Source organism: Nomascus leucogenys, chromosome 7b, assembly GCF_006542625.1.
Source record: "Nomascus leucogenys isolate Asia chromosome 7b, Asia_NLE_v1, whole genome shotgun sequence".
NCBI lineage: Eukaryota > Metazoa > Chordata > Mammalia > Primates > Hylobatidae > Nomascus > Nomascus leucogenys.
The window spans coordinates 8,440,000-8,578,260 of NC_044387.1; the positions used below are offsets into that span (position 1 = coordinate 8,440,000).

General features: G+C 52.0%; 6 protein-coding genes, 1 long non-coding RNA gene and 1 pseudogene across 14 annotated transcripts in view; 4 read left to right on the plus strand and 4 right to left on the minus strand.

Annotated features, from left to right (window-relative positions):
* Window positions 1-3,911: 3,911 nt before the first annotated feature.
* Window positions 3,912-33,203, minus strand: WBP2NL (WBP2 N-terminal like). The gene is made up of 6 exons (XM_030815444.1): window positions 33,142-33,203; window positions 11,920-12,028; window positions 11,534-11,675; window positions 11,243-11,335; window positions 8,948-9,055; window positions 3,912-4,555 (listed from the first exon to the last, which is right to left on the minus strand). Exons 1-6 carry the CDS (start codon window positions 33,201-33,203, stop codon window positions 4,173-4,175), a joined length of 897 nt encoding a protein of 298 aa, XP_030671304.1. The 3' UTR covers window positions 3,912-4,172.
* LOC105740020 lies at window positions 29,781-31,100 on the plus strand (annotated as a pseudogene).
* Window positions 33,204-33,780: 577 nt separating the features above from the next.
* SEPTIN3 (septin 3) lies at window positions 33,781-71,345 on the minus strand. 5 transcript variants are annotated; one of them, XM_030815449.1, is made up of 11 exons: window positions 59,448-62,943; window positions 50,408-50,599; window positions 46,149-46,277; window positions 44,970-45,051; window positions 44,502-44,639; window positions 42,613-42,730; window positions 40,354-40,449; window positions 39,259-39,358; window positions 37,672-37,723; window positions 37,299-37,392; window positions 33,781-35,096 (listed from the first exon to the last, which is right to left on the minus strand). In XM_030815449.1, the coding sequence occupies exons 1-11, from the start codon at window positions 60,991-60,993 to the stop codon at window positions 35,031-35,033; spliced, it is 2,613 nt and encodes an 870-aa protein (XP_030671309.1). In that variant the 5' UTR covers window positions 60,994-62,943; the 3' UTR covers window positions 33,781-35,030. The 5 variants fall into 5 exon arrangements, with proteins under 5 accessions (XP_030671309.1, XP_030671306.1, XP_030671307.1 ...); XM_030815446.1 differs by lacking the exon at window positions 59,448-62,943 and adding an exon at window positions 55,140-55,429; XM_030815447.1 differs by lacking the exon at window positions 59,448-62,943 and adding an exon at window positions 51,198-51,762.
* Window positions 71,346-73,321: 1,976 nt separating this feature from the next.
* LOC115835938 lies at window positions 73,322-84,655 on the minus strand. The gene is made up of 3 exons (XR_004030913.1): window positions 84,573-84,655; window positions 79,316-79,435; window positions 73,322-74,616 (listed from the first exon to the last, which is right to left on the minus strand). It is a non-coding gene; the product is annotated as an uncharacterized LOC115835938 (long non-coding RNA).
* A 7-nt stretch (window positions 84,656-84,662) lies between these two features.
* On the plus strand, window positions 84,663-95,054 carry CENPM (centromere protein M). Of its 2 annotated transcripts, XM_030815450.1 has the most exons (6): window positions 84,663-84,859; window positions 85,358-85,437; window positions 85,850-85,942; window positions 87,215-87,294; window positions 89,114-89,205; window positions 94,593-95,054. In XM_030815450.1, exons 1-6 carry the CDS (start codon window positions 84,803-84,805, stop codon window positions 94,731-94,733), a joined length of 543 nt encoding a protein of 180 aa, XP_030671310.1. In that variant the 5' UTR covers window positions 84,663-84,802; the 3' UTR covers window positions 94,734-95,054. The 2 variants fall into 2 exon arrangements, with proteins under 2 accessions (XP_030671310.1, XP_030671311.1); XM_030815451.1 differs by lacking the exon at window positions 89,114-89,205 and having other exon boundaries at window positions 94,593-95,053.
* An 11,877-nt stretch (window positions 95,055-106,931) lies between these two features.
* On the plus strand, window positions 106,932-108,747 carry TNFRSF13C (TNF receptor superfamily member 13C). The gene is made up of 3 exons (XM_030815452.1): window positions 106,932-107,110; window positions 107,416-107,646; window positions 108,225-108,747. Exons 1-3 carry the CDS (start codon window positions 106,975-106,977, stop codon window positions 108,410-108,412), a joined length of 555 nt encoding a protein of 184 aa, XP_030671312.1. The 5' UTR covers window positions 106,932-106,974; the 3' UTR covers window positions 108,413-108,747.
* A 9,626-nt stretch (window positions 108,748-118,373) lies between these two features.
* Window positions 118,374-123,899, plus strand: SHISA8 (shisa family member 8). 3 transcript variants are annotated; one of them, XM_030815453.1, is made up of 4 exons: window positions 118,374-119,310; window positions 122,089-122,222; window positions 122,601-123,032; window positions 123,274-123,899. In XM_030815453.1, the coding sequence occupies exons 1-4, from the start codon at window positions 118,781-118,783 to the stop codon at window positions 123,657-123,659; spliced, it is 1,482 nt and encodes a 493-aa protein (XP_030671313.1). In that variant the 5' UTR covers window positions 118,374-118,780; the 3' UTR covers window positions 123,660-123,899. The 3 variants fall into 3 exon arrangements, with proteins under 3 accessions (XP_030671313.1, XP_030671314.1, XP_030671315.1); XM_030815454.1 differs by having other exon boundaries at window positions 118,766-119,310; window positions 122,721-123,032; XM_030815455.1 differs by lacking the exon at window positions 118,374-119,310 and having other exon boundaries at window positions 121,645-122,222; window positions 122,575-123,032.
* A 2,171-nt stretch (window positions 123,900-126,070) lies between these two features.
* The window catches only part of SREBF2 (sterol regulatory element binding transcription factor 2), a 74,687-nt gene continuing 62,496 nt past the window's right edge, over window positions 126,071-138,261 (minus strand). The window contains exons 14-19 of the mRNA XM_030815456.1: window positions 136,273-136,382; window positions 134,639-134,771; window positions 132,923-133,091; window positions 130,278-130,463; window positions 128,399-128,510; window positions 126,071-127,933 (exon numbers count right to left, since the gene is read on the minus strand). Coding sequence (XP_030671316.1) covers window positions 127,713-127,933; window positions 128,399-128,510; window positions 130,278-130,463; window positions 132,923-133,091; window positions 134,639-134,771; window positions 136,273-136,382 — 931 coding nt within the window. The 3' untranslated portion in view covers window positions 126,071-127,712. The remainder of the gene's footprint in view (window positions 127,934-128,398; window positions 128,511-130,277; window positions 130,464-132,922; window positions 133,092-134,638; window positions 134,772-136,272; window positions 136,383-138,261) is intronic.

The window sequence follows — 138,261 nt, forward strand, 5'->3', positions numbered from 1 at the left end:
ATTTGCCAGAGATCAGTTACTCAGAAAACTTTCTGATATAAAAAAGGCCTCACCCATTCACCCTGTTCTCAACTTACCGTCACATTCCAGCAGACACTGAAAAGCTGAACGAGGGAAACCTTATCCCTGCTCTAGTTGGTTGAGTCTCTCCTCTCTTCCTCTCCTTGTCACTGTTACCCATGCACAGTAGTTTGGAAGCAAGAAAAGAAGAAACTTAAAATATCTCGTTATTTTCCTCCAAAAATTTTAGGGATAAAAGCGCCAGATCCTATGACCCATGTTTGAGATCCAATATTGCCTGGATTCCCCGTTTGGAAACTTTAAGAGAGGTTTACAGCCACACTTTCCCTTTTCACTTCTTCCCCTCATGCCAATTGCCTGGGCAAAGTGGCTGTCCCTGTGTTTTGACATTCCAGCTTCCTAGACCCATAACTCTATCCCAGTCATTTCTGAGAGGAAGCAGCAGCTACTTTCTATGTATTATATCTTTAAGATGTCCCACCCTGCTTTCTGTAAATTGGACATAAAGCTCTTTTTTTTTGGAATGGAAGGAAGAATGGTCTTTTGACTTCTCTTCATTTTTGGAAAGAGCTTTAAGGTCTAGCATACTCCAGATACCTGAAGTCCATTCTAATTCTAATATCCCATCATTCCAGAAAGTGTTTCTCAAAGTTTGTTCTACTGAACAAAATGTTTACTGAATATTCTAAGATCAAATCATTTTGAAAAAACTGTAAATTTTGAAAATCTCTCTTTCTTGGAGATTATGTCCATTGGTACAGTCAAGGCTCTAAGAAGTTGTAAAGAAACCAGTTTTCTTGTCTTTTTCAATTATATTTAACCCAGTTACTCCATTTCACATAAAACCCATTAATATCTACCTGACTTCCTTAAGAAAGGCTGTCCTTGAGAACATGGGAGCATCTGGTTTCCTAATTTTCACAACGCAGATGAATCAATGACTCTAAGCTGTGTTAAGGAAAGCATTTAAAACTTTTAAAAAGCTCCACATACAAAGAAGTTAATCACGAAGTTGTAATAACAAAAATCTGGAAACAACTCAAATACCTTAAAAGAGGGATTGAGAAAATACATTATGGTGTGACTGTGTCACAGAATATTATGTGGTCACTAACAATATTTACAAGCATTTCTTCAAAACCTATGAAAATGTAAAATATCTGGTGAAACATTACATAGCATGATTTCAACTACATATAAGAAATATGCATAGAAGGCCAGGCGCAGTGGCTCATGCCTGTAATCCCAGCACTTCGGGAGGCTGAGACGGGTGGATCACTTGAGGCCAGGAGTTCAAGACCAACCTGGCCAACACGGCCAGACCCCAACCCTACTAAAAAGAAAAAAAAATTAGCTGGGCATGATGTTACCTGCCTGTAATCCCAGCTACTCAGGAGGCTGAGGCACGAGAATTGCCTGAACCTGGGAGGTGGAGGTTGCAGTGAGCCAAGATTGTGCCACTGCACTCCAGCCTGGGTGATAAAGCAAGACTCTGTCTCAAAAAAAAAAATGCATAGAAAATATATTGATTTAAATGTCTTCTGGGTCAGGTGCACACCACAACACCTGGCTTTATTTTTTTTTTTTTCCTAGAGACAGGGTCTTGCCATGTTGCCCAAGCTGGTCTTGAACTGGCTCAAGTGATTCTCCCACCTTATCCTACCGAAGTACTGGGATTACAGGCATGTGCCACCACACCTGGCTACTAATGTATTTTTTTTTTTTTTTGAGACGGAGTCTCGCTTTTTCACCCAGGCTGGAGTGCAGTGGCTCAATCTCGGCTCACTGCAAGCTCCGCCTCCTGGGTTCACGCCATTCTCCTGCCTCAGCCTCTCCGAGTAGCTGGGACTACAGGCACCCGCCACCACGCCCAGCTAATTTTTTGTATTTTTAGTAGAGACGGGGTTTCACCGTGGTCTCGATCTCCTGACCTCGTGATCCGCCCGCCTCAGCCTCCCAAAGTGCTGGGATTACAAGCGTGAGCCACCGCGCCTGGCCTACTAATGTATTTTTAAGGCCTCCCTTTTAGGTGGCTTGATGAGCCTACAATAAGATAAGGAAAGGCCAATGAAATTAAGAACTTTGCCTACCTTGCCAGAGTGGGAGAATGGTGAGCTCTGAAGGGGCTGAAAGCCTCGAAACAGTCTAGAATAGTGGTCCTCAGCAGGGATGGTACTGTCCCCCAGGGAGCAATTAGGAAATAAGTGGGAGCATTTTTGGTTATCCCAATTAGAGGCCATTATTGGCATTTAATGGGTGAGGAGTCGAAGATGCGAGACATCCTGAAACGTACAGGGCAGTACCTTAATTGTCCTATGTCTCCTGACTTTCAAATGGCTCTCCAGGCAGTGATGTAGATGAAGCACGTTTATAATCATTTGAGCCTACAGCCTAACTCTGTTTTATATGACTTTAATATATACAGAAATTTTCAGGAATTCAACCACTGTGTAAATCAAGGGAAGACTAAACTTTGTTTTATTTGGAAAATTTTCAAAGGTTGTTCACCATTTTGGAGAGTAATACTGCCAATAGCAATGGTATTCACATCACCAAAGCAACATATTCATATCAGTTAGCATTTCTAATCTTTATACCTACGGTGACTGTGTATATGGGAGCGAACCCTTGATTACTTCAGTATGTCTTCTAGTGTGGTAGAATCTGAGCATTTATCTATTAAAACACTTAAAATTTTACTACAGACTCCTTTTATTTCCTCTATCACATTTATGGCCTATTAATTTTGGTTGAAATGGTGTGGAATAATATGCAATTATCTACAAACTTCATTGAAGTGAAGGAGACATTACAAAATATTTGTTATAAATATACAAATATAAACGTTTGTTATAAAATATAAATATTTGTTATAAAATGGGGCATTCAGTCTGATGAGGCTGAAAATCACTATAGTATATGCTCCCTACAACTTGCTTTTCTCCTTATCAACAAGTCTTAGAAATTTCTGCATACGTAGTATGGGCATACCATAGTCTATTCATATATTTCCTATTAATGGACATACAGGTTATTTCTAATTTTGTGCTGTTAGAACAATGAATATAATGAAATCTTCCCACATGCATCCTTGTGCACACATGCAAGTTTTCCTAGAGGTAGATTTTAAGATGTAAAAGTGCCATATCAAGAGTTTTAATATTTGTAAATCTTTGGAGATAAAAATGTTTTCTCATTTCAAGTTGCATTTCCCTAACACTAGTCAAGCTGAACATCTTTTCAAACGTTTTTTGGCCATGCTATTGCCTTGGTTGTTTGGCAATTCATATTTCTGTCATTTTGGGGAGAACTGATTTGTAGTTATTCACGTATTCTGACTATAAATTAATGTATATGTTGAAAATCACTTTCTCCTATTCTGTTGCCTATCTTTTAACTTTTGTCATAGAGAAGGTTTAAATTTTGATATAGTCAATTTATCATGCTTTTATTTGTTGTTTTTGGCCTCCTCAAAGAAGGCTTTCTCTACCTCTAGACATAGTTTTCAACAGGTGTATAATAATCCTTTTTATGGATGTACCATAATTTATAATACTCTCACTATTGAAAATTTAGCTTTTTCAAACAACTAAGTGTTCAACATGATGTTTTTAGCACGCCTCTTAGTGCCTAGCAAACGGAGCATAACAAATGTTTCTTGAATGAGGATGGGAAGACAGGAACCTTGAATGCGAGTGTGGAAAAAGTTATGTTTAGGCCGGGCGCGGTGGCTCATGCCTGTAATCCCAGCACTTTGGGAGGCCGAGGTGGGCAGATCACGAGGTCAGGAGATCGAGACCATCCTGGCTAACACAGCGAAACCCCATCTCTACTAAAAATACCAAAAAAAAAAAAAAAGTTATGTTTAAAAATGCAACCCAGTGTCAACCAAATTACTGGGGAATTAGCCCTACAGTGGTATTCTTCCTTTAGCCAGCTAATCAAGAGTTGATTCTGCTTCTAAAATCTAGGCACAGAAGTAAAGCTTCACCTTCCCCCATAAGATTGCCCTTCCAAAGGGTGAAACAACTACCTGCGAGAAGCCTGTGATCACATACCTGAGTCCTCCTCCTTATCCGGACTTCAATTTTAGGGTACCTCTTTGCTTGGTGAGTCTTCAAGGTTTACATCTTAGAAAGTTAAGAATGGACCTAAGAAGAGGAGGCAGAGGGAGGAGAAGCTGTGTTTTCAGGAGCCTGGGCTGCTGTAGACTCGTGAGGCCTGGCTCCAGATCCAGGAGGTAAGGCTCTGTATCCGGCAGGCGGGCCTTCATTTCCTGCAGGTGGGGCTCCATATCCAAGAGGTGGGGCTCTGTATCCTGCAGGTGGGACTCCGCATCCGAGAGGTGGGGCTCCATATCCTGCAGGTGGTGCTCCGTATCCAAGAGGTGGGGCTCCATATTGCACAGGTGAGGCTCTGTATCTCACAGGCGGGCCTTCATTTCCTGCAGGTTGGGCTCCATATCCTGCAGGTGGGGCTCCGTATCTGGGAGGTGGGGCTCCATATCCTGCAGGTGGGGCTCCATAGGCAATAACTGGTAATTATAATGAGAAGGAAAAAAGTTCAGTTACCTTGAAGTCAAGGAATATGTGAGAAGGAAGAACTTAAAAAATAATGCTGAAGCAAACTGACGCCAAGAAGTCAGGCAGAATAATGCTAAAGCTATTTCCTCCAGCTATCACCAACTGAAGGCATATCACTTCCTGTTGTGCAGGGATTCAAATCAACATGAAAACAACCCTATCAATAGATCGGTGCATTACTTATACTCGTGCACAGATATGTGTTTTACTTAATAAAGTTTGATTATGAAAAAAAGTAATACATGCTTAATGAGGAATATGCGTTTGGAAAATAAAAGAGGAATGGAAAAAGGCATCTATAATTCTACCATCAAACACTTACTATTTTGGTGTATTTCTTTGTAGAATCTCTGTGAATATTCTTTATATAATCATGATCATATTAGCCATATTATTATTATTATTATTATTATTATTATTATTATTATTATTTTGAGACAGAGTCTCACTCTGTCACCCAGGCTGGAGTGCAGTGGCGCTATCTTGGCTCACTGCAAGCTCCACCTCCCGGGTTCATGCCATTCTCCCACCTCAGCCTCCCGAGTAGCCGGGACAACAAGCACCCGCCACCACACCCAGCTAATTTTTTTGTATTTTTAGTAGAGACAGGGTTTCACCATGTTAGCCAGGATGGTCTCGATCTCCTGACCTCATGATCCACCCGCCTTGGCCTCCCACTGCGCCCAGCCAGCCATATGATTTTTTAAATCTGGCTCTTTTACTTAATATTATAAGAAATGTCTTCATATTGTTAATTTACTTCATAAATTCAAAGCTGGATAATATTTCATCCTATGAATAGATGACTCTTTTTGTTGTTTCTGACTTTCCGATTAACCTTAAAATAAACATGAGTTTTACTTATTACCTTGGGTTACATTCCCCAAAGTGATTTAACTGGATAAAGTGAATGGACAGCTGTAAAGTTATTTTGCTTTAATCCAAAATTTATTACAAAACTATTGTAATCAAGACAGTGTGTTACTGGCACGAGGACAGACTTAGAGACCAATAGAATGAATTAAGAGTCCAGAAATAAACCCAAGCATCTATGAACAGTTGATTTTTGACAGAATGCCAAGACCATTCAACGGGAAAAAAATAGTCTCTTCAAAAAATGATTCTGGGACAACTGGATATCTGCATGTAAAAGAATGAGGTTCTTCCCTCACTTCACTCTACAGACAAAAATTAACGTGTAGTGAATCAATGGCCTTAATATAAAACAGAGGTGGCCAATCTTTTGACTTCCCTGGGCCACATTGGTGGAAGAATCGTCTTGGGCCACATATAAAATATACTAACACTAACGACAGCTGATGAGCTATTTTTAAAAAACTCATAACATTTTAAGAAAGTTTATGAATTTGTGTTGGGCTGCATTCAAAGCCATCCTGGGCCATGGGTTGGACAAGCTTGATATAAAAGCTAAAACTATAAAATCCTTAGAAGAAAACAGGGATAACTCTTCATGACATTGGATTTGGCAACGAATTCTTACATTTTACATCAAAAGCATGAGCAACAAGAGGAAAAAAGAGAAATTTGATAAAAATTAAAAACCTTTGTGCATTAAAAGTCATTTTTGCCTGGGCACAGTTGTTCAGACCTGTAACCCACTGGCCGAGGCAGGCAGATCATTTGAGCTCAGGAGTTCTAGATGAGCCTGAACAACATGGTGAAACTACATCTCTACTAAAAATACAAAGATTAGCTGTGCGTGGTGGCACACACCTGCAGTCCCAGCTATTCAGGAGGCTGAGGCACAAGAATCACTTAAACCCGGGAGGCAGAGGTTGCAGCGAGCCAAGATGGTGCCACTGCACTCCAGCCTGGATGACAGAGAGAGACTCTGTTTCAAAAAAAAAAAAAAAAAAAAAAAGTCATTATCAAGAATGTGAAAGAAAACCTAAAAATATTTGCAAATAATATATCTGACAAGGATTTCATATCCAGACTATATAAAGAATGCTTACAACTCAACAACAAAAAGACAAGCAATCCGATTTAAATAATAAAAAAAATAGGCAAAAGACTCGAACAGACAGTTCTCCAACGAAGGTATATAAAAAGCACATTAAAAGATGTTCAACATCATTAGTCATTAAGGAAATGCAAATTAAAACCACAATGAGATACCACTTCATACCCACTAGGATGGCTTTAATATAGATGTTTTTTTTTTTGAAAAAGGAAGATAAGTGTTGCTGAGGATGTGTAGAAATAGGAACGCTTACATTTACATAGGAATGTAAAATAGTGCAGCACTGAAAAATAGTTGGTGGTTCCTCAAAAAGTTAGAGAATTAACATATGACCCAGAAATTCCACTCCAAGATGTATATCCAGGAGAAATGAAAACATATGTCTACGTAGAAACTTATATAAAAATGTTTATAGAAGCTATTATTCATAATAGCCAAAAGGTGGAAACAAGACAAATGTCCATCAATGGAGGAATGAATACACAAATTGTGGTATATATGTACAATGGAATATTATTCAGCCACGAAAAGAAATGAAGTATTGCTACATGCTACAACTTGGAGGAACCTCAAAAACATTATCTTGAGTGAGCTAAGCCAAACACAAAAGGTCACATATTGTATGATTTCTTTTATGTGATATATTCAGAATAGGTGAATCAATAAAGACAGAAAGCAGATTAGAGGATACCAGGGGATCAGAGAGGGGACAGTGGGGAGTAACTTCTTAGTGGGTATTAGGTGATAAAAAGTTTTGAAACTAGACCAGATGCTGTGGCTTACACCTGCAATCCCAGCACTTTGGGAGGCCAAGGCATAGACTTGCTTGAGCCCAGGAGTGTGAGACCAGCCTAAGCAACACAGTGAGACCCTGTATCTACGAAAATTTTTTTTAAAAAAAGGCTAGCAGGGGCCGGGTGCGGTGGCTCAAGCCTGTAATCCCAGCACTTTGGGAGGCCGAGGCGGGCGGATCACAAGGTCAGGAGATCGAGACCATCCTGGCTAACACGGTGAAACCCCATCTTTACTAAAAATACAAAAAAAAAATTAGCCATAGTGGCAGGCGCCTGTAGTCCCAGCTATGCAGGAGGCTGAGGCAGGAGAATGGCGTGAACCCGGGAGGTGGAGCTTGCATTGCACCACTGCACTCCAGCCTGGGTGACAGAGCAAGACTCTGTCTCAAAAAAAAACAACAACAACAACAAAAAAGGCTGGCAGGGATGGCTCATGCCTGTAATCCCAGCACCTCGCGAGGGCAAGGTGGGCAGATGGTTTGAGCCTAGGAGTTCAAAACAGCCTGGGCAACATAGGGAGATTTCTGTCTCTACAAAAACATATAAAAATTAGCTGGGCATGGTGGATTGCGCCTGTGGTCCTAGCCTACTCCGGTTGGGGGATACTGAGGTAAGAGGATCGCTTGAGCCCAGGGGGTCGAGGCTGCAGGGGTCCATGATAGTACCACTGCGCTACAGCCTGGGTGACAAAGCGAGACCCTGTCTCCAAAAAAAAAACAAAAAACAAAAACCACCTTTTGAAACTAGAGAGAGCTGGTGGATGTATAATATTGTGAATACGTCAAATACTGCTAAATTTTACACTAAATACCACTGAATTGTACATATTAAAATGTTAATTATATGTTATGTGAATTTCACCTCAATTGAAAAAATGTTAAACCCTAGCAACAATTACTTTAGATTCTGAATATTAGATTGCAATAACCTTTAAAAACCAAGGTAACTATTAAGGTTACAAATAAGTAGGCTTTAAGTTACATACAAAACTAAAGGCCCATGGACATGCATATCAAGTTCCAAGGAGAACTCAAGAAAAGTCCCATATTTTTGTGTGTGTTGGCAGCATTAAGAGAACCTTGGTGGCCCACCAGTGGACCATGTTTGAGAATTACTTTCCAGAAACCCCATTCAGTAGCAGTGGACTTTAACAGCACAAACTGTTAAAGGACCCAGGGCTTGAGTCCTCAGTAAGGTTGAAGGGTGTGGCACAGGTAGGATGACTATGCTATGTGAAATGGAAACAAGGAAGTGGGCAAGAGCATATATTTTCTGCTCAGGCTATAAACAGGAAGTGACTCTTCCCACTAACAGCAGTTGCCAAGTATGTTCCAGGTTTGTATATATCATTAAAAGTAAGCCTGAAACCAAAGCCCAGTCACTTGCTGACTTTGCCACTGGGTTTCAGTCTGGAAACAAAGTCACAGATGTGACCATTTTCCAAGCCCCTAAACTTCTCTGCTGCTGCTCCTGCAGGGGAGCTGGAGGCAGGCCTGCAACATAGATCTTTGAGCCTCTGGCATAATTGTCCACCTTCCAGGAAGAACCCCTCTGCCATACCTTACCTGAACAAGGCATCTGTGGAGTGCACATATTCCCTTCCCCAGTAATTACATAAATTCCCATAGAGCTGAACCAGTCATTTAAGGTTCTAAGTGGAAATCCTCGGGCAGCTGGAAAGACAAATTTGGCAAAATAGGAACTCTTTCAATTAAGTCAGATATATAGCAGATATCAACTGAACAATTAACAGACTATTTAATCACCACCTTACATGTGTTTCCAACAATGCTCTTGAGACACAAGATAAAAAAGAAACATGGGCTGGGTGAATTGGCTCACACCTGTAATCCCAACACTTCAGGAGGCCAAGATGGGAGGATTGCTTGACCCCAGGAGTTCAAGACCAGCCTGGGCAACATGGCAAGACCCTATCTCTACAAAAAATTTTTTAAAAATTAGCCAGGCATGGTGGTACATGCCTGTGGTCCTAGCTACTCAGGAAGCTGAGGCAGGAGGATTGCTTGAGCCTGGAAGTTTGAGGCTGCAGTGAGCCTTATTTGTGCCACTGCACTGGAGCCTTCAGCCTGGGTGACAGAGTAAGACCTTGTCTCAAAAAAAAAGAAAATAAATATGACCCTTGTCCTGAATGGCATGTTTCTTAAGGGCAGAGATAGTGTCTCATTTGCCTGTGCTTATTCCAGGCCTAGCATAGCACCTAATCATAATAGCTATTCAGAAAAAACTTCTAAGTGAGGATTCTACCAAGTTGGTAAGATATATTCATTAAAGACCAATGTAAGGAAGTGTGGTACCGAAGAAAACACTTGTCTCCCCTCTGCATCTCTCTTATAAGAACACTTGTGATGGCATTTAGAGGCCACCTAAATAATCTAGGGTAATCTTGTCATCTCAAGATCCTTAAATTAATTACATCTACAAACACCCTTTTTACAAATAAGATAACAGTCACAGATTCTGAGGATTGAGATGGGGATATATCTGTGTATCCATTATCAGCCTATCACACTGAGTTTTGCCTATGGCATGTGACCAGATGTAATGTACACAGTTTCCAGGCCTGGCCCATAAAAAATTTCCCAGGGGAGATCTTTATTCCCTTCTCTGCTGGATGTACAAAGAGGCCATGGAAGCCATGGGTTAAAGATCGCAAGGACTGGCCAGGCGTGCTGGCTCACGCCTGTGATCACAGCACTTTGGGAGGCTGAGGCGGGTGGATCTCCTGAGGTCAGGAGTTTGAGACCAGCCTGACCAACATGGTGAAACCCTGTCTCTACTAAAAATACAAAAATTAGCTGGGTGTGGTGGCAGACACCTGTAATCCCAGCTACTTGGGAGGCTGAGGGAGGAGAATCGCTTGAACCCAGGAGGTGCAGGTTGCAGTGAGCCGAGATTGCACGACTGCACTCCAGCCTGGGTGACAAAGCAAGACTCTGTCTCAAAAAATATATATATATATTATATATATATAGTATATATATATATATATATATACTATATATATATATAGTATATATATATATATATATATATATATATATAATATATATATACACACACACATATATATAGTGATAAAAAAAAATTTGTAGTCACAGTTTGAAAGAGTTCTGTGGTACATCCATTAGATGAGTGCTACAAGTCTTGACAGTACCTCTACTCCTCTCTCATGTAAAATGGAGACTAAACCTGAGAAAAGCAAAGGCAAGTCCAGAGAGAAGAAAAAATAAAAAGCCACACCAAAGGAAGAATAACTAAGGGCTCCCTGACCCAAGGAAGAGATGCTCAGTAGATATCTGAGGTCAGTGTTTAAATGGACAAAAGACTATCAGGTATAATTGGTCACTTGGGTGTCTGGCTGTAAGCTCCCACTAGATTGCAAGCTCCTTCAGGATAAGAAGGGTAAGAAGGGACTGAATAATCTTTGTGTTCCTACCCTGTAACATGGTACTTGACAATTGTAGGTAGGCCCAGGAAATGCCTGCTGAATGTGTGTACAAATACCAACTGCCTGGCCACAGAGGCCAGCAAGTCTTGGCTGAGTAGAAGTCCTGCTTTAATTCCACAAGCTTTAAAACCCCAAAGTGGGCTGGGCATGGTGGCTCATGCCTGTAACTCCAGCACTTCGGGAGGCTGAGGCAGGAGGATCATTTGAGTTCAGGAGTTCGAGACCAGCCTGGGCAACCTGGTGAAACCCCAACTTACAAAAAATACAAAAATCCCTGTCTCAAAAACAACAAAACAACAACAACAGCAACAACAACAACAACAACAAAAAAAACCCAAACAAACAAACAAAAAAACCCAAAGTGCTTAATATCTTTATCAGCATCACTTACCAGCAGAGGCAGCTTTCACCATCAACTGGGCAAATTCAATGGCACCTCCATTTCTGAAGACTAATTTAAAAGTAGCTTGTCCTTCCCAGCCACCTGGGGGAAGAAATGGCACACACTCACCAAGAAACTGGCATAGCTGACAACAGAAAGACTGCCACAAACACCAAGGGAAGCACTACCTGACAAAGTAGGGCAGCTTTTGTTTGAATTTCAACATGAGCCAAGTTTGAATCTTAAACCTTCTAGAAGATTTTGAGGGAAAAAAATACACACTTCTGAGGGAACACTTACCATATGGAGCTGCCTGAATAGTTCCCTTAATGAAGTTTGCAGCAAATACTGGTTGTTTAACAGTGAGGTTCGTCATCAGATCAAATGGCATCATAAAAGACAACATGGGATCATTGATGGAGCGCGAAGTTATGAAAATCACCTACGCAAGGACAGAAACTTTGGAAAAGGATTGCAGAATTCATCCATGGATTGAGACTTACAAGAGCAAGGTGCATTCTGGTCTAACTAAGAAACATCATCTTTTCTTCCATAACCCTTCAATGTGGAAAATCCCAAAGTGCACATGTTTAAAAACACTTCAAAAGTCAATGTTTAACTTTTCTTCATTTTAAGGAAAACAAATGTAGAGTTAATCAGCAGATTAAAGTAGAAATAGAAATTACCCGGTATGAAGTGAGAAACAATGTTCCCGTCTTTGTACCACTAAAGACATTGGAGCCTTCTGATCGCTGTGGGAAGGAGAGCTCCACATTCGGAGACTGCTTCAAGAGACTGTAGAAAATGAGGAACAGACAGCACACAATAAAGAATGTATGTAAAATGACACACAAAAAGTTCTTAAGGCGATTTTTTTTTTTTTGAGACGGATTCTCACTCTGTTGCCCAGGCCGGAGTGCAGTGGCACGATCTCAGCTCACTGCAAGCTCTGCCTCCCGGGTTCACGCCATTCTCCTGCCTCAGCCTCCCAAGTAGCTGGGACTACAGGCGCCCGCCACCACACCTGGCTAATTTTTTTGTATTTTTGTAGAGACGGGGTTTCACTGTGTTAACCAGGATGGTCTCGATCTCCTGACCTCGTGATCCGCCCGCCTCGACTTCCCAAAGTGCTGGGATTACAGGCATGCCACTGCGCCTGGCCCTTAATGCAGTTTTTTTTTTTTCCAGAGTAAGCACTCAATAAACATTAGCTGCTGCTACTGCTACTATTACTACTACTACTACTATTTTATTGAAATAAAAAGGAATTCAAATGATCTTATTCTCTGACAATTTACTCTTACTCTTCTCCCTCTTCATCATTGGATTCTTTTTCTTGTCAAACCTACTCCTATTCTCAATGTGTGTTCATTAATTCTTATACTTCTTGTGCAGTAAGTGTAAAGCACTGTGCTAATGCAAATGGTTCTTTGACGCTGGTAAAGAAGGTAAGGCAGCAGACTGCCCCAGCCCCCTCTGACATGTTCCCTCAGCCTGTCATGCTGTCTCCTTACTATTAACCTGGAAAACTCAGACTCACCTTACTGTCACTCATCAAATCCTGCTGGGTTCTTTTTTTTCTTACTTTATCTTTCTTTCTTTTCTTTCTTTCTTTCTCTTTTTCTTTATTTCTTCTTTCTCTTTCTCCCTCCCTCCTTCCCTCACTTCTTTCTTTTCTTTCCTTTCCTTTTCTTTTTGCCTTTCCTTCCCTTCTTCCCTTCCCTTCCCTTCTTTCCTTCTATTCTTCCCTTTCCTTCTTCCCTTCCCTTCCTTTCTTTTTTCTCTTTCTTCTTTCTTTTTTTTTTGTTTGAGACAGGGTCTCACTCTGTTGCCCAGGCTGGAGTGCAGTGGCATAATCTCCACTCACCAACCTCCACCTCCTGGGCTCAGGTGATCCTCCCACTCAGCCTCCCGAATAGCTGGGACCATAGGCAAGCACCACCATGCCTGGATAATTTTTTTTTTTTTTTTTGAGAGAAGTCTCACTCTTGTCCCCCAGGTTTGAGTGCAATGGCTCGATCTCAGCTCACTGCAACCTCTGCCTCCCAGGTTCAAACGATTCTCCTGCCTCTGCCTCCCAAATAGCTGGGATTAAGTCGCCTGTCACCACGCCAGGCTAATTTTTGTATTTTTTGGTAGAGACAGGGTTTCACCATGTTGGCCAGGCTGGTCTGGAACTCCTGACCTCAGGTGATCCGCCCACCTTGACCTCCCAAAGTGCTGGGATTACAGGCATGAGCCACTGCACCCGGCCAATTTTTTGTATTTTTAGTAGAGATGAGGTTTCACCATGTTGCCCAGGATGGTCTCAAATTCCTGGGCTCAAGAGATCTGCCTGCTTTAGCCTCCCAGTGTGCTAGGACTACAGGAATATGCCACCATACCCAGTCCCCCAGCCTTTTCTTTCTTAATGATATATATATCCAATGTATACCTTAATGATCATTAGGTACAATGTCTGCCTTCTTTGCTACTCTAGCCCCAGCAAACAGTGGGTGTTCTAAATAGTTATTAAAAGAATGAATGAATGAAAACATGAATACAGATCATAATGCAACAATATATGACATACATAATATAAACGTATGTCATACATTTATTGGTAACAAAATGTCACAGCAATTTAGTGGAAGAAGAGATTAGTTTTAGTTGAAGTAATTAGGAATGACCTAATAGAAAGACTGCAATTTGAGCTGATTAAGAGATGGGTAGTATTCTGGCTGGGCATAGGGGTTCACGCCTGTAATCCCAGCACTTCGGGAGGGCAAGGCTGGCGGATCATTTGGGGAGTCTGAGACCAGCTTGACCAACATGGTGAAACCCCATCTCTACTAAAATACACAAATTATCCAGGCATGGTGGTACATGCCTGTAATCTCAGCTACTCAGGAGGCTGAGGTGGAAAGATTGCTTGAGCCATGGGGCAGATTGCAGTGATCCACTGCACTCCACCCTGGGCAACAGAGTATGACCCTGTTTCAAAAAAAAAAAAGAGAGAGAGAGATGGGTAGTGTTCAGTAGGTAGAGGTGAGGGTAGAGGACAATCCAGATGGGAAGCAAACAGCATTCATGGAGGCGCAGGAGCAGATATGGAAAGCAAACTGCATACTTGGGAGAAGCCTAGTGGTATGGCTTCATCAAAACATAGTATGGAAGTGAGGTTAGGAGAAACAGTGAAATAAAGTTGGAAAGCTATGCTGGAACTACAGCTTAAAGACATCGTTTGATAGGCAAGGAGAAACTGTGAGCTTCAGATTTCTCAACAGGAAAGTCACATAATCAAGAAGGTAGTGTATCGGAGGGATCAGTTTAAGAATTCCTAAAATAGTCCTGATGCAAGGTAAAAACTGGAACTAGGGTGGTAATGTGCAGATTAAAAGGGGAAGATTTTTAAAAGACTATGAAAATACAGGACATTAGCAAAAAACTGTGGAATGAGAATCTTTAAATGTCAGTCTAGCCATAAAAGCAATAAATAAAGCAAAAGAAAACCTGTCAGAATCAACTTTTTCAGAACTCTAGAATCTAATCAAAAGCTTATGGCAACTAGGGGAATGCTTAAACAATTTTTTTAAAAAGCCGTATCTCAGTAAGTAAGCTTTATGACATTTTAACCTACCCTGGTATCATCCCCCACTACTAGCTTGGCAGCAGCTTTGAAGACAACAATCTATGTTCCCATGATAGATACCAAGTACTGGAGGGAGCAGAACACACTTATTTTTAAAAATTGTAGTTTGACTTGTCTGGTGCCTCCTTGAAGGACTGGCTCAAAGGGCATGCACTTAATTTGTAATTTTCCAGGGACTGATGAGGCTACCGGGGGGCATTTGTCAAAAACATTTCCGGCCGGGTCCGGTGGCTCATGCCTGTAATCCCAGCACTTTGGGAGGCTGAGGCGGGCGGATCACCAGAGGTCGGGAGTTCGAGACCAGCCTGACCAACATGGAGAAACCCCGTCTCTACTAAAAATGCAAAATTTGCTGGGCCTGGTGGCATGTGTCTGTAATCCCAGCTACTCAGGAGGCTGAGGCAGGAGAATTGCTTGAACCTGGGAGGCAGAGTTTGCAGTGAGCCAAGATCTTGCCATTGCACTCCAGCCTGGGCAACAAGAGCGAAACTCCACCTCAAGAAAAAAAAAATTTCCAAGCCAATCTATTAGTTGCTGCTACCTAGTGAAAGGGATGACAATTGGGGCAAAAAAACAGACAAATTGAAAAGCTAAAGGAAAGGATGAGCAATGAGATGCTTTGAGGAATAAAGGCTTTGAAAAGCTCACACATATTCCTGAGAAACAAGAAAGCCATACACATACATGTCCAGGGCTAGATTCATACTAAAAACAAACAAAAAATGAAACACACACACACACACTGAAGAGGCACTAAGCATTCACCTCTGATTGACAATTAGAAGTGATGCAAAAAGGCCTCAGTGCGGTGGCTCACGTCTGTAATCTAGCACTTCAGGAGGCTAAGGCAGGCAGATCACCCGAGATCAGGAGTTCAAGACCAGCCTGGCCAACATGGCGAAATCCCATCTCTATTAAAAATACAAGGCCGGGCGCGGTGGCTCACGCTTGTAATCCCAGCACTTTGGGAGGCCGAGGCGGGCGAATCACGGTCAGGAGATCGAGACCACGGTGAAACCCCGTCTCTACTAAAAATATAAAAAATTAGCCGGGCGTGGTGGCGGGCGCCTGTAGTCCCAGCTACTCGGAGAGGCTGAGGCATGAGAATGGCGTGAACCCGGGAGGCAGAGCTTGCAGTGAGCCGAGATTGCGCCACTGCACTCCAGCCTGGGCGACAGAGCGAGACTCTGTCTCAAAAAAAAAAAAAAAAATACAAAAATTAGCTGGGTGTAGTGGTGGGCGCCTATAATCCCAGCTACTTGGGAGGCTGAGGCAGGAGAATTGCTTGAACCCGGGAGGCAGAGGTTGCAGTGAGCCAAGATCATGCCATTGCACTCCAGCCTGGGCAACAGAGCAAGACTCTGTCTCAAAAAAAAGGAAGTGATGCAAAAAGAAGTGAAGGTGAAGGCAGAGTTGTAAACTGCCTGGCTGAGTAAGAAAGGCACGCTCATGCTCCAACACACACAAAGCCCATCTGCAAGGGCTGGGAGATTTTGTTGTTGTTGTTCCAGACATGGAAGAAAATTTCTGTCAAATCACTAGCTGGCCACTGAGGTAACAGAACTGAGATTCCAGTGGCCACAAATAACAAAGAATACAGACTTTACAAAATTAGTACAGAAAAGTCACCATACAAACAAATAACAACTACCACAAGCAACAAAAATATACCCTGAAGAAGAGGGAGATTCTACTTTCCAGAGTTACTACATTAAAATATTCAAAATGTCCCGTTTTCAACAACAAAAATCACTAGGCATGCAAAGGAACAAGAAAGTATGGCAATACACAGGAACAAAATAAATTGATAAAAACTGTCCCTGAGGAAGCCCATACATTGGATTTATCAGACAACACTTTAAATAAACTATTGTAAATATACTCAGAGAGTTAAAGGAAACCATGTCCAAATAACTAAAAGAAAGAACACAAAGTCTCAGGAAGTAGAGAATATCAATAAAGAGGCAGAAATTATTAAAAGGAACCAAACAGAAATTCTAGAGTTGAAGACTACAACTGAAATGAACAATTTCATCACTGGGGCTCAATAGCCGATTTTGGAAGGCAGAAGAGAGAATTACTGAACTTGAAGTAGGTCAGTGGGAATAACGGTTACTACCTGAGTAACACAAATGGGAAAAAACGAAGAAAAAAATGAACGGAGTCTAAGAGATCTGTGGGACACCATCAAACATACCAATACATCTACAATGGGAATTCAAGAAGGAGAGGAGAGAGAGAAAGGGGAATAAAGAACATCTGGGGCCAGGCACAGTGGCTCATGCCTGTAATCCTAGCACTTTGGGAGTCCACAGTGGGCAGAATGCGTGAGCACAGGTGTTCAACACCAGCAAGGACAACATGGTGAAACCCTGTCTCTACAAAGAATACAAAAAATCAGCCAAGCATGGTGGAGTGCACCTACAGTCCCAGCTACCGAAGACGCTGAGGTGGGAGGATTGCTTCAGCCTGGGAGGTCAAGGCTGTAGTGAGCCACAATTGTACCACTGCACTCCAGTCTGGGTGACAGAGGGAGACCTTGTCTCAAAATAAGAAAAAAGAATATCTGGGCCGGAAACAGTGGCTCATGCCTGTAATCCCAGCAGTTTGGGAGGCTGAGGCGGGAGGACTGCTTGAGCTCAGGAGCTTGAAACCAGCTTGGGCAACATAGTGAAACCTCACCTCTACTAAAAATTTAAAAATTTGCCAGCGGGGTGCGGTGGCTCATGCCTGTAATCCCAGTACTTTGAAAGGCAGAGGCAGGTGGATCACCTGAAGTCAGGAATTCGAGACCAGCCTGACCAACATGGTGAAACCCCATCTCTACTAAAAATACAAAAAATAGCCAGGCGTGGGTGGTACATGACTATAATCACAGCTACTCGGGAGGCTGAGGCCGGAGAATTGCGTGAACCCAGGAGGCAGAGGTTATAATGAACCGAGATCACACCAATGCACTCCAGTCTGGGCAACAAAGTGAGACTCTGTCTCAAAAAAAAAAAAAAATTAAAAATTTAGTCAGGTGTGGTGGCATGCATCAGTAGCCCCAGCTACTCAGCAGGCTGAGGCAAGAGAATCACTTGAGCCTGGGATGTTGAGGCTGCAGTGAGCTGTGATCACGCCACTGCACTCCAGCCTAGGTGATAGAGACCCTATCTCAAAATAAATAAATAATGGCCAAAACCTTCCCAAATCTAATGAAATACATGAATCTACACATCCAAGCTCAACAAACTCCAAGTAGAATAAACTCAGTTCCACACTGACATGCATTATAATCAAATTATTGAAAGCCAAATACAAGGAATCTTGAAATTAGCAAGATAAGTGACTCATCATGCACAAGGAATCCTCAGACTAGCAGCTGATTTCTTTTTTTTTTTTTTTTTCTTGAGATGGAGTTTCACTCTTGTGGCCCAGGCTAGAGTTCAATGGTGCCATCTTGGCTCACCACAACCTCCGCCTCCCAGATTCAAGTGATTCTTCTGCCTCAGCCTCCCGAGTAGCTGGGATTACAGGCATGCACCACCACACCCAGCTAATTTTGTATTTTTAGTAGAGATGGGGTTTCTCCATGTTGGTCAGGCTGGTCTCGAACTCCCAGCCTCAGGTGATCTGCTCACCTCGGGCTCCCAAAGTGCTGGGATTACAGGCATGAGCCACCACGCCCAGCCAGCAGCTGATTTCTTATTGAAATCATGGAGGCCAAAAGGAAATGGGATGACATATTCAAACTGCTAAAAGTAAAAAATAAAACTCTCCGATTTTTTTGTTTTGTTTTGTTTTTGAGACAGAGTCACGCTCTGTCACCCAAACTGGAGTGCAGTGGCATGATCTTGGCTCACTGCAACCTCCACCTCCTGAGTTCAAGTGATTCTCCTGCCTCAGCCTCCCGAGTAGCTGGGACTACAGGCTCGTGCCACCACGCCCGACTAATTTTTTGGATTTTTAGTAGAGATGGGGTTTCACCATGTTAGCCAGAATGGTCTCGATCTTCTGACCTCGTGATCCACCCGCCTCAGCCTCCCAAAGTGCTGTGATTACAGGCAAGAGCCACCGTGCCCAGCCCTAAAAACAAAAAACTCTTAACCAAGAATTCTATAAGTGGCAAAACTATCCTTCAAAAATTAAAGAGAAATTAATACATTACCAAATAAACAAAAAATGAAAGTTCTTTACTAGTAAATTTGAAGTACAAGAAATGCTATATTTTATAATATGTTTTCTGATTACAATGGAAAGAAACTAGAAATCAACAGCAGAAGGAAAACTGCCACAAATATGTGGAAATTAAACAATACACTCTTAAATAAACAATGAGTCAAAGAAGAAATCAGAGGGAAATTAGAAAGTACCTAGAGAAAAATGAATATGAAAACACAACATACCAAAGCTTATGGGTTGCTGTAAATGCAGTGCTAAGATGTTTATAGCTGTAGATGTGTACTTTAATAAAGAAGAAAGATCTCAAATTGACAACCTAACTTTATACCTCAAGGAACTAAAGAAAAACAAATGAAGCCCAAAGCTAGCAGAAGGAAGAAAATAATAAAGATTAGAACAGAGATAAATGAAGCGAGAATAGAAAAAAATAAGAAAAAAAATTTAAGTTCAATGAACTTGACAAACTCTTAGCTAGATTAAGAAAAAGAGAGAAGTCTCAACTAAAATCAGAAATGAAAAAGAGGATATTAAAACTGATGCCAGCGAGGCACAGTGGCTCATGCCTGTAATCCCAGCACTTTGGGAGGCCAAGGGAGGTGGATTACTTGAGGCCAGGAGTTTGAGACCAGCCTGGCCAACATGGCGAAACCCCGTCTCTAGTATAAACATACAAAAAAATTAGCCAGGCATGGTGGTGGGCGCCTGTAATCCCAGCTACAAGAGAGGCTGAGGCAAGATAATCACTTTAACCCAGGAGGCAGAGGTTGCAGCGAGCCAAGATTGCACCACTGCACTCCAGCCTGGGTGACAGAGTAAGACTCTGTCTCCAAAAAACAACAACAACCAAAAAGAAACTGATGCCAAGGAGTTACAAAGGATTATTAAGAGAAAACCATGGACAATTGTATGTCAAGTTGGATAACCTAGAAGAAATGGATAAATCCCTAGAAAAACACAGCCTACCACACTGAATCACGAACAAACATAAAATATAAACAGACCAATTAACTAGTAAGGAAATTGAATCAGTAACCAAAAACCTCTCAGCTAGGTGTGGTGGCTCATGCCTTTAATCCCAGCACTTTGGGAGGCTGAGACAGGAGGATTGCTCAAGGCCAGGAGTTTCCGACCAGCCTGGGCAACTTGAAAACCTCATCTCTACAAAATATATAAAAAAACAGCTGGGTGTGGTGGCACACACCTGTAGTCCCAGCTACTCAGGAGGCTGAGGTGGGAGGATCACTTGAGCTTTGGAGATTGAGGCGGCAGTAAGCTGTGATCGTGTCACGTCACTGCACTCCAGCCAGGGTGACAGAGTGAGAACCTGTCTCAAAAAGAGAAAAAAAACCTCTCAACAAATTCTATTATACAAAACATTTAAAGAATTAACTAATCTTTCTGAACTCTTCCCCAAAATTAAAGAGGAAGAAACACTTCTAGGCTCACTTTATGAGGCCAGCATTACCCTGATACTGAAGCCAGACAAAGATACTACAATAAAATAAAATTACAGGTCGGTATCTCTGATGAATATTGATATAAAAAATCCTCAACAAAATATTAGCAAACCAAATTCAGCAGCACATTAAAAGGACTATACACTATGACCAAATGGGGTTTATTCCTAGAATGCAAGGATGGTTCAACATAGGAAAATCAATCAATGTAATACACCATATGAACAAAATGAAGGAAAAAAACCATGTGATCATCACAATCTATGCAGAAAAAGCATATGAAAAGATTCAGTATATTTTTGGCCCGGTGTGGTGGCTCATGCCTGTAATCCCAGCACTTTGGGAGGCCAAGGCAGGTGGATCACGAGGTCAGGAGATCGAGATCATCCTGGCTAACAGGGTGAAACCCCGTCTTCTCTACTAAAAATACAAAAAATTAGCCGGTTGTGGTGGCTGGCACCTGTAGTCCCAGCTACTCAGGAGGCTGAAGCAGGAGAATGGCGTGAACCTGGGAGGCAGAGCTGACGGTGAGCCGAGATTGCACCACTGCACTCTAGCCTGGGTGACAGAGCGAGACTCTGTCTCAAAAAAAAAGAAAAAAAAGAAAAGAAAAGATTCAATATATTTTCACAATAAAAACACTCAACAAACTAAAAGTAGAAGGAAGCTACCTCAACATAATAAAAGCCATATATGAAAAGCCTGCAGCTAACAGCATACTGAATGGCAAAAGACTGAAAGCTTCCCCTCTAAGATTAGAAACAAGGCAAGGATGCCTGCTTTCACCACTTCTGTTCAACATAGTATTGGAAGTCCCAGCCAGAGCAATCAGGCAAAAAATAAAATAAATAAATAAATGGTATTCATATTTGGAAGGAAGAAGTAAAATTAACTCCATTCACAGATGGCATGATCTTATATGTAAATAAACCTAAAGAGTCCACCAAAAAGTTGTCAAAATAAGTGAATTCAGTAAAGTAGCAGCATATAAAATCAACCCATACATATAGTTGCATTTCTATACACTAATTATGAATGATCCAAAAAGGAGATTAAGGAAACAGTTCCACTTACAATAGCATCAAAAAGAATAAAATACTTAGGAACAAACCTCACCAAGGAGGTGAAAGGTTTGTACACTGAAAACTATAAAACATTGGTGAAAAAATATTGAAGACATAAATAAATGGAAAGATATCCCATGTTCATGGATTTGAAAACTTAATAAGACTAAGACATCCAGGCTACCCAAGTGATTCAGAGATTCAACACAATCCCTACCAAATCTCAACAACACTTTTTGCACAAACAGAAAGTGACATAATAAAATTCATATAGAATCTCAAGGGACCCCAAAAAGCCAAATAATTTTTAAAAAGAAGAACAAAGAGGACTCACACTTCCTGATTTCAAAGTATATTACAAAGCTACAGTAACCAAAACAGCATGGTACTGGCATTAAAGATAAACAGACCAATGGACTAGAATAGAGAGAAATAAATCCTCACATATATGTGAAAATTGATCAAATAATCTTCAACAAAGGTACTAACATGACTCAATGAGGAAAAGACAATCTATTTAACAAATGATGTCCTTTTAGAAAACTGGATATCCACATGCAAAAGAATGAAGTCATACCGTTATCTTACATCATATGCAAAAATTAACTCAAAATGGATTAAAGACTTAAACACAAGACCCAAAACTATAAAAACTCCTAGAAAAAAACATAGTGAAAATCTTCGTGACATTGGACTTGGCAATGACTTCTTGGATAAGAAAACAAAAGCACAGGCAACAAAAGAACAAAAAAACAAATGGGACTATATCAAACTTAAAAATTGTGTATCGGCCAGGCGCAGTGGCTCACGCTTGTAATCCCAGCACTTTGGGAGGCCGAGGCGGGCGGATCACGAGGTCAGGAGATCGAGACCACAGTGAAACCCCGTCTCTACCAAAAAAAATTACAAAAAATTAGCCGGGCGTGGTGGCAGGCGCCTGTAGTCCCAGCTACTCGGAGAGGCTGAGGCAGGAGAATAGCGTGAACCCAGGAGGCGAAGCTTGCAGTGAGCCGAGATTGCGCCACTGCACTCCAGCCTGGGCGACAGAGCGAGACTCCATCTCAAAAAAAAAAAAAAAAATTGTGTATCAAAGGACACGATCACCAGAATGAAACAGCAACCTACGGAATGGGAGAAAATATTTCAAATTGTATTTATGATAAGGGATTAATATCTAGAGTATGTAAAGAGCTCCCTGTAATCCCAGCACTTTGGGAGGCCAAGGTGGGTGGATCACCTGAGGTCAGTAGTTTGAGACCAGCCAGGCCAACATGGTGAAACCCCATCTCTACTAAAAATACAAAAAATTGGCCAGGCGCAGTGGCTCACACCTGTAATCCCAGCACTTTGGGAGGCCGAGGCGGGTGGATCACAAGATCAGGAGATCAAGACCATCCTGGCTAACACAGTGAAACCCCGTCTCTACTAAAAAATAGAAAAAATTAGCCAGGTGTGGTGGCAGGCACCCATAGTCCCAGCTACTCAGGAGGCTGAGGCAGGAGAATGGCATGAATCGGGGAGGCGGAGCTTGCAGTGAGCCGAGATTGCACCATTGCACTCCAGCCTGGGCAACAAGAACAATAATACACAAATGGCCAATGAGCATATAAAAAGATTGTCATTACTAATCATCAGAGAAATACAAATCAAAACCACAATGAGACATCACCTTATACCCATTAGGATGGTTAATATTTAAAAAACCAACAGGTCCAGGCATGGTGGCTCATCACTTTGGGAGGCCAAGGTGAGTGGATCACTTGATGCTAAGAGTTTGAGACCAGCCTGGCCAACACAGTAAAACCCCATCTCTACTAAAAATACAAAAAACTGGGTGTAGTGGCATATGCCTATAATCCTGGCTACTCAGGAGGCTGAGGGCATGTGAATCACTTGAACCCCGGAAGCCAAGGCTGCAATGAGCCAAGATCCTGCTGCTACACTACAGCCTGAATGACAGAGTGAGACTCTGCCAAAAAAGGGAAGGGAGGGGAGGAGAGCGGGAGGGGGAGGGAGAAGGAAGGGAGGGAGAAAGGAAAGGAAAGGAAAGGAAGAAGAGAGGAGAGGAGAGGAGAGGAGAGGAGAGGAGAGGAGAGGAGAGAAGAGAAGAAAAACAAGTGTTGGTGAGGATGTGGAGAAACCAGAACTCTTGTGCACTGTGGCTAATGTAAAATGAGTAGCTGCTATGGAAAACAGTCTGGAGGCTCCTCAAAAAAAATTAAAAATAGAACTACCGTACAAGCTAGCAATCCTGCTTCTGGGTATACATCCAAAAGAATTGCCAGCAGTGTCTCGAATAGATATTTGAATACTTATGTTGATAGCAGCACTATTCACAATAACCAGGAGGTGGAAGCAACCTAAATGTCCATCAGTGCCTGAATGGATAAACAAAATGTGGCACATACATACAATGGAATATTTTTCAACCTTAAAAGAAGGAAATCCTGTCACATGCTATAACATGGACGAACCTTGAGGATCTTATGCTAAGTTAAATAAACCAGCCACAAAAAGACAAATATTGTGATTACACTTACATGAGGTATCTGAAGTAGTCAAATTCATAGAAACAGAAAGTAGACTGGTTGTTACTAGGTGTCATGGGGAGAGGGATAGAGGGAATTGTTTAATGGGAAGAGAATTGTTGGTAAAAGTATGGTGAAGTGGGCACTCAGAGTACTGAGAGGAATGTCAATTGATATAATTCTGTAGGGCAATTCTGCAATAAGTATATTTTAATGTATAGTCATGTATATTTTAATATTTTGAACAATGATTTTTATATTTTCAATAAATATTTTTAATCCTTTTTAAAAGTCTAATCCTCTGACCTCACAATTCCCCTTTCGGGAATATATCCCAAAGAAATATTTTGACAGGTAGGCAAAATTATGTTTTCAAAAATGTTCATTGCAGGAATGTTTATAGTGATGACCAAAAAACCACAAACAAAAAACAAAAACCCAGACTATTCCAGATTAGGGGTTCAGTAAAGATTTATGCACACTGGAATACCAGCCATTGAAAATAATGATGTAGATACACTAGAAAACATTCCCAATATACTGGTAAATGAGGAAAATAAGTTATAAAGCAGTTGGAGAAAAAAACTGTTTATTTCCATGTGGAAAAGTACAGAAGGACATATACCAAAATGTAAACATTACTGGTAAAAATTTGGGATAACAGATTTTTTTTCTGATTTTTCTATAATGACAGGTTTTCAGCACACGTTTTAACAATGCATAAAATAAAACAACTCAATGATTCCCATTTTACAGTAGAGTCTGGCCCACATGTTCATGACTTCTCAGCTGGGGTCAGAAAAACTCTACAAAACACAGCAAGCTGTGATGCATTTCTCAACTGTGTATTGTGAATAGGCAAGAGGAGTCAAAATATAATGGGAACTCCAAACAGTTCATGGAATTAAAAGATAAAAACATAAACCTTATTTCTCAACATAAGTTCCAACAAGTTCAAGACACTTTAGTAAGCTATAACACAAGCCGTTTAGTCCATCCCTAAAGAACTGAGGGTCCTGGAAATGTAATCATGCCAAGACAGTCTTTTTTACATTTTTAACAGAAGAAAAATGGGTGCCCAATCAAGTTTTTTAAGATTAGGAAACAAAGCCGGCCGGGCGCAGTGGCTCACGCCTGTAATCCCAGCACTTTGGAAGGCTGAGGCAGGCAGATCATGAGGTCAGGAGATCGAGACCATCCTGGCTAACACAATGAAACCCCATCAGTGGGTTTAGTCTCTACTAAAAATACAAAAAATTAGCCAGGTGTGGTGGCAGGTGCCTGTAGTCCCAGCTACTTGGGAGGCTAAGGCAGGAGAATGGCATGAACCCGGGAGGCAGAGCTTGCAGTGAGCTGAGATCGTGCCATTGCACTCCAGTATAGGTGACAGAGCGAGCCTCCGTCTTGAAAAAAAAAAAAGATTAGGAAACAAAATAAATCAGGAGCCTAATGATCCGTGAATGCCTGATTTCCCATCAAAACCCTTGCAAAATTGCCCTTGTTTGATGAGAACGATGAACAGGAGCATTGTCATGGTGGAGAAGGACTCTCTAGTAAAGCTTTCCTGGGTGTTTTTCTGCTAAAGCTTTGGCTAATTTTCTTTTTTTTTTTTTTTTTTTTTTTTTTTTTTTTTTTGAGACGGAGTCTCGCTCTATCGCCCAGGCTGGAGTACAGTGGCGCGATCTCGGCTCACTGCAAGCTCCGCCTCCCGGGTTCACGCCATTCTCCTGCCTCAGCCTCTCCGAGTAGCTGGGACTATAGGCGCCCACCACCACGCCCGGCTAATTTTTTGTATTTTTAGTAGAGATGGGGTGTCACTGTGGTCTCGATCTCCTGACCTCGTGATCCGCCCGCCTCGGCCTCCCAAAGTGCTGGGATTACAAGCGTGAGCCACCGCGCCCGGCCGGCTAATTTTCTTAAAACAAAGCAGATGTTACCATTCTTTGGCCCTCCAGAAAGCCAATAAAGAAAATGCCTTGAGCATCTCAAAAAACTGTTGCCATGACTTTTGCTCTTGACCTGTCTGTCCACTTTTGCTTTGAGTGGACCACTTCCACATTTTTGTAGCCATTGTTTTGATTGTGCTTTATCTTCAGGATCATACTGGTAAAGCCATGTTTCATTTCCTGTTACAATTCTTTGAAGAAATGCTTCAGGATCTTGATCCCACATATATAAATTTTCCACTGCAAGTTCTGCTCTTGCCTGCAGCTGATCTGGGCACTATAGTTTTGGCCCCCATTGAATGGAAAGTTTGCTCAACTTTAATTCTGTAAACTGAACCAAATAATATGTGTACAGTATTGGCCATTGTTTCTGCTGTTAATCATGAATTCTCTTCAATTAGGGCATGAACAAGATGAATTTTTCCTCACAAATTAATGTGGATGGTCTGCCACTACAGGCTTCATCTATTTATTTATTTATTTATTTATTTATTTATTTATTTATTTATTTTTATGTATTTTTTTTTTTTGAGAGGGAGTCTCACTCAGGAGTGTCACCCAGGCTGGAATGCAGTGGCGAGATCTCCACTCATTGCAACCTCCACCTCCTGAGTTCAAGCAATTCTTCTGCCTCAGCCTCCCAAGTAGCTGGGATTACAGGAACCCACCACCACCAACAACTAATTTTTGTATTTTTAGTAGAGATGGGGTTTCGTCATTTTGGCCAGGCTGGTCTCAGACTCCTAACCTCAGGTGATCCACCTGCCTCGGCCTCCCAAAGTGCTGGGATTACAGACGTGAGTCACCATGCCCAGCCTATTTATTTATTTATTTGAGATGGAGTCTTACTCTGTCGCCCAGGCTGAAATGCAGTGGCGCGATCTTGGCTCACTGCAACCTCCGCCTCCTGGGTTCAAGCGATTCTCCCGCCTCAGCCTCCTGAGTAGCTGGGATTACAGGCATGCACCACCACACCTGGCTAATTTTTTTATTTTTAGTAGAGACGGGGTTTCATCATGTTGGTCAGACTGGTCTCGAACTCCCGACTTTGTGATCTGACCACCTTGGTCTCCCAAAATGCTGGGATGACAGGCATGAGCCACCATGCCCAGCCTATTTATTTTTTGAGACAGAGTTTTGCTCTTGTTGCCCAGGCTGGAATGCAATGGCGTGATCTTGGCTCATTGCAACCTCAGCCTCTCAGGTTCAAGCGATTCTCCTGCTTCGGCCTCCCAAGTAGTTGGGATTACAGGTGCCACCACCACACCCAGCTAACTTTGTATTTTTAGTAGAGATGGGGTTTCCCCATGTTGGCCAAGCTGGTCTGGAATTCCTGACCTCAGGCAATACACCCACTTTGGCCTCCCAAAGTGCTGGGATTACAACCGTGAGCCACTGTGCCCTGCCCAGACTTCGTCTTTAACATCATCTTGTCCCTTCTCTTTTTTGAGACAAGGTCTCACTCTGTCACCCAGGCTGGAGGCTGGAGTGCAGTGGCACAATCTCAGCTCACTGCAACCTCCACCTCCCAGGTTCAAGTGATTCTCCCAACTCAGCCTCCCAAGTAGCTAGGACTACAGGCACATGCCACCACATCCAATTATTTTTTGTATTTTTAGTAGAGATAGGGTTTTACCATGTTGCCCAGGCTGGTTTTAAACTCCTGGACTCAAGTGATCTACCCACCTCAGCCTCCCAAAGTTCTGGGATTACAGGCATCAGCCACTGCACCCAGCCCTTGTTCCTTCTTTTTCAATTTTATTTATTTACTTATTTTGATATGGAGTCTCGCTGTGTTGCCCAGGCTGGAGTGCAGTCACGTGATCTCAACTTACTGCAACCTCTGCCTCCCGGGTTCCCGCAATTCTCCTGCCTCAGCCTCCCAAATAGCTGGGATTACAGGCATGTGCCACCACGCCGGGCTAATTTTACGTATTCTTAGTAGAGACAGGGTTTCACCATGTTGGCCAGCTGGTCTCAAACTCCTGACCTCAAGTGAGCCACTTGCCTCGGCCTCCCAAAGTGCTGGGATTGCAGGCGTGAGCCATCACGCCTGGCCTCTTGTCCCTTCTTTTACATTATCCATTTGTAAACTGCTGATTTATTTGGGCCATTTCCCCATAAACTTTTCCTAAAGCATCAATGGTTTCACCATTCTTCCACCCAAGCTTTACCATAAATTTGATGTTTGTTCTTCCTTCAATTTTAGCAGTATTTATGTTGCTCTGATAGGAGCCCTTTTTCAAATTGATGTCTTATCTTTCTTAGCGCCTCAAACTAAATCCTGTTCAGTCATGTTATAACAAGTTAGTATGAGTTAATTTTGGTGGAAAAATAATCTGGAATCCACGCATAGTTTCTTCGCAACCCATATTTTCCATGATCTTTTTGAAGACTCCTCATAGAATCAATCTTCTCCTGCTCAAGTTTTTTTCTTTAGTTTCTTTTTTTAATAACATCTTTTATTTGTATACAATTATAAAGTACAAACTTGCTTTATTCAGATTTTTCTTATTTTAAAAAAATATTTATTTTTAGTCAACTTACTCCATTTTCAGCAGTTTGCTCTGACAGAATAAATTACAAACTATTGTTTCGCTTAATGCTTTTAATCACCATGTCAGGCACACAGGTTGGAGGATATTAGCTCCCATTTTACAAAAAGTGGAAACACTGTACCCATATTTAGTGTAAGACAGAGCTAGGATATAAGCCTTGGGCTTCCATAGTCACAAATGCTTTTTTCCATAACTTTGTAATACATCATTTTAAAGCAATCTGATTTCACAATGTTTTACCGTATAAGAGTAACATCTATAGCATTTCTTCTTGGCAGGTTACGTCTGGAGAGAACCAATGTAATTACCTCATAAGCTGGCACTTTTTTTTTCTTTTTTTTTTTTGAGATGGAGTTTCACTCTTGTTGCCCAGGCTAGAGTGCAATGGTGTGATCTCGGTTCACTGCAACCTCTGCCTCCTTGGGTTCAAGCAATTCTCCTGCCTCAGTCTACCAAGTAGCTGGGATTACAGGCACATTACACCATGCCTGGCTATAGTTTCTTTTTTTTTTCTTTTTCTTTTTTTTTTTAAATTTTATTTTGTGAGATGAGATCCCACTATTTTGCTCAGTGTGGTCTTGAACTCCTGGCCTCAAGTGATCCTCCCACCTCAGCCTCTTGAATAGGTGGGACTACAGATGTGCACCACTATCTCTGGTTCTTTAAAGTAGTTTCTATCCAGGAAGCTAGGGTACTAATAGGGCCTTCTTTAGATAGAAGAAAACAGAGAAAGAGTCCTTTTCTTTTTAGAGGGACAGCTGGAGTGTTACAGGAGTTAATGCACAGTACCTAAGTTCAAATCCAAATCCAAGCTCTCCCACATGCACTTTAAGCAAATGACTTTTTTGTTTTCCTACCTGTGAAATGAGGGAAACAGTACTGATCTTCACTGTAGATAGACTGTTTTTTTGTTTTGTTTTGTTTTGAGACAGAGTCTCACCCTGTTACCCTGGCTGGAGTGTAGTGTCATGATCTCAGCTCACTACAACCTCCCCTCTGCCTCCCAGGCTCAAGCAATTCTCATGCCTCAGCCTCCTAAGTCGCTGGGATTACAGACGTGCACCACCATGCCCGGCTAATTTTTGTATTTTTAGTAGGGACAGGGGTTTCACCATGTTAGCCAGGCTGGTCTTGAACTCCTGGTCTCATGTAATCACTGGCCTTGGCCTCCCAAAGTGCTGGGATTACAGGCGTGAGTCACCATGCCTGGCTGGTAAAGTGGTTTTAACTACAGTATAAAGCTCTTGGAACTAAGAACAGTACTTGAAATAGTGTTCAATAAATGCTATTTTTCAGGAGCACAAAATGGATCCCATAAAGGTAATTCAAAGGACCACAAAAATCAGTGTTTCTGTGTTTTTTTAAAACATGCTTCTTCCCTTCCTCCAACACACAAGCAGCAAAGTAGAGACACACCCATAGCCCAAGTGAGAAGACACCCAAACACCAAATTGGAAATGACTTCACAGGCAGCCCCGGAGTCAAAGCCGATTCCCGGACCAGTCCCATCCCACAGCAGCCTGCCTCCTCTTTCAACATGACAGAGGCTGCTGTGTCCTTCGCCAAGGACTCCCTGGCAGGTGGAGTGGCCACAGTCATCTCCAAGACGGCGGTAGCACCCATCGAGCGGGTCAAGCTGCTGCTACAGGTGCAGCATGCCAGCAAGCAGATCGTTGCAGATAAGCAATACAAGGGCCTTAGAGACTGCATGGTCTGTATTCCCAAGGAGCATGGAGTCCTCTCCTGGTGCAGTAACCTGGCCAGTGTCATCAGATACTTCCCCCACCCAGGCTCTTAACTTCGCCTTCAAAGATAAATACAAGCAGATCTTCCTGGGTGGTGTGGACAAGAGGTCCCAGTTTGGGCGCTACTTTGCAGGGAATCTGGCATCAGGCGGTGCCACTGGGGCCACATCCTTGTGTTTTGTGTACCCTCTTGATTTTGCCCATACTCATGTAGCAGCTGATGTGGGCAAAGCTGGAGCTGAAAGGGAATTCTGAGGCTTCGGTGACTGCCTGGTTAAGATCTACAAATCTGATGGGATTAAGAGCCTGTACCAAGGCTTTAACGTGTCTGTGCAGGGTATTATCTACCGAGCTGCCTGCTGCCTACTTCGGTATCTATGACACTGCAAAGGGAATGCTTCCAGATCCCAAGAACACTCACATTGTCATCAGTTGGATGATGCACAGACTGTCACTGCCGTTGCTGGGTTGACTTCCTATCCATTTAACACCATTTGCCACTGCATGATGATGCAGTCAGGATGCAAAGGAACTGACATCATGTACACAGGCACATTTGACTGCTGGAGGAAGATTATTCATGATGAGGGAAGCAAAGCTTTTTTCAAGGGTGCATGGTCCAATGTTCTGAGAGGCATGGGTGGTGCTTTTGTGTTTGTCTTGTATGATGAAACCAAGAAGTACATGTAAGTTATTTCCTAGGATTTTTCCCCATTTGAACAGGCATGTTGTATTATATAACATATCTTGAGCATTCTTTTTTTTTGAGATGGAGTCTCCCCCTATTGCCCAGGGTGAAGTGCAGTGGCACAATCTCAGGTCATTGCAACCTCCACCTTTTGGGTTCAAGCAATTCTCCTGCCTCAACCTCCTGAGTAGCTGGGACTACAGGCACCCGCCACCACTCCCGGCTGTTTTTTTTGTCTGTCTGTTTGTTTTTTTAGTAGAGACGGGGTTTCACAATATTGGCCAGGCTGGTCCTGAATTCCCGATCTTGTGATCCACCCACCTCGGCCTCCCAAAGTGCTGGGATTACAGGCGTGGGCCACCGCGCCCGGCTATCTTGAGCATTCTTGACAGACTCCTCGTTGTCAATTTATCAGTGGCAACTATTTACTGGTTGGAAATGGGAAGCAATAATATTCATCTGACCAGTTTTCTCTTAAAGCCATTTCTATGATGATGATGATGATGATGGGACTCAATTATGATTTTTATTTCAGTCACTCCTAATAACAAATTTGGAGAAATAAAAATATCTTAAAAAGAAAAGAAAAGGCTTCACACCATGGAATGACAAGTGCTCAAATGGCTCTCAGTAAGTGCTCACGAGGACACCACTGTCAGAGTAGTGAGCAATCATCTACCACAAAATGGAACAAAGCAGCAGAGGTACGTAGGAAGCAGGTGAGGACATAAAACCTCTAAGGCCCATATAAATCTGTCAAGAAAACTTTCTGGAGGAAGGAAAGACAGAAGAAAGATCTGGGTATCAGCATTTGGTAATGTCTACTTCGATCTTCCTGACAACTACATTCAAACCGACCTGAGTGTGCTGGCCCCAAGCACATCATCCAGCTTGAGTTTCAGTGCTGATTGGGAGAAAAGGAAATTGAGGGCAAGTCAGAGCCCAAAAAGGAGCGTAATTTAGAACTGCACAGCGGGGGAGACTGAGTTTGAGTGTGGGAAACAGGAAAGGGGGCGCGTGGGGTAAAGAGGGGAGCGCAGTGGAGTCAGGCCTTAGTGAACAAGTGTGCCTTGAAGGTGGAGATGGGCACCCCACTGGCTGAGTCAGCTCCAGTAGAGAACTCAGGGGCCAGCAGCAGGCACCACAACGAGCAAAGCAACTGGTGTAAGCCCCACAGCTTCCTGCGACCAACAGTGCCTCATTGTGCCCAGGCACCTGTTCAGTCCCATTTTTTATTCTAAGAGAGGATCTGGCTCTGTCACCCAGGCTGGAGTGCAGTGGTACAATCTGGGCTCACTGCAGCCCGAACTCCTGGGTTCAAGCAATCCTCTTACCATCGCCTCCCAAGCAGCTGGGATTATGGGTGCACACCACCATGGCCCGCTAATTTTCTACTTTTTGTAGAGATGGGGTCTCACTATGTTGCCCAGCCTTGCCTCAAACTCCTGGGCCACCTCAGCTTCCCAAAGTGTTGGGATTAGAGGCATGAGCCACTGCACCTGGCCTCAGTCTTTTCAATCTTTTGTTTTTAAAAGCAGACATCTCCCTGGTTGGAGCAAGGAGGAAACAGGGCTTTATAAAGTTCCGAGGTCCAAGGAGAAGCCCCACAACAGTTTGAGATCTTTCCAGAATGATCCACACTCCACCTCCTCATCCCTCTTACCAAAGTGCGACACCTTGTTCGTGGGAGTAGAAGGAGATACACACCCAGTACCTGTCCTCATCCAACAAAGTCGCAGGCACCGAAGGGCAGCCGCGCTGCCACCGAAGGCCCCCGGCTGCTCACGACCGCCGGTCAGCTCCGGCCTTTCTTCGAAGGAGACACGAGTCTCGCACCCCCTCCCCACCCCGCCCTGAGGAGACACGCGTCTGGGCCCAGCGCCCTTTAGAGGCGCATTCCCACCCCCGCCCCTCAAACACGCGAGGCCACGCGTTCAGGCCTCCGCCACCTCCACATGCCGGAACACCAGTGGGGGGCGCGCACTCCCAACGGTCAGGGGCGGAGCTGAGAGCGCCGCGCCCAAAAAAGGCGGCAAAGTCCCTGACTCGCTGAGAGTTTGCGAGCCGCCATGTCTATCCCATTTGTCTCCTCTCCTCCGACAGCACGCCGTGCTTCCCCTCAGGCACCTTTCACCGTTAGGGATGAGGGCCCCGCGGCGGTTCTCGGTGTGGCTCTGATTCACAGCCATCTTGCTTCGGGCCTCCGGCCGCCCCGCAGATGGAAAAGGGCGGGACCTGCGCCGAGCCCTGGGGCACGTCTCTGAAGGGGAGGGCGGAGATTATGACGTAAGGAGGAGGAGGAGGAGGAGGAGGAGCGAAAGCCGGTCACGTGACGGGGCAGTGCAGGGGGGCGGAGTCAGGGTAGAGGCCCCCACTGAGAAAGGGGCGGGCCCTGAGAATTGGCTCGGAGCGCGAAGGGTGAGTGGCCTCCCGACCCCACCTGCCCCCTTAGCCCCCTGCCTTTAGGTATGGACTTGGGTTGGTCCTGTCAGGAATGATCTCAGCTCACTGCACCTCCAACCTCCCATGCTCAAGCCATCTTCCCACCTCAACCTCCCATCCATTACTCACTTTGGATATGAAACACTAGAAAATAATGACTGAGGCCCGACCTCACGCCAACTGAAGATGAACTGACCTCACAAAGTGTTTTCATCTCTGGTATCTGTGGCTATTTCTTACCAAGAGAGTCTCACCCTCCACACATGGATGAGATGACATAATGGCTGATTTGGTCAAGAAGCACAAATAAGACAGGCCAGGCAGTTACTGTTCAAACAGCAATGTTTAGTTGTACAACACATAAAGTCTAGCAACAATTACAGGACCAGTTTGAGTGTCTGTTTGCTTGTTTTCAATTGGGAAATTTAACTGTAATGTCACCATAAGATTGGCTGGGACTGGTAACATTTAAGAAATGGGTTGTTCTTGCATCCCCTAGGCGTGGGCCTCTTGCTCCATCAGGACTTGGTTGTAGATGAATGGCCCACAAGTCACCAGCCTTTGAGCAAGTTGTGTCCAGGTGGAGACAGGGAGAGGGTGGGCAAAGGGGAATTCTATAAAGACACAGTGTATGGGGCAGTGGCAGTCAACATTCGCAAACATTCATGCATCTGATGGGGGGCTTTGCCCTCCCTTGGGTATTTTCCATTAGCCTACAGTGACCACCTGTGGTCAGGCTAATTCATTACTCACATTAATGGGGAAGGGGGTTGGGGGTAGGAGTAGGTAGGGTAGGTGGGAAGAGATCCCTCTTATTGCTGAGTGGACAGAAGGGTGCTAGTTTTTCCTTAGCGGGTACGTATTGTGGGTTTCTGGGGGTTTGTGTGTGTGTTTAGTTTTTGCTTGTTTGGACAGAAGAAAGTCAATTCCAGCAATGTCTTCTTAGGAAAACCACTCTTCCTCAGTGGCTGCGTTATGAGGTGGGGAGGATGTACAACCGCACTCTGGGCCAGCCACAAGTGGTGATTTTTTAAAAAGTGATCCTAGCCCTTGCTCCCCAGCATCTGTAGTGACCCACCCTCATGAATACCTTTAAGTAATGAAGGAGACACCCTTGTCCCACTTTGGGGCTCACACAGCTGATCTCAATGAATCTAGTAAGCAGAAAAATTGCTTTCTTGATCCTTTAAGGAAGCCAAGAGTAGCTCATGCAGATGAATGGGTAGGGAGCAATGCCATTGCCCTTAGAGATGGTTACAAGTAGCTGGGATGGGCTTACAAGGGCAGAAGGAGCTCTTGATGAGTTCTTTCACCCTGCAGATGGGCTAGGACCGGCTGACACAGATGATGCAGTAGGGCAGTGCTGGCAGAACCCCACTCCACTGGGAGGAGAGGAGTGGTTTGGATAAATGGAGGATGCAACTGTCCTAATGAGGCAGCTGGCACCTCCCACCTAGTGAGGGCTGAGAGGGGCTGTGGTGGTGAGCTGGACTAGCACAGCACTAAAAAGGGCTTGGCCCTGCAGCAATAACAGCTGAGAGGAATGGAGGGAGAAGCAGCGCTTGAAATGGCCTTCATTCAGCAGTGGGGCAGGGGGTGGCTGGCGCAGGTGGAAGGACAGTGCCCAGGAGGCCTTCTCCCTGCAGGAGGGTTGAGAACGGTTGAGGGTGTGGAGACCAGCAGCTGGCGGCAGACATATAAAATACCTTCTCCAGGGAGGCTGAGATCATGGTTCAGGGGTGCCAGGCACCATTCCTACTCAGCCTTTCCAACGCCCACCTCCCATGCCCATAGATCTTCCCCTGCTGATCCAAGGTCTCCATGCAGGACTGCTTCTACAGCAGCCAAGCATCCCTGTTCTGTTGAAATGTATAACCTCTGGGCTGTAGCGCTGCTGCTGTTCTATCCTGACAGGTGCCTACCCTATAACTTTGTGAGCAAGGGAGGATGAGAGCTGGGTTGGCAGCCTCCAGGAAAGACCGAGACCATAGGTTTGGGGTCACTGGTGACCTGATCACCCCCCCCACCCCCGGCTTTCTCCTGGTCCATTGAATCTTGGGTCTTGAGTCTATGTTTTTTTCCTAGCACCTGAGTGATAAAAGACTGGGATTATAAGTGCTGGGAATCATAGAGGACGAGTGAAACACCTACGCTGAACCAGGAGATGGGACAGGAGGTTGTATGAGGTTATTGTAAACAGTTTCACTTGGTGTTTTCCCTTCCCTAAGGCTAAACTGTTTCCCCGGCCCCGAATTTCATGAATCTTACAGATTAAAGGAAAAGAGTAACTTACTTGTACAACAAGCAGGTGAAATATATGCATTAATAAATACAGGGCTTCAGGGAAAGGCAAGAAAAGCCTAAATGTATGAGGGTGGGTATCATTGGGAATGTCTATAGGAGTCAGGAGGAGAGGGAATTAGGGAAAAGTAGAGAAAGACAGACATAAATGTAATTAGCTTCAGCACAAAAGTGATGGGGAATAGAAAAGAGAGGTCAAGTATGTATGAGGCAAATGGAGCAACAGAGAAGCCTGCTTAGAAGGGAGAGAAGTCTGACGGAGAAAAAGGGAGGTGTGGTCAAAAATTTGTCTTTGAAGCCAAATTACTAAGAAAGACAAATAATGTATATTGTTTCTGATACTTCTTTAGAATTAGTTCTAGAACCTGACGTCCGCATAAAAGGTTGTCTCACATGACTAGCATGTGTGCTTCCTTTAACTGGACACTGGGAACTGTTTCCCTCTTTACGCTGGCTGCCTGTGAGCTCAGGGCCTGTTCCGGTGCTTGACTACAGAAACTTTCTTTCCTATTCCTTTCTTTGGCCCAAATTTCTCTGGCAATCTCAGTTTGTACTGTCCTGTACTTTTGTGATTTTATGTGAAGGCAACCTAAAGTCATTTCTGGAAGTAGACTGGGCATAAATGCTAAATATAGGAATGAACCTAAAGTAGATTCATCTAAAAGGAAGTGAGAGATGTCAGAGACAGGCAGGAGAGGGAGAGAAAGCAATGTATGAGGGAAGGAGGGAAAGGGAGAAAGAAGACAAAGTCGGAAGCAGAGACAGGCACTGGCCTGGCAGCAGAGGCCAGTTGAGTGGAGAGCAGCAGTAGGCCCTGGTGACAGGTGGTAGCTTGGTGACACTGAACACGACACAGACTGAAGGGTGGAGCTCCACTTGTAGGCACTGATGCTTTCTGCAAGAAGCCAGCTCTGGCCTACTTCTCTGCCTTCTCATGGCCTTCCTTTTCCCAGGAAGCCCCAGCCTTACCCCCAGACCACCCCCAACTTACAGGGAGGGTTGTCCTGAACTCCCTGCCTCCTACTCAGGTCTAGCTCCACCGCCATCTGTCCTTGGAGAATCTCTATAGCCCCAGTTTGTGTGCAGGTTCCGAGAGAAGAGTTGCCTGTGGCTCACCTGCTCCCAACATTTTTAAATGAAACCTCTCCCAGATCTCCTGAGTGAGGCAAACAGCTTTGTTTTGGGACACAAGGAAAGGAGACAGATAATGGACAGGCATGGAGGAGCCAAATTTACAAGGGACTCTCCAGGGAGGGCAGTGAAAATACCTCACCCCTGCATGCACACACACAGGCTCTCTCGCTCCCTCTCTGTCACACACACACAACACACACAACACACACACACACACATACACACACACACAAACATAGACAAGATGCTCCACAAATACCAGACAGGCCTGTGGGACAGAGTTGAGAGGAAGAAGGTGGTTGGTGGTGGTATTTGGGATGTGTGTGTGTGAAGTGGGTATGTGTGATGACACAGAGAAGTGGTCGTCATGGGTTACTGTCGTGGCTTTCCTCTGTGTCCACGCTCACCGGAGGGAGGCCTCCATTGTCATTGAGCCGCTTGGCCCTGTAAGTCTCATAGTGGATGTTGTGTGTCACTTCCTTGAGGTCCTGGAGGTGGGTCCTAGAGGACACAGGGTGAGAAGAAGAGGGCTGCAATTAGGGGCAGGAAGAGGAGGCGGTGACACACATCACTTCGAGGGACTGGACCCAGTGAATGAGATCCACTCCCCGGAGCTAAGGATTCTTCTACAGCCCCTTCCATTTTGCAACAGGAGCTGGAACTGGGGCAGAAAGCTCTGTCAGAGAGACCTGGAGATGCAGGAGGTGAATCTGAACAGATAGACCCTGACCCCAAATAATTCAACCTGCTATCTAGACAGCTGGAGGGGAGACATCTTACCTGATGACAAAATCTCGAAGCAGGGCAAACTCACAGTGGTTGAGGTTTTCCACTATGAACAAAACAAAACAGAGCAAAACAGGTAGTCAGTTCATTAATACAGCAACACCCAGGAGGTGAACTTCTGTTTGGGTCACAGAGGCATTTAGGAGAAAGCTATGGGACAGGTTATTTTTTGTAACCATTGCTCACTTGGGTGTACTGGATTTGATTCATTGAACAAATATTTATTAAGCAGCTACAAATGGGCACAACATCCTTCTAGATGCTGTGGAATAATAGCCAAGAGGGACTATAATTTTTACCGTTTTATAGAAGAGAAAACTAATACTAAGTCTGAGAAACTGGCCAAGGCCTAAGATACACTTCCCATTCTTCAGAAGCTTATAATCCGATTGGAAGTAACACAGAGAAAATAATATTGAGCCGTTTTAAAAAGGTCATGCACTACATGACAAATCCAATTCAACATATATTGAATACCTAGTATTTGCAAATCACTGGCCAAACACTGTTGGAACAGAATGAGGATTAAGACATGGGGCCGGGCGCCGTGGCTCATGCCTGTAATCCCAGCACTTTGGGAGGTCAAGGTAGGAGGATTACTTGAGCCCAGGAGTTTGAGATCAGCCTGGGTAACATAGTGAGACCCCACCTCTATTAAAAATAAAAATTAAATCGCCAGGCATGGTGGTTCACACCTGTAATCCCAGCACTTTGGGAGGCCAAGGCAGATGGATCACCTGAGGTCAGGAGTTCAAGACCAGCCTGATCAAGATGACAAAACTGCATCTCTACGAAAAATACAAAAATTAGCTGGGCTAATTTTTTGGGCTAAATAAAAAATACAAAAATCAGGGTCCGTACCTGTAGTCCCAGATACTTGGGAGGCTAAGGCAGAAGAATTACTTGAACCTGGGAGGCAGAGGTTGCAGTGAGCTGAGATTGCGCCACTGCACTCCAGCCTGGATGACAGAGTGAGACTCCGTCTCAAAAAAAAAAAAAAAAAAAAAAAAAAAAAAATCTGAGTCTGAAATCAAGTTTCACCACTAACAAGTTATGTGACTTTGGACAAGGCTTTCAACCTGAGCTTCCGGTGCTTCGGTAGCTTATACTCTGAGAACAGGAGCACCCGCTCTCCTCCCTTCATAGGGTTATCATATTGAATGAAATCATTAAAGTGATTCTTTGACCACTTTCAGAATCATCAAGACCCGCCCAAGGTCACATCCATTCATAATAAAATGGAAATGGCAACACCTGAACAACCTCCGGCAGTTTGTCAGATCACATCCCCCTTCCTATGAAAACCTTTCTCCAGTTTTTCCAGGCCTTACTAATCTCTCCGTGTTCTGAACTCCTTTGATACGCCAAGTCAGTGCCACCCAGTCAGGTGCTAAATCAGTCTCTTGTTACTCCTGCCTGTAAGCATTGCCTTTCAATGAGACTGTAAGCTCCTTATGGGCAGAATCTGGCTGGCATTCATTTCATATGTCCTGAGACAGTGCCTTGATCTATAGATGCTTAATAAATGGTGACTGAATAACTGATCAGCAACCAGTTCTTCCAGAAGATGCAGTGAATTACCTTCGATGATCCCCCATGGAGTTTTTCGACCGAGGACCCTCTTGCCATTCACTTGATACTCCTTGTCACTTCCCACCACAGCAAAAGGCATGCTCTCCTGCTGTATGGGGCAGAAACAAACCAGACACATGTGCACCATCATCCTCCAACAACCTGGACATTCAGGAGCAGGACGGCATATGGTCCTCTAGCCTTGAACCACACACTTCTGATGCTCATTCAGAGATACTACTGATAGCAAGGGCAAGGCTCAGTCTCATGAAAAGAGCACCTGACTGAGATTCAAGAGTCCTGGGTCTAGTCCCAATTGTACCACTGCCTCACTGGTTAACCTCAGGAAATCAGCTCTCCTTCAGCTGCAGAGCGCTTTGTACTTTCTTTTTTGAGACAGAGTTTCGCTCTTGTTGCCCAGGCTGGAGTGCAATGGCATGATTTCAACTCACTGCAACCTCCACCTCCTGGGTTCAAGCAATTCTCCTGCCTCAGCCTCCTGAGTAGCTGGCATTACAGGCATGCACCACCATGCCTGGCTAATTTTTGCAGTTTTTGTAGAGATAAGTTTTTGCCATGTTGCCCAGGCTGGTCGTGAACTCCTGGGCTCAAGCGATTCTCCCACCTAGGCCTCCCAAAGTGCTGGGATACAGGCATGAGCCACCACGCCCAGCCAATTTAATTTTTTTAAGTTATTGTAGCGGGGGAAAGCCTATAAGCCACTCACTTAGTCTAACCCCTGCATTTCATAGAGGGGAAACTAAGGCAGGGTCTGACCACAGCATAGATCCTCCTGGACCCCAGCCTGATGCTCTTTCTGCCTGCTGCCCCTCCCATCACCCCACATACTGTTTTTGCCAGACCTTGTGGGGGAAAAGGCTTTTTTGTGTGGTCTGGGGATAGAAGGCTTTCTGGGTACAGGGAGCCCTTCTGTGGGTTCACAGTCCAGGGCCATAGTCCTCCCCATCCCCCTATGTCACTTCTGGTCTGGGTCAGGCAAGGTTGGGGGGAGTACAGAAAGGGAAAAGACAGAGGACGTGCACGATACACATCCCAGAGGTCCCAAGGGGGCATCAGTGGAGCAGCAGTGCCCCAGGCACCCACCCTGATTTTGTCATTCTCCGTCTTATCCTCCAAATCCTCATCAAATTCCTTCTGGGGGTAGAATTCAATGCCATTTACTTCAAGCTCCTTGCGAACCTAGAGGCGAGGAAAAGAAACAAGGTAGTCAAGTGTCAGAGTAATGGAAAAGAGGGCTGTGTGCACCTGTGTGCATGAGCTGAGGTCAGAGAGCCAAATCCAGCCTTGGATAATCCAGTCATCTCTGAACTCTGAGACCCTGAGCAGCAGGAAGATGGTGAATAAATGCAAGCCCCAGCTATACAATTACAACCTAGCCTGAGAGGAGGAAGAGGCCAGGAGGTGCAACTTCAGGTCCCAGGCACCCCACAACCAGCTTGCTCATCTCGGAGTCTGCGAGACTGGGATTTACACAAGCAGCACAGCTGAGCCCACTGGGGAGTGCTCAGACCCCTGCATGTTATATTCCTGATTGGAAGGAAGAAAGGTGAGGCTCCCCCTACTCCGAGACTGTTTGCCCTCTTTCAAGGTCGACTTAAGTCTTGCCTTCTCCAGGAAACCATCCAGGACCTCTTCATTGTTCTATTTGATTGTAAGTTTTGTTTGTTTGTTTGTTTGAGACAGAGTCTTGCTCTGTCGCCCAGGCTGGAGTACAGTGGTGCGATCTTGGCTCACTACAACCTCCACCTCCAGGGTTCCAGTGATTCTCCTGCTTCAGCCTCCCTAGTAGCTGGGATTACAGGCATATGCCATGCCCAGCTAATTTTTGTATTTTTAGTAGAAATGGGGTTTCACCATGTTGGCCAGGCTGGTCTCGAACTCCTAACCTTAGATGATCCACCTCCCTTGGCCTCCCAAAGTGCTGGGATTACAGGCGTGAGCCACCGCCCCCAGCCAATTGTAAGTTTCTTTTCTTTTTTTTTTTTTTGAGACAGAGTCTCGCCCTGTCCCCCAGGCTGGAGTGCAGTGGCGTGATCTCGGCTCACTGCAAGCTCCACCTCCCGGGTTCACACCATTCTCCTGCCTCAGCCTCCTGAGTAGCTGGGACTACAGGCGCCTGCCACTGCGCCCAGCTAATTTTTTTTTGCATTTTTAGTAGAGACGGGGTTTCACCGTGGTCTTGATCTCCTGACCTCGTGATCCACCCGCCTCAGCCTCCCAAAGTGCTGGGATTACAGGTGTGAGCCACCACGCCTGGCTCATTTCTTTTTTTTGGGGGGCGCGGACGGAGTGTCGCTTTGTCTCCCAGGCTAGAGTGCAGTGGCACGATCTCAGCCCACTGCAAGCACCATCTCCTGGGTTCACACCATTCTCCTGCCTCAGCCTCCCGAGTAGCTGGGAGTACAGGCACCCGCCACCACGCCCAGCTAATTTTTTTGTATTTTTAGTAGAGACTGGGTTTCACCATGTTAGCCAGGATGGTCTCGATCTCCTGACCTTGTGATTCGCCTGCCTCTGCCTCCCAAAGTGCTGGGATTGCAGGCGTGAGCCACCGTGCCCAACCGGATTGTAAGTTTCTTAAAGGCAGCAATTGTCTTTTCATTTCTCTCAAATCCCCCCTCCCCAACCCTGTACATCCAGCACAGGGCTGAGCTTATAGAACATGCCAGTGAGGGCTGGGCACAGTGGCTCACGCCTGTAATCCCAGCACTTTGGGAGGCCGAGGTGGGTAGATCATGAGGTCAGGAGATCGACACTAGCCGAGACCATCCTGGCTAACACGGTGAAACCCCATCTCTACTAAAAAGAAAAAAAACAAAATTAGCCAGGCGTGGTGGTGGGTGCCTGTAGTCCCAGCTACTCAGGAGGCTGAGGCAGGAGAATGGCGTGAACCCAGAAGGCGGAGCTTGCAGTGAGCCGAGATCACGCCACTGCACTCCAGCCTGGGCGACACAGAGAGACTCCAGAAAAAAAAAAAGAGAAGATACCAGTGAGGACTAGTGGCCAGTTGACTCACTAATTAGTCTAGTCCTTCAATTAGGCTAATGTTTGAGGAGTGATTTCTTATGTTCACAGTGATACATGTATTCAGTGGTCTTCACAGGTAGGTTTGGAGGGCGGGAAGAAGGCAGCCCGGAGCTGCACCATCTTTTCTTCATCATAGTCCCCAGATACCACCAACCTCAGCCTCTTGAATGGTTAAGAAGGGGGCTGGGGTGGAGAATTGGGGGAGGGTTGAGGGTGGGGGTGAAGGCAGAATGATGAGGGCTAGGAGATGGCCTGAACCCAGCAGAAAGAAAGGAGGGGATGGGAACGGGAAAAGAAGACAGGGGGCCTTCTCACCCTTTGCTTGAATTCAGACTTCTCCTCCAGGGTCATGGTGTCAGCCTTAGCAATGACAGGGATGATGTTCACAACCTTGCTGAGGTGTTTCATGAACTCGAGATCCAGAGGTCGTAAGCTGGGGCACAGAAAAGGCGGGATCATCAGAGCCACCTTGCCCTCCCCAACTCGGCCACCGCCACCACTCCAGGACACCCACAGAAGAGGACTGGGCTGGGCATCTGGCTGAGGCCAAGAGGCTGCTACCTCTCCTCGCCGACACAGCCCCACTGCCTTGCCGTCTGCAGAGCAGCCTCAACACCTGCCTTTTTCTTCTTCAGTCCCCATGCAGATCCTGCCTCTCTTTAAGCCCCCTTCAAACCACCGCTTCATGACATCTTTTCTGACTCAGGGATTTCTTTCTCCTGGGAGCATCTGTAGACTATTTTCTCTACTCATATGTCCTTGTGCATGTGTGTCTTTTTTCCTTTTTTGTCTGTCTCAAAAACAAAAAATAAACAACAACCAAAAAAACAACACTGTGTCTTTTTTTTTTTTTTTTTTTTTTTTGAGACAGGGTCTCACTTTGTCACCCAGGCTGGAGTGCAGTGATATGGTCATTGGCTCACTGCAGCCTGGACCTCCAGGGCTCAAGCAATCCTCACACCTCAGCCTCCAGAGGAGCTGGGACCACAGTTGCACACCACCATGTCTGGCTAATTTTTAAATTTTGTGTAGAGACAGTGTTTTGCCATGTTGCCCAGGCTGGTCTTGAACTCCTGGACTCAAGCAATCTTCCTGCCTCGGCTTCCCAAACTGCTGGGATTATAGGCAAGAGCCACCGTGCCTAGTGTGTATGTCTTGTTCTGCCTATCAGACTACTTCTTGACAGGTCTCCTCCTAGCTCCCAGAGTTAGTCCTGCAAGGCCAAGCTGGAGGCCTTGCCCTTCCCACAATCTGACATTCTATGCCCCCATCCTACCTCAGGCTCTGAGACCCCAACTTGGCTCTATTTTGCAATCTCAGGGACTCATTAAGTCAGGCTGTCTGATGGTTCATTCTGACCAGGAGGTTGAAGCCTAGGGAGGGATAAAACTAGCCTTCTGTTGAGCTCCTGGGCCTAGCCCAGGGGTCTTATTTCATCTCTCTCCTCCCCCTACCACCACTGCCTGGTTCCTAGAAAATTTGGGGCCTACCTTGCTTGTGCCATCCTCTGAAGAGCTTAACTCTGGCCCAGCAGCTGGGCTTAGTAATGTTATGGGACCCCCTCCCCCAGTCTCTGCAGGAAGGTTTCTGGCCTGCCCCCTGGGATCTCCATCCTCTGCCTCTTCCCAGCACTTCCTTCATGGGGCCCACCTGTCACTCACAATCAGAGTTTCCAACACGCTTGTGTGTGTCTTATTCTGCCTATCAGACAGTACTTCATGACAATGGTTGGCCTTCATCTCTGGACACACAATGCCTCACTCCAGGCTGGTACCTTCTAAATGTCTACAGCTGGGTCCCTACCCTCCAAACACCAGCCCCAATCCAGGAGCCCTGCCCTGCCCTATTTCACCCTTCTTGCTGCTCCCCACAACTCCAATTCTTTTCCAAAGCAGGTATTTGGTGAATAAATGAAGTGCCCTCTGCTCACATTCACCAAGTCCTCTTTGCTGATACAGTTGTGCCATGCTGCTGGGACACCAGTGGGCAGATATTGGTGGCTGATGTTGGACAGCTTTAACCTAGCAAGAAAGTCAGACTTCCTCGTGGAAAGTCTGGGGAATCCCAAGGTCATGGGCCATGACTATGTTCCAGCCCATCTGGCCTTCCCTAGCTGAGTCAACGTATGGATCATCCAATCCAGAATGGGCACAGATGATGGGAACCAGACCGGGCCTGGCAATAGGGGTAGGGTTGGTACATACGAGTGTCCCGTGGGGGAGATGAAGTAAAGGCAACAGTGGACACGAGTGTCAGGGATGCGTTTCTTCCTGGCGATGTTCACCTCCTCCTTCAGGAACTTCTCGTACTGCTCATTGATGTACTTCTCAATGGGCTCCCAGCTGGTGGGGAGGGAAAGTAGATAGATGCATCAGAAGAACAAGACCTAGGGCTCAGCTTAGGCATGATCTGGTAGCAATCTCCTTACATTCATGTCATTCCCTGGTGGGCCTAGGACACCTGCTGCCGGATTCCCCCTCAGCCCCCGCACCGATGGCTTTCCTGGATGGTTAGTTAGCAGGGGTGGAGCTCCCCAGGGGCCCTTGCCTGGGCTGTCGGGAACTACAGAGCATGGAGGGTGCAGATGGTTCTCAATGTGAATGAATCTGCACCATAGTAAGGATCTTCCCAGCAGAGTCTTTAGGGCAAAGATCTCAGAGGCAGACAGATACCAGTTTTCATTGTTGATTTGGTCTCCAAAGCCTGGGGTGTCGATGACGGTCAGCTTCATTTTGACACCGCCTTCCTCTATCACTGGGGGTGAAAAGAAAATGTACCAGAGAGGTCAGTCCTACAGCTGACCCCAGGTACCTGGCAGCCTGCTAGCTAGGGAGACCCAGGCCTCTTCTTCAGGATCAGTTATTGGAAAAGTCAAATTTAGGGTCTTCTCCATCTCGATATCATGGCTTATGCTGTTGCCTGTACCTGGAATCTGGAATACCCTCTCTACTCATTTCTTTTTCTTCTTCTTTTATTTTTTTTTAAGAGACAGGGTCTCACTCTGTCACCCAGGCTAGAGTGCAGTGATGCGATCACAGCTCACTGTAGCCTCGAACTCCCTGGCTCAAGTGATGCTCTCGCCTCAGCCTCCCCAACAGCTAGGACTACAAGTATGCACCCTCATACCCAGCTAATTTTTTTTTTAAGAGACAGGGTTTCGGGCCAGGCGCGGTGGCTCACACCTGTTACCCCAGCAGTTTGGGAAGCCGAGGCAGGCGGATCACAAGGTCAGGAGATCAAGACCATCCTGGCTAACACAATGAAACCCCATCTCTACTAAAAATACAAAAAAATTAGCCGGGCATGGTGGCGGGTGCCTGTAGTCCCAGCTACTCAGGAGGCTGAGGCAGGAGAATGATGTGAACCCGCGAGGTGGAGCTTGCAGTGAGCCGAGATCGCACCACTGCACTCCAGCCTGGGCGACAGACAGAGCAAGACTCCGTCTCAAAAAACAAAAAAACAAACAAACGAAAAAAGAGACAGGGTTTCACTGTGTTGACCAAGATGGTCTCGAACTCCATGACTCAAGCGATCCTCCCACTTTGGCCTCCCGAAGTGCTGGGATTATAGGCATGAGCCACCGTACCTGCCCTCTCCTTACCTCTTTCTACCTGTCTAAGTCCTGTACTTTATCATCCACCTCAAATCCCACCTCCGTCCATTCGAGCTCCCTGCTCTCTCCTCCCTGAACCTGCAGTCTAAGCAGTTTGCTTCAGAGTGCAGTGCTCAAGTCTGTTCTTTCTTAAGGTTGCCTTTTATTGGTCTTATCCTTCAATAAGCCCCATTCTTTCCCCTTTCCAGCAGAGGCACTCACTGAACAAAGACCACAGGGGTCCCTGCCTGGTCCTCACCATGCCCAATAGCTTTGATCTCCACTGTCTTGGGGATCTTCTCCTCCCGGTTCCAGCTGGAGGCCTTGCGGCTCACTTGAGATTTGAAGAGCGTGTTGACCAGCGTTGATTTGCCCAGTCCACTCTGGCCTACAGCAAAGCAGGAGGAGGAGGTAGGGAGATTCTGCATCCACCTCCTGAGCCTAATATTTCCCCATAAGCTTACAGAATTCTAGAGCCATGATCCAGGCCAACACCTTGTCTGACCAGTCACTGGGGGATGGCCAGGCTGAGTGGGGATTGCAGGCAGGTGGGAATGGCTTCCTCACCGCAGAGGGCCTTGGGGAAACATCACTTGGATTCCATATTCTCTCCTTCCCAGAGCCACAGGACCACTGGGAAAAGGGACAACCTCTGCATACGTCTAGTGTCGTGGTTTTCTGTTTTGTTGTGATTCCATTTTTTGCTTAGGTTTTCACTTTTTAATGATACTAAAAGGAAAAATAGAATGACTTTTCATCCTGATACTGCCTCACAGTGCATATTGTACATTCACATTTGTTAGCCAAATTCATCTTTATATCAGCCCTCTGGATCCTGGAGCAGAACTATCTTTATCCTCAGTTGAGATGGTCCTAGAGAGATGAATCCTCTTCTAACAAAATATGTGCAGAGCAACATAACTAATACATGCAAGACCAGGAACTCGAACCCAAATAACATCTTGGCTCTATATCCACTCTTTATTCTAGTGTAGCGGTTTTTAGATTGTGCTCCCAGAAGCCTTAGTGTCCTGTGAAGATACATGCCAGAGAGGGCACTGTGAGAGGAGGAGGAGGCTGGGCAGGCAGGGCCTCTGCATCCACTTCCTTCGCTATGGCTCCCTTTCACCTGTTTTCCAGATGCATATCTGCAGAAGATTTCATTTCAAGGAAAAGTTTCACAGCTAAAGAGCATTTGAAAACCACTGGTCAGGCCGGGTGTGGTGGCTCACACCTGTAATCCCAGCACTTGGGGAGGCCGAGACAGGAGGATCATGAGGTCAGGTGGAGATCGAGTCCATCCTGGCTAACACGGTGAAACACCGTCTCTTCTAAATAAAAAATACAAAAAATTAGCTGGGCGTGGTGGCAGGCGCTTGTAGTCCCAGCTACTCAGGAGGATGAGGCAGGAGAATGGCGTGAACCTGGGAGGCGGAGCTTGCAGTGAGCCGAGATCACGCCACTGCGCTCCAGCCTGGGCGAGAGAGCGAGACTCCGTCTCAAAAAAAAAAAAAAAGGAAAACCACTGGTCAGGCCAGGTGCAGTGGCTCATGCCTGTAATCCCAGCACTTTGGAAGGCCGAGGCGGACAGATCACTTGAGGCCAGGAGTTCGAGACTAGCCTGGCCAACGTGGCGAAACCCTGTCTCCACTAAAAATACAAAAATTAGCTGGGCATGGGTGGCACATGCCTGTAGTCCCAGCTACTCAGGAGGCTGAGGATCGTTTGAACCCAGGAGGCGAAGGTTGTAGTGAGCCGGGATCACGCAACTGTACTCCAGCCTGGGCAACACAGCAAGACTCTGTCTCAAAAGAAAGAAACCCACTGGTCTGAGCAGTGCTTCTCAAACTTCAACACGTACAAGAATCCCACAAGAAAGACTTGCAATTGACAAGCAGCCTTGGCATTGCCCAGACACTAGTAGGAAATGCAGAATCTCAGGCCCCACCCCAGACCTATGATTCTGAATCTGCATTTTAACTGGGCTTCCAGAAGAGTCCTATGGACAGTAAGATCTAAGAAATACTGGGCTGGTGCATTCTTGTGATTATATTAGAAAAAGAACCATGCTAGAGGACAAGGGCCTAGAGTTCCAGACCCACCTGCATTGTTTTCCCTGAATGCCTTTGGATTAGTCATGCCTTGGTTTCTTTACTGATAGGATGGTGAGGAGAGAGGCAATTGGACAAGTCCAGGGATGGTAAATAAGGTGCACTTCTCATTCCTGCTGATTATCTGGTAGTAGCCACCTAGACCATTATGTTAAAAAGGCTACATCTGGGCTCAGCACTGAACACGTGCCATGACTGACTAGCAGTCTGCCATGCGCACCACTGGGGAGAGAAGTGGCTCACGGGTCTTGGATTTGCCAAGCTTGCTCTGAGATGTTTTCTAAGAGCATTCGTTCATCAATTATTCTTAGGTGCCAAGTGTTGTCCTAAAATTTGGTGGTACTATGGTGAACAAAACATCATCCTTACCCTCAAGGAGCTGTTTAGTGTGAGAGACCAAAACATAAGCAGACAATTATAGTATGTTGCAATAACCACTATGAAGGAGAATAGCCGCAGGGTATTGAAACAGCATTGCCAAGGGAATCCAACCCAGTCTCTCTGAGACTAAGGAAGACTTCTGGAGAAATGCAATTATGCTGAAACCGGAAGGTTGATTTCAAAAGAGTCATGAGTTCTAGCCAGAGGGAACAGCAGACGCAAAAGCTCTAGGGTAGGAGAGGGCATGGCATGTGGAGGAGCACTGCCTGTTCCGAGCAAGAAGTAGAATGCTAGATGGGAAGCGGTCAGAGATGAGCTGAAGAGGTAGCATCAGGACAGTCTATGAGTTTAAACTTACCCTGAGGTTAAGGAGAGTTAGTACAGAGTTTTAAGTAAGTTGGGTGACTTGATAAGTTTTGCAAGGTGGGAAGATTATTTGGTCACTGGTGGACAAGGGATTGGAGAGGAAAGGAGACAGAGAGAGCTAGGAGGGTTGGTGCCACTCCAAGTGTGGCCCATAGTGGCCCAGCTACCAGGGTCCCTGAACCATTTGCTACCGGTTCTTGAGATAAGAAGTCTGCCTCAGGAGAGAAATCTACCTTGTCACTGAGCACACTGTTTAGCTCAGTGGAGATTTTTTATAGCAAGATTTTCCAAATGATTTATACTCTGGCCCAAGCCCCAGCTGAGCTTATTTTGCTGCAGGTCAGCACTTTGACAGCACAGAGTCAGGTGGCCACAGCAAGCCAGGTAAGAGACCTAGCTCAGTATAGGGTGGCAGCAGGAGAGAGGAGAGAAGTGGGCAGACCTAAGAGATATGTATGAGGCAAAATGGACAGGACTGGATGACTGATTGGGGGACGAAGGAGGAAGAGGACAGAAGGATGACGCCAGATTCCTTTTTCAGCACTGACTGTACATCTCACTGAGACGGGGCAAAGGTCCCTTCCTACTATTTTTTTTTTTTTTTTTGAGATGGAGTTTCACTCTTGTTGCCCAGGCTGGGGTCCAATGGCGTGGTCTTGGCTCACTGCAACCTCTGCCTCCTGGGTTCAAGTGATTCTCCTGCCTCAGCCTCCTGAGTAGCTGGGATTACAAGCATGCGCCTCCATGCCCAGCTAATTTTTTTGTATTTTTAATAGAGACAGGGTTTCACCATGTTGGTCAGGCTAGTCTCAAACTCCTGTCCTCAGGTGATCCACCCACCTCGGCCTCCCAAAGTGCTGGGATTACAGGCGTGAGCCACCACACCCAGCCCCTTCCTACTCTTACATTCTGTGACACAGTGACGCTACTCAGTGACCAAATCCCTGGAAATTCTCTCAAAATTTTTTTGTTTTTTGTTTTTTGTTTTGAGGCGGAGTTTCGCTCTTGTTGCCCAAGCTGGAGTGCAATGGCGCGATCTCAGCTCACCGCAACCTCCACCTCCCGGGTTCAAGCGATTCTCCTGCTTCAGCCTCCCGAGTAGCTGGGATTACAGGCATACGCCATCACACCTGGCTGATTTTGTATTTTTAGTAGAGATGGGGTTTCTCCATGTTGGTCAGGCTGGTCTCGAACCCTCGACCTCAGGTGATCTGCCCACCTCAGCCTTCCAAAGTGCTGGGATTACAGGCGTGAGCCACCACACCCAGCCTTCTCTCAAAGTTTTAAAGCACTACAAAAGAGTAGAAATAAGACCACCCTTCATCCAATCCTCCCACCAGCTCTCAGAGGTAAGGAAGAACATTGCTGATTCTCTCATGTCACAAACCCGAAAGCAGGATCAGAGTGGTGAAGGGGCTGCCTGTGTACACCCAGCTGGTGATGGGGGGCTGGGCTGGCATCCACCCGAAGCTCCTGCCCCTGGGTCAGCTAGTCTTAAGGGGAGACAGGGGTTAGGCCTTTGTGATCAGCATGGTGAAATTCTCCCTTCTACAAACAGCTCATCTTAGAAGAGCCAGGGTCACAGCCATTCGGGGGAAAGAAATGGGATCCTTGGTGCTGCCCGCCACCAGGCCTGCAGCAGCCCCACAGCCTTCCGTACCAACGACCATGATGTTGAAGTCGAAACCGGTCTTCATGGTCTTCTTGCGCATCTGCTCGATGATGGTGTCGATGCCGATGTAGCCCAGCAGGTTGGAGTTGATGCTCATGGGCTTCATGGGCACCGCTGGCTTAGGCCTGGGCTCAGGCACCAGCTCTGACATGGCTGCGTCCGTCCTGGTCTCTGGGAGCCCTGCAGAGCCAAGGTGGGAGGGGTCGGAGGGGTGATCAGGAGGACAGCAGAGGTCACATGGAAACCATGCTATTTTTCTCTTGCTACAGAATCATACAAAGTTGGGCCTGGAAAGGCTCTTAGTATCATCTAGTCAAGGTCCCTCATTTCATAGACAAAGAGACTGAGGCCTGGAGGAGAAAGAACTCAACTAAGAACACAGAGCAGGTCAGAGGCAAAATCTGGGCCAGTGCCAGGTTCTCTGGTTGCTGGGCACTTTCAAATGCACCTCACTGCTCTGAAGCCCACATCTGTGTGTCTAACCCAGGGGCTTCTCCATCTTGGCACTAATGACATTTGAGTAATTCTTTATTGTGGGAGGCTGTCACATGCATTACAGGATGATTAGTGGCACCCCGACCTTAGTAGCCTCCCAGGTTGTGACAACCCAAAATGTCTCTAGATGGTACCAAACGTCCCCTAGGAGGCACCATTGCCCTGGCTGAGAACCACTGGTCTAAGAAATGTCTGGGGTTATTCAGACCTAAGTCGTCCCTCCCCGAATAAAGGGCAAAGACTTTTTAGGATCCTGCACTAACATCTATTAACTGTCACTGACCTCGGCTGCTTCATCTTTTAGAAGCAAACAGGGCTACATTTCTCTGGAGAGTGGCTATCACTCTCATCTCCCAGACTTGATGTCCTCTCTGTACCATGAGCACCACTGCAGAGTAGGGGTGTCTGTACCTGGAGGAGCCCAGACACCCTCCCAGCCATTGTTCTGAATCTGTGGAACCAGTGGGGAGGGGATGAGAACAGTCACTTGCCTAAGATGACACAGTGTACTCTTGGAGTGGTGGATGGCCGATGAAAGAGGAGGCTGAGGAACAAGCCCCTCCCTAGTGAGGAAGGGCAAACATCCCCCTGGGTTTAGTGGATCATGGGTGTGTTCACACACAGGAGAAATCTGTGGGTTTCCTTATCAGGCCACTGTCCACCAGGGCAGGATCCAGAATAGAGCACCTCCATTTCCCCATCCATACGATTGGGGTGTGGGGTGAAGTGGAAAGAGCCTGGCTCTGCTACTTCTCAGCTTTGAGGACTTGGGAAGACCACCTCCCCACTATGAGCCTGCATCCCCCTCTATAAAATGGAAAGATCATCACTAAGACTGTGGTGAGCTTTTGTGAGACGTGATGCTTAGAAGCACTGAGCAACGGCCGGGCGCGGTGGCTCACGCCTGTAATCCCAGCACTTTGGGAGGCCGAGGCAGGTGGATCACGAGGTCAGGAGTTCGAGACCAGCCTGATCAACATCGTGAAACCCTGTCTCTATTAAAAATACAACAACTAGCCAGGTATGGTGGCAGGCGCCTGTAATCCTAGCTACTCAGGAGGCTGAGGCAGGAGAATTGCTTGAAATCAGAAGGTGGAGTTGCAGTGAGCCGAGATCGTGCCACTGCACTCTAGCCTGAGCAAAAGAGTCGAACTCTGTCTCAAAAAAAAAAAAAAAAAAAAAAAAGGCACTGAGCAATATCTTACAGTCCCAGACCCTTTTGCCCCAGCTCCTTTCAGGTCTGTAGGGGAAATGAAACAGTACATGTGAAAGCATTGGTTAAAGGAAGATGTCCCCAGATGCCAGTTACACAAGCATGGTTATTGGATTCCATGTGCTCTTGAGGACACCTTCCAGCTCTGCCGTTCTAGAATCCTATGTTTCATGACTAACACCCTGCAGAGTCTCAACCTTACAGGGAGGCCTGATGGAGCAGCAGATGGGCAGGAGGGAGAGGGGACAGAAGTGTTCCCTTCCCACCCCTAAACCCAGCCAGGAGTCCACTCTCATCTCCCTCCACCTGGTCCTTCCACCGGTACTGGCAAGACCCTCTCTCCCAATGGGAAACTGTTCTTTCTTCTGTCACTCCCAGGCACAGCCAAATCTGCCAAAGCCTCGGGACCTCCCCAGGGCCTGGCATGGCTCTCTTGCTTCCCAGGAAGCTGTTCCCAGCCAGGCAGCTCCACACAGCAGCAAGATTGGCCCAGCCCTGCAGCAGCTGACTCTCAGCAGCCCGGCCCTGCTCCTCCACTCTTGCACGTGGCTCACAGGCCCCACTCAGCACACCTGCACTGGGACCAATGCCCCATTTTTCCTGCCCAGCTGCTCACACAAGCTGGGCCTTTCCATTGCCCCTTATGCCTCTGCAGCTGAGCCCATTTGGTCTCAACCTGTGTTATAAGATAAAGCCACATGGTTTTGGGGGGTGGTCTTATCCCCATTTTACAGACTTGGGAAGTATGCCTTGTATTTACTTATGAGAGGTTGTGTAAAGATTCCTATAAAGTGTGTGCTCTCACCATGGCCTGCTCAGCCCTGGCCTGTCAACTGCAGCATCCTAAAAGAGCACTCCCAAAAGACAGACCCTGATGGAGAGAGGGTCCTACCAGATTCCCAAGCAGCATCTAGGGGCTACCACAGGCCCGCTACAGGACCAGGACCTAGTAGATCTCACTTTCATTCCTCCAGCAAGCATATATGAGCACCCATTGTGGGCACTGTACACAGCGCCTGCTGGCAAGTCAGCCTCCCCACCACATGCCAGTGACATGCCAGTCACATGCCAACAAGCCACCCATCAGCCCCAAGTACAGCAAATGTGTGCAGGTCACTGTGCCACAAGCTTTGCTGGAAGATCCTGTTCCCCCTCCAACTCCTGGCTCCCTCCTCCTCCTCCTCCAGCATTCAGCCCCACTGCTACTCCCAGGAAAGCCTCTGCTTTGCCATCTGATGTGGACAGCCCTCTTCTGTGCCCGCTGCAGGTTTTCTGGTACTCATCACATTCACTCATTGATTCATTCCATCCCATCCAGGCCATTTCATATGCTGTCAAATGGGGGTCTACACCAGCCAAGCCCTAGGCTAAATTCCAAGGACACTTATGTACCCCAGACAAGGTTGTTGCCCTTGAGGGCCCCCTGTCTGGTAAGGGTTCCTGACAAATAAACAAAGACCTCTGGGGCACAGAACCAATGCTGTTCTGGAGCTGGATTCTGTAGCTCTATCCTCTGTCCCTACAACTCCCCTTGTCCCACCATGTCAACCTCAGATGGGCAGGTGACCCAGGCTTGAATCCTGGCTGGGTGACCCTTATGAGCCTCATTTTCTGCTCAGACAACTGGGAATAGAACCTACCTTGCTGGGTTGCTATGAAGGTTATATAGAATGAAGAATGTAAATTATTTGGCACAAATACGTACTAGTTCTCAGCCTTCTTTAGGGCAGGGCCATGTCTTATTGATCTCTGTGCCCCAGTCTACCTAGCATACCACAGGCACTCCTCAATAAATGAATGAATGAATGAATGATGAGTGAATGAGAGCTTCAGAGTGAGGCAGGTATCAGAGACATCACCTTTCTCTTCCCTCAGATGCTTCTCCCCATGCAGAGCAGCTGACCCCCAGTGAGCAATGGCTGTTGTCTCCGCCACAGTCAAGGGAGAATTGTTGAGACCTCCTCCTTCCTCTGCAACAAGGATTGGAGGGGGGCTCCCCAAGGGTGGGGAAGAGCTCAGGTCACAGCAGGGTGCAGCTCAAGTCTGCCATCCTGGCTAGACGGTCTTTGGGGCCCCCCTCAGCTCCTGGCTCTCCCAGGGCCCCTGGAGAAGGGGGATCTGCCTGCAGCACTCTCTGCCAGAAGCTACCTGCCCCATCAGTGCTCCAGGGAGAGGCACCATCCACCAGACTCGGTGCAGCCAAGTCCCCCACAGAAACAGCCCCTCCATTCCCATGCTAAGCAAAGACCGTGGCACTTCCTTTTAGGGGCAAATGAATGGCTTTGGCTTTGTCTGGCCCAGGGACCCCACCCCTCTGTTAGGAAGGTGGCAGCTGAGGGAGGGTACTTTTCCAAAATAGCACCTGCTTACTGCAGTCCCCCCCTCTTCCTTCCACCCTGAAGGTGGATCTTCCTCAGCCCCTAGCAGCCTTCAAGACCCCATCACCCCCCAAAGAGGCAATTCCAGCCCACCCCAGTTCCAGCCCTAGGCTCTGGGAAAAGGAATCACGAAAGCTCTCTCGGTCCTTTCCCATTCGCAGGAGCAGAGGACCCTGGGACACCCCTTCCCCCATCCCAGTCCTCTGGAGGCCATCGGGTTCCCTTGGAGACCACCAGCTGGTGCCTGTCTCAGCGTGTGCCTGTGGGGGTTGGCGGGGAGGGGACGTATGTATCAGTGCACAGGTCTCTCATCCGGCTGGCATGGCCCTGGCACCTGTGCGTGGTGTGTGGTGTGTGCGTGTCTTGGTGTATTCCAGCATGGGGCTTTCTGTGCGCATCTGGGTCCCTGCTTGCGTGTCCGTAGGTCTCTGCGTCTCCCCGCGTCCTGTGTCTGCCTCTCTCCGAGATTGTCTCTCTCGAGGTGGGTGCCACCGTGTGTGCGTGTGTCCGCCCATCTGTCACCGCGCGTGGGCTCCTCGGCGCGGAAACCCTCCCCCGGGAGCGCCTCCAGCCGCGCTGGCCGGGGCCGCAGCCTCCTCCTGGCGGGTGCCGGTGGCCTGGCCGGCCGCCCTACCTTTGGACATGAATCCTCCTTTGTCTCCGTTCCTCCAGGGAGATGCTCCGGGCGCGGGGCTGCAAGGCTGAGCGAGGCGCGGGCTCCCCCGGGCCGAGCGGCCCCTGCAACCGGGCCTCGCCCCTTCGCGCTCTCCTCCCACCCGCCCGGCCCGCGGCCCCGCCGCGCCGCCCCTGCGCCCCGCGCCGCCGCGCCCTCCCGGGACCTCGCCTCGGCTCGCTCGGCGCCGCGCCGCCCCTGTCCGCGCGCACCGTTGCCGCCGCCGCCAGCTGCCGCCGCTGCCACCCGCACCACGTGACTGCGCGCCCGTCGGCCCCGCCGAGGGCCCCTCCCCTTCCCGCGGCGCCCGCGCCCGCACTCGGGAACCGGCCCCGGGTCCAGGCTGCGGGCGGTCCAGGAGCCGCACCCGCGGGCTCCAGGTGCCCGGCCTGGAAAGGTGCCTGCATCCCAGTCCCGTCTCTCTCCCTGGACCTGCTCCCCGCCCATTACCCGCTAGGCTGCGGCGGGGACGGGCGGGGGGGTGCAGGGGACCACTGGCAGCTGCGGGCGGCCGTGAGCGCGCGTGAGTCACGCGGGGGTTGGGGTGTTGCGCGGGTGCCTGTAGAGCCCTGAGTCAGGGGCCCGGATTCCAGGCCCTGCTCCAGGATGATGAACCAATAACCCTTAGCCAGACAGGAACTTCCCTGAACCTCAATTTGCCCATTAGAAAAAAATTTCATGCATTCAGTGGATACTAATGGACAGCATATTGCCAGGCCCTGGGAGCACAGGGGTGAGGACAACCATCCCTCCCCTCGAAGGTTCTGGGTCTAGTGGAGGAAACAGGAAGATGGAATGTCCTAATGCAGGGGCTGGGGTGCACACAGGGAACTGAGGGTGCAGGCAGTTGGGCACCCTGGGGAGAGGGGACTTGGAAGACTTCTTGGAGGAGATGAGGGCCAGATGGAAAGGCAAACGGGAGTGGAAGGGAAGAATGGAAAGGGAGAGGTATTCTGCAAAGAGAGGACAGCGGAGGTGAGGGGCTCCAGAGGTGAGAGCTGTGTGGTGCTGGTGGACAGCCCAGAGTCCTTGGTGCCGCTGAAGCAGAGAAAATTCCAGACAGGTGTGTAGAGCTAAATAAGAGGCTGGAGAAGTCCGCACGCAGCCTTGGAAGCTGGACTTTAATGGAAGGTAATGGTGAGTCACTGATGAATATTAAGCCGAAAGTGCTGCCATTCAATATGTGAGTCGTTGCAGCAGCTGTGTGTGGACGGGGAACAAGCTGGTGGGTGGGAGGTGGCCTCACAGAGGCAGAAGGATGGAGAGGAGGGGACAGCCAGCCAGATAGTTGAGTACTGAAGAAGTAAACCAACAAGGTGGGAAGTAGACTGGATGAGATGGCAAGAGAGAGATGAGGAAGAAGAGGATACCCGGGTTTCTAGGCACCTGATAGAAGGTAGGCGATGCCTACAGCTGAGAGAGTGAGATCAGGGAGGCAGGAGTCAGTTCAAGAAGAAAAGGGCTACCTCTGGACGTGCCAGGGAGACATCCGGGTAGATAAGCCTAGCAGGCTGCTGGCTGCCCACGTCTGCGCTTCAGGAGACAGGGCTTGGCTGCAGATGGAGGGAGAGCTGAGGTCTCGTAGGGAGAAGTGAAGACCAGAATTTAGGTGAGGTGCCCAGACTGAGTGTGCGGGGTGGAGGGAAAGGGGTCTGACAATCTAACGACTCAATTCAGGCGTTAGACTGGATGCCTTCCAGGCACCTTTCCAGACCCAGAAACTTTGAGCCCCTGAAATGTTGGGAATGAGGCTTCCCAAAGTAGAAATTTCAACAATCTGGATTCCAATCAGCTTACTGCCACCAGCCAGCTTTGGTGTGACTTTAGGCATGTCACAGGCTTTCTAAGACCAAATGAATGTCCAGCCCTTGTGTTGCCCTATTTAGAGTTCTGTGTAGGACTTCCATATATACAAGGCTCCAACTTACCTTTCAGGATTAAAGGGCTGGGGGTGGGGGACCAAGTAAGAGACATCCAGGTAAGACAACTTTTAAGCAACAGATACCTTCCTAAAAGGCTGAGTGTAAATGGATTTGGGAAGTCTCGGGTGAGGTCATTATCTCACATCCAGAGGAGGCTGCAGAGACTACCTATTAGACAAATCACAACTTTCTAAAACGCTAGTCAGTATTTTCACGTAGGAGGTAGGAGGCTTGCTTTTTTTTTTTTTTTTTTGAGACAGAGTCTTGCTCTGTCGCCCAAGCTGGAGTGCAGTGGTGCAATCTCAGCTCACTGCGACCTCCGCCTCCCGGGTTCAAGCAATTCTCTGCCTCAGCCTACACACCTGGCTAATTTTTTGTATTTTTTAGTAGAGATGGGGTTTCATCACATTGGCCAGGCCAGTTGTTTTTTTTTTTTTTTTTTTTTTTTTTTGAGACGGAGTCTCACTGTGTCGCCCAGGCTGGAGTGCAGTGGTGCAATCTCAGCTCACTGCAACCTCCGCCTCCCGGGTTCAAGCAATTCTCTGCCTCAGCCTACATACCTGGTTAATTTTTTGTATTTTTGGTAGAGACGGGGTTTCATCACGTTGGCCAGGCTAGTTTTTTTTTATTTTTTATTTTTGAGATGGAGTCTCACTCTGTCGCCCAGGCTGGAGTGCAGTGGCGCAATCTCGGCTCACTGCAAGCTCTGCCTCCCGGGTTCACGCCATTCTCCTGCCTCAGCCTCCCAAATAGCTGGTACTACAGGCGCCCGCCACCACACCCGGCTAATTTTTGTATTTTTAGTAGAGACGGGGTTTCACCTTATTACCCAGGGTGGTCTCGATCTCCTGACCTCGTGATCCACCTGCCTCGGCCTCCCAAAGTGCTGGGATTATAGGCGTGAGCCACCGTGCCCGGCCTGGCCAGGCTAGTCTTGAACTCCTCACCTCGTGATCCACCCACCTTAGCCTCCCAGAGTGCTGGGATTACAGGTGTGAGCCACTGCTTTTAAAGCTGGACACACCTATTGATTACCTGATTATTCCAGGTCTTCAGGAAACAAACAACCCCGGGAGATGCTAAAAGGAGGACTCACCATAATTGCTCCTCCACAAGTTACCCCTGTTAACCTTTCTTTTTCTTTTTCTTTTCTTTTCTTTTCTTTTCTTTTTTTTTTTTTGAGACAGGGTCTTGCTCTGTCACCCAGGCTAGAGTGCAGTGGCACAATCACGGTTCACTGCAGCTTCGACCTCCTGGGCTCAAGCAATTCTCCCACCTCAGCCTCCCCAGTAGCTGGGACCACAGATGCATTCCACCATGCCCTGCTAATTTTTTATTTTATCTTATTTTATTTTTGGAGACAGAGTCTTACTCTGTCACCAGGCTGGAGTGCAGTGGCACGATCTTGGCTCACTGCAGCCTCTGCCTCCCAGGTTCAAGTGCTTCTCGTGCCTCAGCCTCCCAAGTAGCTGGGACTACAGGCATGTGCCACCACACCTAGCTAACTTTTGTATTTTTAGTAGAGATGGGGTATCACCATGTTGGCCAGGCTAGTCTTGAACTCCTGACCTCAAGTGATCCACCCACCTTGGCCTCCCAAAGTGTTGGGATTATAGGTGTGAGCCACTGTGCCCAACCCTTATTTTTTATTTATTTAATTTTTTTATTTTTTTGAGACAGAGTCTCGCTCTGTCGCCCAGGCTGGAGTGCAGTGGCGCGATCTTGGCTCATTGCAAGCTCTGCCTCCCGGGTTCACGCCGTTCTCCTGCTTCAGCCTCCTGAGTAGCTGGGAGTACAGGCACCCGCCACCACGCCCAGCCAAATTTTTTATTTTTTATTTGTTTATTTTTAGTAGAGACGGGGTTTCACCGTGTTAGCCAGGATGGTCTCAATCTCCTGACCTCGTGATCTGCCCGCCTCGGCCTCCCAAAGTGCTGGGATTACAGGCGTGAGCCACCGCGCCCAGCCCCTTATTTTTTATTTTTTGTAGAGACAGTCTCACCATTTTGCTCAGGCTGGTCTTGAACTCCTGCACTCAAGCAATCCTCCCATCTCAGCCTCCCAGAGTGCTGGGATTACAGGTATAAGCCACCACACCTGGCCAAAACCTTCTTTCTGATAGTTTCCCTCAGCCTGACCTCAGACTGGCAGGTTAGAACCCAGCTCAGGGTACAGTCCCTAGGTCTGGCGCAACAACCCCCATTTCCTTTTCTCCCAACCTATTCAACCCTGACCTTAGAGTCCTTCTTCCCTTTCCCAACCCATGCAAGCATGATCCATCTCCAAGCTCACACACCTCCCCCTCCCCGGCAGCCTAGTCCATCCCCAACTAAGTTTCTGCATTTACCTTTGTATTCCGTGGCCAGGTCCAGTGAGGCAGGCTCTGTGGCTCTGTCCGTGGCAGCATTAGTGTTGTCCAGGGCTGGGTCTGTGGATCTGCTTGGCATTACCAGGCATGTAGCAATGTCTGATATGGTTAGGTTATTAACACTGCCTAGTGTGGTCTTCCCAGTGGCTGGGTCTGGGGTTACTGGCACAACTGAACCCACAGCTGTGCCCATCCTGCTTGTGTCCAAAGCAAGAGAATTCATAGCCTTGCCCAGCTTGGCTCTGTTTACTCTGGCCAAAGCCATGGCTGTTTCCAACGTACTGGTGCCCACTGTAGCTGTGATGGTGTCCGGCTTGACTGGGTCTGATGTTGCTGAATCCATGGCTGTGCCCTCTGTGGTCATATCTGGGTTGGCTGTGCTTCTTGTAGCCATGGCTTTGCCCAGCTTGTCTGGTTCTGAGGCTATCAAATCCATGACCATCCTCGGCTTGGTTGTCCCAACTGTAGTCAGATTCGTGGCTGTGCCCGGCTTGATTGTGCCTGCTGTAGCCAAGTTCATGGCTGTGCCTGGCTTGATTGTGCCTGCTGTAGCCAAGTTCATGGTTTTGCTTGACTTGACTGTCCCTACCGAAGACAAGTCTCTGGCTGTGCCCAGCTTGATATCCAGAGCAGGGAACTCTGTGCCTGTGTCCAGTCCGGATGTGTTTGGTGTGGCTAAATTGATAGCCAAGCTAGGTCTGTTGGTGGCCATTGTGGCTAAATGTCTGGCTGCGTCTGTCCTTGTGTCCATAGCAGTCAAATTCACAGCTGTGTTGGCCCTTTGGAGACGCCCCCGGGGTCTGGGGATCCCCCTGGCCCGGGGCTTGCCTTTTCCTGGAGAAGCTCTGGTAGGCATGTGGTCAGTCACTGAGACAAGGTGCCCCTGGCCCAACGAGCCTGGCTCTGCAAGGACTGGTGCACTCTGAGCTAACCGGGATTGGAAAGGTAAGGTTAGGTAGGAACTCACCAGGGGCTTCTCCGTGGCAAGCATCCTGCTGGATTTGGTCAGACCTGGGTTCCCTGGGCCCTCAGAGTGGACCCTGCCCCCTGGCACTAGGGTTACAGGTGGCGAGCCTGGCGAGGACACCCTCCCTCCTTCATGGGGAGCAGCCTTCTTTCCTGGGGTAGGCAACTCTTCCCAGTGAGAAAGTGGGCGATCCAGGGACCGTGCCTGGCTGTTCTGACGGAGAGTCAAGGAGATGGAGCTGAGCTTCCTGGGTACAAGGCTGCTGGTGGGCAGGGGGCTCAAGGAAGCCCCCAGAGCAATGCCCATCTCCTGTGGGGGCACACTCCGGGTCCTGGCTCCAAGGCCCAGCCGGCTGGAGGTCTGTGGGATATGGCTTTGGGGGAAGGTATCCAGATGGATGGTCTTCCTGAGGACAGGGGTGAGGGGGGACCCTCCTCCAGGGAGTCTCGAGGGGCGGCTAGGGCGCCCCAGCACATGGCTATGGGAGAAGGAGGTTCCCGGGCCCGGAGCTCCATGCGACTGCATCTCTGGAGGAGCAGGAGCAAAGTCGTGGTCCATCCAGGTCGTTTGTCTTTCCCTGAGGCAATCAACAGAGAGAAGGGGCCAGACAGGGGTGAGGAGCTCAGGCCTGGAGGTCTCAGCTCTCCCCTTCCTGACCAGCAGCTGAGCATTCCAGGTCTGAAGGGGCCTGGTTCTGGGGACTGTCCAGTCCTTAGTGGAGGATGCATGTAACTTCCTCCTGTCCTCCTACGGCTCCTACCTGCTGCAGACCGACCTGTACCTCATACCCACCCCACCCCGGCCAACCACCACACAGTGGGGTGGGCACGTCCAGTGAGCAGTCTGCCTCCAGCATGGGGGATCTCAGGCCGGGCTTACTTCTCCCTTTGCCTGGGCCTGAGTGTGGCCCCTGTCTCTGTGGACAGCTCTATGGAGGTCACATACATGTTCAGGGACTCCAAAGGAGGGCAGTGCTTACTGGAGACCTCTCTCCCTTTCTCTTCCAGAAAAAAACAAAGGGCTGTGGGTTCCCACCCACAGCAGCCAACATAGGAGCTCAGGTGTCCAGGTAGAAGGATGAGAGAGAACCAATTTGGCTTAGAGCCCCAGAACCAAGAAAGAGCCCTGAGCTGGCCTAGTGCTGGAGTCAGAAACGGAGCCAGCCCTGGAGAAGGTGAGGTTGGGAAATGGAGATGCAGTGAGTGTTCATAGAAGGAGTTTATCTGGTGAACAAGCCACGGTCCCCGCCCTTGAAGAGCCTGCCATGCCCAGGGATGCCAGGCAAGGAAGTAGGCAGGGCTCCGCCAAGCTAAGCATTAGGGGTAGAGAGGAGGGAGGCTAGACCTGAGCTGGGGCTATTCCTACAGAAGGCCCAAAGGTGAGAAAGTGTGGCATCTTTCTGAAAATCCAACATGGGGCTCCTAGGCTGTATCTAGCAGGGAGGAGAGAGCCAAGGCTGCAGGTGAGCTGGGGTCCAGGCCAGGCTACAGCAAAGCTTAGGCCAGGGAATGTGACCCATTCAGATCTGTAGGTGCGAACACCCACTTGGGCAGTGTGACAGAGGGATCAGAAGGGAACAGAATTGAAGCAAGGATCCCATGAGGACATAGTTGAAACTCTCTGCGCCGTGGGCTGTGGAAGGGGCAGGGCTAGGGCTGGGGCTGGAGGAGGCTATATTGCACAGGGGTAGAAGCAGCGGCACTGCCCGGGGTAGGGAGTGGGCACAAGGGGGTGTCAAGGATGAAGCTCAGGACTCTGGCTGTGGTCTTAGTAGATGGGCCACTCCCTGCTACTCTGGACTCCAGGTAAACTCACCCACTGGAACAAAGTTGGTTTGGTTGCTTTTAACACAGCAGGCTGGGACCTGCAGCTGGGGGACAAGGCCAGGGCTGGTGGGAGGAGTCAGTTCCAGAGGGCTCATGGTGAGGGGAGTGATCATGTAGCCAGGTCCTTGAGGTCTGCAGCAGGGACGGGGAAGGCATCACCCCTCACAACGGTGCCCCCAGCCCCTCATCCCTCTCCAGCCATATATTTGCATCCAAGACTGTCCTGGCCTCCAACCCTTTCCCGCCTGGCCTATCGCTGCAGCCCTGAACTTCTGCCCCCTCCTGCACAACCACATACACTTGGGCACACACGTTTACCCTGCACTTAGCCACAAACAGCTCCCCTCAGTGTGCACACCCACACACAGAGCAGGCCAGAGGACAGGGTGTCTGAGGGCATCACCCGACCCCCATCCCCTCACTGCACTCCCATCTTCCATGGATTGCTTGGTCCTTCCCCACCCCACCCCCACAAATCCCCACAGCCCCCACCCCCACACACACCTACCTTGATCAGAGGACAAGAAGGATCCAGTGGGTCTGGGAAGATAAGGCACACGCAGGCCCCTCACCTCCCCTGCACCCAGAGTCTCGCCATGGTGGCCAGCTTAGGGGCCTTGTCCCTCTGGTCCCCTCCTCAGCTCCTGCTCAGCCTCCAGGCCACAGTCCCCAGGCACAGGGTCCAGCCCTCTGCTCACTGTCCCACCAGCTACATCCCCGGAGACTGGGCTGGGCTGGGCTCTGGTGCAGGGAGGGGCTGGCTTCCTAGGAGTGGGCGGCTGTGAATGGCTGCTCTCAGCCTCTGGAATCCTGAAGAGCCATGGGAGGCTGGTAATGGCCAGGCTGGCACTCATGGCCACCTGCGGGGTGGTTCCCTGCAGCCTGCCCTCTCTAAATCTGCTCTGTCTCTGATGCCTGGGGAGTCAGTAAAAATGGGTACTCCAAATATGGCTGCACTCTGGTGGTCCCAGCACCAATCTCCCTCCGGCTCTCCCTCCGTGCCCTTCATGCCCTGTTCAGCTCTGCAACCCTCAGGCCATCTTGCCCACTCACCTGGTCTTCCCTCAAGGGGGCTGGAGTTCCTGGAAGCTGGAGCTCCTTCCACAACTATTCCCTGAGCCCCAGCTTGCTCCAGCCAGACCCTGTACCCAGACCCTAAGGGTGTGAAGAGGACCCTGCCCTAGGCCTGCCCCTGAGGGGACCACAAAGCCACCCAGCCTGGCTCTGGCAATGCAGACTCTCAACAGCCCCTGGCCCTGTGGCTGGGATGGGAGCCCTCTTCTGTGTTCCCACAGCCCTCGGCTGCCTCTGTCATAGCAATGGTGATAATAACAATGGTGCTGATAACAGCTACTATTTCCTGAGCACTTGCTCTGTGCCCAGCACCATGCCAGGGCTGGGCGGAGCTCACAGTCTGCTAGGAAGATAGGTATGTAAACAGATCCTATGGTACTATCCTGTACAGTAATGGCAGATGTCCTCCGAGCACTCACCCTGAGTCAGGAACTAGGCTAAGCATTCTCCTGGCATCTCCTTTAATCTCCGCCTCATCACCTGCTTTTTGCCGAGGAGAACATTGCAGCCCACACACCACTGTGCTGTCTGGTCTGCTCTCCTGTGTGTCTCTCTCTTTAGCGAGTGAGCTTCTGGAGCTGCGCTGGGCAATAGAACTTTCAGTGATAATGCAAATGTTCTATGTCTGTGCTGTCCAGTACAGTAGCCACTAGCCACAGATGGCTACCGATCACTTAAAACGTGGCTACAGTGACCAAGGAACTGGATTTTTTAGTTTATTTTAATTTGTGGCTACCATATTAGCTCAGCTCTGTTTCGTTTGTTGTTGTTGTTGTTGTTAGTTTTTTTGAACAGGGTTTCACTCTGTCGCCCAGGCTGGAAGACAGTGGCGCCATCATGGCTCACTGCAGCCTCTTGGGCACAAGTGATCCTCCCGCTTCTGCCTCCAGAGTAGCTGGGACCACAGGCATGCACCACCACGCCCAGCTAAGTTTTTATCTTTTGTAGAGACGGGGGTCTCCCTATGTTGCTCAGGCTGGTCTCAAACTTCTGAGCTCGAGCAATACTCCTACCTCCACCTCCCAAAGTGCTGGGATTAGTCATGAGCCACCATGCCTGGGTGGATAGCTCAGTTCTGAAGGTGCTGGATCTTCTTCTCTGGACCCCAGGGCCTGGCAAGAATTGGCTTCAGTAAGTTTCTTTTTCTTGAGAGTCTCACTGTGTCACCCAGGCTGGATTGCAGTGGCGAGATCTCAGCTCACTGCAACCTCCGCCTCCTGGGTTCAACCCTCAGGATTCTCCTGTCTCAGCCTCCCAAGTAGCTGGGATTACAGGTGTGTGCCACCGCACCTGGCTAATTTTTGTATTTTTAGTAGAGACGGGGTTTCACCACGTTGGCCAGGCTGGTCTCGAACGCCTAACCTCAAGTAACCCATCTGCCTCAGCCTCCCAAAGTGCTGAGATTACATGCATGAGCCACTGTGCCCAACCAGTAAATTTCTTTAGAAAGAAATAATGAATGAATGAATTAATTAATGATAGAATGGTGATTGTGTGGGCCTAGCACCCATCCGTCTTTTTTTTTTTTTGAGACGGAGTCTCGCCCTGTCGCCAAGGCTGGAGTGCAGTGATGCCATCTCTACTCACTGCAAGATCCGCCTCCTGGGTTCACACCATCACACCATTCTCCTGCCTCAGCCTCCCGAGTAGCTGGGACTACAGGCGCCCACCACCACGCCCACCTAATTTTTTTGTACTTTTAGTAGAGACGGGGTTTCACAGTGTTAGCCAGGATGGTCTTGATCTCCTGTCCTTGTGATCCGCCCGCCTTGGCCTCCCAAAGTGCTGGGATTACAGGCATGAGCCACTGTGCCCGGCCCCTATCCCTCTTCTTATCCTTTCTCTCCCCTTACAGCTTTAGGTTCTCAAACTTGGCTGGGCTCTGGTTACCAGGGCAACGTGCTGGGATCCCAGTGGATGGGGGAGGGGAGCTATCTGGCACTTCCTTGCTTTGAGGCCCTGAGAACTGGCCTGACTTAAGGAAGAACAGAGGGTGCTGGGAAGGAGAGGGGTACAGCTCTGCCTGGACGGATTGGAGCAAGGGAGCCTTTCCTGGGCCCAGCCCCACTGGATTACATGATCTCTGTGAGATAAGCAGCCTTGGGCTGGAATCAGGGGCCCTGGGTTCTCTCCCCACTTTGGCCAACGATTCACCAGGCAACATCTATCAGATTAACTTGTGCTTCTGGGACTCAGTTGCCTTTTAAAATAGGGATCAGATGCCCTCATGTGGTCAGTCTCTTCTACTTCAAGATCTACAATTCCTCCATCTTGCTCCCTGCCAGGCTGTTAGGGCCTTGAGAGCAAGGCCTGAGTCGTGTTCATCTCTGCATCCTCCTGCCCATCTGCCCTGCTTAGAGGCTTAGAGGACACTGCCTGCCCAGTAATTACAGGCCAAGGTTCAGCTGCCCTCTAGGGGCCCAAAGTGACAATGACCCTCTCCTATCTATACATATGGTGCTTTCCCATCAAAGGAAAGATCCATAGGCCTGGAAGTGGCCTCAGAGAACAGAGGCCTCCACTCAACCACAAAACCATCATGGTGGCCTCTCAGACAAGTGGCATAGGCTCTGGAGTCCTTCAAGCCTGGGTTTGTTACAACTATGTGATTTTCAAACAAGTCAATCTCCCTGAGCTCCCGGCTCATCTGTAAAACAGAGATTATATCAGTCAGAATGAGTTAAGTTATGCTGCAGTAACAACTATTCCCAAATCCCAGTGGCTGATAACAACATACTGATTTTTTTTTTTTTTTTTGAGACAGAGTCTCACTCTGTTGCCCAAGCTGGAGTGCAGTGGTGCAATCACAGCTCACTGTAGCCTGGACCTACCCAGGCTCAGGTGATCCTCCCACCTCAGCCTCCCAAGTAGCTGGGACTACAGGCATGTGCCACCATGCCCAGCTAATTTTTCTTTTTTTTTTTTTTTTGAGATGGAGTTTTGCTCTTATTGCCCAGGATGGAGTGCAACAGCATGATCTCAGCTCACTGCAAACTCTGCCTCCCAGTTTCAAGCAATTCTCCTGCCTTAGCCTCCTAAGTAGCTGGGATTACAGGTGTGTGCCACCACACCCAACTAATTTTGTATTTTTAGTAGAGGCAGGGTTTCACCATGTTGATTAGGCTGGTCTCAAACTTCTGACCTCAAGTGATCCACCCTTCTCAGCCTCCCAAAGTGCTGGGATTACAGGCGTGAGCTGTACCTAGCCTAATTTTTCTAATTTTTGTAGAGACAGGGTTTTGCCATGTTGCCCAGGCTGGTCTAAAACCCCTGGCCTCAAGCGATCCTCCTACTTCAGCCTCCCAAAATACTGGGATTATAGGCCTGAGCCACCACGCCTGGCCACAGTGATACATTGATTTCTCATCTGTGTCTCATGTCCACAGTAATTTGGGTCCACTAAGGTTCTGCTCTGTGCCCTCTTCCCTCTGGGACCCAGGCTGCCTTCTAGTGCATTGCTAGTCATGTGGCAGAGGGAAGGAGGGAGTGACAAATTGTAGACTAGCCATTAGATGCTTCCGCCTGTACTCACTTCTAATTACAACTAATTGGCCAGAACTAGTCTTATGGCCCCACCCATCACAAGGAGGCAGGGAAGTTTAATCCTACCGTGTGCTGATAGCTAGAGAGTCAGAAACCTTTGGTGAACAGCAGTGAGGACCCACTTGCATGGTTGCCGTAAGAATGCAATGGGAGGCCGGGCACGGTGGCTAAAGCCTGTAATCCCAGCACTTTGAGAGGCCGAGGCGGGCGGATCATGAGGTCAGGAGTTCAAGACGAGCCTGGCCAACATGGTGAAACCCTGTCTCTACTAAAAATACAAAAAACTTAGCTGGCCGTGGTGGTGTGTGCCTGTAATCCCAGCTACTTTGGGAGGCTGAGGCAGGAGAATCGTTTGAACCTGGGAGGCAGAGGTTGCAGTGAGCCGAGATCACACCATTGCACTCCAGCTGGGCGACAAGAGCGAAACTCTGTCTCACAAAAAAAAAAAAAAAAAAAAAAAAATGCAATGGGGGCCGGGCGTGGTGGCTCACACCTGTAATCCCAGGACTTTGGGAGGCTGAGGCAGGCAGATCACCTGAGGTCAGGAGTTCAAGACCAGCCTAGCCAACATGGCAAAACCCTGTCTTAACTAAAAATACAAAAATTAGCCGGGCATCATGGTGGGTGCCTATAATCCCAGCTACTCGGGAGGCTGAGGCAGGAGAATCACTTGAACCCAAGTAGCAGAGGTTGCAATGAGCCGAGCTCACACCACTTCACTCCAGTCCGGGCGAAAGAGCAAAACTCTGCCTCAAAACAAACAAACAAAAAAATGCAATGGGCAATTGCTAGTCCATGAGCTCAGTCCATGTTAGCCATTCAAATTGTTGCCTTGGCACTCTGATTTCCTTTTTTATGTATCTTCCATGATTTCCTCCGACTTTCTCATCAGTTCCAGCTGTTTACAGCTGCAGAAATAGAGGGAAATGGACCTGCCAAGGTTCACACAGTGAATCAGTAGCTGGACACATAGGTCTCCAGGCTCCAAATACTGAGCCCTTCGTACCTTATGAGGGAGGAAGAAAAAAGCTCTACCTGCCAGGGGTTCTCTGTAAGCGTGGTTGACTGAGACTGTGATAGTCTTTTGAGGGAGCCTGTAGCCTTTGCCCTTCTCCCAAAGCTGGTCTCTCAGCCTTCCCAAGCCCTTCCTGCTCAGCCAGTGTGGAGAACTGAGGGGGCGGAACAATGAGGAGCCTGTGCCACCCTCCAGGGCTGGAATCCGAACATTGCAGCCATTCTTACTCAGGGACCCTGTACATTCCTGCCTCCTGTCCTCCTGTTCTGGGCCGAACCCTGACACACCTGCCCTTCCCCATCCTGACAGCTCTCAAATGATGGGAAAGCTCCCAGGACTCTGCAAAACTTCTCAAAGCATTTTAAAAACCGGCACACAGCTTGACGCCCAGGAAACCTCCAACCCTTTCTGAAATCTTGGTTTCTAAGCAAACAGGCAACCCCTGGCAGGACTTCCAAAGAAACTAGCCCCATTCTTGCAACAAGCAAGCTTTTAAGGAGGCCCTGCCCAGTGCCAGTAAGGCTGCAAGCCAAGATGAGAAGATGTGGTCACTGCTCCCCACTGACGTGAACTAAATCACAACACAAGATTAGCATTGTAATGGGGAAAGCCGCTGGTGGGGCCAGAGAAGGCTTCCTCGAGTAGGTGGTAATGGGAAGGTCATCGGGTTCTCAGTCTGGGTCTAAGCCTTCCTTGAAAAGCCACTTTCTGGTTGCTTAATCCCCCTGCCCACCTGCCACTGGCTCACTTGCGTTCTGTGTTTTGGCCATACAACTCACAGTCCTCAAAAAGGACTAGGTTCTCTCCGGAGTCCATGGCTTAACACTTGCAGCCTTCTTTTCCCTTTGCAGGGAAAACTCTTATTCCACCTCCAGAACCCAGATTAATAGTCATATCCTCCGGGAAGCCTTCCTTGACAACCCCCTTCCCCAAAAATTAGGCACTTCTTCGGTTCCGTTTTCAGTTCTGCACACATACTTCTCTCGCTGCAGGTACAGTTTTATCATATGTCTTTTGGCCGGGCACAATGGCTCATGCCTATAATCCCAGCACTTTGGGAGGCCAAGGTGGGCGGATCACTTGAGGTCAGGAGTTTGAGACCAGCCTGACCAACATGACAAAACCCAGTATCTACTAAAAATACAAAAATTACCCTGGCATGGTGACGGGCACCTGTAGTCCCAGACACTTGGGAGGCTGAGGCAGGAGGATCGCTTGAACCTGGGAGGCGGAGGTTGCAGTGAGCTGAGATCACACCACTGCACTCCAGCCTGGGCAACAGAGTAACACCCCCTCTCAAAAAAATACTACTACTAATAATAATAGTTTGTCTGTTTATACCTCTGTAACCTCCAGTTTGTGAGCTCTTCTGATGCAGGGATATCCTCTTCTCCATTATTGGTGCCAGGCCCAGGTATGTAACATGCCTCTGTAGAGTTCAAGAGGATAGCTATGGGCTGGGCACAGTGGCTCATGCCTGTAATCCCAGCACTTTGGGAGGGCGAGGCAGGCAGATCACGAGGTCAGGGGTTCAAGACCAGCCTGGCCAACATGGTGAAACCCCATCTCTACTAAAAATACAAAATTAGCTGGGCATGGTGGCACATGCCTGTAATCCCAGCTATTTGGGAGGATGAGGCAGGAGAATCGCTTGAACCCAGGAGGTGGAGGTTGCAGTGAGCCAAGACTGCGCCACTGCACTCCAGCCTGGGTGACAGAGCGAGACTCCATCTCAAAAAAAAAAAAAAGAGGATAGCTATGTGATACATGGCGTTTATACAGTGCTTTCTTCCCCACTATCTCCGATATTTGCCATCACCCGGTGAGGGAGGTAGGGCAGGAGTGATATGAAAATGAACAGGGCTTGGATGGGCACCGTGGCTAATGCCTGTAATCCCAGCATTTTAGGAGGCCGAAGTGGGCAGATCACGAGATCAAGAGATCGAGACCATGCTGGCCAACATGGTGAAACCTGTCTCTACTAAAAATGCAAAAATTAGCTGGGTGTGGTGGTGCGTAGTCCCAGCTACCCGGGAGGCTGAGGCAGGAAAGTTGCTCCAACCTGGGAGGCAGAGGTTGCAGTGAGCCAAGATCGCGCCACTGCACTCCAGCCTGGTGACAGAGCGAGACTCTGTCTCAAAAAAAACAAAGGAAAAGAAAAAAGAAAAGAAAAAAGAAATGAACAAGGCTATACAGAGAACGTGACAGGAGCCGAGCACAATGCCAGACACTGGCAGGGGACATTTATGTGAGCTTTAATCATCTGTGATTCTCAGTGCCTGACACAAAAATGTTTGGTTGTGTTTCTGGGAGCTCAGGAAACTTGCCCAAGGATGTGCAATTTAGATCAATGGTTTTATAGGATTTACTATTATCAGGTCTTGACCTCGAATCGCTCCTAGTCCAGTCCTCTGGCATCCCCTCGCAGATGGAAAAAACATCCTGCCTCCACGGGCAATGGCCTGTTTCTGTAGGCTCTGCCATCTGGGTCAAACCTTCCCTCCCTTCCACTGTGTTGCTTTTACTATCCCATCTGAGGCATTTCTTTTTCATATTTAGAACCAGAAAAAGGTCGGGTGCCATGGCTCACTCTTGGAATCCCAGCAGTTTGGGAGGCCAAGGCGGGCAGACCACTTGAGGTTACGAATTCAAGACCAGCCTGACTAACATGGTGAAACCCCGTCTCTATTAAAAATACAAAATTAGCTGAGCACGGTGGCGCATGCCTGTAATCCCAGCTACTGGCAGGAGAATCACTTGAACCTGGGAGGTGGGGGTTGCAGTGAGCCAAGATTGAGCATTGCACTCCAGCCTGGGCAACAAGAGTGAAACTGTCTCAAAAAAAAAAAAAAAAAAACCAGAAAAAAATTGTCTTTCATGAAGAGTGAATCTCTCCCTTCTATCACATAACAATAAAAAGATGGGCCGGGTGTGATGGTTCATGCCTGTAATCCCAGCACTTTGGGAGGCTGAGGCTGGTGGATTGCCTGAGGTCAGGCGTTCCAGACCAGCCTGACCATCATGGAGAAACCCCGTCTCTACTAAAAATACAAAATTAGCTGGACATGGTGGTGCATGCCTGCAATCTCAGCTACTTGGGAGGCTGAGGCAGGAGAATCACTTGAACCCAGGAGGCGGAGGTTGCAGTGAGCACTATTGCATTCCAGCCTGGGCAACAAGAGGAAAAACTCTGTCTCAAAAATAAATAAATAAAATAAATAAAGACCTCTTTGTGTTTCTCCTTTCCCTCTGGCTGCCAGGAGGCTTAGAGACAAGTAATAATAACAGCATTACAGTAGGAGTCAGAGTTAAAATATTTCCTACTTACACCCATGTTATGCGGCTCCTTCAACTGAAACCTTCTTGAATCTTTTAGGGGAAGAACAGGTGTAAATAAAGATGTATGTAATGAGCCCAGGGGAGAAGTCTGGGAAAGGATCCAAGTTGAAGAGCAGAGGGCTTGGAGGAATCTCTCCGTCTTCCTTTGATGGCAGCCTAGGGTGAGAAATCTTGCTACAGCCCTTGAATGGAGGCGGCCCTCCTGAGAGGAGGACTGGCCACCTTGACGCCTCCGGCAGGGTCACAGTCAGCACCCTCCCTGCCCAGGCTGTGAAGCTCGTGACCATGAACACATTTACACTTCAGACTCTGTGTGGCTAGAATTTTTATTTTTAAGGAGGAGTCAGAAAAAGAGATTCTAGTGTGAAATCTCCTGACTAGTGAATGTTGGCAACTAATTTGCATTTTTTCAAAACACTGTGTGGGACAAATCAAACTTGGCTGCAGGCCAGATCACGCCTGGAGGCCCTCCCTTGCTCAGCCAGTTGAGCCTAATCTACCTCCAAAAGAGTCTGGGGATGGAGGAGTTTACATCATTTCTCCTGAAACCTGCCTTTTCCTCTCCCTACATCCCAAGGGATCTGCCTTGTTCTGAGATGACCCACGCTGAACCACCCACAGGACACTGCCCCAGCCTTGGGTGACTGGCCTAACATGGACACTTGACCTAACATGGACACTTGAGGCAACAAACCCCACCCCAGAGATATTTGCACTGGGGGCAGAGCGAGGGACTGGTAGCTCCAGGGGCTGGAGCTGTGAGATACAGAAATTGCCAGCAGCTGGCTGCTGTGTTTTCCACGCTGAGGGTGTGATAGTGGTGACTCACAAGAGAAAGAATCCTAAGGGGGTCTGCATGCCTGGCTCTAGTTGTCCTAAGCCCACTACTTTCCTGTCCTAAAGGGACAGAACACCCCAGTGTCCTCATGGTATCTGGCTTTCTTGGCCAAGCTAGGAGAGTGGAGTTTCTGTCCCTTGCAATGATCACTCCTAACTAGATTGGCCTGGGCCTTTTCCGTCCTGCCTCTGACCATGGCTGGGAAAGAGTTTTCTGGATGAACAGGGGCTGCACTGAGCTTCTAATCCCAGCCTCACACCCCTAACTCTCTGAGAAACTAAGGCAGTTTGGCTGGGCGCAGTGGCTCATATCTATAATCCCAGAACTTTGGGAAGCTGAAGTGGGCGGATCACTTGAGGTCAGGAGTTCGAGACCAGCCTGGCCAATATATTGAAACCCTGTCTCTACTAAAAATACAAAAATTAGCCAGGCGTGATGATGGCCGCCTGTAATCCCAGCGACTGGGAAAGCTGAGGCAGGAGAATTGCTTGAACCTGGGAGGCAGAGGTTGCAGTGAGCCGAGATCCTGTCACCGTGCTCCAGCTGAAAAGAGTTGGACTCTTTTTGTTGACAGTGTAAGGCTCCGTTGTTTTGCATCTTGGTTGTGCCTGAATTTGTATCCTAACTGGCAATCTACCCCAGGAGTTCCAGTTAACATTTTTGGGGTGTTTTGTTTTGTTTGAGACAGAGTTTCACTCTTTTTGCCCAGGCTGGCGTACAATGGCAGGATCTTTGCTCACTGCAATCTCCGCCTCCCAGATTCAAGCAATTCTCCCGCTTCGGCCTCCGCAGTAGCTGGGATTACAGGCATATGCCACCACACCTGGCTAATTTTGTATTTTCAGTAGAGACGGGGTTTCACCATGTTGGCCAGGCTGGTCTCAAACTCCTGACCTCAGGTGATCCGCCCACCTCAGCCTCCCAAAGTGCTGGGATTACAGGCGTGAGCCACCAAGCCCAGCCCAGTTAACATTTTTGATTGTCCTAACAGGAGAGGGGGCAATTGCAACTGGCATCTACTGGGTAGAAACCAGGGTTGCTAAACATCCTACAATGGGCAGGATGGCCCCCTACAACCAAGACTGATCGAGTCCAAAATGTCAATGCTGCAGCTCTTGGGAAGCCCTGGCCTACCTTCCCTGAGAGTTAGTGTTCCCATCCCTAAAATGGGGACTATGGAGCTGTCATATTTTTCATGAGGACCCAGTGAGTTGACAGACATGATCTTCCTTTCAGGAAAAGACACAGTCCTGCAGAGATCATCATGAAGTCTTTATTACTGAGAATAAATTAAGATGGAAACCCCAGCGAAGGGGGGCGGGGTGAGGCAGGTTGCCAATCTGTGTCCAAAGTGGGGCAACAGAGTCTCCACACAGGAGAAGGGTTCTAGGGTGGGCTTGGAGTCTGGCAGGGCCTGGCTCAAGGGGGCTGGGCTTGGCCCCAGAAGTGTGGCACAGGACAGGGAGGGAGGGCGGGGGCTCCTGCCTGCTGCCTCAGTCTCAGGGAAGGGGAAGGGCTAGGAAACTCCAGCAGAGGGAGGGGGTTGGGACCCACTATGGACAGTCCTCACACGGCCCACGGAGTTCACCCCGTTTCCACCACCTCCTGCCCTGCCTGGGGCCCCCACGCTCTCTCTCACATATACACATCTCATCTCCCCATGCTTGTCCGCTCCCCGCAGACTCTCTCTCCTCTCTCTCTCTCTCTCTCTCTCTCTCTGTCTCCTCCCCAACCCTCTCCTCTACCATGGTCTTACCCCTCTGCATACCCCCACCAAACACCCTCACCAGTTCCAAGCTGGAGCCCTGCGGGGTGCGGCTGGGCTGGCCCAAGCTGACATCCCTCCAAACGAGGTTCTTAGGTTCTTTCCTTGGGTTGGCTTCGATGCCTGCCGCCTAAAGCTGCAGGGCCGGTGCCATTGAGTGGAGGCAGGGGAGCTGAGTGGGGAAACTGGGGATTTCACGAAGAAATGAGGGCTCGGGAGCCTCAGGACAGGCAGCCATAGACATGGCTGACTCCGGTGGAGGGGCAGAGTGCTGCGCAGCACAAAGGCACTGGGGCCCAGCGGAGGATGCCCCTGAGCTTGGGAGGGTGGGCTCTGGGTGAGTCGGCTTGACACGGAGAACAAGCCCTGGGCCAGCCAGGCACCTCAGTGCCCCACCTCCACTGCCAACGCACCTGGGGCCGCTGTCGGGAGGGCCCAGGCTGCAGAGGCATAGCGTGGAGGGCCAAGAGGCCGGCCTCCCTCTGCCTTGGGGGTCTCCGGGCTGGACGGGCTGGGGGAGGGCGCCCGGCGCCACCCGCCCATCCCCTTCGCAAGTCGGCTCAGACCTCGGGGCCGCCGAAGGCCAGGTTGTCGCGCACCATTAGCGTCTTGCGGAGGTCGCGGTCCACCAGGGGACGCTGCATGCGCCACTTGTGCGCCTCCTGCAGGCCCGGCTCGAAGTAGTAGATGCAGGCGCCGAAGCCCACCAGAATGAGGACGGAGATGACCAGGTAGACAGGCACGAACCAGTCCAGGAAGTGCGGCATTGCGGCGGCCTTGGCTGCAGAGACACAGGGTGGTGAGGGCCAGCAGAGGTGCTCCTTCTCCCGCCCACCCAGAGGGAGACCTTCAGGTTTCACAGAGCCCGAGGCCCAAGCATCACTTTACAAATGGGGAGACTGAAGTCCAGGGGAGCAAGGTGGGGGAAGCGGCTGATCAAGACCACGTGGTAGGCCGGGCGCGATGGTTCACGCCTGTAATCCCAGCACTTTGGGAGGCCGAGGTGGGCGGATCACGAGGTCAGGAGATCAAGACCATCCTGGCTAACACGGTGAAACCCCGTCTCTATTAAAAATACAAAAAAAAAAAAAATTAGCCGGGCGTGGTGGCGCACGCCTGTAGTCCCAGCTACTCTGGAAGCTGAGGCAGGAGAATGGCGTGAACCTGGGAGGCGGAGCTTGCAGTGAGCCAAGATCCCGCCACTGCACTCCAGCCTGGGTGACAGAGCGATACTCCGTCTCAGAAAAAAAAAAAAAAAAAAAAAAAAAAAAAAAAAAAAAGACCACGTGGTGACTCAGCAGCCCAGGCCTCCTGGGCAAGCACAGAGCTGTCCCCACGCCATGGGGACACCCAGCTCCTGTTCACCCTTTAAGGAGACTTAGGCTGGGCACGGTGGCTCACGCCTGTAATCCCAGCACTTTGGGAGGCCGAGGTGGGCAGATCACCTGAGGTCAGGAGTTTGAGACCAGCCTGGCCAACATGGTGAAACCCTGTCTCTACTAAAAGTACAAAATTAGCCAGGTGTGGTGGCACATGCTTGTAATCCCAACTACTGGGCAGGCTGAGGCAGGAGAATTGCTTGAACCCAGGAGGTGGAGGTTCCAGTGAGCCACGACTGTGCCATTGCACTCCAGCCTGGGCAACAAGAGTGAAACTCTGTCTCAAAAAATATAATAATAAATTAAAATAAAAAAGCATTTTGCACCATTCTACCTGGCACAGAATCAGCACTCGGTCAATATCAGCTATTGTTATTTCCACTGAACCAGAGGCGGAGAAGGCAGGAAAGTGGAAGGCAGCAGGTGTAAGGTGCATCACAAACCTTATATACACACAGACTCTTTTTTTATTGTTTTTGTTTTTGAGACAGAGTCTCATTCTGTTGCCCAGGCTGGAGTGCAATGGCATGATCTCGGCTCACTGCAAACTCCGCCTTCAAGCGATTCTCCTGCCTCAGCCTCCCTTGTGAGTAGCTGGGATTACAGGCACCTGCCACCATGCCCGGGTAGTTTTTGTATTTTTTAGTAGAGACGGGGTTTTGCCATGTTGGCCAGGCTGGTCTCAAACTCCTGACCTCAAGTGATCCTAACCTCGGACTCCCAAAGTGCTGGGATTACAGGCATGAGCCACCGTGCTCGGCCCACCCAGACTCTTTAGAATGGCCCAAAGGTGCCCATCTGCTCCCTGCCAACCTCCCCCTCCTCACATCGCACACTATGTGCAGTCACATGGAACTGCCTGTCCGTCACCTACATGCGCCTGCACGTTATGCAGTCCTCATCTTTGCATATGCTTTCATTTTCTTTTTTTTTTTTTTTTTTTTTTGAGATGGAGTCTCGCTGTCTCGCCCAGGCTGGAGTGCAGTGGCGCAATCTTGGCTCACTGCAAGCTCCGCCTCCCGGGTTCACGCCATTCTCCTGCCTCAGCCTCCGAGTAGCTGGGACTACAGGCGCCCGCCACCACGCCTGGCTTATTTTTTGTATTTTTAGTAGAGATGGGGTTTCACTGTAGTCTCGATCTCCTGACCTTGTGATCCGCCCGCCTCGGCCTCCCAAAGTGCTGGGATTACAAGCGTGAGCCACCGCGCCCGGCTATGCTTTCATTTTCTCTACGATGTTCTTTGCATTCTTGTTCACTTGGCAAATTCCTACTCATACTTCAAAAGCCAGATCACAGTCTGCCTGTGGTGGGTCACGCCTGTAATTCCAGCATTTTGGGAGGCCGAGGCAGTGGATCACTTGAGGCCAGGGGTTCAAGACCAGCCTGGCCAACATTGAGAAACTCCATCTCTTCTAAAAGTACAAAAATTAGCCAGGGGTGGTGGCAGGCACCTGTAATTCCAGCTACTCGACAGGCTGAGGCAGGAAAATCGCTTGAGCCTGGGAGGTGGAGGTTGCAGTGAGCCAAGATGGTGCCATTGCACTCCAGCATGGGCAACAGAACAAGACTGTTTGAAAAAAAAAAAAAAAAAAAAAAAAAAACTTTGGGAGGCCGGGGCAAGTGGATCACAAGATCAGGAGATCGAGACCATCCTGGCTAACACAGTTAAACCCTGTCTCTACTAAAAATACAAAAAATTAGCTAGGCGTGGTGGCAGGCGCCTGTAGTCCCAACTACTTGGGAGGCTGAGGCAGGAGAATGGCGTGAACCCCGGAGGCAGAGCTTGCAGTGAGCCGAGATGGTGCCATTGCACTCCAGCCTGGGCAACAGAGCGAGACTCCATCTCAAAAAAAAAAAAAAACATAGATCACAGATGATCTCCTCCAGGGATAGGATGATGCAGGGCCTATTGAACCCACCCCTAACCTTCCCTAGTTATAAGAAAGGGGTGACGTGAGGAGCCCACCTCTGCCTGCCCGGCAGGTAGAGCACTGTTTTGAGTTCTTCCACAAACCTCACAACAGGCCTATGGGGCAAGTGTCACTATCCACATGTTACAGATGAAGAAACTGAGGCCCAGACAGGCTCACTAACTTGCCTTGGCTTACCCAACCGGAAAGTGGCAGAGCTAGACGCCAAATCCCAGCGATGCCCTGAGACTTGCGTCCTCCAGGAGAGGGAAAGGCACCTGAGCAGGATGAAATGCCCACCTTGCTTCTGGGGAGGGAAGCAGGGGGATGGATGGAAAGAACTCCAGGTAGGTCAGAGAGAAGCCCTCACTCTTCTGACCTCCGTTTCCAAACTCCAGCTCCTCTTGTCTCTCTACTCCCAGGTGGGCCTGTGAGGGGAGCTGTGGCCCCAGGGGAGGGAAAGATGCTGTTTCCTGGTCCTGCATCCATCCGGAGCCCCTCTTCTACCCCAAAGGTCCTCACTGGCTGTTCTGAGGCACCGACATTGTCTTAAAGTGCCCTATTTGTGAAGGAATAAAATGAAGAGTGCACTGATTGTCCAAAGTGACTAGTGCAGCCAGGGCAGGGGAGCGTGTAGGACCCAGCACCTCTTAACCAGCTGCCTTTCTGGGGAGCTGGAGAGAGTGCAGGATTGTCTGGTGCTGCCAGGGTTGGCGAAGGTAGGGAAGGAGCACCTCAGGCAGGGAGGCTGCTCCCTGTGTGACTTAACTGTGTCCAAGGTGACTCATGCCCCCTATCCAGGCCCAGCCAGGCCCCCAGTTTCCTTCCAGCTTAAACATGCGAATGGGGGGCTGGGGCAGAACAGAAGCCATTTCAGCTGCAATGCTGGGGGGTGTGGAATAGAGATCAAGGTCCCCCAACCTCTCCAGCCCTGTGCACAAAATCCCAGGCATTCTGAGGCTGACTTGAGGACCCCGGGGTCTCTTCCTGATTTCTCAGGGAACTGACCTAGGTGGAAAAGCAACACACTCACTGGCCTCCTGTGTGACCTTGGCCCCTTCTTCACCCTCTCTGGGCCTCAGGGTCCCCTGTGCACAGTGACAGGGTGGGGATGGGGTTACCAGATGATCTATATGGAATTTTCCAGCCTCATTTCAGCCAATGTCCTGCCTGAGACAGTGTGAATTTGCAGAGCCCCTCTCCCTACCTCCCAAGCCACTGGCACCACTCGGTGCCTTCCGTGTGCCCAAAGACCCACCTCACGCCCTGCAGATGCCAGTTCCGGGGGCTCTGTGCTGAGCACACCGCCTCAGCCTGAGCAGCTCAGCGTCGGCCTGTGGACTCATTCGCAGCTGCTGTCCCCAGAGACAATGCCATCTGCGGCCGCCCTGGGTGCTGGAGGCAGAGATAGGGCAGGGCCAATGCTACCCATGGGAGACGGAGCTTCTCACACCTGGGGGCTCTGAGTGGGCCAGGAGGGGGCAGTCCTGGACTGGCTCAGCACCCTGGTACCTCTCCCTGCCCATCAGGGACCCTTCCCCCTAGCCCCCACTCTCAGGATGGCAGGAGGTGGGACCTGTCTCAGCCAATCAGCAGCCTGGCAGAGCAAGGGCTTTATCTTCCGTTGCCCTGGCAACCAGCCTTCTCTTCTGGATCCCTGGTACTGTGCACGTGGTACAGCAGATGACAGGGCGGCAGGATTGGGAGAATGCAGGGAGGGCGAGTCATCCAGCAGGCTGCAGCACCCCAAGCCTGGTGGGCCTAGAGAGGACCGTGGCTGATAACTCTAAGGGTTTGATGGTCTGCCATTTGGGGAGCAGGGAGATACTGGGGTAACTGGCAAGCGGGTGGGGACACAGAATCAGTGACCAGTAGAGCTCAAGGGGGTCATATGTTATAGAAGGAAGAACCAAGACTGAGTCTGAGAGTTCAGACACATTGGCTGAATGTAACATTTCCTATGCACCAGACACTGTTTTCAACGCTTTGATTACATTAACTCATTTAATTCTTATTCATGGTCACACAGCAAGAAAGTAGCAATGCCAGGGTCAGAGCCCTAGCCTGGCTTTCAGGACCCTCACAAATGGCTCCCCCTCCCCATTCTGCCTCATCTACCCCACAGCACCCCTGGCTGGTGTACAGCCAGCACAGGCATTGAGCACTCCCATCTTCCAGCTGGCCCCATACATCGCTTCCTGCAGTCCTCCCAGCTGGATTGGTGTTGAGACTCCATTTTGGGATGAGGCAGAGAGGTGAAGCTGCTGGCCTTCTCCTTCTCCCAGAGCCCTCAGCTTCTCAGTGACTGAGCTGGAATTCAAAGCCAAGGGCTGATGTTGGGGGTGGGGCCCACCTTCCCAAGCATGGATCCTCCCCGTAGACAAGGTATCTGCCACGTGTTGAGGGCTATTGTCTCAGCTGGAGAGAGCAGCCCTCCATGGCCCACGGGGCGTGGCTGGGAAGAGGCTTCCAGGAATCACCTCCCTAGGGAATCCTTTCCCAGAAACCTGCGGATGGGCAGGGGGAAAGCCTCTGGGTGAGGTGGCTTCAGGACCTAGGTCCCCCACCACAGACACCTCTGGGCTGTCTAGGGGCTCTTCAGGTATGACGGGTCCTTTCCAGCATATGTGGGACTAGGGGGTGACTGTGAGTTCACAGAGGGTTTGTTTTGTTTTGTTTTGTTTTGTTTTGAGATGGAGTCTCGCTCTGTTCACCAGGCTGGAGTGCAGTGGCACAATCTCAGCTCACTGCAACCTCTACCTCCCAGGTTCAAGCGATTTCCCTGTCTCAGCCTCCCGAGGAGCTGGGACTACAGGTGCGCACCACCATGCCCGGCTAATTTTTTGTATTTTAGTAGAGGCAGGGTTTACCATATTGGCCAGGATGGTCTCAATTTACTGACCTCATGATCCGCCCACCTCGGCCTCCCAAAGTGCTGGGATTACAGGCATAAGCCACCGCGCCTGGCCTTTTGCTTTGTTTTTTAAGACAAGGTCTTGCTCTTTCACTCAGGCTGGAGCACAGTGGTGTGATCATGGCTCACTGCAACCTCCGCCTCCTGGGATCAGGTGATCCTCCCACCTCAGCCTCCTGAGTAGCTAGGACCACAAATGCATGCCACTATGCCCAGCTGATTTTTGTACTTTTTGTAGAGACAAGATTTTGCCATATTGCCCAAGCCAGTCTTGAACTTCTGGCCTCAAGCTATCCTCCTGCCTCAGCCTCCCAAAGTACTGGGATTACAGGCATGAGCCACCACCTGGCCAAAGTGCTTTTTAACATTTTGGGGTGGGAGAGCAGAGAAGTTGGGGGAAGAATCACAAAAGGGCAGGAGTAAACTTTTTGGGGTGAAGGATATGTTCAGGGCTTTTTTTTTTTTTTTTTTGAGACGGAGTCTCGCTCTGTCACCCAGGCTGGAGTGCAGTGGCACCATCTCGGCTCACTGCAAGCTCCATCTCCCGGGTTCACGCCATTCTCTCGCCTCAGCCTCCCGAGTAGCTGGAATTACAGGCATGCGCCACCACGCCCGGCTAATTTTTTGTATTTTTAGCAGAGACAGGGTTTCACCATGTTAGCCAGGATGGTCTCGATCTCCTGACCTCGTGATCCGCCCGCCTCGGCCTCCCAAAGTGCTGGGATTACAGGCCCGGCATGTTCAGGGTCTTAATGGTGATGGTGGCTTCTTAAGTATATACATATGTCAAACTTATCAAATTGTACCCTTGAAATAAGTGTGGTTGATTATATGTGTCCCTATGCCTCAATAAATCTGTAAAGTATGTGATCCATGGCCTGTGGGCATTGTTTTAGCCACTGATTCCTTATTCATACAAAAGCTTATGGGAAGCTCAATACATAACAGACATAAAGCTGAGGTTGCTTCGGTTCAATGGTTGGGTGGGGGTGGGGGTTCTGGACCCCACCCACTCGGAATCCCCCCTATCTCTCACAGGACCCCAAGTCATCTCCCCAGGGCTCCACAGAAGCTGATTTGAAAAATGCTGGCCCAGAGGACTCTGATGACCCTGCCAGCTTGGGTGTTCAGGATATAAGAACCTCCAGGCCTCTATCTGGCCTCCTCCCCATCCCTACCCTTCATCATGTATGGATCTTAAACACAACTACTTTCTGTCCCACTGCCCACGTCTCAGCCAATGATCACCGCCCCGGTGAAGTGGAGTGCAGGCTCTCCAGGCACACAGAGCAGCTTCCCCTGGGTTCCTGCTGCTCCCGGCTGCTCCCCGATGGCCTCCCCCACTGCAGTGCCTTGTTTCTTGTTATGAGTGGTAACTCCCTGAAGCAGTTTGGCCCCTCTGGGACCAGGGTCCCCAGGGTAGGCACTCAGCACATGCTGACCCAATGGGTCTCAGCCCGGCCCCTCCTGGAAAGTCCCCACCAGAGTCCAAAGTCTTTTCCCAGCCCACCACTCTCTAAGGGCCTCAGTCTCCGGGAGCTCAGTCACCTCCGTGGCCTCACCTCCTCCCCTGTTCTTCTTACTCCATCTGCCACAGCCACCGGCCTCCTTGATACGCCTCAAAAGTGCCAGGAGTGCTTCCCACTCAGGGGCTTTCCACTTGCACTGCCTTCTGCCAGAGGCCTCATCTTCATCATGCTCAACGGGCCCCTCTCTCACTGAATTCAAGCATCTGCTCAAATGTCACCTTAGGGAGGCCTCCCTGCTCTAAAGTAGCCTCCTCCCAACCATCTCTTCTCCCAGTCAGCTTTAGTTTATCTTTTTTTTCTTTTTTTGAGATGGAGTCTCACACTGTCGCCCAGGCTGGAGTGCAGTGGTGTGATCTCAGCTCACTGCAACCTCCGCCTCCCAGGTTCAAGCGATTCTCCTGCCTCAGCCTCCTGAGTAACTGGAGCCAAAGGTGCACACCACCATGCTCAGCTAGTTTTACTTGTTTATTTATAATCAATTTTATTATTATTATTATTATTTTTTTTGAGATGGAGCCTCGCTCTGTCACCAGGCTGGAGTGCGGTGGCGCAGTCTTGGCTCACTGCAACCTCCGCCTCCTGGGTTCAAGCGATTCTCCTGCCTCAGCCTCCCAAGTAGCTGGGATTACAGGCACGCGCCACCATGCCCAGCTAATTTTTGTATGTTTAGTAGAGATGGGGTTTCACCATGTTGGCCAGGCTGGTCTTGAACTCCTGACCTCATGATCTGCCTGCCTCAGCCCCCCAAAGTGCTGGGATTACAGGTGTGAGCCACCGCGCCTGGCTAATTTTTGTATTTTTAGTAGAGACGGGGTTTCACCAGGTTGGCCAGGATGGTCTTGATCTCCTGACCTTGTGATCTGCCTGCCTCAGCCTCCCAAAGTGCTGGAATTTCAGGTGCAAGCCATCGCACCTGGCCTATTATTATTATTTTTGAGATGGAGTTTCGCTCTTGTTGTCCAGGCTGGAGGGCAATGGTGCAATCTCAGCTCACCACAACCTCTGCCTCCCAAGTTCAAGCGATTCTCCTGCCACAGCCTCCCGAGTAGCTGGGATTCCTGGCATGCACCACCACGCCTGGTTAATTTTGTGTTTTTAGTAGTACAGACGGGGTTTCTCCATGCTGGTCAGGCTGGTCTCGAACTCCCGATGTCAGATGATCTGCCCACCTGGGCCTCCCAAAATGCTGGGATTACAGGCGTGAACCACCGTGCCCACCCTGCTCAGCTAATTTAAAAAAATTTTTTTGTAGATATGAGGTCGCACTATATTGCCTAGGCTGGCCTCAAACTCCCGACCTCAAGTGATTCACCTGCCTCAGTCTCCCAAAGTGCTGGGTTACAGGCGTGAGCCATGGCGTTCAGCTTGCTTTATTTTCTTGTCATAGTGCCTACTACTACTTGACTTTCAGGAGGTCCTCTTCACACCCCATGCCATGAGGAATCAAAGCCCTATCCGTGCTGAGGGCAGGGGCTCTATGGGGCCATTTACTTCCTGAACTTTCTGAGCAAGACATAGTTTAGTCTGCAGTAAGAAGGATTTAGGCTAGACAGTGTCTCTGCTCTCCCAGGTATTACAACAATGAGCACGCTGTCATCATTGTCTATCCCGCCCCAATCAGACTAAGTTAATCAATAATGTCTGATTCAATTGTCTTCCCAGGGTAGGGCATTGGGTCTGGGCGTAGGAAATGATGAATGAATGACTGCTGAGAATGAATGGATGAATGTAATCCATCCATTCACTCAACAAATATTTATTAACTACGATGTACCAGGCACTTTTAGAGTGCTGGACATACAAAGTGACAAAGTCTCTAACCTCTTGTTTCTTACATTTTAGATGTAGAGACAGTGAACAAGTTATTATATAACTGTTGGGAGAACCAGTTCGCTATGGGCCCTGAGCGTCCCTGCATGTTCTTGCTGGGTATGTCAAGAAAGCAAGACCCTGACAGCTCTGTATCCAGGCTGTGTTTGCAGCAAGGAACCTTGAAAGATGAGGTAAAGCCTCCCATTGGACAAAGAACAGCATGCTTACCACTCACTATAAAAGCAGTCAATCAGGCCGGGCGTGGTGGCTCACGCCTGTAATCCCAGCACTTTGGGAGGCCGAGGTGGGCAGATCGTGAGGTCAGGAGATCCAGACCATCCTGGCTAACACGGTGAAACCCCATCTCTACTAAAAATACAAAAAAATTAGCCGGGCATGGTGGCAGGCGCCTGTAGTCCTAGCTACTAGGGAGGCTAAGGCAGGAGAATGGCGTGAACCCGGGAGGTGGAGCTTGCAGTGAGCCAAGATAGCACCACTGCACTCCAGCCTGGGCAACAGAGCAAGACTCCGTCTCAAAATAAATAAATAAATAAAAGCAGTCAATTGGCAGGGCCTGCTGGTATGCACCGTAGTCCCAGTTACTCAGGAGGCTGAAGCAGGAGGACTGCTTGAGGCCAGGAGTTTACGACCCCGCTGGGCAACATGGCCAGATCCCCATGGTGGCACTTGCCTGTAGTTCCAGCTACTCAGGAGGCTAAGCCAGGAAGATTACTTGAGCCCAGAAGTTTGAAGCTGTAGTGAGCTATGATCGTGTCACTATAGTCCAGCCTGGGCAACAAAGTGACACTCCAAAAAAAAAAAAAAAAAAAGCCAGGCACGGTGGCTCACGTCTGTAATCTCAGCACTCACTTTGGGAGGCCGAAGCGGGATCACTCGAGGCCAGGAGTTTGAGACCAGCCTGGGCAACTTGGAGAAATCTCGTCTCTACTAAAAATAAAAAAATAAGTCGGGCGTGGTGACGCACGCCCATAGTCCCAGCTCCTCGGGAGGCTAAGGCAGGAGAATCGCTTAAACTCGGGAGGCAGAGGTTGCAGTGAGCCGCGATTGCGCGCATTGCACTCCAGCCTGGGCCACAAAGCAAGACTCTGTCTCAAAAAAAAAAAAAAAAAAGTACTGTGTATGAGCATGAATGAACGAAAGTGAACAAAGGAATCACTAAAAACCTGCTTACTGTGGAGCGTGGAACCAAAGGCCTGTCCATCACGTGTTCCACGGGTGGCGCTGGAACGCCCCTCAGAAAAGGAGATAAAGCTTCGGTTCCTTTAAGAGGCCCCGTCCGGCCCCGCGAAGCCCCGCCTATAAGGAGGCACGTGCCCGCAGGCCGCGCTCTAGGGGCTGGACTCCGGGCGGTTTGAAAGATCGGCGCGCACCGCAGGAGCAGCTGTTGGTCTTGCGGCTGTGATGTCGGTGTTGAGGCCGCTGGACAAGCTGCCCTGCCTGAACACGGCCACCATCTTGGTAGGTGCAGGCGGCCCCGCTTCCCCCGCCGGCTTTTCCTCCTGGGCGGCGCTTCAGCCACTAGATCAACTGAGCTCCCTGAGGCGCCAAGCCTGCGCGCGCTACCGTGGCGGGGAATAGGCGGAGAGCCATGCTCTGAACCAACCGGAGTAGCCGCTCTCTGAGGTTGAGGGACGCACCCACCAATAGGTGCTCGGCGGACCCTTTCCAGCTTCTGATTGGCGAGTTCCTGCGCCTGGAATTGGTTTTCCCGCGTCTGGGGTTCTGGCCTCCTGGAGAGGCCGGCGGTCGGAGCGAGGGTCGGGTAGTAGAGAGTGCGATGCCCAAAGGCCTGCAGCGGGTCCAAACCTCAGGCCCCCAGCCCGTGCCGCCTCGCGGGGTCCATTTCTCGGGAAATGTCCTCCGAGCCGCCTGCTGGCAGTGTCCCGATCCCCCCGGGAGTGAGTCGAAGGGGTGCTGTGCCTAGGGCTCGACTGTCCGCCCTCTCTCCCTGCGCAGCTGGTGGGCACGGAGGATGCTCTTCTGCAGCAGCTGGCGGACTCGATGCTCAAGGAGGACTGCGCCTCCGAGCTGAAGGTGTAAGTAGTCGCCGCTGTGGCCTGGGCCCACGTGTCTCTCACTCCAGAGGGGTTCAATCCTAGCTGCTAAACTCCGAAGCCCAGCGCCCCCCTTCTCTGAGGCTGGTCCTTCTCCCAGCATGCAGCGTAGCTGGCTAGTCCCATGCCGTCTTATATCCCAACCCCCCCTTGCCAAGGTGGTGACTAAACAGAGCCCCTTTCTGGCAGAGGGAATCAGACAGGAGTAATCTGAATAGAACCGGACCTGTCCTGCCTCTGTGCTGGCCCAAGGAGTCGTGGCCACAAGAGCCTTGGGTGGCTAGGATGAGGTGGGGAGCCCTTGACGGCCTCTTTCCCCATGAAGGGCAGCATTTAAACTGTCGCTGTGAGGGGGGTACGGATATCTTGAGTCCTCCAATTTCCTGTTTTTCAGCCACTTGGCAAAGTGCCTCCCTTTGCCCTCCAGTGTGAATCGACCCCGAATTGACCTGATCGTGTTTGTGGTTAATCTTCACAGCAAATACAGGTGAGAGCCAGAGGAAGGGGCAGTCAGGGCTCAGGCAGGCCTGACTCAGGACTGTGCTGAGACAGTGACCTAACTTGTGATGGGAAGTGGTGAGAATGGGAGAGCCTGGCTGAGGTCAATCTGTAAGGTGAGGAGAGAGGAGCCAGTGGTCAGTGCACAATGTTTAAAATACACAACGTCTGGGCACAGTGGCTCACACCTGTAATCCCAGCACTTTGGGAGGCCAAGGCAGGCAGATTGCCCGAGACCAGCCTGGGCAACATGGTGAAACCCCGTCTCTACTAAAATACAAAACATTAGCCGGGCATGGTGGCGTGTGCCTGTAGTCCCAGCTACTCGGGAGGCTGAGGCAGGAGAATTGCTTGAACCCAGGAGGCAGAGGTTGCAGTGAGCCAAGATTGGGCCACTGCACTCCAGCCTGGGCAACAGAGCAAGACTGTCTCAAAAAAAAAAATTAAAGTACACCCATAATAAAGAATGAAAGCATGGCCTTTGCAGCAACCTGGATATGCAGCTGGAGGCCATTATGCTAAGTGAATTTTAACACAGGAGCAGAAAATCAAGTACTACATGTTCTCACTTGTAAGTGGGGGCTAAACATGGGGTCCTCATGGACATAAAGATGGCAGCAATAGACACTGGGGACTACTAGAGCGGGGAAGGAGGGAGGGGGCAATGATTGAAAAACTATTAGGTCCTATGCTCAGTACCTGGGTGATGGTATCAGTTGTACGCCAAGCCTCAGCATCACATGATATACCCATGTAATAAACCTGTACATGTACCCCCTGAATCTAAAATAAAAGTTGAAATTATTTTTTAAAAACATTAAAGGACGTCATGGGACGTGGTGGCTCATGCCACTTTGGGAGGTCGACGCCAGTGGATCACTTGAGGTCAGGAGTTTGAGACCAGCCTGGCCAACATGGCAAAATCCTGTCTCTACTAAAAATACAAAAATGAGCTGGGCATGGTGGCATGCACCTGTAATCCCAGCTCCTCAGGAGGCTGAGGCAGTAGAATCACTTGAACCCAGGAGGCGGAGGTTGCAGTGAGCCAAGATCGCGCTACTGCATTCCAGCCTGGGCGACAAAGTGAAACTCCATCTCAAAAAAAAAAAAAAAAAAATTAAAGGACAAAGTATTTCTCCAGAGAAAGTCACCCTCTTGTCACTCGCTGGCCTCTAGGATCAGAGAAGCAAGGACTTCTGCTTTCTCCGTTGTAAAGTTTTGTTCTCTGGTTTGTTTTCTCACCCTGGCCTGGCCACCCCAGCCTCCAGAACACGGAGGAGTCCCTGCGCCATGTGGATGCCAGCTTCTTCTTGGGGAAGTCGTGTTTCCTCGCCACAGGTGGTAAGTACGTCCCTCGCCTGTTACTGCCCACCCCCAGCCAAGGGAAAGCTGGGGCGGCGGTAGACTTCTTGCTGAGGCACCCTGGGTGATGGAAACAGCATGTGTTTTACACATACTGGGGCCTATCGGAGGGTGTAGGGCAGGAAGAAGGAGAAGATCAGGAAAAATAACTAATGGGTACTAGGCTTAATACCTGGGTGATAATAATCTGTACAACAAACCCCATGACACAAGTTTACCTACATAACAAATCTGCATATGTACCCCTGAACTTAAAATTTAAATTTAAAAACCGAAAGAACACATACACACATACTTTGGAATCTGGCCTGTTGTCAGCCTAAGAGTGAACCTGAGCAGATAACTCTGCCGTTGCTTGGAGTTGCCTAGTGGTTGCCTGTGGCTTTCAGTAAAATCCAAACTCTAAAGACACAAAGCACTTTGCAGTTTGGCCTCTGCCTTCTGGGCTAGTCTCATCTCCGGTTACTCTCCTTCTCTGGGTCAGCTTATCGTTCTCTGAAAAAGTCCTGCTGTTCCTGAGACTTTATAATATTAACAGTGAAAATAATAATGGCTAACATCTTTTGAGCTGTCACTGTGGGGCTGGCACGGTAATCACTTTGTTTTCATATTAATGTTTGTTTGAGGTAGGTATTATTACCTCCGTTTTAGAGTCATGAGGTTAAGTTGCCCAAGGCCCCTAGATAAAAAGTGGTAGAGCCAAGGTTTACACCTAGGTAAGTCCTGTTGCAGGGCCCGTCCTTTTTTTTTTGAGACAGAGTCTCGCTCAGCCGCCCAGGCTGGAGTGCTGTGGCATAATCTCAGCTCACTGCAACCACCGTCTCCCGGGTTCAAGCAATTCTCCCATCTCAGCCTCCCGAGTAGCTGGGATTACAGTCACCCACCATCATGCCCAGCTACTTTTTGTATTTTAGTAGAGATGGGGGTTTCACCATGTTGGCTAGGCTGGTCTTGAACTCCTGATCTCAGGTATCCGCCTGCCTGGGATAGTGCTGGGATTACAGGCGTGAGCCACCGCACCTGGCCCCCAGCCGGCCTGTCCTCTTTTTGTTTACTCTAGGCTTCTGTCAAATATGTTTCCTCTTCTTTGTCTTGCTAACCCCTACAAATACCTCAAAACTCAGCCCCAGTGTCACTCCGGCATGCCTGAGGTGTCTGACCTGTCTGCCTTCCCAGCTGAACTGTTAGCTCCTTGAGCAGAGTGCCTGGCACAGATAATTCTCAAGAAGCATTGGTGAGCAAATGCAGGCCAAGTAATTTCTAGATGTCAACTCACTGACTCTAGAGTGACTCAGTGGGGTAGGAGCTATTATTATCTTCATTGTCTAATTTGGTATTCTTGACTACCTAGAAAAGAAAGTAGAGGCCGGGCGCGGTGGCTCACGCTTGTAATCCCAGCACTTTGGGAGGCCGAGGCGGGTGGATCACGAGGTCAGGAGATCGAGACCACGGTGAAACCCCGTCTCTACTAAAAAAAATACAAAAAATTAGCCGGGCGTGGTGGCGGGCGCCTGTAGTCCCAGCTACTCGGAGAGGCTGAGGCAGGAGAATGGCCTGAACCCAGGAGGCGGAGCTTGCAGTGAGCCGAGATGGCGCCACTGCACTCCAGCCTGGGCGACAGAGCGAGACTCCGTCTCAAAAAAAAAAAAAAAAAGAAAGTAGAATAGGACTGTTGCCCTCAAGACTAGAAAGAAACTGAGCCCCAGGGTGGGGAAGTGAGTGACCCTGCCCAGCACTTCCTGAATTCCAAGCCAGGAAGGTAGAGATTGCAGCTATAGCACTCATGGCTTCTTTCCAGCTGGGCGGGAGAGCCACTGCAGCATTCACCGGCACACCGTGGTGAAGCTGGCCCACACCTATCAAAGCCCCCTGCTCTACTGTGACCTGGAGGTGAGCATGCTGATCGCAGAGACCAACACTACACTCGGGTGCGGGGAAAGGGTGGTCAGCACACAGTGGGCACATCGGGAATGCTTATCGAAGGACTCGGTATCCGAGCGAGGCAGCTCCTGAAGGGGAGGTAGACACAGGATCCTGGTTTGAGTCCTGGCATTTCTGCTCACCGGCTGTGACCTGGGCAGGTCACCCTGAGCCTTGGGGTACACAGGTGTGAAGCAGGAGTGATGTGCTTTCATCTGGAGTGCATCTTATATGCCAGGCTCTAGCACGTGCTGCCCTGCTTTTCCTTTTGCTGAGTTTCTGCATACTTAGTTATAACTAAGTCTTACGTGTATGTATTTGTGAGTCCAGTCTCCTGCTGGGGTGTAAGTGATTGTGAGGCCAGGCGTATGTCTGTCTCATTAACTGGTGCATCCTTGCGTCCCCTGGGAGTCAGAATGCTTGATTTGCCCTTAACTCTCTGGATTTCAGATCTTGTCTAGTCCCACCCCAAGCCAGGGTACCCAGCAGGTAGTAGGGATGTTTGTTGGGTAGGTGGGTAGATGGTTGGATGCATATGTAGGGTGTTCTGCCCCAACTGGATTCTGTTGATGTTTCTCACAAGGTGAAACTAACCACGAGGGGCAGGAAAGTAGCCTTTTTGTTGTTGTTGTTTTAGATAAGGTCTTGTCTGTTGCCCAGGCTGGATTGCAGTGGTGTAATCATGGCTCACTGCAGACTCGAACTCCTGGGCTCAAGTGAACCTCCCACCTCAGCCTACTGAGTAACTAGGACTACAAGCATGCACCACCGCACCTAGCTAAGTATTTACTTATTTATTTACTTTTTTTTTTTTTTTTTTTTGAGAGGAAGTCTCACTCTGTTGCCCAGGCTGGAATGCAGTGGCACGATCTCGGCTCACTGCAAGCTCCGCCTCCTGAGTTCACGCCATTCTCCTGCCTCAGCCTCCCAAGTAGCTGGGACTACCAGCGCCCGCCACCACGCCCAGCTAATTTTTTGTATTTTTTAGTAGAGACGGGGTTTCACCATGTTAGCCAGGATGGTCTCAATCTACTGACCTCGTGATCCGCCCGCCTCGGCCTCCCAAAGTGCTGGGATTACAGGCGTGAGCCACTGCGCCCAGCCACTGTTTATTTACTTTTTACTATAGCGATGAGGTCTTGCTGTGTTCCCCACACTGGTTTTGAACTCCTGGCCTCAAGCGATCCTCCCACTTTAGCCTCCCAAAGTGCTGGGATTACGGGCGTGAGCCACCGAGCCTGGCCTTTAGCCGCTTTTTATGCCGGATAAATCCTGATGACTTTTTGCTAAAGAGGCCTCAGCAGGAGTTGATGTGCTCCCCTCGATGGGTCTACTGAGGGATCCCAGGGCCCGCACTGCCACACCCATGTGCCAGGCCTGCTCCATTCCTTTGGAAACCTGTTTATTGGTTTTGAGATACATTTTGAAGAGTTGTGTTTCTGCTCTGTTCTGGGTCTTGTGCCTGTTACCGAAAGCAAAGTGATGAAATGCAGGGAGAACCGAGTCAGCACATGATCTGTCACCACCAATCCGTCACCACTGTCTAGACCGGGGTCCCTTATCCTGGTGTCAGGGCACTCCTCCGGTCTAAGGGCAGAATTCAGAGGATAGCAGTCTGTGGCTGTCACCAGTAGAAATGGGGATGTTTTCATATCACATTAGGATTGGGCAGGTCTCATCACTGCCTCATGTGGCAGCAGCCATTAGGCCTGCCCCTTGGTCGATGCATTGATCACGATGCACACTTGACTCTATCACGCATTTGTTTTCCTATTTGATGACTACTTTTTGAGCACCTGACCAGATCAGCACTCTGACCTCACAGATGGGACCCTGAGGCCTGGGCACACCTGAAGTGCCTGCCCCTGCCAGGCTTTCCTCCCAGAGAGAAGAGGCGACTTGCTCAGGGTCAGACAGCTCGTGAGTGAGGGATAGAGCCAGCTGTTCTCCTGTCCTAGCCTGCTGACCGTGTGACTTTGAATAGGTCACTTTGTCTGCCACAAAGCATCTCTAAAGGGGAATCACGATCTTTGCTCCATAGTTCAGGTGCTGGTGGGGGACAGTGGTGCCTACTCACCTTGTGACAAGTGGTGTAATTCTGTCTGTGGCCATGAGGTGGCGGGCCAGGCCAGGTCCTGGGTTCTCTCATGGCCTGGGCAGGAAGCAGGAGGTCCCAGCCTGGTTCCAGCCACAGCAGGAGCTGCAGAAATGCCTGCTCAGGACATAGGCCTGCATCCCTCAGATGGAGCACCCAGGGTTTGAACTGGCCTCCCTCTTCATGCTGGTATTGTCCTCTTCAGAACACTCTTCTGCATAATTGAGTTTGAGCCCCACCATATATCTTGAGGCCTTTGCGTGGCAGGAATTACCAGCCCCGTTTCATTGATGAGGAAGCACAGGAAGGTGTGTGATTGGCCCAGTGAAATAATTGCCTAGGTCTGCTGGCAGGGCTCTGTGCTGGGCCCTGGGAACACAAATGAGTCAGATATTGGCCCTGCCCTCTCAGAATCTCATGAAATAAGCAGACATGTAACATACAAAACAGCAGAAGGATTTGCTGAGCTTTGGGAGCCTGGCGGTAGAATTAGGTCATTTCTTCCTGGATGTTACGAACAAAGTCATGATTGTGGTCAGACCTGGGCATTTGGGTCACGTCTCTGGAGTGACGTGGATTGGAGGAAGCCTGGCAAGAGGCAGGAGACTGGGTCGAGGCTGCTGCAGGAGGCAGGTTGTGGAACCTGAGCCTCAGCAGCCTAGAGATAGATTTCAGGAACAAAGGCCACCAAACTTAGAGGATTTATTAAAAAAATACTTCCTGAGTTTCTGTGGTGCCAACCACTGTTCTAGGCTCCAGGGACACAGCACAGAACAGTCAAAAACCCTAGCTTCCTGCTGGGTACGGTAGCTCACACCTGTAATCCCAGGGAGGCAGAGGTGGGAGGATCACCTGAGCTCAGGAGTTTGAGACCAGCCTGGCCAACATGGTGAAACCCAGTCTTTACTAAAAATACAAAAATTAGCTGGGCATGGTGGCACGCACCTGTAATCCCAGCTACTCAGGGGGCTGAGGCACAAGAATTGCTTGAACCTGGGAGGCAGAGATTGTAGTGAGCCAAGATGGTGCCACTGTGCTCCAGCCTGGGTGAAAAAGCGAGACTCTGTCTCGAAACAAAACAAAAAAAGCCCCAGCTTTGTTCTGGTCAAGGAAACAAATGGGGTAAATGATGTGCTGGAAAGTGGAGGCGTGGCGTGTCAGGTGGTGGTAAACAGGCAAGAGTTAGGCAGGGTAACCAGGGAACGCCCCTGCAAACAGGACTTTTAAATAAATAAAGACCTGAAGGAAGTAGGCGGGCAGGCCATGGAGATGCCTCATGGCAGGAGGAACAGCAAGTGCATGGGCTGAGTGTGGGACTTGCCTGGTGTGCTCAAGGTCTGGCAGGGAGGCCTGGGTGGCTGCAGCACAATAGCAAAGGGCGGGTTGGGGTGTAGAAATCAGGAATGGTGGGGCTGGATCAGTGGAGCCTGGTGGGGAGCTGCTGGAGGGCTCGGGGCCAGGGAGGGATGTGGCCTGACTTGGGTTTTAAATGGCCCCCTCTGGCTGCTGGGAGGAGAGTGGACTGAAGGGAAACTAGGGCAGAAATAGAAAGACAGGTCTGGAGGATCTTTCTTTTTTTTTTTTTTTTTTTTTTTGAGACAGAGTCTCGCTCTTTTGCCCAGGCTGGAGTGCAATGGCACAATCTCGGCTCACTGCAACCTCTGCTTCCAGGGTTCAAGCAATTCTTCTGTCTCAGCCTCTCAAGTAGGTGGGATTACAGGCGCCTGCCACCATGCCCGGCTAATTTTTGTATTTTTAGTAGAGACAGGGTTTCACCGTATTGGCCAGGCTGGTCTCAAACTCCTGACCTCGTGATCCGCCCGCCTCTGCCTCCCAAAGTGCTGGGATTATAGGCGTGAGCCACCGCGCCCAGCCTGGAGGCTCTTTCTAGGGGAGTTAAGCGTGGACTCAGTGCTGGCCAGGGAAGAGGATGGTGGGATGGTCTGTGACCGGCTGTTTCCAGGATGGAGTCGGCCAACCGTTCTGTGGCCAACATGTGAGGCATGAGAGAAAGAAGAGTCCTCCCCGACTCTGAAGGTTTTGCCAGCTGACCGGAAGGATGGAGTTGTCTTTGGCTGAGATAGGGAAGCCTGCAGGAGGAGCAGGTTTTGGGGGGCTTCAGGGACTCTGCTTTTGGCATGCAAAGATTAAGGAGTTTATTAGCCACCTAGGTGGAGAAATCCAGTAAACAGCTGCATACATGAGTGACGTTCAGAGGGAAGACCTGAGGTGTAATTTGGGTGTTATTAGCAACTAAGTGGTTTTAAAGCCACAGAACTGGATGAGGTCACTGGGGGACTGAGTGTGGGAGAAGAGATTCAGGGACCGAGCTCTGGAGCCCCGGCGTATAGATATTGGGCAAAGGCGAGGGAGCCGCCTGTGTGGGAGTGGAACCCTGGATGAGTGTGGGGGCCTGGGAGCCAGGCAGAAAAAGCGTTTCAAGGAGGGAGTAAACAGCTGTGTTGGACTCTGTCAATAGCGCCAGTGCGATGAGGACTGAGAAGCTGCCACTGGGTCTCATACCAAGGAGGTCATGGTGGCAAGTGGTGGGAGTAAGAGCAGGGAAGTTGAGGCTGCCCTGGTCTCTAGTGTTCTACTTTGGGTGGGTGGTGATACCCCAACCTGCCCCCAGCTAGAGAGGAAACAGAAGGTGAGATGCTTTTGAGGCCACATGTCGGCCAGGGGAAGACACTGGGCAGCATCGTGTTCTTCCAGCAGACGTGTCTAGAGCATCTGTGCCCAGGCCTGGAGCAGTCTTGTCCCTCTCTGGCCCCACAGCTCCCCTGGACCCATTCCTTTTTGATGACACCTTCTTATCTGTGGTGAGGGCCATCCGCTGTTCCTCCCTCCTTCCTATCCCTGTGAGTATCTTCTGCTCCCGGGTCTTGAGCCTCTGGGGTCCGAGCTGCCCGGGCATTGGTTGGAAGTAGCCCTGGTTCAGAGCTCAGCTCTGGAGTCACTAGCTGGGTGACCCTAGACAGTTTGTTCGACCTAGCCACCCTTGTTAAGCCTTCATTTCCTCTTGAGCAGGAGGTCAGGCTCTGGATGTCTCCGGAGGTTGTTTGGGCAAGCTGAGGCAGTTGGAAGCTACTCTGAGGTGTGGCACGAATGAGGGCGTGGCTATGATGGGCAGTGGTGACCTGAGCTTCCCCCGAGTCTCCGCCCCCAGCCCTGCTCTGGCAGCCGCTGCAGCTGCTCTGGGTAAGGGAGCAGGGCCAGCCGCTGCTTTCTGTCTCACTGCTGTTCTCTGCTCTCCCCGCAGGTGGAAGGTTTTCGGGCCACCATGGCGCAGCGCCTGGTGCGCGTGCTGCAGATCTGCGCTGGCCATGTGCCCGGTGTCTCAGCTCTGAACCTGCTGTCCCTGCTGAGAAGCTCTGAGGGCCCCTCCCTGGAGGACCTGTGAGGGCGGCTGGCCCCTGGGCTGCCCCTCCTCATGGCTTCGTGCTGACTCCATAAACATTCTCTATTGAGGATGTCCAGTCAGGGCTTGACAAGCCCAGGCTCAGTCCCCAGTGGGTGGGAAGGTTCCCTGCAGTGCCTGTGCTGCAGCAGGGAGAGCTGGGCAGAAGCAGCAAGGGGGCCCAGCGAGTGAGACTGTAGCCCCCTCCCACTCCCACACTCACTCTTGCAGAGCCTCATGTCTTTAAGCAGCTGGCGTGTTACATCTCCATTTAAGGTTTCCTTTGAACAAAAGGTCTGTGGCTAAAAAAAGTTTAAAAATCACTGGTCTCATTCACCACTTTGACTTTTTAGATGAGGAAACTGACTCAGAACAATTAAGAGTAGGGCAGGGTGGGCCAGGTGCAGAGGCTCTCGCCTGTAATCCCAGCACTTTGGGAGGCCGAGGTGGGTGGATCACTTGAAGTCAGGAATTCGAGACCATCCTGGCCAACATGGTGTATCCCTGTCTCTACAAAAATACAAAAATTAGCCAGATGTGGTGGTGGGCACCTGTAGTCCCAGCTACTCAGGAGGCTGAGGCAGCAGAATCACTTGAACCCGGGAGGCGGAGGTTGCAGTGAGCTGAGATTGCGCCACTGCACTCCAGCCTGGGCAACAGAGTGAGACTCCGCCTCAAAAACAAACAAACAAAAAAAAGCGAGACCAGCCTGGCCAACATAGTGAAACCACCTCTACTAAAAATACAAAAACTAGCCAGGCATGGTGATGCGGGCCTATAGTCTCAGCTACTCGGGAGGCTAAAGCAGGAGAATCACTTGAACCTGGGAGGCGGAGGTGGTGTTGAACCGAGATTACGCCACTGCACTCCAGCCTGGGGAACAAAGCGAGACTCCGTCTCAAAAAAAAAAAAAAAAAAAAGGCTGGGCGCTGTGGTTCCGGCCTATAATCCCAGCACTTTGGGAGGCCGAGGCGGGCAGATCACGAGGTCAGGAGATCGAGACCATCTTGGCTAACAGTGAAACTCCGTCTCTACTAAAAATACAAAAAAATTAGCCGGGCATAGTGGCGGGCATCTGTAGTCCTAGCTACTTGGGAGGCTGACGCAGGAGAACGGCATGAACCTGGGAGGCGGAGCTTGCAGTAAGCTGAGATCGCGCCACTGCACTCCAGCCTGGGCGACAGAGCGAGACTCCATCTCAAAAAAAAAAAAAAAAGTGGGGCGGGGTAAGGGGAGCTTGGACTCAGGACACCAGTCAGACTCCACATCCTGGCCCTGCTATTATAGAACCTGGTTGTTGCCTTTTGGAGCTTGTTTTCTCAGATGTGAATGGAGATGAGGTTCTGCTCACCTTGTCATGTTGGGAGGATTGAATGAGATGAGGGGGGACATGCCTGGGACTGTGTGACCCCCCCATGCCTGTGTGTAAGTTGCTGTGTTCGTAACATTTATTAATGCCTTGCACCTTGCTAGGTAGGCACTCAGTGAACAGTAACTATTTGAAATCACATGGAAAGCCAAGGCGGGCGGATTGCCTGAGCTCAGGAGTTTGTGGCTAGCCTGGGCAACACGGTGAAACCCCGTCTCCACTGAAATACAAAAAATTAGCCGGGCATGGCAGCCTGCGCCTATAGTCCCAGCTACTTGGGAGGCTGAGGCAGGAAAATTGCTTGAACCCAGGAGGCGGAGGTTGCAGTGAGCTGAGGTCGCGCCACTGCACTTCAGCCCGGGCAACAGAGCGAGACTCTATCTCCAAAAAAATCACACAGCGGAGTTCAAAAACTGCTGCAAATTAGGAATTACACCACTGTCAGAAGTTTGCAAGAAGTGAGAGAAGCTGGCTAGAGTTCTCGTTTTGGGGTTGATGGCGAGAGATTGTGCAGTGCCAGTTGCTTTCCTTCTCCCTTAGGTCTCATTGGAGATTGTAGAGGGATTGTAGAGGCATCAGAACTGGACTCTAGAAATCCCGTAGCCGGGTCAAGGCTCCTGCCACTGCACAGAGCGGGCTTGTCACATGGGAGCTTGTGGGTGAAGGGGGTGTCTGGAGGGAGAAACTTCAGGAAGAGAGCCAGGTCCTGACTCCCTTGGAACATGACAGTGCCCTCCCACATTCACCCTGCACGTGCCAGGGCATGCCCACCAGCCTCAGGCCTCAGGATGGACCCCAGTTGAAGCCCTGGGCAGCGCCGCACCAGTACCTCGGGGCCTCTGGGTTGTTTTTTTTTTTTTGGTTGGTGGGGTGTGGAGTCTCGCTCTGTCGCCCAGGCTGGAGTGCAGTGGCATGCTCTCAACTCACTGCGGCCTCTGCTCCCTGGTTCACATGATTCTCCTGCCTCAGCCTCCCGAGCAGCTGGGATTACAGGTGCACACCACCATGCCCAGCTAATTTTTGTATTTTTAGTAAAGACAGGTTTCACCATGTTGGCCAGGCTGGTCTTAAACTCCTGTCCTCAGGTGATCTGCCTGCCTCAGCCTTCCAAAGTGCTGGGATTACAGGTGCGCACCACCACGCCCAGCTGATTTTTGTATTTTTAGTAGAGATGGGGTTTTGCCATGTTGGCCAGGCTGGTCTCAAACTCCTGACCTCACGTGATCCGCCAGCCTCGGCCTCCCAAAATGCTGGGATTATAGGTGTGAGTCACTGCGGCTGGCCTAAGGCTTCTCTGCTTTGATGTCAGCATCGCAGCTGGGCCCGTGCCCTTCACTGAGGGGTGGGCCACCTTCTAACTCCTTGTAGATGTCAGGGGGATGCGGCCCTATCTGCCCCTTTCTGTAGGTTCCTTCTGGAACTTAGCTCAGGCCCCACCCCTAGTGCTCAGTAAGGGTTTGTAGACACCTGGCTGACTTCCTGGCAGTCCCTTGGGCTCTGCTGAGGACTTCAGCCACGTAGATTCCGGTCGAGGCCCTACATGTCACCCGACATTTGCAGGGCACGTCATGCTTCACAGACCTCTTCTCACACAGCAGACCTGTGAGGTAGATGATGTTTCCCCAATTCACAGTTCATGAAACAGACCGTTGTCATGGGAGGTGTGTCACAGTCACACAGCTAACTGGCAGCAGAGCCAGCCCCACTGCTCTGCTCTGGTTTTTCTGTGTGCCTGCCTAATCCTTTAAGAAAGGTTTGGAGGCCAGGCGTGGTGGCTCACACCTGTAATCCCAGCACTTTGGGAGGCCAAGGTGGGCAGATCACTTGAGGTCAGGAGTTCGAGACCAGCCTGAGTAACACGGTGAAACCCCGCCTTTACTAAAAATACAAAATTAGCCAAGCATGGTGCCATGCGCCTGTAATCCCAGCTACTTGGGAGGCTGAGGCAGGAGAATCACTTGAACCCAGGAGGCAGAGGTTGCAGTGAGCTGAGATTGCACCACTGCACTCCAGGCTGGGTGACAGAGAGACTCCATCTCAAAAAAAAAAAAAAAAAAAAAAAGATTTGGGCATCTCCACTGGGCAGGCCCTGAGCTGGAATACAGAAGGTGGAGACAGCCCATGTGCCCCAGAAAGCAGCAGTCTGCAAGCCATGGTTCCTGCCTCAGGATGGGACCATTAGAACACCATCGCAAGAGGGCAGGGGGTGGCAGGATAGGCCCAAGGACAGAGGCCCTTAGCGTGGGAGCAGAGTGGTGCAGGCACTGGGCCTGAGCAGGCCTTCGCCAGCAGCAAGAAGCCCCTCGGGCACTTGGTCGGGGAAGCCAGCCTCTGCTGGAGGAGGGGTGGCTCCAGGGCAGAAGAAAGAGGCTGGAGGTGAACCTTCACCTTGGTCCCTGAAGGGATGGGCAGTAGCAGCAGAGCCCAGAAGGCCAGCCTTCCCAGAGAGTGACCTTGTCTTTGGCCCTTCTGTCCTTAGCCAGAAAGGGTGTCTTTGCAGGGTAACTGGAGGGTAGAGTAGGTCTTTGCGGGGGCTGATGGAATGGGGGTCCAAGCAGGGGAGGAAGGCGGTGTGGATGCAGCCTGCCTGCTCTTCTGGGATGTCACTTTTTGCTGGCGACCAGGAGGAGAGGCCTTCCCCCACAGCCCCTCCCCGCAGGCCCGCATGGGGCACCTCTCTCAGGTCCCTGTGCCACATTTTCCTTGCCACCTGGTACCATTTAACAAGAGAAGTGGCATCGCATTCTCCAGCCAAGGGTCTGGGAACCTTCCAAGCACTGGGGAACACAGTGCTGTCACTGCCGCCAGCTCCCAGCCGAGCTTGGCAGGGGCCCTGGAACCAGGAGGCCTCCCCTCTAGAGTTGGGGGCTGGCCTACCCCTACCTCACAGCAGAGCTGAGCCACACTTAAATGGCAGGCAGGTGCCCTCAGACCTGCTGTCCCTGGAAGGTGGGGGATGGGTGGCCAGAGAGTGGGGTTGCTTCGTGCCATCTGGAGACCCAGTGACATTGTCCAGGAGACAGTTTGGCTGAGGGAAGTAATGGAAGATCAGTGTGTGCCGGAATTGGTGCTTGGTACTGAGGTGAGGTGGAGGGAGATGGGAGAGGCTGGGCTTGGCTGTTTGCTTGATGGCGTGACCTCAGGCAGGTCACTCACCCTCGGCAAGCCTCAGTTCCTCAGCTGTCGCATGGCGCCAGGCTAACTGATGCCTTTCTTCCTAGCTAGTTGTGGACTGGCAATGAAGAAGCCACTATTTTATGTATTTATTTAGAGATGGGGTCTTGCTATGTTGCCCAGGCTGGTCTAAATTCCTGGCCTCAAGCCCATTATTTTGAACATAAAGCTTTAAACAAATGTCAAATGTCTCAGGCTGGCCATGGTCATGACGTGGTCATTGGATCACGTTGTTGAAGGCAGGCAAGAACCCCCTAGGCCTACAGGCTGGGAATGGGGGGCTGAGGCTACTGGAGGCAGTGCCTCGTCAGCTGGGCCTGGAAGCTGCCCCGTCCATGCGCTTATAAGCTGGAAGGAAGGCGGTGTTTGGGCCCCACTGTTAGAGGAGTAGAGCTTACTCAGGGTCACACACTCATTTGTCCCCCTCAGTCCACCTGGCTGTGAGCAGTCCTTGGGACCCCAGGGAGTTCACATTCTCCATGGCCAGTGGTCCAGGCCCGAGTGTCCTGGCCTCAATCTGATGGTGTTTCCCATCCCTGCAAGGAGGCAGGACTTTCCTAGCAAGGAGGGGCTCTGCAGCCTGGGCCCTGTGTCTCCTGCACCCCCTGTGAGCCGAGGCAGGAGCAGCCCAGCTGCAGAGGGGAAGTGGTGCAGTGGGAACAGGCGCAGCCTCCGAGTCCCACCGACTTGGGGTCTGTGGCCGATCTGCAGTGTGACTTGGGACAGCCCACTTCCCTCTCCAAGCCCCACTGCCTGCCCCCCTTTTCAGGTCTTGTGAGGCTCAGAGAGAAACTGAAGAGCCTGACTCCATGCCAGCCCTTCCACCCTCCACAGACAGTGGCTTGGTGTGGGCTGGCAGGCTGGTGGGTGAGGAGATCCGTGGGGTTCTTGAGACAAGGCCCTGTTACAGTTGCCCCCAACCCACACACACGAGGGGTGCTGGGCCAGGCCTGCTGGCAGGGCTCGAGCACAAAGGGACGTTTTCTGGAAGGTTCTGTTGGCTTAGCCCCTTCCCTCCAGTGTACCCTGGGGCCAGGACACAGGCAGAGAGTCTCTGTGAAAGAATGTCTCACACTTGGGGGCTGAGGGAGACAGTGGGGTGGGCTGCCAGGCCCTGTACCCTAAGTCTGCGGGCCCCACCTGAGTATGGTGCTGTGGACCGGAGGCTGCTGAGGGCAGCTCCCTGGGGAGAGTGGGTGGGTACTTCCCAGAGCCCCAGACCTGCACAGGAGGCAGCCTTCCCTGGACTGCCCTCTTCCATCAAAGGGGATGCCAGCCGAACTTGGGGCCCCTGCGAGCTGGCCAGGCCCAAGGAGTCCCCCAGCCCTCCTCCTCCAGTATGCTTGGCCAGCCTCCCTGTGAGGACACAGACCCCTGGGCCTCACCCCCACCCCCTCTCCCTGCCGCTGTCCGCACCCAGGAAGAGGACCCCACTGACATGTGTAGTGTGGCAGGCTCAGGGGCTGCCTGGCGGGCCCCTTCACTCTAGCCAGCTTTCCCTCCTTGTAAAGTCGCGTCAGCCCCACACAGGGCTGAGGGAGGAGACGGCCGGGTAGGGAGATGCTTTGCGCACAGCCCTTTTCCTGGTCACTGGGCCTTGTCTGCTTCCCCCAGACATCCTTGGGGATCGCTCCACCCTGTCCTCTGTTCCGAGGTCACCATCCACCAGGCCTTCTCTGCCTCCCCTGTTTGAAATTGCACCCATAACCCTCGAGCACCCTGTCCTGACTTTTTCTCCCCAGCACTCCTTACCTCCCCATCCACTATGTTGTGTCCCATTTGGGTTTCCTCTCTGCTTCCCTGCTATTTCCTCAGAACCCAAAACAGCTCCTGGTGCCTGGTGGGTACTAAGTGAGTGAGTGGCGAGTGACGGGGAGGCATCTGCGCAGGGGTCGGCCTGTGCGTTCACAAGGGCCTTCCTGTGTGGTACCCTGAATAAGGCCTGGGAGGTCGGCCCTGGGGGCCCCCTGTTCCTCTCCCCCTTGCCTACCCTGGCCTTACAGCCTCCCTCTACTTCACACACCTGGCCCCTGAGAGGTGGGGGCTTTGCTCCCTGTGGCTAAAGGGCTGTGGTCTGCTCTCTAGTCTCACATGGAGGGCCCATGTCCTCTGTCCCGGGGCCATGCTGAGAGTGGCTGGGGTGCCCTGGCCAGACCCTGTGGATTGCAGGAGCGCATGTGTGTGTGCACGTGTGCATGGAGTGTGGGGGCTGGAGGACAGGCAGCTCCAGCCCCTGAAGACCCGGGCAAGGATTTGTAACTGCTTCATGGAAGGGCATAACCTGCCTCCCCCCCGGCGTGGGTTCAGGGAGGAACGGGATCGGGGACTCACAGGCCTCTGCCTCTGGGTCACACTGCTCTGGCCTCACCAGGACTTTGTACTGATTCCCTGGCCACTCTGCCCCTCTCCCAATGAACCGAGGCCCACAACACTGCATCCTTTCCCCTGGCCCCAGCAAGAGGTACTTTGTAGCATTGTACTTGTTTGTGGGGGCTTTTCAATACAGAAGAAGGGAAAGGAAATAACCACAAGGGGTGGTCCTGGCGGTGTCATGAGACAAAATGGAGCCAAGAGAGCTGACTCAAAGCCCTGCAGGCCCAACCCAGCCAGCAGAGCCATCTCTACTGCTGACCCCATTCCTGGAACACCGGAAAAGCTGTTTCTGTATACACCTACACAAGGGGGCAAAGGCACAGAACCAGGCAGTGAAGAAAGGCTCCCAAGGGAAAACAGAGGCTCCCTCTGGGGACTGTGGGGAAACGCCCTTTGTCACTCATAGACTTCTGTATTGTTTGCAGGTTTTTCCTGAGCACGTGTTCAGGTACTACTGCATAATTACAATGAAAACTGATTTTGAAGTACAGAGTGCATCCCAGGCCCCAGAGCAGTTTCACATCCAGATCTGGGGGACTGGGCCTCTCAGTCCCCAAGGACTGCTCCCCATGACACTGTGCTTGTCCCATCCCCAGAGTGCCCTCACTTTCCCCAACCCCGTCCCCAAAGCATGCAGGGCCCAGGCCACACTTCACAGTCAGGTGGACACAGACCCCCTGCAGGCCCCTCCCACCTGCTGGCTCATCTTGAGAGGGCCCTTGCCCCTCAAAGCCTCTGTTTTCTCATCTGGAAAATGCCCTAATAGTACCTGCATCAGACCCTTTGTGAGGGTGTCTTCAGGAGAATTGGGGGCACAAAAATCGACAGAAACCCCCTTCTCTCTGAAGACCCCAAACTATCTTGTTATTTTATTTATTATTATTATTTTTTTCTGAGATGGGGTCTCGCTCTGTCAGCCAGGCTGGAGTGCAGCTCACTATAACCTCCGCCTTCCGGGTTCAAACAATTCTTCCTGCCTCAGCCTCCCAAGTAGCTGGGATTACAGGCGCCAGCTACGACACCCGGCTAATTTTTTTTTTTTTTTTTAATTTCCTGTAGAAGGCCGGGCGCGGTGGCTCACGCTTGTAATCCCAGCACTTTGGGAGGCCGAGGCGGGTGGATCACGAGGTCAGGAGATCGAGACCACAGTGAAACCCCGTCTCTACTAAAAATACAAAAACAGCCGGGAGTGGTGGCGGGCGCCTGTAGTCCCAGCTACACGGAGAGGCTGAGGCAGGAGAATGGCGTGAACCCGGGAGGTGGAGCTTGCAGTGAGCCGAGACTGCGCCACTGCACTCCAGCCTGGGCGACAGAGCGAGACTCCGTCTCAAAAAAAAAAAAAAAAAAAAAAAAAAAAAAAAAAAAAAAAAAAAAAAAATTTCCTGTAGAAACAGGGTTTCACCATGTTGGCCAGGCTAGTCTCAAACTCCTGACCTCTGGTGATCCACCCACCTCGGTCTCCCAAAGTGTTGGAATTACAGGCATGAGCCACCACACCAGGCCCAAATTATCTTTTTAAAAAGAGTATTCAGTGAATTAAAAGTAGAGCATGGTGGCCGGGCGCAGTGGCTCACGCCTGTAATCCCAGCACTTTGGGAGGCCAAAGCGCGCAGGTCGCTTGAGACCAGGAGTTTGAGACCAGCCTGGCCAACACGGTGAAGCCCCGTCCCTACTAAAATGCAAAAATTACTGGGGCATGGTGGCATGCGCTTGTTGTCCGAGCTACTGGGGTGGCTGAGGCACGAGAATCGCTTGAACCCAGGAGGTGGAGGTTGCACTGAACCAAGATCGCGCCATTGCACTCCAGCCTGGGCAACAGAGTGAGACTCCATCTCAAAAAAAAAAAAAAAAGACTTGAATAAAGAAATTAGGCCAGGAGTGGTGGCTCATGCCTGTAATCCCAGCACTTTGGGAGGCCAAAGTCAGCAGATCACCTGAGGTCAGGAGTTTGAGACCAGCCTCCCCAACATGGCGAAACCCTGCCTCTACTAAAAATACAAAAAATTAGCCGGGTCTGGTGGCAGGTGCCTGTAATCCCACGTACTCAGGAGGCTGAGGCAGGAGAATCGCTTGAACCTGGGAGTTGGATGTTGCAGTGAGCTGAGATCGCACCACTATATTCTAGCCTGGGCAACAAGAGTGAAACTCCGTCTCAAAAAAAAAAAAAAAAGAAAAGAAATTAGGCCAGGCCTGTTGGCCAAGGTGGGTGGATCACTTGAGGTCAGGAGTTCAAGACCAGCCTGGCTAGCGTGGTGAAACCCCATTTCTACTAAAAATACAAAAAAAAATTAGCCGGGCATGGCAGCCCATGCCTATAGTCCCAGCTACTCGGGAGGCTGAAGCAGGAGAATGGCTTGAACCCAGGAGGCAGAGGCTGCAGTGAGCCAAGATCACGCCACCACTGCACTCCAGCCTGGGTGACAGAGTCAGACTCTGTCTCAAAAAAAAAAAAAAAAAAAAAAAAAAAGGCGGGACGCGGTGGCTCACGCCTGTAATCCCTGCACTTTGGGAGGCGAGGTCAGGAGATCGAGACCATCCTGGCTAACATGGTGAAACCCCGTCTCTACTAAAAACACAAAAAATTAGCCGGGCATGGTGGCGAGTGCCTGTAGTCCCAGCTACTCGGGAGGCTGAGGCAGGAAAAAGGCGTGAACCTGGGAAGCGGAGCTTGCAGTGAGCGGAGATCGCGCCACTGCACTCCGGCCTGGGCAACAGACAGAGACTCTGTCTCAAAAAAAAAAAAAAAAAAAAAGCCATGGGGAAAAAAGAATACATTGAGGAGTAAACTAACATTCCCCACATTGGTCTGATTGTGAATTCTTCTTAACTGTTTTGTCATCCAAGCAGCGACACAGGGCTTGCTGCAGCCCCCCACCCCCACCCCATTTCGGAGGCCCAAGTGGAAAGGTTCATGTGAGGCCAGGCACCTGCACACAACACAGACACGAATCCCGCAGGCCTTTTGTCCCGGCACCTGGCCCAGCACATAGGGAGCACCCAGCAAACATTTGTGTCACATGAGTGGGTGTCTCATTTGTGTCTGCTGCTCTTAGCAGCTGGCCTCCCTCTCTGGCCAAGGTGAGGGACCCTGGAACTCTGACAGTGGGTTCCAGCCCTCCCACTCTCTCTGGCCTTGAGAGCAGCCTCCTCGAGTCTCTGCTGGGAGTCAGCAGCCAGTGCTTCTGCTGTGAAATGCAGACCTGGGGCAGGCGGACCCCCTCCTCCTAACTCCTGTAAATTCTCCCGACTCTGGCCTCACTGGGCCACCCTCTCCAGGGACAGGTTCCCTGTTCCTGGGTTCCCACAAGCCTCAGTCTGCCCACATGGCCGGCACAAGGGCTAAATAAGCTGCCTGGTACTCAGGCCTCTGCAGCCCTCACTAATGGGTAATAGCAGCACCAATACGGATGGACGTGTGTGTGGGTGGCAGGGTTATGGCTCAGTCTTCTGGCTTTGTCCCCACCTCTCTGCCCCACAGAGAGGCCTTCACTGCCCTGGCTCCCCTGCAGGGTCCCGTCCCCCATCGCTGTACCGTACACCCACGCTCACCCGCACCTGCCCCCACCCCCACATCACCATACACCCACGCTCACCCACACCTGCCCCCTGCCCCACTTCTCCTTTGCAGCTCCCCTCCGCCCACACCTTCCTGCCTGGGAGCTGCTGGCCCATGTGCAGGGGATGGAGAGGGTGGGCCAGTGCCCACCAGTCAGGGCTGGCTGACTGGGGTTCTTTGTGAACCTCCAGGGTCTCCCAAGCTGGAAACCTGGGGGTCGGCCTTGCTCCCCTCTCTCCATGGCCAGCCGCTGCATCATCCCCTGCCCTGGGCCACCTGCCCTGGACGTGGGCCACAGTGCCAGAGAGAGGGACCCTTGCAGGTACAGCTCAGAATCTCTCTCCTACCCAGACACCGCCAGGTTCTGTACTGCCCCGGGCCTGGTGCCCTGCCCATCCGCAGCCCGGATGCTCCCTCTTCCCTCCCAGCATCCCCTGTGGCAGTGGCCATGCCTGCCCCCAGAGCAGCTCAGGCTCCCTTTTCATCTCTCCAAGCCTTAGCCCCTGCTGCCCTCTGCCTGGAGTGTTTGCCTCCCCCTGGCCACTGCTCAGGGCCTCCCTCTGCCCCCAGGCTCCCTCCCCAGCCCCTGAGTTTCTCCTCTCACTGTGCTTCCCCAGCCCTGAGTGATTAGGGGTCTGGGTGGCACACGTGGCATTTAACCTCATGCTCCCTGCTGAGCCCTGAGCTCCCAGAGTTCCCTCCAGCTCTGGCCCTGGGGAGGGGGTAGCATGTGACCAGGAGGGCGGAGGGGGCTTATGTGTGCTTCTGAGACTCAGTCTGAGAGAGACACGGGTAACAGACAGTTGGGGACCCCAAACACTGGGGAGGAGAGATAGACAGGAGGGGCCCGCAGTGAGACACAGAAGTGAGCAGGAGAGGACACACAGCCCTGGAGAAAAGGAGCCGGTGTGGGTGGGGTTCCCTCCACTGCAGTCACAGTTCCCTAGCTCATAGGCAGATCTTCCTGGGTGCTCCCTGCACAAAGTCCCAGTGGCTCCCTCGTGTCCCCAGCTACAGTCCAAGCTAATATGCTAGACAAGGCCCCAGTCCAGCCCTTCGGTCCCAGCACTCCCTGGACTTCCCGTTTGGGCCTCCAAGCCTTTGCTCCCCTTTGGCCTTCACCCCCATCTGCTCCCTAGACCTCAGTCCATCTGGCAAACACTTCACCATCACCCTCTCCATGAAGCCTTCCGGCCCACCTTCCAGGATGACATGAGCTGGTGCCCTTCCTGCGAGGCTGTCTTCCCCCATCAGCACAAGTGTGAGATTCCCTCAGGGCAGACCCACATGCTACTTGGGCCTGGTACAAGTGTCTGATGTCAGGCTGGGCACTGTGGCTTCACACCTATAATCCCAGCACTTTGGGAGGCCGAGGAGGGCGGATCACCTGAGGTCAGGAGCTCGAGACCAGCCTGGCCAAATGGTGAAACCCCGTCTCTACTAAAAATACAAAAATTAGCCGGGCGTGGCGGTGGGCGCCTACAATCTCAGCTACTCGGGAGGCTGAGGCAGAGAATTGTTTGAACCCAGGAGGCAGAGCTTGCAGTGAGCCGAGATCGCGTCATTGCACTCCAGCCTGGGCGACAGAGCGAGACTCCGTCTTAAAAAAAAGAAAGAAAGAAAGGGGGGCCCCAGGCGAGCTCGGTCCCACCCAGCAGGCGGGGGCGGGGCAGGGTAGAGTGCTCCCCACGCCCCCCGCTTCCTCCCCGAGGGCCCCGGAGCCCAGCTCAGCCTCAGTCAGTCCCCGCGGCTTGTGCGGCGGCGTCGGCACCATGAGGCGAGGTCCCCGGAGCCTGCGGGGCAGGGACGCGCCAGCCCCCACGCCCTGCGTCCCGGCCGAGTGCTTCGACCTGCTGGTCCGCCACTGCGTGGCCTGCGGGCTCCTGCGCACGCCGCGGCCGAAACCGGGTAAGGGGGGCCCACGGGGCGCGCGGCGCCGGCAGCCGCGGGGAGGACGGGGCCCCTATAGCCAGGGCGCAGGCAGAGCTCCGACCCCCGGGGGCGCCGAGGGCTGAAAGGACCCTGTGGGCAGGGCCTGGAGGAGCCCGCGACACCTCGTGGCCCTCACCGCCGCCTCTCTCCCTCCCCTTGTCCACCGCCCCCCGGCTGTCCCTCCCCTCCCCGGCCAGCCTCGCCCCCCTCCGCCCCTCCCCGTCCCCGCTCCTCCCTCCCCTCGGCCCCCTGGCCTCCCTCCCTGTCCCCTCCCGCAGCAGCCGGGGCCAGCAGCCCTGCGCCCAGGACGGTGCTGCAGCCGCAGGAGTCGGTGGGCGCGGGGGCCGGCGAGGCGGCGCTGCCCCTGCCCGGGCTGCTCTTCGGCGCCCCCGCGCTGCTGGGCCTGGCACTGGTCCTGGCGCTGGTCCTGGTGGGCCTGGTGAGCTGGAGGCGGCGACAGCGGCGGCTTCGGGGCGCGTCCTCCGCAGAGGCCCCCCACGGAGACAAGGACGGTGAGTTCCGTGTGTAGGGGAACCAGTCCGAGCGGGGCGCAGGGGCTGGGATGTCGGGACGGTCTAGGGGGTGATGCATGGCTCCTGGGGAAAGAGAAGGGCTTTAAGCGGAACGGAGACAGAGAGCGGAAAAGAGTTTGCGCTGAGGAGCTCAGGCTGGGGACGGAGACATAGTCCTGCCCCTGAGACCCTGGTCGGAGCCAGGAACAGACCTGACAGGGCAGACCCTGACAGACCCCAGTGTGAGGAAGAGACAGGTTGCAGGAAGGGGGCCCCGTCTGAAGGAGGAGTCTGTCCTGCCCTTTGGGAGTCTAACGGAGCTTGGTTCCCCCATAAATCTCAGTCTGGCAGGGTTTGCCAGACTGAGCCCCAGCTCCCCAACTCCCTGCCCTGCCAGCTCCCCACTGGCCAGGCCTCTGGACTCAGGGTCAGCCATGTGCCACCCCTCCCCACCCTGCAGTGGGCTTCATTTGAGGGAGGACTATAGGATTATAGGTGTGAAGATTCCAGAGGAATCTTCTAGGGGATGGAGGGAAGGCTGTGACCCAGTACCGAGCCTCTATCCCCTCTGCCTGCAGCCCCAGAGCCCCTGGACAAGATCGTCATTCTGTCTCCGGGAATCTCTGATGCCACAGCTCCTGCCTGGCCTCCTCCTGGGGAAAACCCAGGAACCACCCCACCTGGCCACAGTGTCCCTGTGCCAGCCACAGAGCTGGGCTCCACTGAACTGGTGACCACCAAGACGGCCGGCCCTGAGCAACAATAGCAGGGAGCCGGCAGGAAGTGGCCCCTGCCCTCCCTCTGGACCCCCAGCCAGGGGCTTGGAAATCAAATTCAGCTCTTCACTCCAGCATGCACATGCCCTCTTTCTGGGACCAGTCTAACCCTGCAGAAGCACAGACACTACAGACCACAGCATTCAGCCCCCATGGAGTTGGGTGTGCTTGCCTTTGGCTTCAGACCACACCATCTTTGACAGCCCTTGAAGGTGGTAGCCCAGCTCCTGTTCCTGGGCCTTCAAAGCGCTGGGGCACTATGAGTAAGAGACTGCTTTTAAAATGGGGAAGGCACCATTAAGCCAAAATGAATCTGAAAAAAGACCAAGTGGGAGGATGCCTAATTTGTAGTTGGGTGGTTTTTTTGTGCTTTTTTGATTTTTTTTTTTTTTTGAGATGAGTCTTGCTCTGTCGCCAGGCTGGAGTGCAGTGGCGCGATCTCGCCTCACTGCAACCTCCGACTCCTTTGTTCAAGCGATTCTCCTGCCTCAGCCTCCGGAATAGCTGGGATTACAGGCACGCACCACCACAGCCAGCTAATTTTTGTATTTTTAGTAGAGACGGGGTTTCACCATGTTGGTCAGGATGGTCTTGATCTCCTGACCTCGTGATCCGCCCTCCTCGGCCTCCCAAAGTGCTGGGATTACAGGCATGAGCCACCGTGCCCGGCCTTGTTTTGTGGTTTTTTTTTTTTTTTTTTTTTTTTTTTTTGAGACAGGGTCTTGCTGTATCACACAGGCTGGAGTGCAATGATGGGTCCCCAGCTCATTGCAGCCTGGGCTCAAGCAATCTTTCTGCTTCAGCCTCCTGAGTAGCTGGGACTACAGGTGCTCCACCTTGCCCAGCTAATTTTTTTTTTTTTTTTAAAGACAGGGTCTCGATATGTTGCCCAGGCCAGTCTCAAAGTCCTGGCCTCAGGCAGTCCTCCCCAAAGGGCTGGGATTATAGGCATGAGGCGCCGGGCCTGGCCTCTATTTCCTTAATACCTGCCCTCAGAGCCGTCCTGCTTTTAAACTGATGCAAATGGCAGCAGTGAATAATCAATTCATCGGTTTGCTTGCTTTGGGATTTAGTACAAGATTATTTTAAGAAATGACACAGGAGAAAAGACTGAGCTGGATTTTGCTGATTCTCAGGTATCTGTACCCCAGGGTCAACCCTGAGATTGGCCCAATCTGCCAGAACCTAAGATGCCATTTTGACCCCAGTGGCAGCTTCCAGAGCCACAAGCCTGCATTTGGGACGAGGTGCGCAGCCTCCAGGGCTGGACTCCAAACTCAAGCTGAAGGAACATGCTGGCAGGCAGCTCTCTCAGGGTCCACCTGGGGTTCCAGCTGCTGCTAGACACAGCATATTCAGCCATAAACACGGAAGGGCTGGGATCTACAGAAGGCTCCTTTGTGTAGAGGCCAGGGCAGGCCTGTGACCTGGAACCAGGTGGACATGAGGTCCCTTGAACTCCCTTCTCTGTCTGGCTTGTTCCCCTGAAGCACTGGCCCCCCAGTGCTGGGCTCATTTGGCCATCTTGTGCCAGCCCCCTGGTCACCCACTGTCGCAGTGGAAGCTGCTCCCTCCTCCTACAATGGTGTTCCATGCTCTGGGGTCTGGGAACAAGACTGTCTTTTTCCACTCCTGGACAACACTATGCACTCAGTCAGCCGCCTCCTGCCTGCCCTCCTGCACAGGGTCAGAACCTCCTGACCTGGACTCCGCCCTGGGCAGCTTCCTTGGAACTTGTTGCAGCTTAGCATCTTTGGAAGGGAGCACTGGACTAGGAGTCAGAAGGTGGAGTTCCGGGCACTGTTTTTCCACTCTTGGGCCCTGGGCATGTTCTGTTCCGTGCATCAGATGTTTTCTGCCTGCCTCCCCCTGAGCTGCCACCACAGCCACCTGTAGACCCCTGCTTCTCCTGCCCCTCCTGTCCCTTGCCAGGCCTCTGGACTCAGTGCTTCCTGTCCCAAGGACCTGTTGTGTGCCCAGCTCAGAAGACAGTGGCCACTCACATCCAGGTCTCTGCCTGGCTACTTGCTCCATGAACCCATCTCAGATGCCCCTACCCCCAGGGAGCCAGGTGACAGGGTGAGGTCAAGTGATAAGCAGTAGGTGTGGGAGAGGGTTGGTGGGGTCAGGCCCACATGGGCCCAGCCATCCACTCTCCTTCCATCTGGGGTTGGGGGAGTCTGAGCTGCTTCTGGCCACCCCATCTGCCCCACCCCATCTTCTCCTGGACACCCCACCTCCCATCCCATCTTCTCCTGGCCACCCCATCTTCTCTTGGACACCCTGTCTCCCACCCCATCTTCTCCTGGCCACCCCATCTTCTCTTGGCCACCCCATCTCCCCCACCCCATCTTCACCTGGACACCCCCATCTCCCACCCCATTTTTTGCTACAGCAAGGGTTAGCTCAGCAGGTGAAAACCCCAAGGGTGGGTGAAACCCCTCTGGGGCTCAGACATGCAAACCTTGGGCATCTCTCTGTCCCAGCTGGCCCCGCCAGCCGGTAGGAAGTTTCCCCTGAGTTCTCAGTTTTTTTCTTCTGAAAAATGAGGGGTTGTATGCGAGGTTCTCCTCCCGGCCTGTGGTCCCCAGAGAAGGACAGGAAGGAACCTCAGATAATTCTCATACGCATTTCACAGATGAGGAAGCCGTCACATCAATTCCTCATTTGATCTTCATAAGAGCACCTGGAGGAGGGGGTGGGGTGTTTGTGTTTGTTTAAATTTTTTTTTGTGGAAAAAAATGAAGATAGGCATTTTATAGACAATCTGGAAGTGCTGGACCGGAATCCATGATGTAGTCAGGGAAGAAATGACCCGTATCCAGTAACCCCAGCCTCGAGTGTGTGGTGTATTTTTCTACATAATTGTAATCATTCTATACATACAAATTCATGTCTTGACCATATTAATATTTGGTAAGTTTCTCTCTCTTTAAAGACTTCACAATAAAGTTTTCAACATGGTAAGGTTTTCCACCTGGGCATTTGGATAGTTTGGTTTTTGCTGTTGTGGCCAAGATGGCCTCCTTCCACATGCGCCTGCGCAGGAGTCTCTGTTTCCCAGCACAGTTGTTGTGCCAAAAGCCTTGACCTTTTTTTTTTTTTCTTTTTTCTTTTTTTGAGACGGAGTTTCACTCTTGTTGCCCAGGCTGGAGTGCAATGGTGCAATCTCGGCTCACCACAACCTCCGCCTCCCAGGTTCAAGCGATTCTCCTGCCTCAGCCTCCCGAGTAGCTGGGATTACAGGCATGCACCACCACACCCAGCTAATTTTGTACTTTTAGTAGAGACGGGGTTTCTCCATGTTGGCCAGGCTGGTCTCAAACTCCCTACCTCAGGTGATCTGCCCGCCTTGGCCTCCCAAAGTGCTGGGATTACAGGCGTGAGCCACCGCGCCCAGCCAGCCTTGATCTTTTTGTTTGTTTGTTTTTTTGAGAGGGAGTCTCACTCTGTCGCCGTCTGGAGTGCAGTGGCACGATCTCGGCTCACTGCAAACTCCGCCTCCCGGGTTCACGCCATTCTTCTGCCTCAGCCTCCTGAGTAGCTGGGACTACAGGCACCCACCACCATGCCCGGCTAATTTTTTTGTATTTTTAGTAGAGACAGGGTTTCACCATGTTAGCCAGGATGGTCTCGATCTCCTGACCTCATGATCCGCCCACCTCAGCCTCCCAAAGTGCTGGGATTACAGGTGTGAGCCACCGTGCCCGGCCCAGCCTTGACCTTTTTAAAGGTCCCTCTTGGTCCAAATTTTCTCCTGAAAATCTAGACCATTTCACATCCATGAGGAGGGATTATATGGTCCAGTTTGCAGATAGGAAAAGAGAGGCCCTGTGAGGTAACGGGATCCGGCCCAAGATACAACAGGTGGGTGGTGGAGCTGGGCAGACCCTGGGCTCCTGCGCCTGGCGGGCATGCCTGCCCAGCAGAATGTCATTGGCCCGGACCCCCTCCTTGGGAGCGGAGAACTCGGGGACTGATGCCACGCCTCACCCCTTGGTTTCATCACTACTCAGATTTTCTCCCCAACTGGTCTCTCTTTTTGGTAAGAGAGATCCCAGACAGACTCTGGAAGCGCCGTTTTCAGGGTGGGAACTGAAGGAAAAAGGCCCCTCTCCGAGCCTGTGTTTCGGGCCAGCTTTTCCTGAAGGAGGGTCTGATTCCACCAGGTCTCCAGGGCCCTGGCCGGTGGGGGCAGGGCTGGCTGAAGTCTCGCTTCCTCCTGGGGCTTCCTGCAGGCCCGTTTCACTTCCTGCCTGGTAGCCAGAGGCTGGGGGCTCCAGGAGGGGTTGGGGAGGCCCAGCTGGTGAGGCCAGGGAGGAAGACCTGACCCCTCACCTTCGTTTCAGCAGGGATGGCTCAACACAGCACTATCCCTACAAGCTGGTAGCATCTCACTGGGCCTTAACTCTCTGGGCCCCTCTTCCCATCTGCAAAATGGCGCTCTTGAGGGCCACCCAGCTGTCCTTGGACTTTGAACAGGTCATGTGGCATGTAGGGACAGAGGGACCCCTGCTAGGGACAGGGAACGCCCCCAGCAGGGAGGTGTGAGCAGGCCTGGTCCTGCCCTCATGACCCGAGGGTGGGGAGAGAATGGGGGTGCGGTAGAAACAACTGCCCCAAATAGCGGAATAGCGGGGCAGAGTCGGGAGCAACCGGGAGGAAAGCCTGAGTTCCCCGCCCCTACGCTTTCCTCCCGGGACTCCGAAGGGCACTCAGTGGTTGGCGTGGGGGGCGGGGGGAGGGACGCTGCTGGGGTCCCGGGACCCAGAGGAACCTTAGGCATCTCCCCACTCCCCTAGGCTGCGGATAATCTGGAATCCAGGCCCGAATCCAGCGACTTCGGGGCAGGTGAGTCTCTGCGCGGCTCCTGCCGTCAGCCCCTGCCACCACTGGCCCCGGGCGATTTGGGCGTGGGGCGGGGGTGGGGGGGGTGCGGCCAAGGGGCGGGGTCAAGAAGAGAGGCGGGGCTGAGGGACCCCAAGCCTCAAGGTGGCCGGAAAGGGGCGGGGCCAGCGGCATGCCGAAGGGGTGGGGTCAAGGCCAAGGGGCGAGGAAAAAGCTTGGGACCGGATAAGGGGCGGGACCAAGGCCAAGCGCACCCGCTTCGGGCTCCCGACCTCTGCGCCCTTGGGAGTCCAGGTCCTCACGCGCATCCCGAGCCCTGGGGGCCTGGATGCGGCTCACGGCCCCGACTCAAGGGCGAGGCTCAGGGAAGAGGGCGCAAGACGCCTCCGCGCGGAACTGTGACCCAGGAGCAGAGGGGCTGGCGGGGAGGGCGCACCTGTCCCCGTGCACGCGCTGTGGCCTCCGCGGAGCTCTGTCCTCTCCTGGTTCCCGCGCTAAGGTCTCGGTGTCCGCTCCGGATTGGCACGTACACTGACGGCTTTGGAGCCTCCCAGTCCCGCCGCTCCCTGGCGACCTCAGGAGCCCGGGCGCCCCCTCCCTCCCACGGGCAGCTGGAGCCTGAGTCAGAGTTGCCTCGCGGGAGACAAAGACAGCCGTGGGCCCTCCCTCCAGACCCCCTCCTGGTACCGGCATTTGCACCAGCAGGGAGCCCAGAGTCCCCAAGAACCTCTCCTTCTTGGGTAACTGCATCATTGAGGAAATGGAAGTGAAATTAGCTTAGGAATGAGGCCTTGGAGGCTTGTGGGTGGCATCCGCGGTCACGGTCTTCTCAGCCTGGCTTCAGTGGGGGCTCCCACCAGGCCGCATGTACCTGGGTGTTTCCTGTCTGGGGCCCACTGCTTCTCCCTGTAACCCTGCCGAAATGCTGGTGGCCCATCTTGCAGATGACAAAACTGAGGCCTAGAAAGGTTGAATGGCCCTGGAGAGCAGGAATTCCAACCCGGTCAGCCTGGTTCCAAAATAAAGGATAAAGGCTGGGCGCAGTGGCTCGCACCTGTAATCCCAGCACTTTGGGAAGCCAAAGTGGGCCGATAACTTGAAGTCAGGAGTTCGAGACCAGCCCTGCCAACATGGTGAAACCCTGTCTCTACTAAAAATACAAAAATTAGGCCGGGCCCGGTGGCTTACGCCTGTAATCCCAGAACTTTGGGAGGCCGAGGCGGGCGGATCACCTGAGGTCAGGAGTTCGCGACCAGCCTGATCAATATGGTGAAACCCTGTCTTTACTAAAAATTACAAAAGTTAGCCAGGCATGGTGGCGTGCACCTGCAATCCCAGCAACTCAGGAGGCTGAGGCAGGAGAATCACTTGAACCCGGGAGGCGGAGGTTGGAGTGAGCCAAGATCACGCCACTGCACTCCAGCTGGGTGACAGTGTGGGACTCCGTCCCAAAACAAAACAAAAATTAGCCAGGCGTGGTGGCGGGTCCCTATAAAGCCCAGCTACTCGGGAGGCTGAGGCAGGAGAATTGGTTGAATGCAGGAGGCAGAGGTTGCAGTGAGCCGAGATCACACCACTGCACTCCAGCCTGGGCAACAGAGGGAGACTCCATCTCCAAAATAAATAAATAAATAAATAAATAAATAAATAAAACCTAGAAACTCTGGGCATGTGGGGTTGGAAAGGGATTCCAGGAAGAGAGGGCAGCCTGCGTGTCCAGACAGGGGTCAAGTGAGCCTGGGTCAGGTGTTGGCAAGGGCCCTGTCGCGGGGTAGGAGTGCCTCCCGGATGTGCTGAACTGGCCAGAATGTGGATTCAGGGCTCATAATGCAGGTTCCAGGCCAGACCCTGCCCTTCCTGGCTGTGTGCCAGTCACAGCAAGTCACTTCCTCTAAGTCTTGAGTTTTTCTCTAGGAAATCCCAAACCTTTCCCAGGGCTCAGCAGAGCTGGCAGACTGGTCACCCACCATCTAAAATGGGGACACTGAGGCCCAGCACAGGCTGTTTGTCATGTCCACACCTCTCAGGGCTCCCAGCCTTCCCCAGCCAGAACTGAGCACGAGGTGAGGGCTGGACATGGAGGAAGGCCGTTTGTGCACAGGAGCATGTATGCTGACAAACACGTGTGCACACACATGCCCACCGTGCAGGGAAGGCCCTCATAGTCATGCTAGCCCCAGACATGCACACTCTTGCTCTCACCCAAACACGCGCAGACACCCGCACACTCGAACTGCCAGCATTGGGAGCTGGGGGCGGGGCAGGTGCCCTTCAGGAGCAGGGACTCTGCTCCTCTGCCCGCCCCGCGGGGCTCGCTGCAGATGCCAGGGGTTATTTTAAGCCTGGATCAATGGATGAGTTTTGGTGACACAGGCTTGGTGGTAGTGGAGGGGGCCAGGCAGAAGAGATAAGGGGTGGGTGCCCTGGAGCCTTGATGGAGTGAGAGACCCCGGGGTCCAGGGCAAAGGGGTCACTCCTCGGCCGGGCTGCTCTATCTCCAGATCCCCTCACCCGGCACATGGCCAGGCACCTGGGGCAGTGTCAGCTGAATGGGCGATCAGATCCCAGGACTCAGCCAGTCAGGGTCAGCTGGGCTCTGTGTTCACAGCTGCCCTCTCCTGCTCCACTCACTCCCTGCGGCCAGGTGTTCCCATGGAGAGGAGAGGGTATCCAGTGCCTGGCACAGACCCAGTAGTTGTGGTTACCTATGGCTGCTGGCTGACCACGGAATCAGATTGAGACGGGGAGGAAGGCGTGTGTGTGTGTTTGGCGAGGGGTGGTGTTGGGGGTTGGACATCAGTCCCTGGGAGGGGCTGGAATCCACTTCCTTCATTGGACAAATGGCTGTCACTATGTACATGTATTTGAAGGCCTGATGGGGTCAACATGAGGAAAGCACCCAGTGCCAGGACGGTGGGGGCAGGAGGGTGTCCAGGAAGGGGGAGCACTGGGAGACTTGCTCTGACCCAGCAGGGTCACCCTAACTTGGAAGAGGCCCCAGTTCCAAGGGGGCAGAGAGAAGCCTTTTTCAACCCGGTGCCCAGCAACGGGTGGGAAAGGTGGGAGAAGTGGCCCCCCTCAGAGCCCCTGCAGCCTCCAATGCAATGGGCAGAGGGTGGTGGGGACTTCAATACCAGTGGTATGGGTTGTGCCATGGATTCCATTTCTAGGAATGGCACTAAGGAAAGGAAGCAGGAAAGAATACTCCAGAAAGTAGAGCTCAGAAGCTCTGAGAAGAATCACAAATGAGAAGTTTTTTTTGTTTTTTGTTTTTTTTTTTTAAGACAGAGTCTCAATCTGTTGCCCAGGCTGGAGGGCAATGGCGCGATCTCGGCTCACTGCAACCTCTGCCTCCCAGGTTCAAGCGATTCTCTGGCCTCAGCCTCCCGAGTAGCTGGGATTACAGGCATGTGCCACCATGCCCAGCTAATTTTTGTATTTTTAGTAGAGGTGGGGTTTCACCATGTTGGTCAGGCTGGTCTCCAACTCCTGACCTCGTGATCCACCTGCCTCAGCCTCCCAAAGTGTTGGGATTACAGGCGTGAGCCACTGCCCCCAACCAAACGAAAAGTTTAAGGATGGCAAAAAGTAAACCACAAACCAGTTACAATCCAGCATGTAAAGTGTGGCATATTTTAGTGTGCTTGTCTCTGGCCATGGGATTAAAGCAATTTCATTTAATTCCTTTGTTCATCTGTGTTTTTTCTTCTAAACTGGTAATAAGGGGTCCTTTAATGAGGGCGGGTTTTTGGGGCTGGATGGGAAGTGTGTATACGTGTGTGTGCACATGTGTGTGTGTAGGTGGGGGGAGCAGGTTGTCTTTGACCAGGGCACAACGAGAAGCTGAGAGGGGAGGTCACCTCCTCTTCCTGTCTGAACCCATTAATACCTGAAATTAGCCTGTCAGCCCCTCATGTCAGGCAACAGACTTGATCCTCCTTAAAATGTAAATCCTTCTTCTTCTTCTCCCCCACCTTCTCCACTTTCATAAGCTGGTCCCAGTTGCTGAGTGAAGGACGGATGGAAAGGGGACCAGGAGGGACCCTAGGGAGCCCCAAATGCTTCATCTCACAGAACCTGGGCGCTAGAGTCCTTTCATTCATTTATTCGTTCAGCAAATGCCGACAGAGGCCTGAGCTGCACACTGGGTGAATTGCACGCCCAGTCCTTGCCCTCCTGCTGTTTCCGTCTGGACAGAAGGAGGTTCCATATCGACCCCTACCTCCTGGAAGGGGCAGATTATGAGTCTGCCCTCCAGGAAGAGTCTTTGATGTTAAGATGAGATACTGAGGCAGGGAGAAGCCAAGCACCAGCACCTTCTCCAGTTCACCTCAACCCCGAAATCACCAGTGGGCCGTGCTGGGACCGGGTCCGGGCTCCTTAAGGCCCCAACACCCTACCCCTCGGTTTGTGAAAGGACCTGCGGGTCGGCGCAGGGCGGAGGTCTTCCTCTTCCAGGCTTTCCCTCTCCAGGGCAGGGGCGAGCCCAATCCCCCTCTCCTCACACCTGAGGGAGCAGATCGCAGAAGTGCGTCAGCCAAGCCGTGCCCATCGACGCAGGGATGGGGACATCCCTGGACCCCAGCCCAGCGTTCGAGGGGTCCTGGAACTGGGCTCGCGCCGTGGGGTAAATCTTTGGCCCTCTGAAGCGGGGCTGCCAGGGGAAGTCCTTCCCATTTGACAGGTGGAAAAATCGAGGCGCCGAGAGGGGAAGGAGCCCTCCTTATGTTATGATCAGAACGGACAGAGGGGACGGGAAGGAGGTGAGAGGGTGGCCCTGCCCGTCCCAGGGCAATTCCGGGCTGCTTTGACCTCCGCGCCTGTAAGGTACAGGTCCCCGCACCTGTAAGACACGGACGCTCTAGTCGCGGATCCTAGAACTGATCCCCTTCGAGCGCCCAGTTCCGATGAATGTTTCGGGGCAGTCTTTGGGAGGGGTCCCCTGTGGGGCCCCCCGGCTGCGCGGGCCCTGCTGCCCCCTCTCGCCCCTCGCGGCAGCCGCGCTCCTCCCCCGGCTCTGCCTCCCTTCCGCCCTCCCTCCTCTCTCCCTCCCCCGCCCGCCCGAGCCCGCGCCGAGCCCGAGCGGGAGCCGGAGCCGAAGCCAGAGCGCGGGCTGTACGGAGCGCGCGGCGGGAAGGTAGCGGAGTCGGGCGGCCCGCGGCCCCGGCGCGGCCTCCGCTAGGGCCAAGACCCGCACACCTGCCCGGCCGGGGAGAAGCCGGGGGCCGCGCGCAGGCGAGGACCCGCCGCCCGGCCCGGGGGAGATCCCAGGACGCGGACCGGGCAGCTCGAGTCCGAGGTGAGCCCGGGCGGAGGACGCGCCCACCGGAGGTGCGGCCTCGGAGCTCCAGACCCAGCCCACTCGGGGCTGGGGTCCCCAGAGGAGGCCGACGGCCGAGGCGGCGTGCGCCGGGAGCCAGCGCGATCCCTGCGCGAGCGGAGGAGCCGAGCCGGAGGGAGCCGCGGCGCCCGGCCATGCACCGGGTGCAGTAGCAGGAGGCGCGGGCCCGATGGCGCGGGCCGGGGCGCGGGGACTGTTCGGCGGCCGCCGTCCACCCGGCCTCTGGCTCGCGCTCACGCTTCGGCTCGCGTTGCTGCTGGCCCGGCCGCCGTCGGGCCGCACGGGAGCCCCAGAGGCGCAGGGTCCCGCGGCGCCCGGCACGACAGCCCCGGCGGGGGGCGACCGCTGCCGCGGCTACTACGACGTGATGGGCCAGTGGGACCCGCCCTTCAACTGCAGCTCGGGCGCCTACAGCTTCTGCTGCGGCACGTGCGGCTACCGCTTCTGCTGCCACGACGGGCCGCGGCGCCTAGACCAGAGCCGCTGTTCCAACTACGACACGCCGGCCTGGGTCCAGACAGGCCGGCCGCCCGCCCGCGCCCGCGACACCGCGGCGCCCCGGGACTTGGGCCGCGAGCGCAGCCATACGGCCGTCTACGCTGTGTGCGGCGTCGCAGCGCTGCTGGTGCTGGCCGGCATCGGGGCGCGCCTGGGCCTGGAGAGGGCGCACAGCCCGCGCGCGCGGCGCACCGTGACCAGGTGAGCACGCTCTGCCCAGGGACCCCCGCCTGCTCCTCGGACTGCTCTCCCTGCCCGCTGATCCTTCCCGCCGCTCTCGAAGCGCTGGTTCTCCCAGCGGGCCCCTTCTCTGGGTTTTCCTGTCTCCTTCTCCCCCCGCCGCCCCCCCACACTTCATCAGGGAGACACCTGACACCGCCCTGACTCCCCTTGACCTTCTGCCCGTGCTGGGCGCCGCACCGCCTTTCCCTGCTCGAGTCTCCTCTGGAGGGCGGGGCGGGGGGGGCGGGTTTGGGGGGGTAGCCTTGGACAGAGGGCACCGGGTCACTGTCCAGGGTAAAGGGCGCCGCTGGCCAGGAGGGTGACCGGGCGTCTTGGGCACAGGGAAAGGAAGGGGCGCTTGGCTCTCTGGGTGCCCATCTCCTGCTTCTCCCCAGTCCTCCCTCCCCTCTTCCACCTCCTGCCTCTCCCCTGCCCCCACAGCTGTGACTCAGGGCTGCCCTTCCCTCCTTGGGTTTCATAGGCCTCCCCCCACTCACCCCATGCCACAGCTCCCAGGTGAAGGTCAGGGCTCCCTCTGCGTAGAAAGGGGACTCTGGAACACAGTCGTGTGTTGCTGAGGCCAGGACAGGTGCTTGCTGCATTCTGAGCTTGGTGTGAAGTGGGCACTACAGGGTCCAGGTCCCCTTCCTCGGTTGGAACGAGGACTCTGGGACTCTACGTGTCCTGACCCTGGAACTCCCACCCACATGCCACACGTGGCACTCACATGCCTCCAGCAACCCCCATGCCCTTGGGCCTGTGCCCTCCTCATCCACCAGGTCCCAGCACCCTTTGGGCCTGTGGGCTGCTGACACCGAATGTGACAGGCTGGTATTTAAAAGTGACCATAGAGAAGCCTTCATGCCCTGGTGGGCCAGATGTGGACACTTTCCCCTCCTGGGCCTCAGAGGCAGGGGGTAAGGGCTTCCTTGGCACTTCAGCACCCCTCGCTCCCGAAACCACGTAGCCCACTTTCTCCCAAGGAGCTCTAGGGTGAAGCTCGGGCTGGCACCCTGGCCTCCACCCTCAGCTCCTGCACTGCCTTCAGGAGGTGGAGACTCCTGGCCTGGCTTCTGGATGCTGCAGGGGTAGGGGCTAGGCTGCCCGAATTTGGGGGTCCCTCATGCTGGGTGAGGGTAGCATGGAAGAGGCCTGTGTATGTCTTTGACAGGGGCAGGGAAAAAGGAACTTAGGGCCATGATGGTGAGGGGTGGCTGCGGCAGCCCAGCTGACATGTTCATCCTGAACTCCCTGTACCTGCTGGAAATGGGGCAGCAGGTTTGGTGATGCCTCAGGAAAGCCGCGCCCACCCCTGCTGTGCTGTGTGGCGTAGGCCAGTCCCTTCTCCTTTCTGGGCTTCAGGCTCCCATGGCCCCTGACTCCCTTTTCTCTGCTGGGGAGACCTGGAATGGGACGTAGGCTCGTGTGTGGGTGTGTCCTGAGTCCCTGTCCTCCCCTCGAGTCTCACCCTTCATTCTGCTGTGTTGGGGTTGAAGGCCAGGGAAGGCTTCTCAGAGGGCTTGTGGGGGGGCATCTGGAAAGAGTTTGTGCAAAGGCCCAGAGGCGTGGCAGTTACTCAGCTGTCAGGGAGACAGGAGCTGGTGGTGCTTGCCTAGAGATGAGGCCACAGAGGTGAGCCGCTGGGGAGTGGGCAGGGCAGGAAGGTCAGCCCAGGCAGGTACTAGGATGGTTTCAGACCCTGCCACCAAACCTGAAGCCAAACCTCGGCCATCCCTGGTGTCCTGCCTCCTGAATGCCCTTCACGAATCAGCCATTTGAGGCTCCAACCCCAGAAGGAGGGTCAGGCTGAGTAGGAGAAAATCATGGGTTCCGGGTTCTGAAGGCAGCTGGGCTGCAGACACTGTCACATCACAGCTGGGTGGGGGCTGGGTGTTGGGTCCAGGGAGGTGGCTGTCCAAGGTCACACAGCCTGTGGGTCCTGGGCTGCCACCAGGGGGTTTCCCAGCATCCCCTTTCCCTCATTCATCTGTCCTTCATGCCCGTGATGGCAGCTTTATCCCAGGTCCCAGCAGAAACCGCAGCTGCAGGGGCAGTTAGGCAGGCAGGTAAATAAGGCATCCTGGGCCGGGCGCGGTGGCTCACACCTGTAATCTCAGCACTTTGGGAGGCTGAGACCGGCGGAGTTGGAGACCAGCCTGGCCAACATGGTGAAACCCCGTCTCTACTAAAAATACAAAAATTAGCCGGGTGTGGTGGCGGGCACCTTATAATCCCAGCTACTAGGGAAGCTGAGGCTGGAGAATCACTTGAACCGGGGAGGTGGAGGTTGCAGTGAGCTGAGATTGCGCCATTGCACTCCAGCCTGGGCAACAGAGCGAGACTCTGCTTCAAAATATAAAAAAATTAAAAAAAGGATTCCTGGAGGAGGCCGCTGATGGGGTCTGAAGAATGAGTAGCAGTTTTTTGGGAGAAGAGGCAGGAAAGCAGAGAAAGCTCGCGTTAGGAGGGGAGGCTCACCTGGGGAAGGTCCGGGAGCGTGGGCTCCAGGGAGGGGAGGGAAGGGGAGCCTCATTAGAGTTTCCTGACCTGCTCTGGGAAGCAGCTGTCCTGGGGCCACAGGTGAGGCTGGCAGATACTGCCTGGGAGGGGAAGCTCGTGTGTGATTTCGAGCACCGGAGAGGACGGCCTGGAGAGAATGAAAGAACTGCCCAAGGCCGCACGGTGAGACGGTGGTGGCCGGGGCTGGCTTTTGATGAGGTGGGAGACAGAGGGCCACCCGGACCGCTGTCCCCGCAGGGCGCTGACAGAGCTTCTGAAGCAGCCGGGCCCCCAGGAGCCATTGCCTCCCACCCTGGGCCCACCCCTGGGTGGCTGTGTCCAGGTGCAGATGGGGGACGGCCTCCCCCGGGGCTCCCCCCACAACAGCGCAGGTGAGTCGGTGGCGGGCGGGGCTGAGCGGTGTCGGAGCACGCGGAGGGGCGTGAGAGGCCGAGAGGGGGTCCCTCGGCTGGGGCGTAGAGGCTTCCCCGGTGGAAATGAGCCGCGGCCTCTGCGGGTGAGGGGCCCGACCGGCCAGCCAGCTCCCCAGGGTGGAGAGGGACCCCCCCACGGGTCCTGCGGCCTCGAGTCTGGGGGGCTGTGATGTGTGAGGAAGGTTCCAGATGCAGGATTTGCTGGCCGCGGCTGTGATCTGAGGCTCGGGCTCCGGAGCCTCCCCCTGGGTCTCTCGAGAGGCAGGCAGGCTTGGCAGCCCCCACGCCCCGTCTGGGTTCTGTTCCTCAGACATCCCCCCGTCTCGGCGGGAGCAGGTCCCAGGACTCCGCGCCTGGCTCGAGCGTCGCCTCCGGGCGAGCCCTTCTTGAGGGTGGCACCCCCCGGGCTGGCTGCCGCCGCCGCTGCGCGTGACTCGGAGCCAGGCCCTGTTCCAGGCGCTGGAGGCTGCCGCGAAGACAGGCTTGGCTCGCAGCCTCGCCCGGAGAACGGTCCCCCAGGTTCTCACCGAACGGCCTCGGGGAGAGGGCTACGGAGAGGTGACAGCGAGGGCGGAATGACCCGGGGCATCGGACCGAGCCGCGTCTCACTCCTCGCTCCAGACAAGAAGCGCCTCAACAACGCGCCCCGGGGGTCGGCCGCCCCGGGGCCTCCGCGCGGCCCGCGGCTGCAGGGCGGCGGCAGCCTGACGCTGCAGCCCGACTACGCCAAGTACGCCACGTTCAAGGCCGCCGCGCTCAAGGCTGCAGGTGAGTGGCGAGTGCGGGCAGCGCCAGGGCACCTGGGCGCACGAGCTTCCGGACTACGACGCGCAGGGCCCAGCTCTAAGCGCCAAGTTCCCCGTTCCGCGCGCCCGCCGCTCGGCCAATCGGCTCCCGCGCCCCAGCGGGCCCCGCCCCCGGCCCGCCCCGGCCCCGGCCTGGACCCCTTGTCCAGTCCGGAGCTTGAGTGCTTGGCGCGGCGTGACTCTTCCCTGCCCTGTTCCCGCAGAGGCCGCCCCGCGGGACTTCTGCCAGCGTTTCCCCGCCCTTGAGCCGTCCCCGCGGCAACCCCCGGCGCGGGCCCCGCGACCACCCCCGGACTTGCCTGCGCCGCTGGACGCCTGCCCCTGGGCCCCGCCTGTCTACGCGCCCCCTGCCGCGCCGGGCCCCTATGCCGCCTGGACCGCCAGTCGCCCGGCCCGGCCCGCCCCGCTCGGCTACCCGACGGCTCGGGCCTTCCAGGTACCCCGGCGACCCGGTCAAGCGGCCCGGCGCCAGTTCAGTGTGGAGAAGATGGCTGAGACCTTCAGCCGGCAGCCCCCGGGCCTTTACGGCAGCGCGGGCCGCGGGTCCCGGTACCTAAGGACCAACAGCAAGACCGAGGTCACCGTGTGAAGCGGGGCCGCGGTCCCCTCGAGGCCACGGTCCCCTCGAGGCATGGGCTGGGGCCCTGTCTGCCCGTCGGAGCCCCAGGCCACAGGGAGAGGAGCGCCTGCCGTAAGGCCAGCTCTTCTGTCTGCCTCAGCGGGCACTGGTGTCTTGGAGCCTGCAGGCCGCGGGTTCGTCTTGTAAATAAGCCCTTTTATGTGGTTCCTGCCCCTGAGAATAAAGAAGCCCCAGCGTGGCTGCGAGGCAGCGTTGGTCACTGACTGGACAGATGGCAGTGCAGGTAGAGGGCACGGCGAGTGCAAGGTTGGGGGACTGCTCCAGTGCACCAGCCAGAGCTAGGGGGAAGTGGCTGGAGAGGGTGGCCAGGGTTGAATGTCAGGGTTAATGCTCACCCCAGTGGGAGCCCTGGGAGAGAGGGAAGTTAGACTTCAGCCATAGAAAGGCACGGGCACAGGAGAGAGGGCTGTTGGGTCCAAGGCCCAGTGGAGGGTCCATGCCCTGTACTGAAGGTGAGCCCGCTCCAGCCGCCACTCTGCAGCTTGAGTTGGCTGAACCTGGCTGATGCTCACTGACCATTGGCGGTGGGCCAGCCCCTGGCCTGCAGGTCGCTTGGCCAGATTGGCCCCGGGCCTACCCCCCTTAATGGGTGTGGGCCGTGTGGACATCTGGTGCTCCGGATGGGGGCGCCTCCTCCCAGGAGCTTCTCTGAAGGAAATGGGGGAAAAGCTGGAGCAGGGGCCCTGGCAGTGTCCCTCTGGGAGGGCTTCCGGCACCTGGCTGTGGCCCAGGGCACTGCTAGCAGCCTGCGTGCATCTTCCACAGAGTTCCTCTGCGCCAGGTAACGCTGGGGAGGCTAGGGGCCAGGGCTGTGGCTGGTTGAGGTGTGTGACCTCAGCAAAGCCACCCAGGTGGGTCTGTTTCTCTCCTGAGTACCTGAAGTGTGGTGTACTGTTTTAAGAACAATGGCCACCATTTGTTGGCCTTTCTCATGAAATCCACAGGCACCTCAAGGGGGTGTGTCTTTACAGACGCGGAAATTTGGGTTTTGAAACCTAAGTAGCTTGCCCAAGGTCACCCAGCAGACTCCCAGGTTAGGACCCTCCTGAATTGCTGTGAATCGGCTGGAATGGCAAGCAACAGGTAGTTTGGCTGGGAGGGAGGGTTCTGAGTGTTGGTGGGGAGGGGTCCTTGTTCCCAGGGTATATATAAACAGTCTGGAGCTTTCCTTCTGCTGGTTGGGCTGCCCTGAGGCCCCAGAACCCACAGGCCTGGTCTCCACTCCTGCCATGAAGGGTCCACCTCCCTGTCCCTTTAGGCTGTTAAGGAAACCAAGGCCTAGAAGCACCAGGACAGAGCCCTGGGCCCACGGTCCTGCCCCTGTCCCACAGCTGTGCAGAGCTGGAAGAGGAGGGTGCGGGCTGAGTCATGGAGCCTACACAGACTCACAAAGGAATCTGGTTCCTTCTCACCCCACCTCCCACCCCCTGCCCCCCAACGCATGATGCACCTGTGGCTGGGGTGTGCCAAGAGTGGGCAATTCCCCCTGCTCATTCTCAGTCCCAAGGGCCCTGGATCTTCATCCCAGTGGAGCCAGGCTGAGGCTGTGGGCAGTGGCCATCCCTGAAAATGATGGAGCTGTGCACGGGACCAGCTGCAACTGGGCCTTACCGGGCTGCTCTGGTCTCAGGGTAGCCTGCTGTGACTACCCTTCAGAGAAGGATGTGGCTCATAGCTGAAGGGATTCAGCCCCATGCTCAGTCACATCCTGACTCCTCTTGCAATGAGGCCCAACACTCCCATCCCAGTCTGTGGTCCTGTCCCCTGGTGTGTCTTATGCCAAGCCTGGCCTCGCCAGCCACACAAGGCACTCGCTGTAAACTTGCATCCCATCATGCAGTCCTGGCACACAAGCCTTTGGAGCTGCAGTTCATGGCTGAGCTTAGTTTCCCAATTCTGCACACGTGGAAGTGGAGACTGAGGCCAGGTCCCACCCAAGGTGACCCAGCTGGAAAGCACAGGACCTGGACTTGGATCTGACTTGTGGGCCAGTGAGCCTCCTGGCTCAGAGGGTCACTGCCTTCAGGGAGGGGGAAACTAAGGAGCAGTTTACCCAGTGGGGGAGAGGGTCAGCACCCCAAATCTGTCAGCCAGCCAGCATTACATCCAGGGAACAAGCTGGAACCTGGATACAGTGACCTCTGACCCCCCAAAGCGCCACCCACAGCCCTTTTATCCCAGGCTGGAGGGTGCACCAGGCACCAGAAGGAAGGTGGGCAAGGGAGGCCCATTAGACTGAAGCCAGGGGTCCTCTCAGCAGTTGGCGGGCTGCCCTCAGTCCCTGGCCCATTGCCTGCCAAGTCATGCAGCCCCTTGGCTGGGCACCACAGCAGTCGCACTACAGACCCTCACACACCTTGTGCTGGGTGGTACCAATCTGTGTTTATTGAATAACCTATGTCTGGGACACGGTGACTGATTGAACATCAAGAAAGCCAAGGGTGTATCCCCCTTTTCAGTGAAAAACCACCCCCTCCCACCCCCAAACAATAGTGAGAAAAGGCACAGGACATACACACGACACGCAGGCGGGCAGGGTCCATAAGTTACAGTGAGAGTAGGGGAGGGGCATGAGAGAAAGAAAGCAGGTGGGGTCCAAGCACACCCCAGGGATAACTTCCAGCCTGCATCAAGGTGGCCCTGCTGTGAGCACCCCCCAGTCTGTGCTGGGGCTACTGCCCACCCTCTGCTCCAACCAGCCTGAGGATGGGGCACAGGGAGGCAGGGCCCGTCACTCAGGAGGCCATGGGAGAAACAGTCTTCAGGAGGTGCTGCACCTGGGGGCCCAGTAAAGTAGGACTTTTTCTCCTAGGACCCGCATTGAGGCAGGGGACCTCATTCCTAGTGCCCACCATAGGCAACCTTCTGCCCACTCTGAAAAGAAAGGCTTGCCGCTGGGGAGGGATTGGGGGTTGGTCCCTGCCATCCTGGTTTATCTTCAGCTCAAGAATTAGGGATAAAAATATACAGATATGCCTCAACTTACCATGGGGTTACTTCCTGATAAACCCATCATAAATGAAAATATCCTAAGTCAAAAATTCATTTAATACCCCAACAGACCAATTGTAAAGTTGAAACATGGTTTAAGTTGAACCACTGTTAAGTTGGGGACATTCTGTACTGTGGAGGTAGGAGTTGGGGTAGGGGGAGGAGGGAACCTAGAAGCCATGCTGAAGGCCCCTGGTCCCCAGTCCCAATGGGTGGCTTCATTTCTCCCAGCCCCCTGGGCCTACCCTGAGCTTGGGCTGACATCCTAGGAGGCGGGGAGTGGGAAGGAACAGGACAATTAAATAAGATACCATTTATTTTTTAAAAAATTAAAAAATAATGCCAACATTATTTCATCCATCCGCAGGCCTGCCCCCTGCCTCCCACCAGCCTCCCAGGGCTGGGCCTCCCTCCTCCCCTGGCTGTCCTGTGTAATAAAGGGAAAAACAAATGAGCAGGCTGTCATGCCCAGGGGAGGGAACACAGACCCAGGGAGGGAATCAAGACGCTACAGCAACTCAGCCTCGCATCATGGCAAACCCAAGCACACTGGTAGAAAACATTCGTATAAAAAGGGGAGGGCATGCTGGGCACAGGCCTGAGGGCAACTGCTCCCTGGTGCTCAGAGACTGCTGTCCCCCAGAGAAAGCCTGATAAAAACTGAGGAAGCAAAAAGGAGAGAGTCGGGTTCAGGAGAAAGAAACTCAGGAAAGGCTGGAGGCAGGGGCTTGGCAGCTTGGGAGCTCCCCCTGCTGCTATCAAGTCAGGGCTGCCCAGTTTCTGCCCTGCCACCTTTCCTCTCATGCCCACCAGGCCCTGGACCATGGGCATCTAGTGACAGCAGCTTTAAGGGGCTCTGCCCAGGGGTCTGCTGGCCTGAGGTGGCCCAGAAGCCTTGGCAGGTGACAGCTAAGAAGACAAGGCTCCTCCCCACCACTCTCAGCGGGAAGATGCTGGGGGGGAAGAGAGAGAAACCGAGAGAGAGGTGGAGGGGTGGGCTGAACCTGGTGGTCAGGAGGCGGCAATGGCAGTGCCACCACCCAGCTTAACAATCATCTGCTGGCAGTCGTTGCAGGAGCGCCGGTCGCCCACCTTCTCCAGGGTGCGGGCAGCTTCGGCCAGCAGCACTGCCCGCTGGCCCGGGGAGGAGAGGAAGGAGAGGGGCAGGTGGCGGCAGGCCAGCAGGATGGCGGTGGCCCGCTCTCGCTGGCCGGGCCAGGCATCCACCTCTCCTGTGGGAAGGAGATGTGTGTCAGAACCGAGAATCTACCATGAAGCTGGTGCTGTTCCTTGGCGTTACCTGGACTCATTCACTGAACGCTCACATCCATCCTGGGAGGTGGGGTCTGCTGCCCCACCCAGTCCACGGAAAAGAAGTGAACTTGTCCAGCCTCTCACGGCCAGCCCGTGGTGGGGCTGAGATGGACCCACATGACCTGGCTCGAGCCTCTGCTTCTATGCCTGTGCCTGTGCTGGGACGCCACCCCAACCCTCCTTCCCTGATCAGAGCATGACCCATGACCACCCCAACCCCTGCAACCCACCAAGGGCGGCCTCAGGCTTCTTTCATTCTCAGAGAGGCGAGAGGTGTGCTGGGCACCGCTGCCAGATGTGGGAGCTGGGCTGGCCCCTCCCCTCCTCTCTTCCCAGGGTGCAAGGCCCGGCCCAGCCTGTGAGCTGGGGAGTGGTGGACTCACCGTGCTTGGCGCTCTGCGTGGTGCGCCGCCGCAGGCTGTGTTCCAGCAGCTGGTGGGTGCGGGTGGGGCTGGCTCCTGCCATCAGGCGCACGGTGGCTTCATGCAGGAACACCTGGGGAGGTGCCGGGGTGACATCCATCATACCCCTGGTCCCCACCTGTCTATGCCCAGGGTAGCTCTCCCTGAGCCATCTCGCCTGCCACCTGATGACATCCCTTCCCACACCACCCTGCCTTGCTCACCCCTGAAAAGCAACCTCTGTTGTCTCGTACTCTGACCCTGAGCCAGGCCGGAAACCTGGCTGAACGGCAGGAGCAGGATGAGAGGATAGAGAGGCAAAAGGCCTGCTTTTCCCAACTGGTGACAAGAAAGCCCTAGATGCACCTTGTGCGGCTGGTAGACAAGTGCCCTGGGTGAAGCCCCAAGGCCCTGGAGGCTGCCTCCAGTTTGACAAAAGGACAGGTGTGACAGGGACAGAGGGGTGAGGAGGGACAGTTGGGCTGGTACCAGAGAGGCTTGGTATCCTCTTTCCGTATCTTTAGGGAGGAACAGAGTCTAGAGGTGTGCGGGTGAAGTCTGCAGCGCTTAGGTATGAGCCACTGGGGGGTGGAGGGCAAGGCTGAGGTCTGTCATTTCTTAAAATCTCAAGCTCTTTTTGATGCTTTTATATCTCAGTCTTCAGTGCTGCCAAGTGGATTCTGGTCCTGGTAGGCGATGGGGAGCCACTGATGGGCTCTCAGCAGGGAGAAGCAGAATGGAAATGGTGTTTAAGAGGAGGCCTTTGGACCAGGCGAGGTGGCTCACACCTGTAATCCCAGCACTTTGGGAGGCCGAGGCAGGAGGATAGCTTGAGGCTAGGGGTTTGAGACCAGCCTGGGCCACACAGACCAGCCTGGGCCAATAGACCCCATCTATTATGAAAAAAAGGCCACTGATGCCAGCCATGCTATGAGCAGACCAGAGAGCTGACCAGAGTGGGCTCCAGGAGGCAGGGGTGCCGCTCCAGGCCTTGGGGTACATGCCATCTTTTCCACAGTAAGGAATGGCTCTCTGATATTGTCTGTTGTGTCTGTCTTGGCTCGCTGCACACAGTGGCCACAGTGCAACCCTGTGTGGGTCCCGCAGCACCTCAGGGTGATGGGTGTGGAGGCTGAATACCAGGCTCCACAGCAGCAGCTTTGCTCTGAGGCCTTCTTCCAGCCCAGCCCGTGCCCCCTCAATGACACTTCTGAGTCATCTCACTCAAATTTTTAGAAAAAAATACAGGTACAAATATGTTGAATACATTATGTAGCAATAAAAATAAACAAAAAAGGAAATAGCTGGAGCCTGGCAAGCCCAATCATAGAACTTTCCTCCATGACTTAGTTCAGATCATGTGGCCACTGCCAAGGGGATGTTACCCAGCAGCAGAACCGAAGCCTCTAGCTACTGTGAAAAAGAATCAAAGTGAATTTCCCTTTAAGTGTGCTTCTAGAGAAATTGTCACTTTGCCAACAGTTATGAAAGTCAAAGCGGAGCTCAGGACCAGGCCAGGAGCCCTGACTTGCTGCCATTGCCCTCAGAGCCCTCCCACCCAGCATGTGCCTGGGGAGGCACAGCTCCCTGCTGTCCCCTGTCTGTGGCAGCAAAGTATGGCCTGCTCCCTGCTGAGCTCCAGGGCCAGGCATACAGCAGGCAATCAACCAACGTGTGCTAAACACAGGGACACATGGCGCCCAGCCCAGTGTTGGGCACGAGCCAAGCAGGTGCTCGACAGGTCACCAGGCTGACCTCAGAGGGCCAACTCCACAACCACACGCTGGTGCCCATGCTGGGTTCTGAGCTCAGGCCCCACAGGCTCCAATCTGCCCTGCCCCACCAGCCAGCTGGGCCTCACCTTGCGGTACGCTGGGCGGAAGCTGTGTGCCAGCCTGCGCAGGCTGCCCAGGTCCCGTTGGAAGCCCGCCAGTTCAGCGCCTGATGCGTGGTAGGTCTCCCCCACAGCCTGGCTGGCACTGGCCTGTTTTTGCCAGAGTGCTGTCCGTAGCGACAGCAGCAGGTCACAGGTGAGCAGCTGGACCACCTGTGGGGTCAGCCACGAGAGAGGGGAGACAGGTGACTGGCCCATCCCTGAGGCAAGGATCCCAGCACCTACCAGGCTTCTCCCCAGACCAACACTCAGCAGCTCTGGGAGGAAGTGGAGAGCCCCAGAGTCTGGCGAACTCTGCAGGACGTGAGGGAACAGCTCAGGGGAGAACTAGTCCCTTCCATGGCCCCAGGAGGTGGGAGACAAGCCCTCCCCATACTGCAGGTGAGAAAGCAAGGCTCTGAAAGGGACAGCAGCTTGTATAGGGAACACAGCACAGGCAGGTGGCAGGGGCAGAAATAAAACCCTGGTAGGTTGAAGGCGCAGGTTCTTCCACCCCGTGGGAGCCCCACCATGGCTGGCTAGGAGGCTGAGATACCCACAAGGTGCCAAGGAAAAGCCTGAAGTGGCAGCAGAGCCTGTAGATGGGCTTGGGGGAAGGAGGAGGAGGAGGGGGAGAGGGAGACAGGTGTCTCAGAAGACAGAACCACAGAATGCCTTAGTGCTTGGGGACTAGGCCTACTGACCTGGCTTTGCCACTTACTAGCTACATGACCCTGGCATAGGGACTTAGTCTCTCTGAGCCTCAGTTTCTTCATCCAAAAAAATGGAAATGGCACCACCACAGGGCTGTTGAGAAGGTACTGCATGTGGGCCATGCATACTCTCTGCCCACTACCTGTGGGGCTGGGCTGCCCGCCCGGCTCGCAGTGGCACACCTGCACGACACCGAGCAGTGAGGAGCAGTGAGTCCTTGTTGAGATGGGCCACAAGCAGCCCTCCGGTCCTGATGAACTCCCTCAGGCTGAGCCTCATCTCACCCAGCCCTGGCTTTCCTCCTTCCCAAGACACTGGGCCTGGGGAAGACCCTGCCCTGTCCCTGCACAAGCCCTTGATCCTTGCCTACACTGTTTTCTGGCTGTTGTGTGCTTCAAGGGGATGTGGAAAAGGATCCCTCTCCTCAAAACCTGGCGCTTCTAAGCTGTGCATGCTGCAGAAGCGCCTGTGGGCATGGAGGAGCAGGCCTATGTCTGGATTCTGCCCTCCGAGGGTCATCAGGCTGCATGGTCTAGGCTCACTCTCCTACCACAGAGCTGCTACTAAGGAACCCCAGTCCAAAGGGTGGCTGCAAGCCTCTCATTCCCCAAACTGAGCCTGTACTGTTTGGTTCTCTCATGAAGACAAATATGGAAGAGACTAATGGAAAGCCCAAAAGAGAAGGTGAAATGTGGCTCACCATCTGCCTTTGGTCTTGGCAGCCCAGGGCATTTGGGCCCCGCACCAGCTTTTTTTAAAAGATGGAGTCTCGCTCTGTTGCCCAGGATGGAGTGCAGTGGTGTGATCTCGACTCACCACAACTTCTACCTCCTGGGTTCAAGTGATTCTTCTGCCTCAGCCTCCTGAGTAGCTGGGATTACAGATATATGCCACCACACCTGGCTAATTTTTGTATTTTTAGTACAAATGGGGTTTCACCATGTTGGGCAGGCTGGTCTCGAACTCCTGACCTCAGGTGATCTGCCCACCTCAGCTTCCCAAAGTGCTGGGATTACAGGTGTGAGCCACCGCGCCCAGCCAGTTTGGGCCTTTTCTGCACATTGCCTGTCCCTGTAAGGGCTGCCATGTTGTACTGGGTTCATCCCAGTGCCCAGGTCCACTGACAATATCTAGCTTGAAGTACTAGCCTAGCCAGCTGAGACCAAACCCCAGGGAGTGGCTGAGAATCTGAATCTCCAGGACTTTCCCTGTCCCTCCGACGCTGGAGCTAAGGACATGTTCCCCAGGAGACCAGGTGATGCTCCACTTTCAGCTGGGTGCCCTCCTGTTTCCTGGGATGGCTGTGATTTGGGCCCCAACAGTGGCAGCAGTGCCCTCTATCAGGATCCCCTCCCCCACGTGATAGGGCCTTCGGTCAGGGCAGTCTCTCGAGGGCCAGGCAGGCCTCTGTGATGCACTGTGGAAACATTGCATGGATACCACCAGAACATGCAATGCAACTACAATGCACCGCAGCTGCCCGCCAGGAGGTGTGCGGCCAGCCAAGGAGGTGCCCAGGGTGGTCTTCAGCTCTGTGTGCCCGAGGGGGCAGGAACCCACTCCAAGGCTGCCTGCAGAGGCCTGGGAAGTCACGCAAACCGCTGGAGCAAATGCAGGGTGAACCCCTGGCCAGCTGGGGTGCACCTGGGCTTACAGAGGCTATGGGCCAGCAGGACCTGGGACTCTGGGAGCCTAAGAAAGGTGCAGGTAGAAACATGCTTGCCTCAGAGGCTGAAAAGGGATGAAAAGGGAGTCCACCTAGGCCAACAGGCCATAACTTTTTTTGAAAGGGGGCTGCTGTCCTGGTTTCTCTGTCTTTTGGATGGCCCCACCCGTGGGGTCAGCATGAGGTGAGTGGGAGTGTTCTCATAAACCAGTGCAGAGCACCTCCCCCAGGGGCCAGCTCAGCTCCCACTCACGTGGTTGAGGGCAGGGTCAGAGGTGGCCCCGCTGACATTTAGGCTGCTCCATAGGTGGCCGCTGGCCCTCTCGCAATGGCAGAAGGAACTCTGCTGCCCATCTGCTTTCCCAGGGAGTGAGGCATGCATGGCTCTGCAGGCATGGAAGACGGCCTTCACCAGGGGGCTCCTGCAGCAGTGACAGGGAGTTGAGAGGCAGGTCACTATGTGTCACCTGCGTGACAGGCAGAGGGGCCCAAGCCAGTGACCGCCACGCCCCACACTGATATGACATGTGCATCTGTTGACTTCAGTGCTGCCACTATGGCTCCAGGCCACCGGCTCCAGAACTGAAATGCCAGCCCTGAGCTAGGGTTAGCGCCCCACCCTTTAGCACCTTCATTCAATGCTGGAAGTCAGAGACACAGGCTTCACCATCACGTCTGCTGCTAAGAAGCCACCCAAGATAGTCATTCCAACATCTGTGCCTCAGTTTCCTTACCTATAAAGTGGCCACAATAAGGTGTTGTACCCATTCTTTAAGGGACCACACCCCCCCCCAGATATGTGGTATTAAACTCTCTGGAGATACTTAGTTAGCTTCTTTCTGTAGAGCAGACTGGGAGTGGAAGGGGAGGCTAAGGATTGGGGAGGGTTATCATAGCATCCTAGTCCCTGAAAAGCAGAGGGACCCAGGGGTAAGTGAATCCAGCAGGCAGCAGTGCCTGCAGGGGTGTCTTGGCTGTCCATGGAAGCTCTGCTGCTCTGGAATGAGGTGACTTTGGACAACTTACCTGCTGAGTCTCAGTGTCCTCAGGCACATTGACTGGGGGAGACACACATACAGGTGGAATGCTATACCGGGCTGCTTACCTAGTCAGAGTGCTTAAAAATGGGGCTACTTCAATGAAATTAGGGTGTCACATCTACTTCAGGGAACACAGGACTTCAAGCCTGTGTACACTCACTCTTCTCAGCTCCTTCCTGTGCGCTGGTTAAGAGTCTGCTTGATAGGAAATGCTACAGCCTTGACTCTAACGATAGGACCTCGTGGGGCCTTTCTGTCTTGGAGCATTTTACAGTTTCTCTTAGAACACTCAGATTCAATTAGAAACAGCTGGGGAGTCAGCAGGCGGGGCTGCCTATCACTAGTGCCGAATGCCCCCAAGATGCAGACATGAATCCCCAAAGAGGAATGTCAGAAGCTCTCTGGTTATGCCATGTGCTAAAGGCTATTTTAGTTACAGGACAAAGTTGCCAGGGTTGATGGTGGGGCTGGAGGTGGCTGGAAGGAAAGTGGATAAAATGCTAGCACACAGGAGAGGATGCTCCAGTGCACATGTTTTGGGGGCAACAGTGGCCTCTCTGCACTGACTGTGAACCACCAGTGCCTGCCTCCACCACAAAGCTTCTGAAGATGCTGGGGGCCACACTGCTCTCATCTCTTCTTTTCAGCCTGTGGCGCCATGAAGGCTGCAGGGAAGAGGACCCGGAGGCAGTGCTGACAGCTGCTGGGACAACTGTCGTGTTGTGCAGAGCAGGACACTTGCACAGAGGACCTGCTGGCCCAACTTGAGTTCTCCATGGTGCCCTCACCCCCGACTTTTCTAGCCGCCCACCTGTCATGCAGTCTGGACCCTTCACCCCAACATGCCCACCCAGTCCAGCTTGCTCCTGCTAACTCAAATAAGATTCCCCTGGAGACAAGCAAGTGAGTGGCCAAGGACGGTTACGCACTCTGTCACTTCCAGGGCCTTGGGGACGCGTTCCACTTTGGTAAAATGAGAGCGCACAGCTGCATCGTCTCCCTGGAGCCAGCTGATGGCCACAGTGATTGCAGACGTCCACCACCGACAGATGATGTCTGGACCTAGAGGAGAACAGCACCAAACGTACTCCAGCACCCACAGAAATGAGACCCGTGGCGCTCAGAGGCTGCTACATTTCCTTCCTAGGAGGTGGGTAACATCTTTGCCTGCTGGGAACAGGCCAGCAGCCTCTGGGCTCCCACACTCAGGATTCTGGGGGAGGGGAATAGACCAGCACAATCTTGGAAAGTTTTTGGCAATATGTATTAAGAGCCTTAAAAATGTTCATTCCTGGTTGGCTGCGGTGGTTCACGCCTGTAATCCCAGCATTTTGGGAGGCTGAGGCAGGTGGATCACCTGAGGTCAGGAGTTTGAGACCAGCCTGGCCAACGTGGTGAAACCCCTTCTCTACTAAAAATACACACAAAAATTAGCTGGGCATGGTGGCAGGTGCCTGTAATCCCAGCTACTAGGGAGGCTAAGGCAAGAGAATCGCTTGAACCCTGGTGGGGGCGGAGGTTGCAGTGAGCCGAGATCGCGCCACTGCACTCCAGCCTGGGCAACAAGAGCAAGACTCTGTCTCAAAAAAAAAAAAAAAAGTTCACTCCCGTTAAGCTAGTAATCCCATTTTTGGCAGTCTGTCATAATGAAATTGGCTTAAAGAGAGAAAAAAGTTTAACACATATTTGACTGCAGTGTTGTTTTTAAATAAAAAGATGGATACAACCTAAGCTTTCAATAGCCATAAAGAATGGTATCTTCACAGTATCTGGAACAGGCTCCTGTTAGAATATTTTAAGTCTTCTCCTCTCTCAGCCTTAGTTTTCTCAACTGCAAAATGATGACAGTGGTGATCCCACAAAATCAGCGGGGATGGTCATGCTTCCCCGAACTTGAAAACAGAGGCCACAGGTCAGGGATCATGATAGGGTGACTGATTTTCTGGGATCCCTCCCTCCCTAGGGAGAGTGACCAGAGGTAGCTTGGTACCCCCATCTTCCAGGGTGGCCACAGAAGCCCAAGAGTTGGCAGCTGATGTGCTATCATCCTGATGGCAGTTTAGGGACAGAAGTAAAGAAATGTCATGGTGTCAATCCAGTCAGCGGGCTGCGCTGTGACACTGATGTGATGAGGGGCTGGGGAGTGGTAGAGAGGCCCAGATGAAAAGTCTCTTCAGCAAAGAGCGTAAGGCCCAAGAGCTGCCTCAGGGGCCACTGTGCATCTGAAAGGTGACTCCCTGCCATCCCTGGAGCCTGGGCCACTCGTTGCTTGTTCTTCTGGGCATTAAGAAGGGTTCTCACCTGGGCCACACAGCCAGGGCTTGAGGAAGACATTCAATCACTCATTGTCCTACTTCTCTGAAAACCATAGTTTCTTGCCTCTAAGTGCTGTTTGGGAGGGGATGACTGTGAATTGGGGCCACATGAGGGCCACAGGTACGAACCTGGGATCCAGAGAAGATGCTGGCATCTACGCTCCTAACACCCTGGATCCCTGGGGCGAAAGCACTGTGAAGACCTGAACTGAGCACCCTGAGACTGTGGGCCACCCACAGGTGCTTACCCAGGGCGGATTTGAGCACGGAGCTGCTGGAGAGTGGGGGGCTCACAATCCCCACAGAGTCCACAAAAGAATGAAGTAATTTCAAGTACTCCAGAGCACTGGAGAATTCACTAGGAAGAAAAGAAAGGGTCCCATGTACATCAAAACATATACACAAGGCCCACCTCATGGCCTGGCTGTTCAGCTCTCCAGCTCTAAAACCCAATGGCCATTTCTGTCCCTCTCCTGTCATCCCAGGCACACGTAAGCGCTGTCTATGTGCACCCTTTGTATTCCTCAGGCATCCTTCCTCTGTGTCTCTGGGCTGTCACTGATACTCTTCTCTCTACTGGGGGCCTTTCCGTAGCATCCCCCACAGCCTACCCTCACTCCTCTCCTTAAGCCCCAAGTCCAGTGTCATCTCCTCCCAAAAGTTTTCTTATCTCCCAGGCAGAACTGCCCCCTCGCCCTCTCCTCAGGTGCACCCCAATCAGGATCTGGGCCTTGTAGGAAAGTGACTTTGGGGCTGGGCACAGTGGCTCACGCCTGTAATCCCAGCACTTTGGGAGGCCAAGGCAGGCAGATCACTTGAGGTCAGGAGTTCCAGACCAGCCTGACCAATGGTGAAACTCTGCCTCTACCAAGAAATACAAAAATAAGTCAGGCGTGGTGGCGCGTGCCTGTAATCCCAGCTACTTGGGAGGCTGAGGCAGGAGAACCGCTTGAACCCAGGAGGCAGAGTTGCAGTGAGCCAAGATTGTACCACTACACTCCAGCCTGGGTGACAGAGTGAGACACTGTCTCAAAAACCCCCCCCAAAAAACAAACAAAATAACAAAAAACAAAACTGACTATGGCATCTGTCTGTCTCTCAAGTCTTACTCTGTGAAAGAAGGACTGTGCTCGGTAAGTATGTCAGAGAGAAAAATTGCCCGGCACATTCCATGAGGGGCTGGGTCCCTAAGATGTCCAGGCCAGATGTGTCCGCCTTCTGCTGAGCTCGTCACATTTCATTCCCATCCTCTTTCTTTCTTTCTTTTTTTTTTGAGACACAGTCTAGCTCTGTCGCCCAGGCTGGAGTGCAGTGGTGTGATCTTGACTCACTGCAAGCTCTGCCTCCCAGATTCACGCCATTCTCCTGCCTCGGCCTCCCGAGTAGCTGGGACCACAGGCGCCCGCCACCACGCCCGGCTAATTTTTTGTATTTTTAGTAGACGGGGTTTCACCGTGTTAGCCAGGATGGTCTCGATCTCCTGACCTCGTGTTCTGCCCACCTTGGCCTCCCAAAGTGCTGGGATTACAGACGTGAGCCACCGCACCCAGCCCCCATCCCCTTTCAACAGGCCCCTGCTCCCTACCCCAAAAAGCAGAGCAAGCTAATGAAATTCCTGACTTGGTCCAAGTACTGACTCTGCTTGGTAAAGGGATACATAAAAATGGGTGCAGCTGCCAGGCATGGTGGCTCATGCCTGTAATCCCAGCACTTTGGGAGGCTGAGGCGGGTGGATTGCCTGAGATCAGGAGTTCGAGACCAGCCTGAATGACATGGTGAAACCTCATCTCTACCAAAAATACAAAAATTAGCCGGGCATGGTGGTGGGCTCCTGTAATCCCAGCTACTTGGGAGACTGAGGCAGAAGAATCACTTGAACCCAGGAGGCGGAGGTTGCAGTGAGCTGAGACTGGTACATTGCACTCCAGCCTGGGCAACAAGAGCGAAACTCCATCTCAAAACAAAAAAAAAGGCCTGGGCGCGGTGGCTCACGCCTGTAATCCCAGCACTTTGGGAGGCTGAGGCAGGCGGATCACGAGGTCGAGACCATCCTGGCTAACACAGTGAAACCCCGTCTCTACCAAAAATACAAAAAATTAGCCGGGCATGGTGGTGGGCATCTGTAGTCCCAGCTACTCAGGAGGCTGAGGCAGAAGAATGGCGTGAACCCAGGAGGCAGAGCTTGCAGTGTGCCGAGATCACGCCACTGCACTCCAGCCTGGGTGACAGAGCAAGAC

What these genes read in the sequence shown, in the direction of transcription:
- WBP2NL (XM_030815444.1), bottom strand. Translation starts at nt 33,203, where the DNA reads ATGGCTGTGAATCAGAGCCACACCGAGAACCGCCGCGGGGCCCTCATC. An exon ending in TATTCAGGCAGCTCCATATG is followed by an intron (nt 11,336 to 11,533) that starts GTAAGTGTTCCC and finishes TTCTTCCCCCAG; the next exon opens with GTGGCTGGGAAGGACAAGCT. An exon ending in TCCACAGATGCCTTGTTCAG is followed by an intron (nt 4,556 to 8,947) that starts GTAAGGTATGGC and finishes TATAATTACCAG; the next exon opens with TTATTGCCTATGGAGCCCCA.
- SEPTIN3 (XM_030815449.1), bottom strand. Translation starts at nt 60,993, where the DNA reads ATGGACCACGACTTTGCTCCTGCTCCTCCAGAGATGCAGTCGCATGGA. An exon ending in AGTCTGAATTCAAGCAAAGG is followed by an intron (nt 40,450 to 42,612) that starts GTGAGAAGGCCC and finishes CCTCGCCTCTAG; the next exon opens with GTTCGCAAGGAGCTTGAAGT. An exon ending in TCCATGGGGGATCATCGAAG is followed by an intron (nt 37,724 to 39,258) that starts GTAATTCACTGC and finishes TTTTGTTCATAG; the next exon opens with TGGAAAACCTCAACCACTGT.
- CENPM (XM_030815450.1), top strand. Translation starts at nt 84,803, where the DNA reads ATGTCGGTGTTGAGGCCGCTGGACAAGCTGCCCTGCCTGAACACGGCC. An exon ending in TGAACACGGCCACCATCTTG is followed by an intron (nt 84,860 to 85,357) that starts GTAGGTGCAGGC and finishes CTCCCTGCGCAG; the next exon opens with CTGGTGGGCACGGAGGATGC. An exon ending in AATCTTCACAGCAAATACAG is followed by an intron (nt 85,943 to 87,214) that starts GTGAGAGCCAGA and finishes TGGCCACCCCAG; the next exon opens with CCTCCAGAACACGGAGGAGT.
- TNFRSF13C (XM_030815452.1), top strand. Translation starts at nt 106,975, where the DNA reads ATGAGGCGAGGTCCCCGGAGCCTGCGGGGCAGGGACGCGCCAGCCCCC. An exon ending in CACGCCGCGGCCGAAACCGG is followed by an intron (nt 107,111 to 107,415) that starts GTAAGGGGGGCC and finishes CTCCCGCAGCAG; the next exon opens with CCGGGGCCAGCAGCCCTGCG. An exon ending in CCCCCACGGAGACAAGGACG is followed by an intron (nt 107,647 to 108,224) that starts GTGAGTTCCGTG and finishes CTCTGCCTGCAG; the next exon opens with CCCCAGAGCCCCTGGACAAG.
- SHISA8 (XM_030815453.1), top strand. Translation starts at nt 118,781, where the DNA reads ATGGCGCGGGCCGGGGCGCGGGGACTGTTCGGCGGCCGCCGTCCACCC. An exon ending in GCGCGGCGCACCGTGACCAG is followed by an intron (nt 119,311 to 122,088) that starts GTGAGCACGCTC and finishes CTGTCCCCGCAG; the next exon opens with GGCGCTGACAGAGCTTCTGA. An exon ending in CGCCGCGCTCAAGGCTGCAG is followed by an intron (nt 123,033 to 123,273) that starts GTGAGTGGCGAG and finishes CTGTTCCCGCAG; the next exon opens with AGGCCGCCCCGCGGGACTTC.